The 142,516-nt window shown below is 40.3% G+C and overlaps 12 protein-coding genes across 21 annotated transcripts; 9 read left to right on the forward strand and 3 right to left on the reverse strand.

The window, feature by feature from the left end:
* The first annotated feature begins 18,407 nt into the window (after nt 1-18,407).
* LOC120311194 (1-phosphatidylinositol phosphodiesterase-like) lies at nt 18,408-23,417 on the forward strand. The gene is made up of 2 exons (XM_039350404.1): nt 18,408-18,423; nt 22,369-23,417. The coding sequence occupies exon 2, from the start codon at nt 22,369-22,371 to the stop codon at nt 23,233-23,235; it is 867 nt and encodes a 288-aa protein (XP_039206338.1). The 5' UTR covers nt 18,408-18,423; the 3' UTR covers nt 23,236-23,417.
* Nucleotides 23,418-32,413: 8,996 nt separating this feature from the next.
* Nucleotides 32,414-34,192, forward strand: LOC120311187 (olfactory receptor 10K2-like). The gene has a single exon (XM_039350393.1). The coding sequence runs from the start codon at nt 32,941-32,943 to the stop codon at nt 33,904-33,906; it is 966 nt and encodes a 321-aa protein (XP_039206327.1). The 5' UTR covers nt 32,414-32,940; the 3' UTR covers nt 33,907-34,192.
* Nucleotides 34,193-38,246: 4,054 nt separating this feature from the next.
* LOC120311159 (1-phosphatidylinositol phosphodiesterase-like) lies at nt 38,247-39,306 on the forward strand. The gene has a single exon (XM_039350344.1). It carries the CDS (start codon nt 38,247-38,249, stop codon nt 39,102-39,104), a length of 858 nt encoding a protein of 285 aa, XP_039206278.1. The 3' UTR covers nt 39,105-39,306.
* Nucleotides 39,307-41,440: 2,134 nt separating this feature from the next.
* LOC120311188 (olfactory receptor 10K2-like) lies at nt 41,441-50,078 on the forward strand. Of its 2 annotated transcripts, none has more exons than XM_039350394.1 (2): nt 41,441-41,567; nt 48,590-50,078. In XM_039350394.1, exon 2 carries the CDS (start codon nt 48,827-48,829, stop codon nt 49,790-49,792), a length of 966 nt encoding a protein of 321 aa, XP_039206328.1. In that variant the 5' UTR covers nt 41,441-41,567; nt 48,590-48,826; the 3' UTR covers nt 49,793-50,078. The 2 variants fall into 2 exon arrangements, 1 of the variants encoding a protein (XP_039206328.1); XR_005557550.1 differs by lacking the exon at nt 48,590-50,078 and adding an exon at nt 47,638-48,267 and having other exon boundaries at nt 41,456-41,567.
* Nucleotides 50,079-54,131: 4,053 nt separating this feature from the next.
* On the forward strand, nt 54,132-55,159 carry LOC120311160 (1-phosphatidylinositol phosphodiesterase-like). The gene has a single exon (XM_039350345.1). It carries the CDS (start codon nt 54,132-54,134, stop codon nt 54,987-54,989), a length of 858 nt encoding a protein of 285 aa, XP_039206279.1. The 3' UTR covers nt 54,990-55,159.
* A 2,166-nt stretch (nt 55,160-57,325) lies between these two features.
* Nucleotides 57,326-68,259, forward strand: LOC120311189 (olfactory receptor 10K2-like). Of its 2 annotated transcripts, none has more exons than XM_039350395.1 (2): nt 57,326-57,452; nt 66,464-68,259. In XM_039350395.1, the coding sequence occupies exon 2, from the start codon at nt 66,701-66,703 to the stop codon at nt 67,664-67,666; it is 966 nt and encodes a 321-aa protein (XP_039206329.1). In that variant the 5' UTR covers nt 57,326-57,452; nt 66,464-66,700; the 3' UTR covers nt 67,667-68,259. The 2 variants fall into 2 exon arrangements, 1 of the variants encoding a protein (XP_039206329.1); XR_005557551.1 differs by lacking the exon at nt 66,464-68,259 and adding an exon at nt 66,035-66,093 and having other exon boundaries at nt 57,330-57,452.
* Nucleotides 68,260-68,418: 159 nt separating this feature from the next.
* On the reverse strand, nt 68,419-75,784 carry LOC120311190 (olfactory receptor 13H1-like). Of its 5 annotated transcripts, XM_039350399.1 has the most exons (5): nt 75,722-75,752; nt 75,548-75,607; nt 74,701-74,856; nt 71,859-71,917; nt 68,419-70,913 (listed from the first exon to the last, which is right to left on the reverse strand). In XM_039350399.1, the coding sequence occupies exon 5, from the start codon at nt 70,906-70,908 to the stop codon at nt 69,973-69,975; it is 936 nt and encodes a 311-aa protein (XP_039206333.1). In that variant the 5' UTR covers nt 70,909-70,913; nt 71,859-71,917; nt 74,701-74,856; nt 75,548-75,607; nt 75,722-75,752; the 3' UTR covers nt 68,419-69,972. The 5 variants fall into 5 exon arrangements, with proteins under 5 accessions (XP_039206333.1, XP_039206330.1, XP_039206331.1 ...); XM_039350396.1 differs by lacking the exon at nt 74,701-74,856 and having other exon boundaries at nt 75,722-75,784; XM_039350397.1 differs by lacking the exon at nt 74,701-74,856 and having other exon boundaries at nt 75,552-75,607; nt 75,722-75,782.
* A 2,768-nt stretch (nt 75,785-78,552) lies between these two features.
* LOC120311195 (olfactory receptor 13H1-like) lies at nt 78,553-82,233 on the reverse strand. Of its 2 annotated transcripts, none has more exons than XM_039350406.1 (2): nt 82,114-82,233; nt 78,553-80,905 (listed from the first exon to the last, which is right to left on the reverse strand). In XM_039350406.1, the coding sequence occupies exon 2, from the start codon at nt 80,898-80,900 to the stop codon at nt 79,965-79,967; it is 936 nt and encodes a 311-aa protein (XP_039206340.1). In that variant the 5' UTR covers nt 80,901-80,905; nt 82,114-82,233; the 3' UTR covers nt 78,553-79,964. The 2 variants fall into 2 exon arrangements, with proteins under 2 accessions (XP_039206340.1, XP_039206339.1); XM_039350405.1 differs by having other exon boundaries at nt 82,002-82,131.
* Nucleotides 82,234-86,409: 4,176 nt separating this feature from the next.
* On the forward strand, nt 86,410-92,219 carry LOC120311196 (olfactory receptor 13H1-like). 2 transcript variants are annotated; one of them, XM_039350407.1, is made up of 2 exons: nt 86,410-87,420; nt 89,942-92,219. In XM_039350407.1, the coding sequence occupies exons 1-2, from the start codon at nt 87,314-87,316 to the stop codon at nt 90,897-90,899; spliced, it is 1,065 nt and encodes a 354-aa protein (XP_039206341.1). In that variant the 5' UTR covers nt 86,410-87,313; the 3' UTR covers nt 90,900-92,219. The 2 variants fall into 2 exon arrangements, with proteins under 2 accessions (XP_039206341.1, XP_039206342.1); XM_039350408.1 differs by having other exon boundaries at nt 87,299-87,415.
* Nucleotides 92,220-98,291: 6,072 nt separating this feature from the next.
* Nucleotides 98,292-103,684, forward strand: LOC120311197 (olfactory receptor 13H1-like). Its single transcript, XM_039350409.1, has 2 exons — nt 98,292-98,411; nt 100,491-103,684. Exon 2 carries the CDS (start codon nt 100,515-100,517, stop codon nt 101,445-101,447), a length of 933 nt encoding a protein of 310 aa, XP_039206343.1. The 5' UTR covers nt 98,292-98,411; nt 100,491-100,514; the 3' UTR covers nt 101,448-103,684.
* Nucleotides 103,685-103,722: 38 nt separating this feature from the next.
* On the forward strand, nt 103,723-109,063 carry LOC120311199 (olfactory receptor 13H1-like). 2 transcript variants are annotated; one of them, XM_039350411.1, is made up of 2 exons: nt 103,723-103,766; nt 107,504-109,063. In XM_039350411.1, the coding sequence occupies exon 2, from the start codon at nt 107,510-107,512 to the stop codon at nt 108,452-108,454; it is 945 nt and encodes a 314-aa protein (XP_039206345.1). In that variant the 5' UTR covers nt 103,723-103,766; nt 107,504-107,509; the 3' UTR covers nt 108,455-109,063. The 2 variants fall into 2 exon arrangements, with proteins under 2 accessions (XP_039206345.1, XP_039206344.1); XM_039350410.1 differs by lacking the exon at nt 103,723-103,766 and adding an exon at nt 105,595-105,886.
* Nucleotides 109,064-109,727: 664 nt separating this feature from the next.
* Nucleotides 109,728-113,023, reverse strand: LOC120311192 (lysozyme C, milk isozyme-like). The gene is made up of 4 exons (XM_039350402.1): nt 112,856-113,023; nt 111,946-112,104; nt 111,065-111,143; nt 109,728-110,027 (listed from the first exon to the last, which is right to left on the reverse strand). Exons 1-4 carry the CDS (start codon nt 112,989-112,991, stop codon nt 109,961-109,963), a joined length of 441 nt encoding a protein of 146 aa, XP_039206336.1. The 5' UTR covers nt 112,992-113,023; the 3' UTR covers nt 109,728-109,960.
* Between the last annotated feature and the right edge of the window lie 29,493 nt (nt 113,024-142,516).

Here is a 142,516-nt window from a genome sequence, read left to right on the forward strand (position 1 = left end):
GACCAATCTGTCAGCTTTCACTTCACTGGATTTCACCCAGGTGGCTTCAGACAACGGGTTACCCTTCCATTGGATTAGGTACTGCAATTTCCCTTTAAAAATTCTAGAATCAAGAATACGTTTTACTTCATAGTGGGTCTGTCCCACAACTATGAGGGGCCCAGGCGCCTTCTTCGGAGGAGGTCTTAAAGTGGACCCCCGATAAGGCTTCAATAAGCTACAATGGAAAACTGGGTGAATTTTCCCTAAAAGTCTAGGGAGTTTTAATTCTACTGTGACAGGGTTGATGATCCTTACTATGGGGAAAGGCCCCAAGAATTTTGGTCCCAATTTCTTGCTGGGCAATTTGAGGCGTAAATATTTAGTTGACAGATAGACCTTTTCCCCAACTTGGAATGTTCTTTGGGGAGCCCTCTTTTTATCAACCTGCTTTTTATAGGTCTCAAAAGTCTTTTTTAAAGCAGTTTTTGTGTTTTTCCAAATTTCTTCCCACCCTCTCACCCACTGATCAAGTGTCTGGGAAGCGGAGGGCAACTGAGGATATTCAGGTATTGGGTTGAACTCTTTTCCTGTGGCCACTCTGAAAGGCGCGTAGCCAGTGCTGCTGTGCACAGAATTATTGTAAGCCACCTCCGCAAAAGTGAGGAGATCAGTCTAGTTCATCTGTTGGTAAGAAACATAGCATCTAAGATATTACTCCACCATTTTGTTAGCGGCTTCTGCAGCCCCATTGTTGGCCGGATGAAAAGCAGATGATAAACCTTGAGATGATCCAATTAATTTAAGAAAACTCCAAAACTTTGCTGTGAACTGCAACCCCCTGTCCGAAATTATTTGCTTAGGGGTGCCATGCAGCCGGTAAATATGTTTCAGGAACATTTTGGTCAGTCGTTGGGCAGATGGGAGTCCTTTGCAGGCGATGAAATGAGCCTGCTTCGAGAACAAGTCTATTATAGTCCAGATGACAGTATTTCCCCTACTTTCAGGTAGGTCTACTATAAAGTCCATAGCTATTTCTTCCCAGGGTTGAGAAGGGTCTGCCACGGGTTGCAGTAACCCAGGAGTTTTCCCCGGGATTCTTTTCATTGTGGCACATACAGTACAACTTTTTACATAGTTTTCCACATTCTTTTTCAGCCCCGGCCACCAAAATTGCCAGTGGGTGAGGTGTAGGGTTTTCAAATATCCAATGTGTCCAGCCTGTTTTACATCGTGGCTGTGTTTGAGAGCATTAAGATGGAGCGCTTCTGGCAAATATAGCTTCCCCCCTTTGTAAGCCAAGCCATCCCTGCATGTTAGGGAGGCTTGATTATCTTTGAACCATTGGTTGGTGAGGAGGTCTCGTTTTATTTTCTTCGCTCCAGGGTCATCAGGATTGGGGAGCCTGCGAGGTGTAAGTTGAGTGGCAGTTTGTGGGTTGGGGATAATTGCCTCGTTAAACTCCTCTCGTTCATTTTTGTACTGGGGTAACCAGGATAGCGCATCAGCTAGGAAGTTTTTTCCTCCTGGTATGTACTTTAGAGTGAAGTTGAAGTGGTTAAAGTACTGTGCCCACTGTACTTGCTTTGGTGACAATTTGTGGGGAGTTTTCAGTGCTTCTAGGTTTTTGTGATCTGTCCATACCTCAAATGGCACTTTGCTCCCTTCCAGATAGTGTCGCCAGTTTAATAATGCCCATCTAATCATGAAGGCCTCTTTCTCCCAGATTGCCATCTCCGCTCGCTCTCAGTAAATTTCTTAGAGGTGTAGGCACAGGGTTGCAGGATCCCATTTTTGTTCTTTTGCAGTAACATAGCTCCAACTGCCACATCGCTGGCATCAGCTTGAATCACAAAGGATTCCCTTGGGCAGGGGTGATTTAGAACCGATTCAGCGGCAAATAGTCTCTTTAAGTTCTCAAAAGCTGTTTGACAGCTCATTGTCCATGCTAGTGGTTGGCCCGGTCGTGGCTTCCCTCCTCCTTTGCCTGTTTTGAGTAGTTCTGTAAGAGGTAGGGCAATCTCGGCAAAAGAAGGGATGAATTGATGATAAAAGTTGGCAAAACCCAGAAAGCTCTGGAGCTGTTTGCGAGTCCTTGGGGGCTGCCATTCGATTATAGTTTTCACCTTGGCTGGATCCATTTCAATACCCTCATTGGAAATTCGGTAGCCAAGATAGTCTAATCGGGTTTGGTGAAATTCACATTTTGACAATTTGACATAAAGCTTGGCATTCAATAGTTTCTTTAACACTTCTCTCACTAGCTTTATGTGATCAGTCATATTCATGCTGTATATCAGGATATCATCAAGATACACCAAAACCCCTTTGTACAAGTGATCATGTAGAACCTCATTAATCAACTGCATAAATACAGGTGGGGCCCCCTGTAGTCCAAATGGCATGACTTTGAACTGATAGCTCCCCATAGGACAGTTGAAGGCAGTTTTCCACTCATCTCCCTCTTTTATTCTCACCCGGTAGTATGCCTCTCTTAAGTCTAACTTAGTGAAGACACTCCCCTTAGTCAGATGGGTCAATAAATCCTTTAGGAGGGGGAGGGGGTATTTATTTTCCATACTCACAGCGTTGAGTTCCTTATAGTCTACGCAGAGATGAAGAGACCCATCTTTTTTCTCTTTGAACAACACAGGGGCTCCCATGGAAGATTTGGCCCGTTCGATAAACCCCCTCGCTAGGTTTTTGTTCACGTATTGCTGCATCTCCTCCATTTTGAGGGGGGACATAGCATACATCCTCGGTCGTGGGAGTTTGGCTCTGGGCAACAGTTCGATGGAGCAGTCATTAGGCTGTGAGGGGGTAGGGCATCACATTATTTTTCACTGAACACTCCACCAGGTCCAAGTATTCCTTGGGGATGACTGGTTCGCCTGGAGGCAGTGAGGCGGCCATGTGCGCTCGCTCATTGGGTGGCCTAAGATGCCCAGTAACATCTGTTGAACCAATGGGGGGATCAGGCCCTATAGGTAGTCTCACAGTTCTCATTCCTTTCTCCCACCAGATAAACGGCTTCCATTTGTCTAACCAGGCTAGTCCTAGGATCACCGCCTCAGTCATTTTTGGAGCCACCAGGAAGCAAATAAACTCCCAGTGTGCACCTATTTCTAGATGTAAAGGCTCGGTTAATTGTGTGATAAGAGTCCCTTCCATCAGGGAGCCATCGGCTTGCTGAAATCTCACCGGTTTGGAAAGCTGTTTTGCCCTTATGCCCATTTTCATGGCAAACGCCAGACTAATAATACAGCGGGTGCATCCCAAATCAATTAGTACGTTCAAGTCTATTTGTGCCCGAGACTTAGGGATTATAAGTTTGGCAGCCAGTGAAAAAGGCAGGATTTGTCGACTCACCATTGGGTTGTTTTCTCCTTCATTGTCACTGTCAAAGAAGGGTAGAGCAGGGGCGGGTCCATCTGGAGTCTCGGCGTCCTCCTGTGTGTGGGATGTAACCTGGGCGACAGGTTCCTGCGTGAGTTGGTTGGATTTTTCTCTCGTTGGCCGCTGAGCAGATTTCTTTCACATTGCTGGTTCTGGCCTGCTCTGCAGTCGGGGGTAGGGGACTGGACAGGTGGCCACTCGATGTCCTCCTTGTCCACACCAGAAACACTTGAAGGAAGGGCGTGTAGGTGGCCTGGGTCTCTCAGCTCTTGCAGTAGTCAAAGGCTTTCGTGGGGGTGATTGCTGTCCGGGTAGCTCTGGTTGCCGTTCGGGTTCATGTGGAGGAGGCTTCTTATAGCGAGAGAGCTTAACATCTAGCTTCACGGCCGTCTGGTACCACTCCTGCAGCCGAGCAGGTACTTCTTGATAGATGCAGGCCTGAGAGAGGTGATCATCTAATCCCTCGATGAAGTAATGTATGAGGGATTGCTCAGGCCACCCCTCTATTCGACCTGCTATCTTGCAGAATTCTCGCACGTATTCCAAGGGAGGCCTCCCGGCTTGTTTTATTTTATGAATTGGCCTCAAAGCAGCCAATTGTCCTGCTGCTTTGAGGCCAATCGTTCTCTCAGACTTAAGAGAAAGCGGTGGGGATCTTCCAATTTGGGGGCTTCCTCGCTATATAAATTGTTCAGCCATTCAGATGCTTCTCCCTCTAGGTTGGACGCAATGACATCGACCATGGCCCCTGGTTCTGGGTACAGATAGGCCCAGCGTTTCAAGTGAGAATGCACTTGGTTGAGGAAAAAAAATCAGCTTCTCTGGGTCCCCATCAAAGGTTGCATTGAAAGATGGCACGAACACAGGCTGCTGTGGCCCCCACTGGGGCTTGTTCCACAGCTTCTGGGCTCTCTGCTGCTGGCCAGTAGGGTCTGATGGTGCCCCCTGCTGCTGTAGGCCTCCCAATGGTGGCTGCACAAGTTGGGGTTGTAGTGGTCTTCTCTGCTGTTGGACTGCAGGGGGTGGTGACGCCCTCTGCTACTGCTGATCATTCATCTGCTGGGGAAACCTATCTACCCATTGCTGCAGATGCCTCAGGCTGGAACTCCCCCTCTCTTCAGGGTTGGGGTCTCTGGCCGGTGAAGGTAGGGTCTGACAAGCTTGCTGCTGGGCTCCCCACTGCTCTTGTGCCCCTCCAGTAGGCCCCAACCTGGCTGCAGATTTATGCCCAGGGGTTGCACACTTGGGGGTTGTGGCTAACCTCCTTGCTGTGGCTGTTCTCCCAACAGCTGCTGATCTCCTGGCTTCTGTACCACCCCAAGGCTTTGCAAGGCCTCTATTAGCTATGGTAAGTTCAGGGGACATGGATCAGCCACCTGCTGGGAAACCTAATCTCCCCATTGCTGCAGAGGATTCAGACTGGGATTCTCTCTCTCTTCAGGGCTAGAATCCCTGGCAGGAACATCTGCAATGGAAGGGCTGTAGGTTTCACTTTGTAGGAACTGATTTTTGGTTTTCATATCTGAGTTTTGAAATCTTTCCAATGACTCACCCATAACTGTGTTATCTGTCCATTCTGCTTTTGAAGTCTTCGCTCTCAGCTGGGAAATCTGTCAAATTCCTCTCTCCCCCAGCTTGCTGGCTGTCGCTTCCCCCCCCCCCCCGGGAAACTGTTGCAGCCATGGGGCTGGCCTCAGACAATCTTTCTTTCTCCATAATGAGATCTTCCCTGAATCTTTACCAGCTCCTCTCAAGCATAGAGATAGCGGATGGGGCTCAGGACCCCAGGTTGTTTGAAAAGAATGTGAAATCCTAGCATGATGTTGTGGTTCCGGCTAATGAAACATTCCAAAGAACTTTCAGGCATTTATTTTCCTAAAAGTCTTTTATTGTTACAAAATGTCGGCACAGGCACAACGGAGGGATGCTAGGATCTAAGTTCTCTTCCTCTGAGCAGTTAAATTATCAGCATGTTCCCTCCCTAAATTAGCCGTCATATCTCACATTATCCAATTAGTGTGAAGGTCAAATGTTTTCTTCCTCTTTCTTTCCCGGGCTTTATCCCCAACCCCTCTTTCTGCTCTGTATTAACCCCATAATTACCAGACAATTCTACATATTGTCAAAAGCAAGAATATACAATATTTGCAGTGTTGACATCTAACTAGTGAGCATGTATCAGTATGTTAGAATATCTGGCAGTTATTGGGTTAAATCCTAGGTATGTTGATGGGTCAGTGGGAGGAGTCTCAAAAGGTCATTGGTCATTTGGAGACTTCCTGGACACAAGCCAGATGGGAATCCTTTGTTCATCCAGCCTCATGTCTCCTAGCCACACGGTTTGGAGATCCTTTGCCAACATGTGATGATTATCAGAAGAAGAGGGGAAAAATCAATATCAATTTACCTATAGGAATGAACAGATATGAAAAACCAGAAGCATCTACAGCATAGTAAGTCTCTGCTTAGAATTCCTGGACAATAAAATATTTGTTATAAAATCATTTCTATCGAGTTAACTGTCTGTTTTAGATTGAACTCAAAGCAATGTGTTCTGTCTGGAACAGAACACTTGGCTTCTCAGATCAGATGACAGCTGGAGAGGAAAGTTTGGGGGGAGCTGAGAAGGTTCTGCTTTCTGGAATGAGTTTTCCTGTGCTTTAAGGCTTCTCTGAGCCTTATGGATCTGTTCTATCCCAGCCTATTGCCGTCCTTGTTAAAGGCACAAGGACCAAACCCCTGCTGATAAAATAGGCTGGAGACTTTTAAACAAAACAAACCCCTCTTAATATGGGTGACAAACCTGTCAAATAGTCCAAAACAAAAACAGCAAAACTCAAGTCCAAGTGAAGGAAATAGTCCACAGGAAACACGATGCAAACAGAAGAGTAGTCACAAGCAAGACGAACAGATCAGGATTCCAAGAAGCACTTTGCAAACGGTTGCCTTCAGCAACCAGCACCGCCCATACCTCCTCTTTTTTTTTTTTTTTTTTTTTATTAAAATTTTTCAAAAGTTTTACAAATAAGAATCCACCCCCCCCCCAACCACCCCACCCCCCCCGACTTCCCAGAACTGAATATAGGATTATTTAACAAATATTTTAAAAATAACATTTGCAATTTATAAAATAATTAATAATAATAATAAAAATCACAGTAATAATATATATAATAATAATATACATAACATAAACTTTAAAATGAATAATATATACTAAAAAGGAAAAAAAAAATAAAAAAAGAAGAGAGAGAGAGAAAGAAGAAAGAAGAAAGTAGACGAAGAATAAAGCATATATATATAAAAAAAAAATATATGAATAATAATACGTAAAAAATGTATATATATAAAAAAGAAAAAGAAGAAAGAAAGAGAGAAAAAACAATCATTACAAATTATAAAAAGGCTAAATAATATTTTTCCATATCCAAATTATGTTGTATAAAATTTATCCATTTTTCCCATACCGCAAAAATTTTTTCTTGAGATTGCTCCTTTAAGAAAGCCGAAATCTTTGCCATTTCTGCCAAATACGAAACTTTATGAAACCATTCTTGTAAAGTAGGCAAAGATTCCTTCTTCCAATATTGTCCTATTAACAACCTAGCGGCTGTAATCAAATTTAACATCAATATAACCTCCTTAGCATCACAGTCAATAACAATACCTAGTAAAAATAATTGCGGAGTAAATTTTACCCTCCTTTTAAAAATTCTTTGAATATTCCACCATATCTTAATCCAAAAAGCTTTTATATGCTTACACGTCCACCAAATATGGTAATAGGTAGCATCCAAATATCCACATCTCCAGCATTTCGGCTGTAGATTAGGGTACATAATGGACATTTTCTTTGGGTCAAGGTGCCATCTATAAAACATCTTATAAAAATTCTCTCTTAAATTTTGCGCTTGTGTGAATTTAACATTTCTTATCCAAATAAGTTCCCAAGTATCCATTGAAATCGTTTCACCAATATTCTGTGCCCATTTAATCATACAATCTTTAACTAGTTCAGGTTCTGAATCTAATTCCACTAAAACCCCATAAACTCTCTTAATATGGGTTGGCCTTTGATCTCTTACTTGTTTTAAAAAAATTTCATCTTCTCTAAGCCAGCCCATTTTACAATCCATCTTCCATCTATCCACTATTTGTCTATATTGGAACCATGAATAAGTTAAATTTTCATGTGTTAATTCTTCCAAAGATTTTAACTGCCAGTCTTGGCCATCCCATCTTAGTAACTGTACGTAAGAGACCTTGTCCATATTTACCCCTTTCCTTATACCTTCTATGGCATGCCGAGGTATAGCCCATAATGGTATTTTGAAGTCACTTTTATAATACTTTCTCCACACTCTTAGCAAAGAGTTTCTTATAATATGAGACTTAAAAACCCAATCCACTTTTTTATTAAATATTAAATAGGCATGCCATCCAAAAAGTAGGTCCCAGCCTTCCAAATGAAGTATTTCTGTATTTGTTAAATTCACCCAGTCGCTAATCAATGTCAATACTACAGCATCATAATACAATTTCATATTTGGTACCTTGAGTCCACCTCTCTCACGAAAATCTTGCATTATTTTAAGTTTCACCCTTGGTTTTTTCCCTGCCCAAACAAATTTATTAATACCTTTTTGCCATTCATCTAAATTACGTTCGTTCTTTAAGATAGGTAACATTTGAAACAAAAAAATAAACTTTGGCAGGACATTCATTTTAATAACTGCAATTCTGCCCATAAGGGATAACTGTAAATTATTCCAGTTTTTTAAATCCTTCTGTACCTCCATCCACAGCTTTTCATAATTATTTTTATACAATTTTACATTAGAAGCAGATAATGTAACCCCCAAATATTTTACCTTATCAACAATTTCAAAGTCTGTTAAGTTAACTAGAGCCTGTTTATCACCATTAGTCATATTTTTAGCTAATATTTTGGTCTTATTATTATTAATTTTAAAGCCAGAAACACGTCCATATTGTTGAATCAATTGTAATAATTTCACCACCGAAGAAACAGGTTGAGACAAAGTAACAACCAAGTCATCTGCAAAGGCTCTTAATTTATATTCTTTTTTATTAATTTCTATTCCTTTTATTTCTTGAGACTCCCGAATTTTAATCAACAAAATTTCCAGTGTTAAAACAAACAATAACGGAGACAACGGGCATCCCTGTCTTGTTCCTTTTTCTATTACAAAAGCCTCTGACAAACCCCCATTTACAATAATTTGAGCAGTCTGTTTTTGATATATGTTGGATAATACTTGTAATATATTTTGTCCAAAATTCATCTCCTTGATTAAACACAGCATAAACTGCCAATTCACTTGGTCAAAGGCTTTTTCAGCATCCAAAAATATCAGGCCTGCAGAGACTTGGTTATTCTTTTCTAAATACTCTAATAAATTAATAATTTGTCTAACGTTATTCTTCATATACCTTCCAGTTATAAAACCCGATTGATCCCTATGTATAAACTGCTGCAAGATCCCCATAAGCCTGTTAGCTAAAATTTTTGCAAAAATTTTATAATCCACATTTAAAAGAGATATAGGCCTATAATTTTTAGGCAAAGTAAGATCTTGACTATCTTTTGGAATCAATGATATAAATGCATTACGCCAGGATGGAGGGATCTCTAACCCCTGTAATAAATTATTAAACAGTTCACACAACGGTTGAATCATCTCTTCTACTAAAGCTTTATAATAAATAGATGTCAACCCATCCGTACCCGGCGCTTTGCCCAATTTCAATTGTTTAATAGCTGTAACAATTTCTTCCTTAGTAATTAAACCGTTAATCTTTTTTTCCTGATCTTCTGTTAATTTAGGAAAGTTAACTTTGCCTAACCATACCTCCTCTTTTTATACAGCAGTCCCAAGGCGTTGCCTCTTATTGCCTTCTCCTTTTACTCTGGAGTTGCCGTATTGACTGCTGCTGATTTACTCTCACTAATTGACAACGTGTGCGAGCATCAATTAGCAATTCCATCAGGTGTGAGTCCTCTGAGTCTGACTCATTCTCCTCACACAGCTGAGCTTGATCAGGAATACGACTGGAGGGCCTAGGCTCTGCATCAAACCGTGAGTCCTGTAATTCATCAGAGCCTCCCTCTGCCCCTGATGGCCCTTCAAATGCCTCCTCCACCTCCTCCTCAGATTCCTCAGACTCAGCTGTTGGGAGCACAGGCTGGCACGGGAGAAGCCTTCACGTGGATTTGCCATTCAAAAACATACGTTTCTGCCCATCCCCTTTCTTGTCCTAACTTGGCTTGCAAAATGGAGTCCATTTGTGCTTTGCAGAAGCTCGTGGGGCTGGGGACTGGGGAGGACGGGCACATTTGAACTTTGGAGGAGGCAGGGAGAATGTATTGCCCATTTGTGCTTTGCAGAAACTCGCTGTAGGCAGCGGGAGGAGGATGCGTGCGTGTTTGCATTTTGGAGAAAGGGAGAGAGAGAGAGAGAGAGGAAGGAAGGAGGGGAGGGAGAAGGAAGGAGATGGAAATGAGAAAGGGTGGCAGGCAAGGAAGGAGGGGAGGGGGAAGGAAGGAAGGAAGGAGATGGGAATGAGAAGGAGGAAGGCATCTGACCCTGGAAATGCTGCAAAGGTCAGAAGTGAAAAATGGTCATAAGCCACTTTATTCAATGCCTTTGTAACCTCGAACAGTCACTAAGTTAGCTGTTGTAAGTCGAGGACTACTGTACTTTATCACTTTTTTCCTTTTTTGGGCATGAGGGGTCATCAGGTTTTTGACACCTTGCTAGGCAACTGGAAAAGCCCTGAGTTAGAGTACTCGGCTTGCTGCTGCTTTCTTGCAGGTATGTGGAATAGCGTGGAACCCACAGGTTTTGCAAAGTTAAGTGAAGAAGTTGGTTACAGCTTATTAGGAAAGATAAAATAGACAACCAAGAATGCTTTATTGACCATTCTTTGTCCAGATTTTATATCAGTTGCATCTGCTAGTACAGGCATTCTGTTTCAGATTTCTGTTAATTTCAGCATCTGGCAAAATGAATGAGTACTTTTCCAACAACCTGTAAAATCCAAGACACCGTGCTTTCATTGTTTAATTCCCCTCTCATACAGTAGTGGCCAACATTGTGGAAACCTTTTGGGAAAAGTGTACAATAGAAATGCCACCTTTGGTTAAGTTTCCACCAATTTTTCTTCTAATTTCTTTATAACTGTAGCCTTGTTCACTTAATAATACTATTTTACATCGCTTTCTGGGCAACCAGTCAACTCTTTGCACCATTACTTTAATTTTATTACGTTTTACAAGCTCACTAAATGAAAGAACACCAAAAAACCCAACCAACTTGATAGCGATCACATAACACACTGACAAATGTCCTCTCAGTTTCAATATATGACATCAATAACTGACTCCTATTGTGATCTAATTGGCTCATTGCCAAAACAAGATGATGAGCCTCCTGCCAACTGCCCCACCTGCCAGAAACCCCCTGGATCTCACCCAACCCTGCCTGGCCCGCAAAGGCATCCCTCCTCAGGAGCAACATCGATGTGGCCACGTCCACCCTGGCCATGACCACCCATTCTGCAATGACTATCATGGCTGTGCCCACTCAATGGCCACGGCCGCCTGGCACCCAGCAATGCATAAGTGGGTTTCGGATTGCAATTTGGGCACTCAGTCTCTAAAAGGTTCGCCACCATTGCCATAGCTGTGTATTATATAGGCCACCCAACCAAACAGGAAATAGATGAACTTTTTCCTAGTCAGCTAACTAAGGTATGTAGGAAGCACATCACAATAGTAATGGGGGACTTTAGTTACCCTGACATCAACTGGGAGACAAACTCTGCACCAAGTGGAAGATCAAACAGATTCCTGACAAACATAGCAGAGAACTTTGTCTCCCAAAAAGTAGAGAAGGGAACTAGAAGATTAGCCATATTGGAACTAATTCTCATTAACAGAGAGGAAATGATAGAAGGTGTTGAAGCCACAGGAACCTTGGGGAGAAAGTGATCAAGCAATATTGGAATTCAACATTATGGAAGCACAAGCAATAGAACACAGTCAAACTAGTGTCTTGGACTCTAAGAGAGCTAATTTCAATAAACTTAGAGAGGGCATGGGAGGGATTCCATGGCTGAGAATCCTCAAGGGGAAAATAACTCAAGAAGCTTGGGAAATTTTGAAAAGTGAGATAATAAAAGCCCAATCTAGCATAATACCAACAAAGAAGAATAATAATAGCTCTCAAAAGAAACCAGCATGGCTGCATAAAGAGCTCTCTGATAAATTGAAAGATAAAAAGGACCAAGTATAAAAAGTGGAAAGAGGGGCACATAGCTAAGGCAGAATATCAGCAAATAGCCCAAGCCTGCAAAGATGAAGTGAGGAAAGCTAAGGCTCAAAATGAACTAAGGATTGTGACCAAAGTCAAAAATAACAAAAAAAGCTTCTTTCAACATGTAAAAAACAAGAAAAAAAGTTAAGGAAATGATTGGTCCATTAGTGGGGGAAAGTGGCAAGAAGGTGACAAGCAACAGGGAAAAAGCAGAACTATTTAACTCGTTTTTTGCATCTGTCTTTACACAAAGGGAAAAAACAATCCAACCTATCAAAAATAATGCCATAAAAACAGAATAGAAACACAAGTTAAGATAGGCAAGAAAATGGTAAGTGAGCACCTGTCCAGCCTGGACAAGTTCAAATCACCAGGACCAGATGGATTACACCCCAAGGTTCTCAAGGAACTGACAGATGTGATCTCAGAACCATTGAACTATATTTTTCAAAGATCCTGGAGCACTGGGAAACTACCAGAGGACTGGAAAAGAGCTGATGTAGTTCCCATCTTCAAAAAAGGGGGAAAAATGGATCCAGGAAATTACAGACCAATCAGCCTGACCAAAATACCTGGGAAGATTCTGGAAAAGATAATCAAACAACGAATCAGCAACACCTAGAAGCAAACAAAGTCATTACTAAAAGCCAAAAACAGACCATGCAAGACAAATCTTGTTGCATTCTTTGACCAAGTGACAAAATTAGTGGACAGAGGAATGCTGTGGATATAATTTATAGGTAGATGTGGATGTTTGATGGTATTACAGATATCATCGTAGGATGGAAGCAGTTCCTAGTAAGGCCGCCTTTTGCAATTGACTAATAGCAAATTTGTCGATGCCAATGGTGTTCAAGTGATGCTCCAGTTGTTTTGGGATTGCACCCAAGGAGCCTATTACTATTGGTACTACCCTTGCTTGCTTTTGCCACAGTCTTTCTATTTCTATTTGTAGGTCTCTGTATTTTGTTATCTTCTCCAGTTCTTTTTCGTCTATTCTGCTGTCTCCGGGCACTGCCACATCCATTATCCAGACTTTTTTGTCTTTCTTATCAACAATTGTTAAGTCTGGGGTGTTATTTTGCAGGTGCTTGTCTGTTTGAATTCTGAGGTCCCAGAACAGTTTAATTTTATCATTTTCTATGACTTTCTCTATTTTATGATCCCACCAGTTTTTGCTTACAGGCAAATGATATTTTTTGCAGATCTTCCAATGCACCATTGTTGCTACATTGTCATGCCGCTGCTTGTAGTCAGTCTGTGCAATCTTCTTGCAACAGCTTACCAGGTGGTCCACTGTTTCTTCTTTGCATAGGCAGCACTTACTGTCTGTTGCTGTCTTCTCAATTTTGACTTTATATGCATTTGTCCTTAAGGCTTGGTCTTGTGCAGCCAGAATTAGTCCCTCTGTCTCTTTCTTAAATTTTCCTGCTCTTAGCCATTGCCAGATCTTGTTATTATCTGCTTTCCCAGCTATTTTTTTACTGTATTGGCCATGTAGTGCTTTGTCTTCCCATGCCTCTATTCTGTTCTTCATTTGGTCTTTCTTGTAGGCCAGTTTGGTCTCTCCAGTAGTCAGTAAGCCTTCCTGATATACTAATTTCAATGCATCTTCATCATTGTTCTTCAGATATTCTTCGAAAGCCATTTTTTCTTCTTCAACCATCTGATGTACTTGTAGCATTCCACGCCCACATATTTGCCTTGGTAGATAAAGTCTGTCAATGTCACTGCGTGGATGAAGGGCATGATTTATTGTCATTATTTTTCTGGTCTTCTTATCCATTGCTTTTAGTTCTGCTTGAGTCCAGTCCACTATTCCTATTATTATTATTATTATTATTATTATTATTATTATTATTATTATTATTATTATTATTATATCCCCTCTGGAATGGATTGCTCTGTGTGCATGTTCATAGGTTCCAAACAGTAGCCTTTCCCAGCATTAATTTGTAGGTACTAAGTCAAGATTAAGTTTTGAAAGCAAGCCTGACTCTTGGTGATGCACAGGATATAGTTTTCTTGTCAACATTAAGACTGGTTTTCTATTGCCATTTTCCAGGAGATGTTCCAACTTCCTGATTAGCCTATAGCTCTGACCTACAGTAGGATTCTCAAAGCTCCTCTTGGTGGCAAAGAAATCAGGAGCCAGGTAGCAACTTTTCTGATTAAAAACGTTTATTAAAAGACATAGGCTTTTCTGAATTGCAGCTCCCCATCAGATATGGTGCTTTTTCTAAAGGCAGGTGGAATTTCTTGGTTTTTCCTTGAAGACGTTTGGCTTCTCATCCAAGACGCTTCATCTCATCTTCATCTTATCCAAGTGGCCTCAGGCTCTCAGAAAGAGTGCTAAAGAGGAGATGGCTGCAAAGAAATATGATCCTTCCATTCCCCTCATCCTGTTAGGACTAATCTTTCCATCCACCCCATCATCCTGCCAGAACCGATGAAGCTTCTTGGATAAGAAGTGAAATGTCTTCCAGGAAAAACAAAGAAAGTCCAGCTGCCTTTCTTTGTACTATTGTGTTTGATTGGGTTTTAATAATCTTGTTTTTCAGAGTTTTCCAATCATTTTTAATTGTTTTCCTCTTCACCCTTGTGAAGTACGCCTCTTGTCAGAAGCCCTTCCTGTAAGTAAACCATAGTCTAGAAATCCAAAGTTCTCTTGATGGTGCCATCTCTTGAGCCAGTGGTTTATTTCTAAAATCTTCTGTTCCTTCATTGGATGTTGACCTACAGTTGGTAGTATGGGAAAAGACTATATGTGCCCTGTATTGTTTTGCTTTCCTGCTTATTGCGCATAGTCCCTAGAGCAGGGGTAGGCAACCTTGGCTCTTTTATGATTCGTGGACTTCAGCTCCCAGAATTCCTGAACCAGCATGGGTATGTCAAAAACAGATCATGCCAGACAAATCTTACTGCAATCTTTGACCAAGTAACAAAGCATGTGATCCTCAATGGAACTGCATCTCCATGGAGGGAAATGTGTAGTGGGGTGCTCCAGGGCTCTGTTCTAGGCCCAGTGCTCTTCAACATCTTCATCAACAATTTGGACAAGAGGCTAGATGGGGAACTCATCAAATTTGCAGATGACACCAAGCTGGCAGGAATAGCCAACACTCCAGAAGATAGGCTTAAGATACAGGAGGATCTGGACAAACTTGAACACTGGGCGCTATCTAACAAAATGAAACTCAGTGGTGAAAAAAATAAGGTTCTACATTTAGGCAAAAAACCGTAAATGCACAGGTATAGTATAGGTGATACCTTGCTCAATAATAGCAACTGTGAGAGGGATCTCGGAGTCCTAGTGGACAATCACTTAAATATGAACCAGCAGTGTGCTGTAGCTGCCAAAAAAGCCAACACAGTGTTAGGCTGCATTAACAGAGGGATAGAATCAAGATCACGTGAAGTATTAATACCACTTTACAATGCCTTGGTAAGGCACACTTGGAATACTGCATGCAGTTTTGGTCACCACAATGTAAAAAAGATGTTGAGATTTTAGAAAGAGTACAGAGAAGAGACACAAAGATGATTAGAGGACTGGAGGCTAAAACATACAAGGAACGGTTGCTGGAATTGGGTATGTCTAGTTTAATGAAAAGAAGGACGAGGGGTGACATAATAGCAGTGTTCCAATATCTCAGGGGCTGCCACAAAGAAGAGGGAGTCAAGCTATTCTCCAAAGTACCTGAAGGCAGGATATGAAGCAATGGATGGAAACTAATCAAGGAGAGAAGCAGCCTAGAACTAAGGAGAAACTTCATGACAGTTAGAAGAATTAACCAGTGGAACAACCTGCCTCCAGAAGTGGTGAATGCTCCAACACTGGAAGTTTTTAAGAAGAGACTGGACAGCCATTTGTCTGAAATGGTATAGGGTTTCCTGCCTGAGGAGGGGGTTGGACTAGATGACCTACAAGGTCCCTTCCAACTTTATTATTATTATTATTATTATTATTATTATTATTATTATTATTATTATTATTATTATTATTATGGATCATCACACAGTCAGCCAGATGTTCAGACTGTATTTGGCATTTTGTCTACCTATCGAGTCCTTACCCAGGACCTGGGATAGGCAGATGTGGATGTTTGATGGTATTACAGGTATCGTCTCAGGATGGAAGCAGTTCCTAATAATGCCGCCTTTTGCAATTGACTAATAGCAAATTTGTCAATGCCAATGGTGTTCAAGTGGTGCTCCAGTTGTTTTGGGATTGCACCCAAGGAGCCTATTACTATTGGTACTACCCTTGCTTACTTTTGCCACAGTCTTATTATTATTATTATTTGTTATAGGAAAACTTCATACAGTCTCTCTAAATTAATTAAGCAAATATATCAACATTTAGAAACAGCATGTTATTATCTCAAGGCTCCTATTAAATACAGTAAAATAACAATAGCAATACCACTTAGACTTATATACTGTTTTACAGTGCTTTACAGCCCTCTCTAAGCGGTTTACAGAATCAGCATATTTCCCCCAACAATCTGGGTCCTCATTTTACCAGCCTTGGAGGATGGAAGGTTGAGGCCACCTTGAACCAGTCAGGATCAAAGTCCTTGCAGTGAGCAGTGAATAGAGTCAGCTTGCAATACTGCATTCCAACCACTGTGATACCATGGCCCAAATGATGACTTAGTACATCAAAGTAAAGAATTGCAGATAGGATCTTTGGAACTGTCTACAACTGAGTCACTTCAGCAGCCAGAAATTAATTGGAAGCCAAATTAGAATGAGTTGAAATACATAATTTAATTTAGACTGTAGAGATAAACCTGAGGATATTGGAAGAGATCTAGAAAAAGAATTGAGAAATTGACATATCCTAACCTCAACATAGATAAAACTCTGAAAATTGAAGAAATCCATAGAATAAAATATTGGGTAGCATAAAGGAGAAAATTGCCAAGGAATATATTTGTTAAATTCACATATTTCAAGGCTATAAAGGCTGTAACTGAGAATAAGAGAAACCGACTTATAACTTGGTGATGCAACATTTGAGAGTTTATCATATGTGTCTTGTAGATATAGAGTAGACTTGTGAGATTTTTGATAGTTATTCTTCAGGACAAAAAATTTAGAAACGGACAACTCCATTTTGTCTGAAGGTCTTTGAGGATGGAGGCAAAGCTTTTCTATACGTTGTTGATGATGCTAATAGAATGTTTGAATCTTTATTGGTAACAGACAGGGGAATAAAGACAAGAACAGGCAGACCAAAAATTGGGCCACATAAATGGCCCAATGGAAATAAAGAACAAGAACAGACACAATGTCAAAATCAGGTTCAAGCAGCTGGTGCTTCTTCATAAATTAAGTGTAAAACTGTCATTAGTGATCAAATATTTTTAAATACGAGTGAGATGAATAATCATTCAAAATTAAAAAAAATAGATGAACAAAGGAAAAAGTGTATTTGATATGCTTTCAAGTATTATATATTAAATATAATTGTTGGAATGTAATCATCTTGGTCAAAAATGTGTGGCCTCTGATAAATGGAAAAAAATGGGAGTAGCTATACATGTGAAAAATTTACAATGAATTCTAGAGAAACAAGTCCTACATAAGGAATATTACACATTCTGATTGAATTGGGGGGGGAAGGGCTGGAAAGCAGAGGCACTAATGTCTGGGAAGTTACCTAATCTTGTATCTAAATCAGTGTTTCTCAACCTTGACAATTTTAAGGCATGTGGACTTCAACTCCCAGAATTCCACAGCCAACATTGCCGGCTGTGGAATTCTGGGAGTTGAAGTCCACATGCCTTAAAATTGTCAAGGTTGAGAAACACTAATCTAAATGATTATTCCATGATTGCTGTTGTTGAAACTGTCAGCCCAATGTTTGGATTATTAATTTTAATAATAATTTTAAAGACAACCCTTTACAGTTTTTTCCCTCTGTCTTTCACAATCTATTGGTGCTCAGGATCTCCATGACAGAACCTCAAAAGCAACTAAAATGATATTCTGATAGTCCTCGACGTCTAACAGTTCATTTAGTGACCGTTCAAATTTACAACATCACTGAAAAAAGTGACTTTTGACCATTTTTCATACTTACGACCATTACACCCCCATGGTCACATGATCAAAATTTAGATGCTCAGCAGCTGGTTCATATTTATGACGGCTGCAGTGCCCTGGGATCATCACCTTTTGTGTCCTTCTGACAAGCAAAGACAATGGGGAAGCCAGATTCACTTAACAACGGAGTTACTAACATAACAACTGCAGTGATTCACTTAACAATTGTGGCAAGAAAGGTTGTAAAATGGGGCAAAATTCACTTAACTGTCTCACTTAGATACATAAATGTTGGGCTCAATTGTGGTCATAAGTCGAGGACTACTGGTACATGCCATCTCTTTGAAACAATGAATTGCATTCTAACTGAAGTATCTCCCAGCTGTTTACAATCCAGTCCACTTGGAAATGATTAAGTTAATCATTAAAATTAAAATAAAAGGGCGTTGACCCGATATTACAAGATGATTACAAAGCTCTGACAGCTTTTGGCATAAGCTGTCAAAAACAAACCAGTTATACCAGCCCAAGTATGCTAGTTGACACCCACTTAATGATGGTTTGTTGATTAATTTATAACATCCTAGCAAGTAAATCCACCTCTGAATTTCGGAAGCTGGAAGAGAGACAGATAAGAGAGGAACGCAATTTCCAGGTAGGCTAGTAGCTTCAGATAGAAGTTAGGATTTAAATCAAAACACTAAAAACCTCTTGGCTGAACATAGATTGCAGCAATATTAGATAAGATAGAGAACTGAAAAAGGGTGATAAGCTCAGATCAAAAAGAGACTGCACTAGGGAAAGCCATGGCACTGAATTTGAACTTTGCATAGGTAGATGGTGCTTGTGTAGATGGTGCTTGTGTAGATGACACATTGCATAAGTTGTTCGGATATATCTGGATGTGTATATGTATATGTAAGCTAGCCTCAAGTCATTTTCCATTCCTGATGGATAAATGCATACAAGTATGCAATGTGTTTGGCAATATTACAGGAAAGGTTTTTTGTTTTCCTCTGGGATTTTTTTTTAACTTCCTCATTTGGCATATTGCTCTGTAATTTCCTGATGGTCTTCCATCCAAGCCTGATGCAGCTTGGATTTTGAGCCCAGGCAAGATCAGTGAAACTCTTGCCAACTGCTGAGACTACATCACATTTTGGTGGTTCTGTGCAACTTAAAAATGATTTTTCTAGAATTCAAAATTAGCAAATCCTCCTAAAGCAGTGATGGCAAACCTTTTAGAGACCGAGTGCCCAAACTGCAACCCAAAACCCACTTATTTATCGCTGGGTGCTAGGTGAGTGTGGCCCACTGGGTGGGCGTGGCTGTGGTGGTCATGGCAGATTGGGTGGGTGTGGCCAAGGAGGGCATGGTCACCTCAATGTTGCTTGTGGGGAGGGACACCTGTGAGGGGTGGGCAGGGTTGGGGGAGATCCAGGGGGTCTCTGGTAGGTGGGGCAGTAGGCAGGAGGCTCGTCCTGCGGGGTGAGGCACGGCAGGGTGGGGTGCCATTGCCATGGGGCAAGGCAAGGGGCGGCTGCTGCCTGACACCATTGGGCCCCACACACAGAGGCCAGCGAGCGCATGGGAGCTGACGGTGTCCATCAGCAGCCACAGCCTGCCGGCCCCTTGACCAGCGCACTCTGGAGCTCCACAGCCCGTCGGCAGCAGTTCAAAGAAGCCGCCTCTGAGATGGATGGTCGGCCGACAGCTGAGGAGGCAAAGCAGTGGGTCGTGCCTGGGAAAAAGAGAGCATGCAAGGCCAGGAGGGATGGGATGGGGGGGAAGGAAACCAGCCGTGCCGCAATGCATCCAGCCACGTGGGACCTCGGCTAGTTAGCAGGCAGCTGGTTGAAGAGGGACAGTTGCTATCTCCGGGCATGGCGCACGTGCCCACAGAGAGGGCTCTGAATGCTGCCTCTGGCACACGTGCCATAGGTTCGCCACCACTGTCCTAAAGCATTATGCTTTGGTGTTCTCAATATTGATATTTAAGTGTTCAAAATATTTTATTTACATCATTTGTAACCAAGACTGTAGACTTCATTTTCCCTCCCCATATTGTGTTATGTACAGGCGATAATTATAGCAATGGGAATTAATGGATAGGAGGAACATTATAGCAGTCCTGTTAATATCAATTATCTATGCACCTCATGCATGCCTACACATCTTAAAATACCGTCAGTATTGAACAACGGATATTCTACAGAAGTTTGATTCTTGCATAGCAGATTAATTCACAATCTTTAATAATAATAATAATAATAATAATAATAATAATAATAATAATAATAATAATAAAGTTGAAAGGGACCTTGGAGGTCATCTAGCCCAACCGCCTGCTCAGGCAGGAAACCCTATACCATTTCAGGCAAATGGCTGTCCAGTCTCTTCTTAAAAACTTCCATTGTTGGAGCATTCACTGCTTCTGGAGGCAGGTTATTCCACTGTTTAATTGTTCTAACTGTCAGGAAGTTTCTCCTTAGTTCTAGGTTGCTTCTCTCCTTGATTAGTTTCCATCCGTTGCTTCTTGTCCTGCCTTCAGGTGCTTTGGAGAATAGCTTGACTCCCTCTTCTTTGTGGCAGCCCCTGAGATATTGGAACACTGCTATCATGTCCCCCCTCATCCTTCTCTTCGTTAAACTAGACATACCCAATTCCAGCAACCGTTCCTTATATGTTTTAGCCTCCAGTCCCCTAATCATCTTTGTTGCTCTTCTCTGTACTCTTTCTAGAGTCTCAACATCTTTTTTACATTGTGGTGACCAAAACCGGATGCAGTATTTCAAGTGTGGCCTTACCAAGGCATTGTAAAGTGGCATTAATACTTCACGTGTTCTTGATTCTATCCCTCTGTTAATGCAGCCTAACACCATGTTGGCTTTTTTGGCAGCTGCAGCATATTGCTGGCTCATATCTAAATGATTGTCCAGTTGGACTCCGAGATCCCTCTCACAGTTGCTACTATTGAGCAAGGTACCACCTATACTATACCTGTACATTTGATTTTTCTTGCCTAAATGTAGAACCTTACTTTTTTCACCATTGAATTTCATTTTGTTAGATAGTGCCCAGTGTTCAACTCTGTCCAGATCCTCCGTATCTTAAGCCTATCTTCTGGAGTGATGGCTATTCCTGCCAGCTTGGTGTCGTCTGAAAATTTGACGAGTTCCCCATTTATCCCCTCGTCCAAATTGTTGATGAAGATGTTAAAGAGCACTGGGCCTAGAACTGAGCCTTGGAGCACCCCCCTATGCACTTACCTCCATGTAGATGCAGTTCCATTGAGGACCACATGCTGAGCACGGCCGGTCAGCCAGCTACAAATCCAACTGGTGGTGATGCTGCCTAACCCACATTTTTCTATCTTATCAAGTAGTAGGTTGTGATCTATTTTATCAAATGCCTTATTGAAGTCCAAATAAATTATATCCACAGCATTCCTCTGGTCCACTAATTTTGTCACTTGGTCAAAGAATGCAATAAGATTTGTCTGGCATGATCTGTTTTTGACAAACCCATGTTGGCTTTTAGTAATGACTTTGTTTGCCTCTATGTTTTCGCTGATTCGTTGTTTGATTATCTTTTCCAGAATCTTCCCAGGTATTGATGTCAGGCTGATAGGTCTGTAACTTCCTGGATCCATTTTTTTTTTCCTTTTTTGAAGATGGGAACTACATCAGCTCTTTTCCAGTCCTCTGGTAGTAGTTCCCCAATGCTTCAGGATCTTTGAAAAATATAGTTCAGTGGTTCTGAGATCACATCTGTCAGTTCCTTGAGAACCTTGGGGTATAATCCATCTGGTCCTGGTGATTTGAACTCATCTAGGCTGGATAGGTTTTCACTTACCATTTTTTTGCCTATCTTAATGTGTGTTTCTAATCTATTTTTTATGGTATTGAATCTATTTTTATGGTACTTTTTAATGGTATTTTTTATGGTAAAAAGAGGCATGATTGATTCTCAATTCCAAATGGAGAATAAAAAAGAATAGGAATAATTACCTTAGCCATCCAATTGGTTTTTTTTAAAGTTTGTTTTCAAGTCATACAGACTGTTGCTAGATATAATTATTAAATAGCATATATCAATCTTCTCCAGCCTAGTGTTTGGGAGAGCAAGTTCCATAATGTATATTATATCCTATATATTATACCCCATACATCCCATCCCTTTTTATATCCCCTATATTTTTTGTATTCTTTTATTTGCTCTTATGTTTTATGTTTGTACACTTCCCAGAGTCACTTGTGGAGATGGGCATCTATAGAAATCAATAAAATAAAATAAATAAATAAGGTTGATTCCAAAGTTGGAATCTGGAATCTGGAGGACACCAGATTGGGAACACTGTAGCCTCTTGAGCCCATGGGCTGGTATACTAATCAAGTATGTATATCTGAAGATGTCTAGTGAGAGAAATGGGAATTCTCTGATTAAACAGTCAGCTGCCCTCAGGTATGCTGGGAGATGCTGATCACTTGCCAATAGAAGTGCATTCAGTTGGAAATCTTTCTTAATCTAACTTAGCTGACATTACAGCAGGATGTTCTCTGCTCTGCAGAAGATCATGATATATTTTTTTCCTTTCTAGATGGACACTATGGAATGTGGAAAGAGGCAGCAAACAGAGGCATTTGACAATACGTTCTGGCCTGCTTCTTATCTCTCTGACTGGATGTCTGGCTTACCTGACCACCTTTCTCTTTCCAAAATCTCCATCCCTGGCACCCATGACTCCATGAGCGTGCTTGGAGGCCCAAAGATCTGTTGTCAGACTTGGCCACTTGAGGCTCAGCTAGCTGCTGGGGTGCGTTTCTTGGATATCCGTTGTAAGCTGGAAAATGGCCATTTCCTTATATACCATGTCAACACTTTCCAGGAGGCAGACTTTTCTGATGTCCTGGAAGGCACCTTGAGCTTCCTCAACCAACACCCAGGGGAAACGGTACTTATGAGAGTTAAAGAAGAACTCCCATTTATTCCCAATGTAGATTACGCTTCTCGCTTCCAACGTTATTTAGCTGAAGAAGGCCGGAATAAAGTTTGGATGAAGGAGGCCATTCCCACTTTAAGGCAGGCTCGGGGGAAGATTATTATTTTGGAGGAACTTGAGAAAGAGGTGCTAGGTGTTCCATATGAAGAATTGAGTGTTAGTGATGTGTGGCATGTTTTCTGCCCTGAGTGCAAATGGGAGCAAGTGAAGGAGCATCTTGACTTGGCAACCACTGGTGACCCAAATGTCCTGCACCTTACCTTTTGTTCTGGTAATGGCCTCTTCACAAATCCCGAGAAACTAGCCAGAGACATCAACCCACGTTGTCATCAATATCTCAAGTCTCAGGCTGGACCAGCTCTGTGTTGGGGTGTGGTAATCCTGGATTTTCCTGGCACAGGATTGATTCAAACCATTGTGGAAAGTAACTTTGGAACACAGCATTATGATGATGTAACCATTTGACATTTGTGATGAAACGGTGAAGAGGAGGATTCTAGAATAATGCGCATATACTAGCTTCAGAAGCTTGGTAACAGTATATTTTTTTCAAACAAACAGCAAGAATCAAACTTGTTGGAAGCCACATCTTGCAGTGGAAGATGTGGCTTCTTTGTCCTGATCTGAAAGCTCACGAATTATCTCACGAATTATCTCATGAATTATTCAGAATTATCATCCTGAATTATGAATTTGGAAGCAGCCTCAAGAGTGACTTTGGCCACTGCTGGCATTGCAACGTAACCACAGCAGCTTCCCTAATAAATGGGCCATCCATCAAAACCTGAAATAAAGGAGAGTCCATCGCTTTCAACACATTCTATTCCATTTCCAAATATCGCAGATCATTAGGAAGGATTTGTTTTCTTGTAATGTAATTCTCCGAAACAAAACAAAGAATGCATTTGCTCCATTATCAATAATAAGAGCCTCAGCTATTACATTATTTGCTTTTCAATAATGCCTTTTTCAAGTTATACACACTCAACTCTCAATATTTCCTAAAAGAATTTGATTTTCTAATCTTTTTCCAGTTTCCGTCTTTTTCCTTTCAGCAATTTTAACTGTTTTTCCAATGTAAGGAAAATACCAGACCAAAACATTTATTGAATTATTCACTTGCTCTTCATTCTAGTTCCTTTTTTTTTTTTTTTTTTGCATATATTGCTTGCCTCAAAAGAGAATATACTGGGAGCCAATGCAACTTATAAAGTAGAGGTGTTACATAGGTACAGAGGACAGTTCCACATTGAGCACATTATAATAGTCCAAACCAGAAGCGAGTAAGATGTGAGTGACTATAACTAGTCCCTCGTTGGGTCAATAAACCTGCATAATTGATACATTTGGTTATGTAAAGGATTTCTTGGCCACAGCTGCCATCTGCTCTTCAAGAATGTTTGGCAGGAATGAGTAATGATGCATATAATAGAGCCATTTTGATCTGGTGTTTAAGGCACCAGGCTAGAAAGTGGGAGATTGTGAGTTCAAGTCCCACCTTAGCCATGAAAGCCAAGTGGGTGACTTTGAGCCTGTCACTCTCTTTCTGCCCAGCCCACCTCATAGGGTTTTTGCAGGCAAATAGGAAGAATGTGTGTTGGATATGTTTGCTTCTTGAATTATTTATAAACATAATAAAAAGGCAGGATATAAATAAACAAATAGATAAATATTGTTCAACATTCTATTTCCTGGCGAAGATGGGCACAATACTTTCATTTATATCTTTCAAAAGCTAATATAGTCAGAGTCAGGATCTTCAGTTTTGAACTACTTTGTTTCAAGAACCACTGCAACCCAGTCCTAGATTTACTGATCAAATGCCTTAGCCGAACCAAAATGATTTTGGGAAGATTGGCAGGAGAAAAAAAAATTGATTTGATTGTGGGGAAAAGTCAGAGATTGTTCTTGAGCATGGTTGAATTTCCCATCACTAAAAGGTATGAAGAAAGGGCCTTGAATATCCTTGGAGAATAATTTTAAGATAACTTTAGATTCTTGCTTTTTATATATACCTTTAATTTTTAATTTATATAAATTTTATATCTTCTAGTTTTTTATATTTTTAGGCTCTTGATGTGTCTTTGTGCTTTTTATTGACTGTATCTCACTCTCTCTATGCTGGTCTATAACAGTGATAAAAACTTGAATGGAAGAAGTGCAGTGGAATGGCCAAAAGGTGTTGAAAGAAAGAGTGTGTTGGTGTAAGGAAAGAAAGAAAACCCAAAATCCATCATATTTTTTCAGCCAAAATGCACTGAGCTATCAGGTCTCAACCATGGACTTCCTCTATTCAGGTTTATTAAAATTCCCTTTCAATTTCTGATGAAAGTTGGAGATAATAACCATTTTCACTTTTAGCACTTTGTTTTCTGCCTTTCTTGTTTAAAGTATCTTGTATAAGAGGCTTTAAGAAAAGTGTCCTTCTCAGAAGAACCAAAACCAGAAATTAGAGGGGCTACATTTGACTCCCATTCTTTGAAGAGAAAAACATTTTTTTTTTAAAAAATACAAATCTTCACAATTCTATCATTTATGTTAATGGAGAGAAACGACTCCAGGATCAGTTAATGAACATTGTGGCTTTGTGAGATTTGAAGGTATTATGCACACTTCTTCCCACTCTTTACTTTTTTTTGGGTGGGGGAGATAAATCAGCCTCACTCATTCTTATCCATGATGAAGCCCTCTGGGACTTCTGGAAAATTAGCACTTGGAGATCATCTCTACCTGGACCACAGTCCCTTAAATAGATGTCACATATTTACAACTTTGCAGGAAATATCAGCATGTTCTTCTGTTTAGAGATGTGGTGGCGCACTTAAAATGCTGTATTGCAGGTTGACTCTGCCCACAGTCAGAACTTCGATCCTGACTGGCTCAAGGTTGACTCAGTCTTCCATCCTTCCAAGGTGGGTAAAATGAGGACCCAGATTGTTGGGGGCAATATGCTGACTCTGTAAACTGCTCAGAGAGGGCTGTAAAGCATTATAGGTGGTATATAAATCTAACTGCTATTCCTATTCCTATTTATGAAAGATCTGAGTTTAGAATGAGGAATACCTTCCTCCTATATTATCTCCAGGTTTACAACTTCTACCATAGTTAGTTTGGGCATGAGAAATGAACTCTATAGCTGCTAAAGTTTGATCAGTGGAATGTTGAATGTTATTGAAGACAAAAACTCAGGTCCCTGTGACCGATTCAGATTGGTTCCTTCAAAACTAATACAAAACTACTATAACTACTATGTTCTGCAGGTTTTCCAACAGACTATATTTTAGATCCCTATTCACCCTTTAGGGAATATTTCCCCTACTCTCTGTGTAAGAAATTGGTGGGCTGGAAGCACCAGATACTATTTTAGATCCAGCAATTTTATTTCTCTCTGTGTGTGTGCATGTGTGTCTATGGACAAAGCCATGTTTGTGTGTGAATGTATTTCCAACCATTTCTGATTCTTATTTCTTTTAATCATGGCAACAGTGCTTTTCTACATTTCCCTTCCAAAATGTATCATGTAAACATTTAACTGAATTTTAATAAGGATATTTTTATGGATTTGGGGAATGTTGATATGCAGAGTAACGTATGAATAGAGGGAACAAAGCAAGCAGCATGAATTTTGAGGTAGTTGGAGATGACACTGAAAACACACATAGGAACTGGCAGCTCTGCTTAGAATCTGAAGGCAGAATACATGTATATGTTCATTTACACAAATAACAGAATAACAGAATAACAGAGTTGGAAGGGACTTTGAAGGTCTTCTAGTCCAACCCCATGCTCAAGCAGGACACCCTATATCATTCCAGACAAGTGGCTGTCCAGTCTCTTCTTAAAAGCCTCCAATGATGGAGCACCCAAAACTTCTGAAGGCAAATCATTCCACTGGTTAATTGTCCTCACTGTTAGGACATTTCTCCTTTGTCTTAGGTTGCTTTTCTCCCTGATTGTTTCTTGTCTTGCCTCTCGTGCTTTGGGAAATAGGTTGACTCCTCTTCTTTGTGGCAGCCCCTCAAATATTGGAACACTGCTATCATGTCACACCTAATCCTTTTTTTTCGCTGGACCAGGCAAATCCAATTCCTGCAATCATTCTTTATATGTTTTAGCCTCCAGCCCTCTCATAATCTTTGTTGCTCTTTTCTGCATTCTTTCCAGAATCTGTACATCTTTTTTATAATATGGTGACCAAAATTGAATGCAGTTTTCTTCTCCCTCTCTCTCCCTCTTCCTCTCCCTCTCCCCTCTCTTATCTGTCTGTCTATTCCACCCACCATTAGGAGATTGGCTGCATCATAATGATATATCTATCTTATACTTTTCAACATAGTCCATAATTCCCGGACCTTCAGTTTACAAACAAGCTCTTATATGGGGTTATGTTCATAAAAGCCTAATTGTTCTTTCTATGTGGAGGACGCAATTTGAAGAGGAGGCTCTTAAGACACTCGGGCTTAGTTCACTCCATCTCCTCCCCCACTGTTTTTCCTAGCAGAAGCATTTCCGTTCTGACTGCTGCAATTAACACCCACCTAGAACTGGTCTGGGAGAATAGAGCTTCAAAAGTGTCTTCGCAAGAATCTTTGTCACAGTAGAAGTGGTCATTGGACTTTTGGCCCAGAAAGTTACAAGGAATGTGCTAAGCATCTCTTTGAAAGCTGAACCTCCTTGAGAGATGTTTGGAATTCTGGAGAAAAGGATGTTTGAAAAATGAAAAGTAATTATAGGTAGTCCTTAACGTACAAACAGTTCGTTTAGTGACCGCTCAAACTTACAACAGCACTGAAAAAAGTGGCTTATGACCATTTTTCACGGTTACAATCTTTGTAGCATCCCCATGATCAGGTGATCAAAACTCAGACGCTTGGCAACTGGTTCATACTTATGACCATTGCTATGTCCCAAGGTCATGTGATCCCCTTTTGCAACCTTATGACAAGCAAAGTCAATGGGGAAGCCAGATTCACTTAACCGGGTTACTAACTTATCAATGCAGTGATACACTTAACAACTGTGGCAAGAAAGGTAATAAAATGGGGCAAAACTCACTTAACAAATCTCTCACTTGACAATAGAAATTTTGGACTCAATTGTGGTCGTAAGTTGAGGATTACCTGTACCCTAAACCTTTCTTCCTGAGATACTGGAAACATACACCAATCATTTCAGTAGATTGCCATGTCCTTTAGAAGTGTTTCTTACATTATTCTCCATTAGGATCCTATGAACTCTTATAAAAGAGATGGATTGGATTATATCTGTCAGCATTAAAAGGTATGGCACCAATAGACTGAGTAAGCAAAACTTCAAAAATCTTAAAGTGAGAGAAGAAAGAAGGAAAGGGGAAACTAAAAAATACATGGCAGAGAATCACATTATCTATGTTAGGCTATGAGTTTAAACTAGGATTGAGAATATCTGTTGAGAAAACACCTCTTAAATCTGCATCAATTTGAAAACATCAAGAAAAATAACTGTTTAACACTGCCCCCCAAAATCTTTTCAAATAATTATAATCAGTATAATTCCTTCATCCTTGCTTTCTGCCTTTACTAATAACCAGCTTGTTGCTCTTCTATGTCCATTGTCCTTCTTATATAGACTGATGAATGCATTGAAAATATTTATTAATTGCAGAATGTAGAATGGAGTGAGAACAAAAGCATGGAGACTGGATTTATTTTTATTTTTCTAGGATTCAACATTAATGAAACTTTGCAGATTATGATTTTTTAATTTTTTTATTCTCATGTTCCTCATCACACTGTCAGAACACACGACTATTTTGATCATATATATAATTGATCCCGCTTTTTACACACCCATATATTTCTTCCTGTGCAACCTCTCTTTTATTGAGATCTGCCATACTCTGGTCATTGTGCCCCTAAGGCTGGTCAACCTCTTGGTCAAGAATAGTGCAAGAATAGTCATGACAGCATGCGCTACACAAATGAATTTCTTCATTGCTTTGGGGGATGTGGAATTGTGTGTCCATATGCAATCCACTGTGCTGTATACCCCCGTCATGAACAGAAATGTGTTTGTACAGTTTTGGGTCTTTTCAGTCTTCCATTTTCTGGCTCACATAACATTAATCACTTCTTCTGGGATATCCCACCAGTGCTTCTTTTTTGGTGTGTGTAGCCATACAAATACCAACAAAGTGGCTGATTTTGTTGTCTGGCTGACAAAGTTGCTCATTCAATTCCTGTTTATCCTGGTTTCCTACATTTTTATTGGCAATTCTACCTTTAAGATCAAGTGTTTTGAAGGCTGGAAAATGCCTTCTCTATCTGTGTTGCTCACCTGGTTGTGGTCATCCTCCATTGTGGTTGTACCATTTTCATCTATATCTGTCTGAAGGCCAACTACTCCCTAGAACACAGCAAAGTGATCTCTTTGATCTATAACAATTTCATACCTGCGTTGTACTTTATAATTTACAGTTTCTGAAACAAGTAAGTCGAGGGAGCACTTAGGGAAACAGGGGAAAGGAAATTAATTTTAATGGAAAGACAGTAATTATACAGCTAGTGTTTCAAGGAGGAACTGAGGAAGATGTAGACAAGAAACAAATGGCTTTATATTTCTAATACTGGCCTTTTACAGTAGGTTACCTGAACAAAAGAATTCTGAAAATTCCAGTGGGATGATTAGACTCAAAAGAACTAATATGCCATATGTATTTATTCTCTGCAAATTCAGTGCAGGTAATCCTTAGGTTATGACCATAATTGAGCCAAAATATGGTCATAAGTCATTGCGATCATTAAGTGGGTCACCACATGACTCGATCAAATTTTACAACATTTTTTGCTGTACTAGTTAAACGAGTCCCATGTTTGTTGAGTGAATCCATTTTACCCAATGGCTATTTATAACCAGGAATTAAGGAGAAACAGTGAGGACAATTAACCAGTGGAACGGCTTGCCTTCAGAAGTTGTGGGTGCTTCATCATTGGAAGTCTTTAAGAAGAGACTGGACAGTCACTTGTCTGGACTGGTATAGGGTCTCTTGCTTGAACAGGGGGTTGGACTAGAAGACTTCAAAAGTCCCTCTCAGCTCTATTCTGATTGATTGATATTTTTGCTGCAAACTAGAAGTAAACACCAGAAACGGATAAAAAATTGTCAAAAATTGCAGTCGTGTGACTGCAGGGCACTGCAGGTCACTGCAAACAGCTGTAAAGGTGATCATGGGATCACATGACCAGGAGTAATTGCGACTCTTGTAACTTTGAAATCAGGTTGTAGGTAGTTTTTGTGAGGCAGGGACATAACTTTGGTTGCTAAGCAACCACTCGTAAGTCAAGGACTACCAGTATTAAAAAAGAGTCTACTGCCAATCCTACTGTTTTCTGCACTAGAGTGAGTAACATGGTACCCTCCAGATTCTTTGATCTATAACTACCACATTATACTGCTGGCTGGGAGAGAGTTTTTAGAGGACACTATGACTCCTCAGCTTTTGCACTGGGCTTTTCTTATAAACCCCAAATTTGCTCTCAAATCTTGGATCTAAATTTGGAGGCTCGACCTCAATTACATTTGTACATCCCAATGGTTCAACTTTTAGGCAACAGTCTGAAATCAATATAATCTTTCCCACTTGTGTATCTTTCAGTAACTGCATATGACTTCACCTGAAAGACTTTGACAAACTCCAAACATTTTGTTCATTGCGAGGTAACCATATCAATTGGGAATATAATTTTTCTTGAAATGTCTATTAAAGCATTTCATACACCATACAGTGCTATGGTGATCCTGGAAAAAGGTTGAATATTATACCTACCATAGGATAGGATTTCATGCCACACGTAACTTGTATGGAAGTCCTACAATGTTCACCCAGTTTAAGATGTGAGTCACAATTAGATGTCTTGTTTTACATAGATAGGGCATCAAGTTTAAACCTGCTTAAAAGCAGCATATTGAAATATCTGGATATGTTTTTCTGGTATGAAGAACATTTGTATATTCATGGATGATGATTGCAGCAGTCAACAACTTTAGGAAGACTATGAATGCTCTGTTCAATGGTGTGTACTTATCAGATCAAAACAATTAGCAAACAAACAAATCAAATTATTTATTTTAAAGAAAGGTAGAATCCCTAAGTATGTTTACGCAAAATACTTCCCACTGGATTCAGTGGTTTTTATTTCAGAGTGATCATGGATTGGAATCTGTGCCCAAATTTCCAATCAGCTAAACTTTTAATCTCTTGTAAGATTTTTAAAGACTGCTTAGACTTGCCTTCATCCTTTGCAAGTGATCATGGAATACAGATATTTGCCGATGTGGCAATGAGCCCAATGCTTTCGAAAAGAAGGATGTGCAAATATTCAAGCTATAGACTGATTGGTGTGGTATCTCTCTGTCTGTCCAGTCATCCTTCCATCAATCCATCGATCCATCATCTATTGTTTCCTTGCTATAGTCACAGAAAGTTCTATATATTCTATAGTATTAATAATGGAAGTTTGTTAGGTGCTATTGTTACAGGGAGAGATATGCACAGAAATAGAAAAACTGAAAGCATGATGGGGAAGGGGGAGATTTTATGTAAGTACTGTAAATTAAAAGGAATCTAAGTGCTAAAAGCAGCTAAACATCTACTACCTTCAGGATGAAGGTTTGTTCTCCAAGTTTGTGGGTTGGAGCTTGGAGAACAAATCTTCACCCTCATCCTACACCCGAGCTACAGATTTTCGCCACTATTGCAAATCTATTACCTTCTTCCACGGTGGCCAACCCTCTGACCCCCTTTAACTAAGAGGTTTCCAGACCGGCCGTGGTACCATTGGATTCATGAAAGAAGAATCTGTCTGGCTAAAAGTAGTTTTTGTTGCGGAATGTTTAGACTTAATTTTTGAGACTAGGAATATCCTTCTCTTTCTTTAGATGGGATAGCAACTGTCAATTTAGGCAGCTGATTAATATGCTTATTTGCATTTGTTTTCATGCAGTTCATACAATGATGATCTTCCTTTGGTCGCTTCAACTCTATCTTGACTCCTGGTGTCTGCCCCGGACAAGTTCCTGCATTTTCTTGGCAAGATTTTAAAAGTGGTTTGCCATTGCCTACTCCCTACACCTGAGGGAGAGTGATCACCCAGGATCACCCAGCTGGCTTCATGCCCAAGATAGGAGTAGAACTCACAGTCCCCTAATTCTAAATGGATTCCTTACCTCCTACACCAAACTAGTTCTCTAATGATAACTTAGACATCCTTATTTTGTCCAGATATCTATTTCTAAGCCCACATAATTGCCCATCTTGGGGACTGAAAGGAATGGATCCTACAACTGATTGTTAGCCACTCTGTACACCTCAGTTCCTTCTGCCATAAAAGGAATGCAGATCGAGATTTCTGAGGACCTTTCAATGAATGGAGACATATCTGTGAGATTTTTTTGTTTTTTATTTGTTTTGTTTTTTTGGTGCTGCCTGTAATTCTACCCTGGAAGATATGTTGGTTATTTTTCTAGAAGAAAAGCAACTAAAGAAAACTTTCCTGTCAGTTAGAACAACTAATCAGAGGAAAAACCTGCCTCCAGAAGTTGTGGATGCTCCAACATTGGAAGTTTTTAAGACAAGATTGGGCAACCATTTTTTTGAAATGTTATAGGGTTTCCTGCCTGAGCAGGGGGTTGGACTAGATGACCTCCAAGGTCCCTTCCAACTGTTATTCTGTTATACATATAGACCTATTTATTTAAAAAAAAACAAGCAAAACAACTTTACATGCTTAAAAAGCCCTATAGATAGTATGTAAAGACAATTGAAAAGGTAAGTGACTAACAGGTTTTAAATCCCTCTGATGCTGAGGAACAAATATAAACGTTCCTGGTAGCAGACATATTTACATCATTTTTTTTTGCTTATAACAATCATATATTCTTCTTATAACCCGCTAGGTGGCAATATTAAGTCAAACATGGCTGATCACCCAAAACTAAGCCTTTGGGCTAAGAGAAGACTAGGAGAAAAACACTGCAGAGCACAGTAGATAGGGAACTGGGAAAGAATTCCCAGTGGGAAAGAATTCACATTTATATTGCAGCTAAGAAAACATACACATTAGTAGAAACTGAGTGCAATGTGAAGGAGAATTTGCATCCTAAGAATATCAGCTTTCAGCTACAAGATGTAGGATGGAGATGCACAGACAGAATAACAGCACGGAGGATAATTTTATAATCCTTGGATTCAATACCAGTAGAACTTTACAATTTGCACTTTTCGCTTTGTTCCTTCTAATGCACCTCCTCACCCTCTCAGGAAACCTGGCCATTGTGGTCCTAACTTTAGTTGATCCTGCCCTCCACATCCCCATGTATTTCTTCCTGCGCAACCTGTCTTTCATTGAGGTCTGTTACACTCTGGTCATTGTGCCTCAAATGCTTGCCAACTTCTTGGACAAGAGCAGAAGTGTGTCCTTGACTGCCTGTGCAGCACAGATGTACTTCTTCATTGCTTTTGGGGGCTCTGAATGTTTTCTATTGGCTTTGATGGCCTATGATAGATACACAGCCATATGCAACCCATTGTGCTACACTCTCATCATGAACAAGAATTTCTGCAAAAAACTTTTGGCGATAGCCTGCATCAGTGGATTCACAATCTCACTGGGATTCACCACTTTGATTTTCAGTCTTCCCTTTTGCAGTTCACATAACATTAACCACTTCTTCTGTGACATCCCACCATTGCTGTTCCTGGCATGCAACGACACACATGACAAAGAAGTGGCTGTGTTCCTTGGCTGCACAATGATTTTACTCGTTCCATTCTTGCTCATTCTGATTTCCTATGTCTTTATTGCCCATTCCATCCTCATGGTCAAGTGTGCTGAAGGCCGGAAAAAGGCCTTCTCCACCTGTGCCGCTCACTTGATTGTGGTCATCCTCCACTACGGCTGTGCTATCTTTATCTACATCCGTCCTAAGGCCAGCTACTCCCTGAATGAAGACAAACTGGTATCTTTGATCTACACCAATGTGACACCTATGATGTATCCCATGATTTATAGCCTCCGTAATAAGGAAATCAAAGGTGCATTGAAGAGACTATGGGAAAAGACATTTATTTCCATGGAAAACAAACAGATGAAACATTGACATGCCAGTTGCCAGGAGAAAATGATCTGACTATTTTTTCTTTAACCAAGAAGAAGTGTTAAATCAATAACTGTTGCTTGGGGTTTTTTTTAATATTCCAATGTAGTAGATTTTATTCTTGAGTCAATCTGAAACTTCCTGATTTTATCCATGCTTTGATCCCAGAGAATCTACTTGCATCCTGATTGTCAGGATTTGTAGCTTCTTTCTTGGTATCTGTCTTTCTGAGTATATTTGAGAGAAATTACTTTACTTGTAATTGAATAATAAACATTCTAAGGATCCATTTGTGCTAAATACTCAAATAGTAGTCTATTGTGCAAAAGCAACTAAGGTTGGAAGAGTAACTTAAAAAGTTTTTGAAAAATGGAGCTTAATTAGTAACTTGCAGTAAGTTGATTTCAGATATTGCAGTCTTGCATGTCATTTAGGTGTGAGAATTTCTAAATCAGATACTTCACAACCAATTTCTGAATAGTTAAGGTGACCAACCGTCCTCCTTTAGGGAGGACAGTCCTTTTGTAAGTTCTGTCCTCCCTCGAAAAGTGTCCTCCTACATGTCCCCCTTTTTGATATTTGAAGACTAATCTGCCGGGCTTTTTTTTCCCTCATAGAACGCTCAGAATGGCGTTCTGGCACCTTTTTTGATTTTTTTTTTTCAACTTTTGCATGAGCTGTGCTACTCCCCCTATTGGTTTTCGAAAGCCAATAGGAGTTGCTGCTGAGCGCGCCAAAAAACCCAGCTGGCAAACTTTGCACATGCAAGTTGTCTGCAGTGAAGGCGAATTGGCAGGAACTTTGCACCCCCTCCCTGCTACCCAACTACACCATCTCCTAGTTAGTTCTGAAGATACCTGGAGGAGACTGGAGCGGTAAGTTTCTCTTGATTTTCGGCTCTGCTAGGGCAATAATGGCTGCGGGCACAAGAGGCAGGGGCGGCGGGGGTGCTGCGGGTGGGGGTGTGAGGGGTGGCAGCGGCCAGCTGCCCCCCGTGCTGTGGGAGCTGCAGGGCCCTCTCAACACGGGGCTGCGCAGAGTGGGCAGTGGTGCTGGCAGGGCGGCTGCAGGTGGGGTGTGTCGACAGCAGGCTGCCCTCCCGGGGCTGGAGCCGGCATGGCTGGTGCTTTGAGAGCCGCGGGGCCCGCTCTACACAGCGGGGCAACGGTGCTGGCAGGACGGCTGCGGGCGGGGGCACAGTGGGCTGTTGACCTTCCATGGGCCGGGCCAGCTTTTACGATATTTTTTTCTTCAATTTATTTGTGTCCTCCTTTTCATTGTAAAAAAGTTGGTCACCTTAGAATAGTAGCATTTTTAAAATCTAGATTGTTTAGAATAAAACTTTAGGATATGACTATGAGACCATCAAAATTGTATTGGTCTAAGACTGTAATAAAATGACTGACTGAATCTTCAGGAATTTTTGTTTGTCTGAATATTTATCTCAGACTTTCCCCATCATCAACAACCTTCCATTTTGTGTTAGGACTACATTTCCCCAAATCCTCAACCAATATAACCATTAGCCAGGCTGGTTGCTGAGAGTTCTAATTCCAGCATGTATGGAAGACAGCATACAGAGAAGCAGATTTAAAGCATATTTATCTTTAAAAGAACCCTTTTTAATCCACCTAGAATACATTATTTATTACTAGTTTCTATGATTTAGTAGCCATCCCATTTAATGAGATAGATATGTTTCCTTCCCTTGTTATTTTCTCTAGCAAAATACAGACTTCCCCCTCTATATATCACGCAATCTTTTTAAAAATAATGTGGGGATTGGGGCAGTGAAAAAAAAGAAAGTGGAAAGGCTGAGACAGGAAAAAAACAAGCAAGTGAAAAGGGATAGAGATGAGGCAGGAAGTGCATTTTGGAGGGAAGTGGATTGAAGGTCCAGAAGCATAATTACTCACAAATGCACAGGTGCAGGTGTTTTCAAACTTTTTCAGGCTATGGAACCAGTTCATTAAAAAAAAGCTCTAGGGACAGACTTTTCTTGTTTTTGCCTTTATCATAGAACTTCATCAAGTTCTCAGTGAATCCTAGGTTTCTACAGGACCTAGTTTTAAATATTATATGCCAATCATATTGCCCTAATTCTCAATAAACAACTCTCAATAAATTCTTTCTCTTATTTTTTAAAAAGTGATGTTGTTTGTTCATTTAAACTCTCAATCATTACCTTATTTTTAAAAGAGAGGGAGACAGAGAGAGGGAGGGAGAGAGAGATAGACAGACAGACAGATAGACAGACAGAGACAGAGACAGTCAGACAGAGAGAGACAGAGACAGAGACATGGAGACAGAGAGACGGAGACAGAGACAGAGAGGGAGGGAGGGAGGGAGGGAGAGAGAGGGCGCAATTTGTTCTGAGACAATGTACAATTGGTGATGCTAACCATAGCTGCCTTTGCTGCCAAGATGTCAAATCAATTTTTCAAAATTTAAACCTGAAGAGAGTATATACAGTATATTACATTGAATGTTTAGAAGTGGCTCTAAAAACCTATCATCCACAAGAGCAGATAAAAAAAATGAAGATGTTGGATTTTACCATACTATCAAAATTTTCCTCCTTTTGTACATATTGTCAATATTTCATACATGTACTAAAGTCAGGGCATTAATCATGCAGTCATGACCACCATCTCAACCTTTTCAATTGCAAAGTTGCTGTTAGTACCCTTTATAATGCCTTGGTAAGACCATCAATTTTGGTCACTACAATATAAAAAAGATGTTGAGACTCTGGAAAGAGTGCAGAGATGATGAGGGGGTTGGAGGCTAAAACATATGAAGAACAGTTGTAGGAATTGGGTATGTGTAATTATGCCGCAACCAATGCTCCTAATGGTGGGTGGAATAGATACATGAGAGAGGGAGAGGGCATGGGAAAGGGAGAGGGAGAGGTAAGACTGCAGAAAATTGCATCCAGTTTTGGTCACCATATTATAAAAAAGATATTAAAACTCTTGAAAGATTGCAAAGAAGAGCAACAAAGATGATTAGAGGGCTGAAGGCTAAAACATATGAAGAACGGTTGCAGGAATTGGGTTTGCCTAGTCTAGTGAAAAGAAGGACTGGAGTGACATGATAGCAGCATTCCAATATTTGAGGGGCTGCCACAAAGAAGAGGGGGGGGGGGTCAAACTATTTTCCAAAGCACCAGAAGGCAAGACAAAGAGCAATGGATGGAAACTAATGGAAGAGATAAGCAACCTGGAATTAAGGAGAAATTGCCTTACAGTGTAAACAATTATCCAGTGGAACAGCTTGCCTTCAGAATAGCAATAGCAATGCCACTTAGACTTATGTACTGCTTCACAGTGCTTTACAGCCCTCTCTAAGTGGTTTACAGAGTCAGCATATTGCCCCCAACAATCTAGGCCCTCATTTTACTGACCTTGGAAGGATGGAAGGCTGAGTCAGCCTTCAGCCGGTGAGACTTGAACTGCCGAACTGCCGGCAGCTGGCAGTCAGCAGAAGTAGACTGCAATACTGCATTCTAACCACTGCGCCACTAGAGGTTTTGGTTGCTCCATCACTGAAGGTTTTAAAGAAGAGATCGGACAGCCATTTGTCTGAAATGCTATAGGATTTCCTGCCTGAGCAGGGGATTGGACTAGAAGGTCTCCAAAGACCCTCCCAACTCTGTTATTCTGTCCTGCCACTAGGAACTACAGGGATCCTATCCAGTAAATGACCATGATATTTATACAATCATAAATCATACCACATTTAGTTTACAACAACAACAACAATAAAGTTAGACCTTGGAGGTCATCTGGTCCAACCCCCTGCTCAGGCAGGAAATCCTATACCATTTCAGACAAATGGCTGTCCAGCCTCTTCTTAAAAACTTCTAGTGTTGGACCATTCACCGCTTCTGGAGGCAGGTTGTTCCACTGGTTAATTGTTCTAACTATCAGGAATGCTATATTTTTTGTACTCTTTTAATTGTTTTTATGTTTTATGTCAGAGTCACTTGTGGAGATGGGCATCTATAGAAATCAATAAAATAAAATAAATAAATAATGTTGATTCCAAAATTGGAATCTGGAATCTGGAGGACATCAGATTGGGAACACTGTAACCTCTTGAGCCCATGGGCTGGTATACTAATCAGGTATGTATATCTGAAGATGTGTAGTGAGAGAAATGGGAATTCTCTGATTAAACAGTCAGCTGCCCTCAGGTATGCTGGGAGATGCTGATCACTTGCCAATAGAAGTGCATTCAGTTGGAAATCTTTCTTAATCTAACTTAGCTGACATTACAGCAGGATGTTCTCTGCTCTGCAGAAGATCATGATATATTTGTTTCCTTTCCAGATGGACACTATGGAATATGGAAAGAGGCAGCAAACAGAGGCATTTGACAATACGTTCTGGCCTGCTTCTTATCTCTCTGACTGGATGTCTGGCTTACCTGACCACCTTTCTCTTTCCAAAATCTCCATCCCTGGCACCCATGACTCCATGAGCGTGCTTGGAGGCCCAAAGATCTGTTGTCAGACTTGGCCACTTGAGGCTCAGCTAGCTGCTGGGGTGCGTTTCTTGGATATCCGTTGTAAGCTGGAAAATGGCCGTTTCCTTATATACCATGTCAACACTTTCCAGGAGGCAGACTTTTCTGATGTCCTGGAAGGCACCTTGAGCTTCCTCAACCAACACCCAGGGGAAACGGTACATATGAGAGTTAAAGAAGAACTCCCATTTATTCCCAATGTAGATTACGCTTCTCGCTTCCAACGTTATTTAGCTGAAGAAGGCCGGAATAAAGTTTGGATGAAGGAGGCCATTCCCACTTTAAGGCAGGCTCGGGGGAAGATTATTATTTTGGAGGAACTTGAGAAAGAGGTGCTAGGTGTTCCATATGAAGAATTGAGTGTTAGTGATGTGTGGCATGTTTTCTGCCCTGAGTGCAAATGGGAGCAAGTGAAGGAGCATCTTGACTTGGCAACCACTGGTGACCCAAATGTCCTGCACCTTACCTTTTGTTCTGGTAATGGCCTCTTCACAAATCCCGAGAAACTAGCCAGAGACATCAACCCACGTTGTCATCAATATCTCAAGTCTCAGGCTGGACCAGCTCTGTGTTGGGGTGTGGTAATCCTGGATTTTCCTGGCACAGGATTGATTCAAACCATTGTGGAAAGTAACTTTGGAACACAGCATTATGATGATGTAACCATTTGACATTTGTGATGAAACGGTGAAGAGGAGGATTCTAGAATAATGCGCATATACTAGCTTCAGAAGCTTGGTAACAGTATATTTTTTTCAAACAAACAGCAAGAATCAAACTTGTTGGAAGCCACATCCTGCAATGGAAGATGTGGCTTCTTTGTCCTGATCTGAAAGCTCACGAATTATCCTGTTTCATCCTGAGTTATGAATTTGGAAGCAGCCTCAAGAGTGACTTTGGCCACTGCTGGCATTGCAACGTAACCACAGTAGCTTCCCTAATAGATGGGCCATCCATCAAAACCTGAAATAAAGGAGAGTCCATCGCTTTCAACACATTCTATTCCATTTCCAAATACCGCAGATCATTAGGAAGGATTTGTTTTCTTGTAATGTAATTCTCCGAAACAAAACAAAGAATGCATTTGCTCCATTATCAATAATAAGAGCTTCAGCTATTACATTATTTGCTTTTCAATAATGCCTTTTTCAAGTTATACACACCCAACTCTCAATATTTCCTAAAAGAATTTGATTTTCTAATCTTTTTCCAGTTTCCGTCTTTTTCCTTTCAGCAATTTTAACTGTTTTTCCAATGTAAGGAAAACACCAGACCAAAACATTTATTGAATTATTCACTTGCTCTTCATTCTAGTCCCCCTCCCCCCTTTTGGGCATACATTGCTTGCCTTAAAAGAGAATATACTGGGAGCCAATGCAACTCATAAAGTAGAGGTGTTACATAGGTACAGAGGACAGTTCCACATTGAGCACATTATAGTAGTCCAAACCAGAAGTGAGTAAGATGTGAGTGACTATAACTAGTCACTCGTTGGGTCAATAAACCTGCACAATTAATGCATTTGGTTATGTAAAGGATTTCTTGGCCACAGCTGCCATCTGCTCTTCAAGAATGTTTGGCAGGAATGAGTAATGATGCATATAATAGAGCCATTTTGATCTGGTGTTTAAGGCACCAGGCTAGAAAGTGGGAGATTGTGAGTTCAAGTCCCACCTTAGCCATGCAAGCCAAGTGGGTGACTTTGAGCCTGTCACTCTCTTTCTGCCCAGCCCACCTCATAGGGTTTTTGCAGGCAAATAGGAAGAATGTGTGTTGGATATGTTTGCTTCTTGAATTATTTGTAAACATAATAAAAAGGCAGGATATAAATAAACAAATAGATAAATATTGCTCAACATTCTACTTGCTGGCCCTGGTTTTTGGCCTGAAGATGGGCACACTACTTTTGTTTATATCTTTCAAAAGCTAATATAGTCAGAGTCAGGATCTTCAGTTTTGAACTACTTTGTTTCAGAAACCACTGCAACCCAGTCCTAGATTTACTGATCAAATGCCTTAGCCGAACCAAAATGATTTTGGGAAGATTGGCAGGAGAAAAAAAAAATTGATTTGATTGTGGGGAAAAGTCAGAGATTGTTCTTGAGCATGGTTGAATTTCCCATCACTAAAAGGTATGAAGAAAGGGCCTTGAATATCCTTGGAGAATAATTTTAAGATAACTTTAGATTCTTGCTTTTTATATATACCTTTAATTTTTATTTGTTTTCTTTAATTTTTTATTTATATCTAATTTATATCTTCTAGCTTTTTATATTTTTAGGCTCTTGATGTATCTTTGTGCTTTTTATTGACTGTATCTCACTCTCTCTATGCTGGTCTATAACAGTGATAAAAATTTGAATTGAAGAAGTGCAGTGGAATGGCCGAAAGAAAGAATGGTGTTGAAAGAAAGAGTGTGTAAGGAAAGAAAGAAAACCCAAAATCCATCATATTTTTTCAGCCAAAATGCACTGAGCTATCAGGTCTCAACCATGGACTTCCTCTATTCAGGTTTATTAAAATTCCCTTTCAATTTCTGATGAAAGTTGGAGATAATAACCATTTTCACTTTTAGCACCTTCTTTTCTGCCTTTGTTGTTTAAAGTATCTTGTATAAGAGGCTTTAAGAAAAGTGTCCTTCTCAGAAGAACCAAAACCAGGAACTAGAGAGGCTACATTTGACTCCCATTCTTTGAAGAGAAAAACATTTAAAAAAAAAAATACAAATCTTCACAATTCTATCATTTATGTTAATAGGGAGAAACTAGTCCAGGATCAGTTAATGAACATTGTGGCTTTGTGAGATTTGAAGGTATTATGCACACTTCTTCCCACTCTTTACTTCCTTTTTTTGGGGGGGGGGAGATAAATCAGCCTCACTCATTCTTATCCAGCTACATGATGAAGCCCTCTGGGACTTCTGGAAAATTAGCACTTGGAGATCATCTCTACCTGGACCACAGTCCCTTAAATAGATGTCACATATTTATAACTTTGCAGGAAATATCAGCATGTTCTTCTGTTTAGAGATGTGGTGGCGCACTTAAAATGCTGTATTGCAGGTTGACTCTGCCCACAGCCAGGACTTCGATCCTGACTGGCTCAAGGTTGACTCAGTCTTCCATCCTTCCAAGGTGGGTAAAATGAGGACCCAGATTGTTGGGGGCAATATGCTGACTCTGTAAACTGCTCAGAGAGGGCTGTAAAGCATTATAGAGTGGTATATAAATCTAACTGCTATTCCTATTCCTATTTATGAAAGATCTGAGTTTAGAATGAGGAATACCTTCCTCCTATATCATCTCCAGGTTTACAACTTCTACCATAGTTAGTTTGGGCATGAGAAATGAACTCTATAGCTGCTAAAGTTTGATCAGTGGAATGTTGAATGTTATTGAAGACAAAAACTCAGGTCCCTGTGACCGATTCAGATTGGTTCCTGCAAAACTAATACAAAACTACTATAACTACTATGTTCTGCAGGTTTTCCAACAGACTATATTTTAGATCCCTATTCACCCTTTAGGGAATATTTCCCCTACTCTCTGTGTAAGAAATTGGTGGGCTGGAAGCACCAGATACTATTTTAGATCCAGCAATTTTATTTCTCTCTGTGTGTGTGCATGTGTGTCTATGGACAAAGCCATGTTTGTGTGTGAATGTATTTCCAACCATTTCTGATTCTTATTTCTTTTAATCATGGCAACAGTGCTTTTCTACATTTCCCTTCCAAAATGTATCATGTAAACATTTAACTGAATTTTAATAAGGATATTTTTATGGATTTGGGGAATGTTGATATGCAGAGTAACGTATGAATAGAGGGAACAAAGCAAGCAGCATGAATTTTGAGATAGTTGGAGATGACACTGAAAACACACATAGGAACTGGCAGCTCTGCTTAGAATCTGAAGGCAGAATACATGTATATGTTCATTTACACAAATAACAGAATAACAGAATAACAGAGTTGGAAGGGACTTTGAAGGTCTTCTAGTCCAACCCCATGCTCAAGCAGGACACCCTATATCATTCCAGACAAGTGGCTGTCCAGTCTCTTCTTAAAAGCCTCCAATGATGGAGCACCCAAAACTTCTGAAGGCAAATCATTCCACTGGTTAATTGTCCTCACTGTTAGGACATTTCTCCTTTGTCTTAGGTTGCTTTTCTCCCTGATTGTTTCTTGTCTTGCCTCTCGTGCTTTGGGAAATAGGTTGACTCCTCTTCTTTGTGGCAGCCCCTCAAATATTGGAACACTGCTATCATGTCACACCTAATCCTTTTTTTTCGCTGGACCAGGCAAATCCAATTCCTGCAATCATTCTTTATATGTTTTAGCCTCCAGCCCTCTCATAATCTTTGTTGCTCTTTTCTGCATTCTTTCCAGAATCTGTACATCTTTTTTATAATATGGTGACCAAAATTGAATGCAGTTTTCTTCTCCCTCTCTCTCCCTCTTCCTCTCCCTCTCCCCTCTCTTATCTGTCTGTCTATTCCACCCACCATTAGGAGATTGGCTGCATCATAATGATATATCTATCTTATACTTTTCAACATAGTCCATAATTCCCGGACCTTCAGTTTACAAACAAGCTCTTATATGGGGTTATGTTCATAAAAGCCTAATTGTTCTTTCTATGTGGAGGACGCAATTTGAAGAGGAGGCTCTTAAGACACTCGGGCTTAGTTCACTCCATCTCCTCCCCCACTGTTTTTCCTAGCAGAAGCATTTCCGTTCTGACTGCTGCAATTAACACCCACCTAGAACTGGTCTGGGAGAATAGAGCTTCAAAAGTGTCTTCGCAAGAATCTTTGTCACAGTAGAAGTGGTCATTGGACTTTTGGCCCAGAAAGTTACAAGGAATGTGCTAAGCATCTCTTTGAAAGCTGAACCTCCTTGAGAGATGTTTGGAATTCTGGAGAAAAGGATGTTTGAAAAATGAAAAGTAATTATAGGTAGTCCTTAACGTACAAACAGTTCGTTTAGTGTCCGCTCAAACTTACAACAGCACTGAAAAAAGTGGCTTATGACCATTTTTCACGGTTACAATCTTTGTAGCATCCCCATGATCAGGTGATCAAAACTCAGACGCTTGGCAACTGGTTCATACTTATGACCATTGCTATGTCCCAAGGTCATGTGATCCCCTTTTGCAACCTTATGACAAGCAAAGTCAATGGGGAAGCCAGATTCACTTAACCGGGTTACTAACTTATCAATGCAGTGATACACTTAACAACTGTGGCAAGAAAGGTAATAAAATGGGGCAAAACTCACTTAACAAATCTCTCACTTGACAATAGAAATTTTGGACTCAATTGTGGTCGTAAGCCGAGGACTACCTGTACCCTAAACCTTTCTTCCTGAGATACTGGAAACATACACCAATCATTTCAGTAGATTGCCATGTCCTTTAGAAGTGTTTCTTACATTATTCTCCATTAGGATCCTATGAACGCTTATAAAAGAGATGGATTGGATTATATCTGTCAGCATTAAAAGGTATGGCACCAATAGACTGAGTAAGCAAAACTTCAAAAATCTTAAAGTGAGAGAAGAAAGAAGGAAAGGGGAAACTAAAAAATACATGGCAGAGAATCACATTATCTATGTTAGGCTATGAGTTTAAACTAGGATTGAGAATATCTGTTGAGAAAACACCTCTTAAATCTGCATCAATTTGAAAACATCAAGAAAAATAACTGTTTAACACTGCCCCCCAAAATCTTTTCAAATAATTATAATCAGTATAATTCCTTCATCCTTGCTTTCTGCCTTTACTAATAACCAGCTTGTTGCTCTTCTATGTCCATTGTCCTTCTTATATAGACTGATGAATGCATTGAAAATATTTATTAATTGCAGAATGTAGAATGGAGTGAGAACAAAAGCATGGAGACTGGATTTATTTTTATTTTTCTAGGATTCAACATTAATGAAACTTTGCAGATTATGATTTTTTAATTTTTTTATTCTCATGTTCCTCATCACACTGTCAGAACACACGACTATTTTGATCATATATATAATTGATCCCGCTTTTTACACACCCATATATTTCTTCCTGTGCAACCTCTCTTTTATTGAGATCTGCCATACTCTGGTCATTGTGCCCCTAAGGCTGGTCAACCTCTTGGTCAAGAATAGTGCAAGAATAGTCATGACAGCATGCGCTACACAAATGAATTTCTTCATTGCTTTGGGGGATGTGGAATTGTGTGTCCATATGCAATCCACTGTGCTGTATACCCCCGTCATGAACAGAAATGTGTTTGTACAGTTTTGGGTCTTTTCAGTCTTCCATTTTCTGGCTCACATAACATTAATCACTTCTTCTGGGATATCCCACCAGTGCTTCTTTTTTGGTGTGTGTAGCCATACAAATACCAACAAAGTGGCTGATTTTGTTGTCTGGCTGACAAAGTTGCTCATTCAATTCCTGTTTATCCTGGTTTCCTACATTTTTATTGGCAATTCTACCTTTAAGATCAAGTGTTTTGAAGGCTGGAAAATGCCTTCTCTATCTGTGTTGCTCACCTGGTTGTGGTCATCCTCCATTGTGGTTGTACCATTTTCATCTATATCTGTCTGAAGGCCAACTACTCCCTAGAACACAGCAAAGTGATCTCTTTGATCTATAACAATTTCATACCTGCATTGTACTTTATAATTTACAGTTTCTGAAACAAGTAAGTCGAGGGAGCACTTAGGGAAACAGGGGAAAGGAAATTAATTTTAATGGAAAGACAGTAATTATACAGCTAGTGTTTCAAGGAGGAACTGAGGAAGATGTAGACAAGAAACAAATGGCTTTATATTTCTAATACTGGCCTTTTACAGTAGGTTACCTGAACAAAAGAATTCTGAAAATTCCAGTGGGATGATTAGACTCAAAAGAACTAATATGCCATATGTATTTATTCTCTGCAAATTCAGTGCAGGTAATCCTTAGGTTATGACCATAATTGAGCCAAAATATGGTCATAAGTCATTGCGATCATTAAGTGGGTCACCACATGACTCGATCAAATTTTACAACATTTTTTGCTGTACTAGTTAAACGAGTCCCATGTTTGTTGAGTGAATCCATTTTACCCAATGGCTATTTATAACCAGGAATTAAGGAGAAACAGTGAGGACAATTAACCAGTGGAACGGCTTGCCTTCAGAAGTTGTGGGTGCTTCATCATTGGAAGTCTTTAAGAAGAGACTGGACAGTCACTTGTCTGGACTGGTATAGGGTCTCTTGCTTGAACAGGGGGTTGGACTAGAAGACTTCAAAAGTCCCTCTCAGCTCTATTCTGATTGATTGATATTTTTGCTGCAAACTAGAAGTAAACACCAGAAACGGATAAAAAATTGTCAAAAATTGCAGTCGTGTGACTGCAGGGCACTGCAGGTCACTGCAAACAGCTGTAAAGGTGATCATGGGATCACATGACCAGGAGTAATTGCGACTCTTGTAACTTTGAAATCAGGTTGTAGGTAGTTTTTGTGAGGCAGGGACATAACTTTGGTTGCTAAGCAACCACTCGTAAGTCAAGGACTACCAGTATTAAAAAAGAGTCTACTGCCAATCCTACTGTTTTCTGCACTAGAGTGAGTAACATGGTACCCTCCAGATTCTTTGATCTATAACTACCACATTATACTGCTGGCTGGGAGAGAGTTTTTAGAGGACACTATGACTCCTCAGCTTTTGCACTGGGCTTTTCTTATAAACCCCAAATTTGCTCTCAAATCTTGGATCTAAATTTGGAGGCTCGACCTCAATTACATTTGTACATCCCAATGGTTCAACTTTTAGGCAACAGTCTGAAATCAATATAATCTTTCCCACTTGTGTATCTTTCAGTAACTGCATATGACTTCACCTGAAAGACTTTGACAAACTCCAAACATTTTGTTCATTGCGAGGTAACCATATCAATTGGGAATATAATTTTTCTTGAAATGTCTATTAAAGCATTTCATACACCATACAGTGCTATGGTGATCCTGGAAAAAGGTTGAATATTATACCTACCATAGGATAGGATTTCATGCCACACGTAACTTGTATGGAAGTCCTACAATGTTCACCCAGTTTAAGATGTGAGTCACAATTAGATGTCTTGTTTTACATAGATAGGGCATCAAGTTTAAACCTGCTTAAAAGCAGCATATTGAAATATCTGGATATGTTTTTCTGGTATGAAGAACATTTGTATATTCATGGATGATGATTGCAGCAGTCAACAACTTTAGGAAGACTATGAATGCTCTGTTCAATGGTGTGTACTTATCAGATCAAAACAATTAGCAAACAAACAAATCAAATTATTTATTTTAAAGAAAGGTAGAATCCCTAAGTATGTTTACGCAAAATACTTCCCACTGGATTCAGTGGTTTTTATTTCAGAGTGATCATGGATTGGAATCTGTGCCCAAATTTCCAATCAGCTAAACTTTTAATCTCTTGTAAGATTTTTAAAGACTGCTTAGACTTGCCTTCATCCTTTGCAAGTGATCATGGAATACAGATATTTGCCGATGTGGCAATGAGCCCAATGCTTTCGAAAAGAAGGATGTGCAAATATTCAAGCTATAGACTGATTGGTGTGGTATCTCTCTGTCTGTCCAGTCATCCTTCCATCAATCCATCGATCCATCATCTATTGTTTCCTTGCTATAGTCACAGAAAGTTCTATATATTCTATAGTATTAATAATGGAAGTTTGTTAGGTGCTATTGTTACAGGGAGAGATATGCACAGAAATAGAAAAACTGAAAGCATGATGGGGAAGGGGGAGATTTTATGTAAGTACTGTAAATTAAAAGGAATCTAAGTGCTAAAAGCAGCTAAACATCTACTACCTTCAGGATGAAGGTTTGTTCTCCAAGTTTGTGGGTTGGAGCTTGGAGAACAAATCTTCACCCTCATCCTACACCCGAGCTACAGATTTTCGCCACTATTGCAAATCTATTACCTTCTTCCACGGTGGCCAACCCTCTGACCCCCTTTAACTAAGAGGTTTCCAGACCGGCCGTGGTACCATTGGATTCATGAAAGAAGAATCTGTCTGGCTAAAAGTAGTTTTTGTTGCGGAATGTTTAGACTTAATTTTTGAGACTAGGAATATCCTTCTCTTTCTTTAGATGGGATAGCAACTGTCAATTTAGGCAGCTGATTAATATGCTTATTTGCATTTGTTTCCATGCAGTTCATACAATGATGATCTTCCTTTGGTCGCTTCAACTCTATCTTGACTCCTGGTGTCTGCCCCGGACAAGTTCCTGCATTTTCTTGGCAAGATTTTAAAAGTGGTTTGCCATTGCCTACTCCCTACACCTGAGGGAGAGTGATCACCCAGGATCACCCAGCTGGCTTCATGCCCAAGATAGGAGTAGAACTCACAGTCCCCTAATTCTAAATGGATTCCTTACCTCCTACACCAAACTAGTTCTCTAATGATAACTTAGACATCCTTATTTTGTCCAGATATCTATTTCTAAGCCCACATAATTGCCCATCTTGGGGAATGAAAGGAATGGATCCTACAACTGATTGTTAGCCACTCTGTACACCTCAGTTCCTTCTGCCATAAAAGGAATGCAGATCGAGATTTCTGAGGACCTTTCAATGAATGGAGACATATCTGTGAGATTTTTTTGTTTTTTATTTGTTTTGTTTTTTTGGTGCTGCCTGTAATTCTACCCTGGAAGATATGTTGGTTATTTTTCTAGAAGAAAAGCAACTAAAGAAAACTTTCCTGTCAGTTAGAACAACTAATCAGAGGAAAAACCTGCCTCCAGAAGTTGTGGATGCTCCAACATTGGAAGTTTTTAAGACAAGATTGGGCAACCATTTTTTTGAAATGTTATAGGGTTTCCTGCCTGAGCAGGGGGTTGGACTAGATGACCTCCAAGGTCCCTTCCAACTGTTATTCTGTTATACATATAGACCTATTTATTTAAAAAAAAACAAGCAAAACAACTTTACATGCTTAAAAAGCCCTATAGATAGTATGTAAAGACAATTGAAAAGGTAAGTGACTAACAGGTTTTAAATCCCTCTGATGCTGAGGAACAAATATAAACGTTCCTGGTAGCAGACATATTTACATCATTTTTTTTTGCTTATAACAATCATATATTCTTCTTATAACCCGCTAGGTGGCAATATTAAGTCAAACATGGCTGATCACCCAAAACTAAGCCTTTGGGCTAAGAGAAGACTAGGAGAAAAACACTGCAGAGCACAGTAGATAGGGAACTGGGAAAGAATTCCCAGTGGGAAAGAATTCACATTTATATTGCAGCTAAGAAAACATACACATTAGTAGAAACTGAGTGCAATGTGAAGGAGAATTTGCATCCTAAGAATATCAGCTTTCAGCTACAAGATGTAGGATGGAGATGCACAGACAGAATAACAGCACGGAGGATAATTTTATAATCCTTGGATTCAATACCAGTAGAACTTTACAATTTGCACTTTTCGCTTTGTTCCTTCTAATGCACCTCCTCACCCTCTCAGGAAACCTGGCCATTGTGGTCCTAACTTTAGTTGATCCTGCCCTCCACATCCCCATGTATTTCTTCCTGCGCAACCTGTCTTTCATTGAGGTCTGTTACACTCTGGTCATTGTGCCTCAAATGCTTGCCAACTTCTTGGACAAGAGCAGAAGTGTGTCCTTGACTGCCTGTGCAGCACAGATGTACTTCTTCATTGCTTTTGGGGGCTCTGAATGTTTTCTATTGGCTTTGATGGCCTATGATAGATACACAGCCATATGCAACCCATTGCGCTACACTCTCATCATGAACAAGAATTTCTGCAAAAAACTTTTGGCGATAGCCTGCATCAGTGGATTCACAATCTCACTGGGATTCACCACTTTGATTTTCAGTCTTCCCTTTTGCAGTTCACATAACATTAACCACTTCTTCTGTGACATCCCACCATTGCTGTTCCTGGCATGCAACGACACACATGACAAAGAAGTGGCTGTGTTCCTTGGCTGCACAATGATTTTACTCGTTCCATTCTTGCTCATTCTGATTTCCTATGTCTTTATTGCCCATTCCATCCTCATGGTCAAGTGTGCTGAAGGCTGGAAAAAGGCCTTCTCCACCTGTGCCGCTCACTTGATTGTGGTCATCCTCCACTACGGCTGTGCTATCTTTATCTACATCCGTCCTAAGGCCAGCTACTCCCTGAATGAAGACAAACTGGTATCTTTGATCTACACCAATGTGACACCTATGATGTATCCCATGATTTATAGCCTCCGTAATAAGGAAATCAAAGGTGCATTGAAGAGACTATGGGAAAAGACATTTATTTCCATGGAAAACAAACAGATGAAACATTGACATGCCAGTTGCCAGGAGAAAATGATCTGACTATTTTTTCTTTAACCAAGAAGAAGTGTTAAATCAATAACTGTTGCTTAGGGGTTTTTTTAATATTCCAATGTAGTAGATTTTATTCTTGAGTCAATCTGAAACTTCCTGATTTTATCCATGCTTTGATCCCAGAGAATCTACTTGCATCCTGATTGTCAGGATTTGTAGCTTCTTTCTTGGTATCTGTCTTTCTGAGTATATTTGAGAGAAATTACTTTACTTGTAATTGAATAATAAACATTCTAAGGATCCATTTGTGCTAAATACTCAAATAGTAGTCTATTGTGCAAAAGCAACTAAGGTTGGAAGAGTAACTTAAAAAGTTTTTGAAAAATGGAGCTTAATTAGTAACTTGCAGTAAGTTGATTTCAGATATTGCAGTCTTGCATGTCATTTAGGTGTGAGAATTTCTAAATCAGATACTTCACAACCAATTTCTGAATAGTTAAGGTGACCAACCGTCCTCCTTTAGGGAGGACAGTCCTTTTGTAAGTTCTGTCCTCCCTCGAAAAGTGTCCTCCTACATGTCCCCCTTTTTGATATTTGAAGACTAATCTGCCGGGCTTTTTTTTTCCTCATAGAACGCTCAGAATGGCGTTCTGGCACCTTTTTTGATTTTTTTTTTTCAACTTTTGCATGAGCTGTGCTACTCCCCCTATTGGTTTTCGAAAGCCAATAGGAGTTGCTGCTGAGCGCGCCAAAACACCCAGCTGGCAAACTTTGCACATGCAAGTTGTCTGCAGTGAAGGCGAATTGGCAGGAACTTTGCACCCCCTCCCTGCTACCCAACTACACCATCTCCTAGTTAGTTCTGAAGATACCTGGAGGAGACTGGAGCGGTAAGTTTCTCTTGATTTTCGGCTCTGCTAGGGCAATAATGGCTGCGGGCACAAGAGGCAGGGGCGGCGGGGGTGCTGCGGGTGGGGGTGTGAGGGGTGGCAGCGGCCAGCTGCCCCCCGTGCTGTGGGAGCTGCAGGGCCCTCTCAACACGGGGCTGCGCAGAGTGGGCAGTGGTGCTGGCAGGGCGGCTGCAGGTGGGGTGTGTCGACAGCAGGCTGCCCTCCCGGGGCTGGAGCCGGCATGGCTGGTGCTTTGAGAGCCGCGGGGCCCGCTCTACACAGCGGGGCAACGGTGCTGGCAGGACGGCTGCGGGCGGGGGCACAGTGGGCTGTTGACCTTCCATGGGCCGGGCCAGCTTTTACGATATTTTTTTCTTCAATTTATTTGTGTCCTCCTTTTCATTGTAAAAAAGTTGGTCACCTTAGAATAGTAGCATTTTTAAAATCTAGATTGTTTAGAATAAAACTTTAGGATATGACTATGAGACCATCAAAATTGTATTGGTCTAAGACTGTAATAAAATGACTGACTGAATCTTCAGGAATTTTTGTTTGTCTGAATATTTATCTCAGACTTTCCCCATCATCAACAACCTTCCATTTTGTGTTAGGACTACATTTCCCCAAATCCTCAACCAATATAACCATTAGCCAGGCTGGTTGCTGAGAGTTCTAATTCCAGCATGTATGGAAGACAGCATACAGAGAAGCAGATTTAAAGCATATTTATCTTTAAAAGAACCCTTTTTAATCCACCTAGAATACATTATTTATTACTAGTTTCTATGATTTAGTAGCCATCCCATTTAATGAGATAGATATGTTTCCTTCCCTTGTTATTTTCTCTAGCAAAATACAGACTTCCCCCTCTATATATCACGCAATCTTTTTAAAAATAATGTGGGGATTGGGGCAGTGAAAAAAAAGAAAGTGGAAAGGCTGAGACAGGAAAAAAACAAGCAAGTGAAAAGGGATAGAGATGAGGCAGGAAGTGCATTTTGGAGGGAAGTGGATTGAAGGTCCAGAAGCATAATTACTCACAAATGCACAGGTGCAGGTGTTTTCAAACTTTTTCAGGCTATGGAACCAGTTCATTAAAAAAAAGCTCTAGGGACAGACTTTTCTTGTTTTTGCCTTTATCATAGAACTTCATCAAGTTCTCAGTGAATCCTAGGTTTCTACAGGACCTAGTTTTAAATATTATATGCCAATCATATTGCCCTAATTCTCAATAAACAACTCTCAATAAATTCTTTCTCTTATTTTTTAAAAAGTGATGTTGTTTGTTCATTTAAACTCTCAATCATTACCTTATTTTTAAAAGAGAGGGAGACAGAGAGAGGGAGGGAGAGAGAGATAGACAGACAGACAGATAGACAGACAGAGACAGAGACAGTCAGACAGAGAGAGACAGAGACAGAGACATGGAGACAGAGAGACGGAGACAGAGACAGAGAGGGAGGGAGGGAGGGAGGGAGAGAGAGGGCGCAATTTGTTCTGAGACAATGTACAATTGGTGATGCTAACCATAGCTGCCTTTGCTGCCAAGATGTCAAATCAATTTTTCAAAATTTAAACCTGAAGAGAGTATATACAGTATATTACATTGAATGTTTAGAAGTGGCTCTAAAAACCTATCATCCACAAGAGCAGATAAAAAAAATGAAGATGTTGGATTTTACCATACTATCAAAATTTTCCTCCTTTTGTACATATTGTCAATATTTCATACATGTACTAAAGTCAGGGCATTAATCATGCAGTCATGACCACCATCTCAACCTTTTCAATTGCAAAGTTGCTGTTAGTACCCTTTATAATGCCTTGGTAAGACCATCAATTTTGGTCACTACAATATAAAAAAGATGTTGAGACTCTGGAAAGAGTGCAGAGATGATGAGGGGGTTGGAGGCTAAAACATATGAAGAACAGTTGTAGGAATTGGGTATGTGTAATTATGCCGCAACCAATGCTCCTAATGGTGGGTGGAATAGATACATGAGAGAGGGAGAGGGCATGGGAAAGGGAGAGGGAGAGGTAAGACTGCAGAAAATTGCATCCAGTTTTGGTCATCATATTATAAAAAAGATATTAAAACTCTTGAAAGATTGCAAAGAAGAGCAACAAAGATGATTAGAGGGCTGAAGGCTAAAACATATGAAGAACGGTTGCAGGAATTGGGTTTGCCTAGTCTAGTGAAAAGAAGGACTGGAGTGACATGATAGCAGCATTCCAATATTTGAGGGGCTGCCACAAAGAAGAGGGGGGGGGGTCAAACTATTTTCCAAAGCACCAGAAGGCAAGACAAAGAGCAATGGATGGAAACTAATGGAAGAGATAAGCAACCTGGAATTAAGGAGAAATTGCCTTACAGTGTAAACAATTATCCAGTGGAACAGCTTGCCTTCAGAATAGCAATAGCAATGCCACTTAGACTTATGTACTGCTTCACAGTGCTTTACAGCCCTCTCTAAGTGGTTTACAGAGTCAGCATATTGCCCCCAACAATCTAGGCCCTCATTTTACTGACCTTGGAAGGATGGAAGGCTGAGTCAGCCTTCAGCCAGTGAGACTTGAACTGCCGAACTGCCGGCAGCTGGCAGTCAGCAGAAGTAGACTGCAATACTGCATTCTAACCACTGCGCCACTAGAGGTTTTGGTTGCTCCATCACTGAAGGTTTTAAAGAAGAGATCGGACAGCCATTTGTCTGAAATGCTATAGGATTTCCTGCCTGAGCAGGGGATTGGACTAGAAGGTCTCCAAAGACCCTCCCAACTCTGTTATTCTGTCCTGCCACTAGGAACTACAGGGATCCTATCCAGTAAATGACCATGATATTTATACAATCATAAATCATACCACATTTAGTTTACAACAACAACAACAATAAAGTTAGACCTTGGAGGTCATCTGGTCCAACCCCCTGCTCAGGCAGGAAATCCTATACCATTTCAGACAAATGGCTGTCCAGCCTCTTCTTAAAAACTTCTAGTGTTGGACCATTCACCGCTTCTGGAGGCAGGTTGTTCCACTGGTTAATTGTTCTAACTATCAGGAATGCTATATTTTTTGTACTCTTTTAATTGTTTTTATGTTTTATGTCAGAGTCACTTGTGGAGATGGGCATCTATAGAAATCAATAAAATAAAATAAATAAATAATGTTGATTCCAAAATTGGAATCTGGAATCTGGAGGACATCAGATTGGGAACACTGTAACCTCTTGAGCCCATGGGCTGGTATACTAATCAGGTATGTATATCTGAAGATGTGTAGTGAGAGAAATGGGAATTCTCTGATTAAACAGTCAGCTGCCCTCAGGTATGCTGGGAGATGCTGATCACTTGCCAATAGAAGTGCATTCAGTTGGAAATCTTTCTTAATCTAACTTAGCTGACATTACAGCAGGATGTTCTCTGCTCTGCAGAAGATCATGATATATTTGTTTCCTTTCCAGATGGACACTATGGAATATGGAAAGAGGCAGCAAACAGAGGCATTTGACAATACGTTCTGGCCTGCTTCTTATCTCTCTGACTGGATGTCTGGCTTACCTGACCACCTTTCTCTTTCCAAAATCTCCATCCCTGGCACCCATGACTCCATGAGCGTGCTTGGAGGCCCAAAGATCTGTTGTCAGACTTGGCCACTTGAGGCTCAGCTAGCTGCTGGGGTGCGTTTCTTGGATATCCGTTGTAAGCTGGAAAATGGCCGTTTCCTTATATACCATGTCAACACTTTCCAGGAGGCAGACTTTTCTGATGTCCTGGAAGGCACCTTGAGCTTCCTCAACCAACACCCAGGGGAAACGGTACATATGAGAGTTAAAGAAGAACTCCCATTTATTCCCAATGTAGATTACGCTTCTCGCTTCCAACGTTATTTAGCTGAAGAAGGCCGGAATAAAGTTTGGATGAAGGAGGCCATTCCCACTTTAAGGCAGGCTCGGGGGAAGATTATTATTTTGGAGGAACTTGAGAAAGAGGTGCTAGGTGTTCCATATGAAGAATTGAGTGTTAGTGATGTGTGGCATGTTTTCTGCCCTGAGTGCAAATGGGAGCAAGTGAAGGAGCATCTTGACTTGGCAACCACTGGTGACCCAAATGTCCTGCACCTTACCTTTTGTTCTGGTAATGGCCTCTTCACAAATCCCGAGAAACTAGCCAGAGACATCAACCCACGTTGTCATCAATATCTCAAGTCTCAGGCTGGACCAGCTCTGTGTTGGGGTGTGGTAATCCTGGATTTTCCTGGCACAGGATTGATTCAAACCATTGTGGAAAGTAACTTTGGAACACAGCATTATGATGATGTAACCATTTGACATTTGTGATGAAACGGTGAAGAGGAGGATTCTAGAATAATGCGCATATACTAGCTTCAGAAGCTTGGTAACAGTATATTTTTTTCAAACAAACAGCAAGAATCAAACTTGTTGGAAGCCACATCCTGCAATGGAAGATGTGGCTTCTTTGTCCTGATCTGAAAGCTCACGAATTATCCTGTTTCATCCTGAGTTATGAATTTGGAAGCAGCCTCAAGAGTGACTTTGGCCACTGCTGGCATTGCAACGTAACCACAGTAGCTTCCCTAATAGATGGGCCATCCATCAAAACCTGAAATAAAGGAGAGTCCATCGCTTTCAACACATTCTATTCCATTTCCAAATACCGCAGATCATTAGGAAGGATTTGTTTTCTTGTAATGTAATTCTCCGAAACAAAACAAAGAATGCATTTGCTCCATTATCAATAATAAGAGCTTCAGCTATTACATTATTTGCTTTTCAATAATGCCTTTTTCAAGTTATACACACCCAACTCTCAATATTTCCTAAAAGAATTTGATTTTCTAATCTTTTTCCAGTTTCCGTCTTTTTCCTTTCAGCAATTTTAACTGTTTTTCCAATGTAAGGAAAACACCAGACCAAAACATTTATTGAATTATTCACTTGCTCTTCATTCTAGTCCCCCTCCCCCCTTTTGGGCATACATTGCTTGCCTTAAAAGAGAATATACTGGGAGCCAATGCAACTCATAAAGTAGAGGTGTTACATAGGTACAGAGGACAGTTCCACATTGAGCACATTATAGTAGTCCAAACCAGAAGTGAGTAAGATGTGAGTGACTATAACTAGTCACTCGTTGGGTCAATAAACCTGCACAATTAATGCATTTGGTTATGTAAAGGATTTCTTGGCCACAGCTGCCATCTGCTCTTCAAGAATGTTTGGCAGGAATGAGTAATGATGCATATAATAGAGCCATTTTGATCTGGTGTTTAAGGCACCAGGCTAGAAAGTGGGAGATTGTGAGTTCAAGTCCCACCTTAGCCATGCAAGCCAAGTGGGTGACTTTGAGCCTGTCACTCTCTTTCTGCCCAGCCCACCTCATAGGGTTTTTGCAGGCAAATAGGAAGAATGTGTGTTGGATATGTTTGCTTCTTGAATTATTTGTAAACATAATAAAAAGGCAGGATATAAATAAACAAATAGATAAATATTGCTCAACATTCTACTTGCTGGCCCTGGTTTTTGGCCTGAAGATGGGCACACTACTTTTGTTTATATCTTTCAAAAGCTAATATAGTCAGAGTCAGGATCTTCAGTTTTGAACTACTTTGTTTCAGAAACCACTGCAACCCAGTCCTAGATTTACTGATCAAATGCCTTAGCCGAACCAAAATGATTTTGGGAAGATTGGCAGGAGAAAAAAAAAATTGATTTGATTGTGGGGAAAAGTCAGAGATTGTTCTTGAGCATGGTTGAATTTCCCATCACTAAAAGGTATGAAGAAAGGGCCTTGAATATCCTTGGAGAATAATTTTAAGATAACTTTAGATTCTTGCTTTTTATATATACCTTTAATTTTTATTTGTTTTCTTTAATTTTTTATTTATATCTAATTTATATCTTCTAGCTTTTTATATTTTTAGGCTCTTGATGTATCTTTGTGCTTTTTATTGACTGTATCTCACTCTCTCTATGCTGGTCTATAACAGTGATAAAAATTTGAATTGAAGAAGTGCAGTGGAATGGCCGAAAGAAAGAATGGTGTTGAAAGAAAGAGTGTGTAAGGAAAGAAAGAAAACCCAAAATCCATCATATTTTTTCAGCCAAAATGCACTGAGCTATCAGGTCTCAACCATGGACTTCCTCTATTCAGGTTTATTAAAATTCCCTTTCAATTTCTGATGAAAGTTGGAGATAATAACCATTTTCACTTTTAGCACCTTCTTTTCTGCCTTTGTTGTTTAAAGTATCTTGTATAAGAGGCTTTAAGAAAAGTGTCCTTCTCAGAAGAACCAAAACCAGAAACTAGAGAGGCTACATTTGACTCCCATTCTTTGAAGAGAAAAACATTTAAAAAAAAAAATACAAATCTTCACAATTCTATCATTTATGTTAATAGGGAGAAACTAGTCCAGGATCAGTTAATGAACATTGTGGCTTTGTGAGATTTGAAGGTATTATGCACACTTCTTCCCACTCTTTACTTCCTTTTTTTGGGGGGGGGGAGATAAATCAGCCTCACTCATTCTTATCCAGCTACATGATGAAGCCCTCTGGGACTTCTGGAAAATTAGCACTTGGAGATCATCTCTACCTGGACCACAGTCCCTTAAATAGATGTCACATATTTATAACTTTGCAGGAAATATCAGCATGTTCTTCTGTTTAGAGATGTGGTGGCGCACTTAAAATGCTGTATTGCAGGTTGACTCTGCCCACAGCCAGGACTTCGATCCTGACTGGCTCAAGGTTGACTCAGTCTTCCATCCTTCCAAGGTGGGTAAAATGAGGACCCAGATTGTTGGGGGCAATATGCTGACTCTGTAAACTGCTCAGAGAGGGCTGTAAAGCATTATAGAGTGGTATATAAATCTAACTGCTATTCCTATTCCTATTTATGAAAGATCTGAGTTTAGAATGAGGAATACCTTCCTCCTATATCATCTCCAGGTTTACAACTTCTACCATAGTTAGTTTGGGCATGAGAAATGAACTCTATAGCTGCTAAAGTTTGATCAGTGGAATGTTGAATGTTATTGAAGACAAAAACTCAGGTCCCTGTGACCGATTCAGATTGGTTCCTGCAAAACTAATACAAAACTACTATAACTACTATGTTCTGCAGGTTTTCCAACAGACTATATTTTAGATCCCTATTCACCCTTTAGGGAATATTTCCCCTACTCTCTGTGTAAGAAATTGGTGGGCTGGAAGCACCAGATACTATTTTAGATCCAGCAATTTTATTTCTCTCTGTGTGTGTGCATGTGTGTCTATGGACAAAGCCATGTTTGTGTGTGAATGTATTTCCAACCATTTCTGATTCTTATTTCTTTTAATCATGGCAACAGTGCTTTTCTACATTTCCCTTCCAAAATGTATCATGTAAACATTTAACTGAATTTTAATAAGGATATTTTTATGGATTTGGGGAATGTTGATATGCAGAGTAACGTATGAATAGAGGGAACAAAGCAAGCAGCATGAATTTTGAGATAGTTGGAGATGACACTGAAAACACACATAGGAACTGGCAGCTCTGCTTAGAATCTGAAGGCAGAATACATGTATATGTTCATTTACACAAATAACAGAATAACAGAATAACAGAGTTGGAAGGGACTTTGAAGGTCTTCTAGTCCAACCCCATGCTCAAGCAGGACACCCTATATCATTCCAGACAAGTGGCTGTCCAGTCTCTTCTTAAAAGCCTCCAATGATGGAGCACCCAAAACTTCTGAAGGCAAATCATTCCACTGGTTAATTGTCCTCACTGTTAGGACATTTCTCCTTTGTCTTAGGTTGCTTTTCTCCCTGATTGTTTCTTGTCTTGCCTCTCGTGCTTTGGGAAATAGGTTGACTCCTCTTCTTTGTGGCAGCCCCTCAAATATTGGAACACTGCTATCATGTCACACCTAATCCTTTTTTTTCGCTGGACCAGGCAAATCCAATTCCTGCAATCATTCTTTATATGTTTTAGCCTCCAGCCCTCTCATAATCTTTGTTGCTCTTTTCTGCATTCTTTCCAGAATCTGTACATCTTTTTTATAATATGGTGACCAAAATTGAATGCAGTTTTCTTCTCCCTCTCTCTCCCTCTTCCTCTCCCTCTCCCCTCTCTTATCTGTCTGTCTATTCCACCCACCATTAGGAGATTGGCTGCATCATAATGATATATCTATCTTATACTTTTCAACATAGTCCATAATTCCCGGACCTTCAGTTTACAAACAAGCTCTTATATGGGGTTATGTTCATAAAAGCCTAATTGTTCTTTCTATGTGGAGGACGCAATTTGAAGAGGAGGCTCTTAAGACACTCGGGCTTAGTTCACTCCATCTCCTCCCCCACTGTTTTTCCTAGCAGAAGCATTTCCGTTCTGACTGCTGCAATTAACACCCACCTAGAACTGGTCTGGGAGAATAGAGCTTCAAAAGTGTCTTCGCAAGAATCTTTGTCACAGTAGAAGTGGTCATTGGACTTTTGGCCCAGAAAGTTACAAGGAATGTGCTAAGCATCTCTTTGAAAGCTGAACCTCCTTGAGAGATGTTTGGAATTCTGGAGAAAAGGATGTTTGAAAAATGAAAAGTAATTATAGGTAGTCCTTAACGTACAAACAGTTCGTTTAGTGACCGCTCAAACTTACAACAGCACTGAAAAAAGTGGCTTATGACCATTTTTCACGGTTACAATCTTTGTAGCATCCCCATGATCAGGTGATCAAAACTCAGACGCTTGGCAACTGGTTCATACTTATGACCATTGCTATGTCCCAAGGTCATGTGATCCCCTTTTGCAACCTTATGACAAGCAAAGTCAATGGGGAAGCCAGATTCACTTAACCGGGTTACTAACTTATCAATGCAGTGATACACTTAACAACTGTGGCAAGAAAGGTAATAAAATGGGGCAAAACTCACTTAACAAATCTCTCACTTGACAATAGAAATTTTGGACTCAATTGTGGTCGTAAGCCGAGGACTACCTGTACCCTAAACCTTTCTTCCTGAGATACTGGAAACATACACCAATCATTTCAGTAGATTGCCATGTCCTTTAGAAGTGTTTCTTACATTATTCTCCATTAGGATCCTATGAACGCTTATAAAAGAGATGGATTGGATTATATCTGTCAGCATTAAAAGGTATGGCACCAATAGACTGAGTAAGCAAAACTTCAAAAATCTTAAAGTGAGAGAAGAAAGAAGGAAAGGGGAAACTAAAAAATACATGGCAGAGAATCACATTATCTATGTTAGGCTATGAGTTTAAACTAGGATTGAGAATATCTGTTGAGAAAACACCTCTTAAATCAGCATCAATTTGAAAACATCAAGAAAAATAACTGTTTAACACTGCCCCCCAAAATCTTTTCAAATAATTATAATCAGTATAATTCCTTCATCCTTGCTTTCTGCCTTTACTAATAACCAGCTTGTTGCTCTTTTATGTCCATTGTCCTTCTTATATAGACTGATGAATGTATTGAAAATATTTATTAATTGCAGAATGTAGAATGGAGTGAGAACAAAAGCATGGAGACTGGATTTATTTTTCTAGAATTCAACATTAATGAAACTTTGCAGATTATGATTTTTTAATTTTTTTATTCTCATGTTCCTCATCACACTGTCAGAACACACGACTATTTTGATCATATATATAATTGATCCCGCTTTTTACACACCCATATATTTCTTCCTGTGCAACCTCTCTTTTATTGAAATCTGCCATACTCTGGTCATTGTGCCCCTAAGGCTGGTCAACCTCTTGGTCAAGAATAGTGCAAGAATAGTCATGACAGCATGCGCTACACAAATGAATTTCTTCATTGCTTTGGGGGATGTGGAATTGTGTGTCCATATGCAATCCACTGTGCTGTATACCCCCGTCATGAACAGAAATGTGTTTGTACAGTTTTGGGTCTTTTCAGTCTTCCATTTTCTGGCTCACATAACATTAATCACTTCTTCTGGGATATCCCACCAGTGCTTCTTTTTTGGTGTGTGTAGCCATACAAATACCAACAAAGTGGCTGATTTTGTTGTCTGGCTGACAAAGTTGCTCATTCAATTCCTGTTTATCCTGGTTTCCTACATTTTTATTGGCAATTCTACCTTTAAGATCAAGTGTTTTGAAGGCTGGAAAATGCCTTCTCTATCTGTGTTGCTCACCTGGTTGTGGTCATCCTCCATTGTGGTTGTACCATTTTCATCTATATCTGTCTGAAGGCCAACTACTCCCTAGAACACAGCAAAGTGATCTCTTTGATCTATAACAATTTCATACCTGCATTGTACTTTATAATTTACAGTTTCTGAAACAAGTAAGTCGAGGGAGCACTTAGGGAAACAGGGGAAAGGAAATTAATTTTAATGGAAAGACAGTAATTATACAGCTAGTGTTTCAAGGAGGAACTGAGGAAGATGTAGACAAGAAACAAATGGCTTTATATTTCTAATACTGGCCTTTTACAGTAGGTTACCTGAACAAAAGAATTCTGAAAATTCCAGTGGGATGATTAGACTCAAAAGAACTAATATGCCATATGTATTTATTCTCTGCAAATTCAGTGCAGGTAATCCTTAGGTTATGACCATAATTGAGCCAAAATATGGTCATAAGTCATTGCGATCATTAAGTGGGTCACCACATGACTCGATCAAATTTTACAACATTTTTTGCTGTACTAGTTAAACGAGTCCCATGTTTGTTGAGTGAATCCATTTTACCCAATGGCTATTTATAACCAGGAATTAAGGAGAAACAGTGAGGACAATTAACCAGTGGAACGGCTTGCCTTCAGAAGTTGTGGGTGCTTCATCATTGGAAGTCTTTAAGAAGAGACTGGACAGTCACTTGTCTGGACTGGTATAGGGTCTCTTGCTTGAACAGGGGGTTGGACTAGAAGACTTCAAAAGTCCCTCTCAGCTCTATTCTGATTGATTGATATTTTTGCTGCAAACTAGAAGTAAACACCAGAAACGGATAAAAAATTGTCAAAAATTGCAGTCGTGTGACTGCAGGGCACTGCAGGTCACTGCAAACAGCTGTAAAGGTGATCATGGGATCACATGACCAGGAGTAATTGCGACTCTTGTAACTTTGAAATCAGGTTGTAGGTAGTTTTTGTGAGGCAGGGACATAACTTTGGTTGCTAAGCAACCACTCGTAAGTCAAGGACTACCAGTATTAAAAAAGAGTCTACTGCCAATCCTACTGTTTTCTGCACTAGAGTGAGTAACATGGTACCCTCCAGATTCTTTGATCTATAACTACCACATTATACTGCTGGCTGGGAGAGAGTTTTTAGAGGACACTATGACTCCTCAGCTTTTGCACTGGGCTTTTCTTATAAACCCCAAATTTGCTCTCAAATCTTGGATCTAAATTTGGAGGCTCGACCTCAATTACATTTGTACATCCCAATGGTTCAACTTTTAGGCAACAGTCTGAAATCAATATAATCTTTCCCACTTGTGTATCTTTCAGTAACTGCATATGACTTCACCTGAAAGACTTTGACAAACTCCAAACATTTTGTTCATTGCGAGGTAACCATATCAATTGGGAATATAATTTTTCTTGAAATGTCTATTAAAGCATTTCATACACCATACAGTGCTATGGTGATCCTGGAAAAAGGTTGAATATTATACCTACCATAGGATAGGATTTCATGCCACACGTAACTTGTATGGAAGTCCTACAATGTTCACCCAGTTTAAGATGTGAGTCACAATTAGATGTCTTGTTTTACATAGATAGGGCATCAAGTTTAAACCTGCTTAAAAGCAGCATATTGAAATATCTGGATATGTTTTTCTGGTATGAAGAACATTTGTATATTCATGGATGATGATTGCAGCAGTCAACAACTTTAGGAAGACTATGAATGCTCTGTTCAATGGTGTGTACTTATCAGATCAAAACAATTAGCAAACAAACAAATCAAATTATTTATTTTAAAGAAAGGTAGAATCCCTAAGTATGTTTACGCAAAATACTTCCCACTGGATTCAGTGGTTTTTATTTCAGAGTGATCATGGATTGGAATCTGTGCCCAAATTTCCAATCAGCTAAACTTTTAATCTCTTGTAAGATTTTTAAAGACTGCTTAGACTTGCCTTCATCCTTTGCAAGTGATCATGGAATACAGATATTTGCCGATGTGGTAATGAGCCCAATGCTTTCGAAAAGAAGGATGCGCAAATATTCAAGCTATAGACTGAGTGGTGTGGTATCTCTCTGTCTGTCCAGTCATCCTTCCATCAATCCATCGATCCATCATCTATTGTTTCCTTGCTATAATCACAGAAAGATCTATATATACTATAGTATTAATAGTGGAAGTTTGTTAGGTGCTACTGTTACAGGGAGAGATATGCACAAAAGTAGAAAAACTGAAAGCATGATGGGGAAGGGGGAGATTTTATGTAAGTACTGTAAATTAAAAGGAACCTAAGTGCTAAAAGCAGCTAAACATCTACTACCTTCAGGGCTAGTAACTCCGAATCCGATCGGACACTTCTAAGAGCCTATATTAGGACTTATTTAGTGGTGATACGAGCGGCAAAATGTTTGCATTTTTCCGCACTTATTGCGTCTGCAGAATCTTGCCCCGCCGCCCTGTTTAGGGTGACCCGTTCCCTACTTAATGTTCGGGAAGCTGGGGAGCCCTTACAGGGTAGAGCGGAGTAATTTGTGCAATTCTTATCAGAGAAAATCGCTCGGATTCGGACAGACCTAGACTCCGATTGGGCAGGGCCTTTCGAGATGACTGGGGCAGGTCTTAGCTCAGTTTTATGGGATGAATTTGAGTCTGTGACCGCTGAGGATGTTGACAGAGCGGTGGGAGCAATGAGCGCCTCCACTTGTTTATTGGACCCGTGTCCTTCCTGGTTGGTCTCGGCTGCCAAGGAGGTGACACGAAGCTGGCTCCAGGTGTTGATCAACGCTTCGTTGAGGGAGGGGTCTTTTCCACAATCCCTGAAGGAGGCGGTTGTGAGGCCCCTGCTCAAGAAGCCTACCCTGGACCCGACTGATTTAAATAACTTCCGTCCAGTCTCCAATCTCCCCTTTGTGGGGAAGGTTGTAGAGAGAGTGGTGGCGCTCCAGCTCCGACGGTCTCTGGATGAAACAGATTATCTAGACCCTTTTCAGTCTGGCTTCAGGCCCGGCTTCAGCACAGAAACCGCTTTGGTCGCGCTGATGGATGATCTCTGGTGGGCCCGAGACAGAGGTTATTCCTCTGTCTTGGTGCTACTTGACCTCTCAGCGGCCTTCGATACCATCAATCATGGTATCCTTTTGCGACGACTCAAAGGGGTGGGAGTGGGAGGCACCGTTTTATGGTGGTTCTCCTCCTACCTCTCTGGCCGGTCGCAATCGGTATTGGTGGGAGGGCAGAGGTCAACCCCGAGGCCCCTTGAATGCGGCGTGCCACAGGGGTCGGTCCTCTCTCCCCTCCTATTTAACATTTATATGAAGCCGCTGGGTGAGATCATCAGACAGCACGGGGTGAGGTTTCATCAGTATGCTGATGATACCCAGTTATATATCTCCTCCCCGAGCTCTCTCAGTGAAGCGGCCGATGTGATGGGCCGTTGCCTCGAAGCCGTGAGGGTCTGGATGGGGGTTAACAGACTCAGGCTCAATCCTGACAAGACCGAGTGGCTTTGGATGTTGCCTCCCAAGGATCATGTCGACTGTCCAGTGTTGACTCTTGCGGGGGAAAATATACCCCCTTCAGAGCGGGTTCGCAACTTGGGTGTCCTCCTTGATCCACAGCTGAATTTGGAACATCAATTGACGGCTGTGGCTGGGAGGACCTTTGCACAAGTTCGCCTGTTGCACCAGTTGCGACCCTACCTGGACCGGGAGGCTCTCCTTACAGTCACTCACGCCCTTGTCACCTCACGTTTGGACTACTGCAACGCGCTCTACATGGGGCTACCCTTGAAAAGTATTCGGAGACTACAGTTGGTCCAGAATGCAGCTGCACGAGTGATAGTGGGTGCTCCTCGATACACCCACGTTACACCTATACTCCGTGAGCTGCACTGGTTGCCTATTGGTCTCCGGGTCCAATTCAAGGTGTTGGTCATTACCTTTAAAGCCCTATATGGCTCAGGGCCAGGCTATTTGCGAGATCGCCTACTACCTCATAGTTCCCTACGTCTGGTTAGATCCCACAGGCTGGGCCTCCTTCGGACCCCGTCGACCAAGCAGTGCCATTTGGCGGGGCTGCGGAGGAGGGCCTTCTCGGTGATGGCGCCCACGCTTTGGAATCAGCTCCCCCCGGAGATTAGGACCGCGCCCACCCTGTTGGTCTTCCGTAAGCTACTTAAGACCTAGCTTTTCCGGCAGCCCTGGGGTTTATAAAACCTTACCCCTGGATGATTGTTTTTGTATTGTCGTTTGTTATGTTTTATGTGTTTTTTATTGTTAGCCGCCCTGAGTCCTTCGGGAGTGGGGCGGCTTATAAATTTTAAAAATAAAATAAATGAAGGTTTGTTCTCCAAGTTTGTGGGTTGGAGCTTGGAGAATGAACCTTCACCCTCATCCTATACCCGAGCTACAGATTTTCGCCACTATTGCAAATCTATTACCTTCTTCCACGGTGGCCAACCCTCTGACCCCCTTTAACTAAGAAGTTTCCAGACCGGCTGTGATACCATTGGCTCCATGAAAGAAGAATCTGTCTGGGTAAAAGTAGTTTTTGTTGCGGAATGTTTAGATTTAATTTTTGAGACTAGGAATATCCTTCTCTTTCTTTAGATGGGATAGTAACTGACAATTTAGGCAGCTGATTATTATGCTTATTTGCATTCGTTTCCATGCAGTTCATACAATGATGATCTTCCTTCGGTCCCTTCAAGTCTATCTGCCCCGGACAAGTTCCTGCATTTTCTTGGCAAGATTTTAAAAGTGGTTTGCCATTGCCTACTCCCTACAGCTGAGGGAGAGTGATCACCCAGGATCACCCAGCTGGCTTCATGCCCAAGATAGGAGTAGAACTCACAGTCCCCTAATTCTAAATGGATTCCTTACCTCCTACACCAAACTGCTTCTCTAATGATAACTTAGACATCCTTACTTTGTCCAGATATCTATTTCTAAGCCCACATAATTGCCCATCTTGGGGAATGAAAGGAATGGATCCTACAACTGATTGTTAGCCACTCTGTACACCTCAGTTCCTTCTGCCATAAAAGGAATGCAGATCGAGATTTCTGAGGACCTTTCAATGAATGGGGACATATCTGTGAAGTTTTTTTGTTTTTTTATTTGTTTTTTTTTTTTTTTTGGTGCTGCCTGTAATTCTATACTGGAAGATATGTTGGTTATTTTTCTAGGAGAGAAGCAACTAAAGAAAACTTTCCTGACAGTTAAAACAACTAATCAGAGGAACAACTTGCCTCCAGAAGTTGTGGATGCTCCAACACTGGAAGTTTTAAAGAAGAGATTGGGCAACATTTTTTGAAATGTTATAGGGTTTCCTGCCTGAGCAGGGGGTTGGACTAGAAGACCTCCAAAGTCCCTTCCAACTGTTATTCTGTTATACATATAGATCTGTTTATTTAAAAAAAAACAATCAAAACAATTTTACATGCTTAAAAAGCCCTATAGATAGTATGTAAAGACAATTGAAAAGGTAAGTGACTAACAGGTTTTAAATCCCTCTGATGCTGAGGAACAAATATAAACGTTCCTGGTAGCAGACATATTTATATAATTTTTGTTTTTGTTAATAACAATCATATATTCTTCTTATAACCCGCTAGGTGGCAATATTAAGTCAAACATGGCTGATCACCCAAAACTAAGCCTTTGGGCTAAGAGAAGACTAGGAGAAAAACACTGCAGAGCACAGTAGATAGGGAACTGGGAAAGAATTCCCAGTGGGAAAGAATTCACATTTATATTGCTGCTAAGAAAACATGCCCATTAGTAGAAACTGAGTGCAATGTGAAGGAGAATTTGCATCCTAAGAATATCAGCTTTCAGCTACAAGATGTAGGATGGAGATGCACAGACAGAATAACAGCACGGAGGATAATTTTATAATCCTTGGATTCAATACCAGTAGAACTTTACAATTTGCACTTTTCGCTTTGTTCCTTCTAATGCACCTCCTCACCCTCTCAGGAAACCTGGCCATTGTGGTCCTAACTTTAGTTGATCCTGCCCTCCACATCCCCATGTATTTCTTCCTGTGCAACCTGTCTTTCATTGAGGTCTGTTACACTCTGGTCATTGTGCCTCAAATGCTTGCCAACTTCTTGGACAAGAGCAGAAGTGTGTCCTTGACTGCCTGTGCAGCACAGATGTACTTCTTCATTGCTTTTGGGGGCTCTGAATGTTTTCTATTGGCTTTGATGGCCTATGATAGATACACAGCCATATGCAACCCATTGTGCTACACTCTCATCATGAACAAGAATTTCTGCAAAAAAATTTTGGCGATAGCCTGCATCAGTGGATTCACAATCTCACTGGGACTCACTACTTTGATTTTCAGTCTTCCCTTTTGCAGTTCACATAACATTAACCACTTCTTCTGTGACATCCCACCATTGCTGTTCCTGGCATGCAACGACACACATGACAAAGAAGTGGCTGTGTTCCTTGTCTGCACAATGATTTTACTCGTTCCATTCTTGCTCATTCTGATTTCCTATGTCTTTATTGCCCATTCCATCCTCATGATCAAGTGTGCTGAAGGCCGGAAAAAGGCCTTCTCCACCTGTGCCGCTCACTTGATTGTGGTCATCCTCCACTACGGCTGTGCTATCTTTATCTACATCCGTCCTAAGGCCAGCTACTCCCTGAATGAAGACAAACTGGTATCTTTGATCTACACCAATGTGACACCTATGATGTACCCCATGATTTATAGCCTCCGTAATAAGGAAGTCAAAGGTGCATTGAAGAGACTATGGGAAAAGACATTTATTTCCATGGAAAACAAACAGATGAAACATTGATATGCCAGTTGCCAGGAGAAAATGATCTGACTATTTTTTCTTTAACCAAGAAGAAATGTTAAATCAATAACTGTTGCTTGGGGTTTTTTTTTAATATTCCAATGTAGTAGATTTTATTCTTGAGTCAATCTGAAACTTCCTGATTTTATCCATGCTTTGATCCCAGAGAATCTACTTGCATCCTGATTGTCAAGATTTGTAGCTTCTTTCTTGGTATCTGTCTTTCTGAGTATATTTGAGAGAAATTACTTTACTTGTAATTGAATAATAAACATTCTAAGGATCCATTTGTGCTAAATACTCAAATAGTAGTCTATTGTGTGGAAGCAACTAAGGTTGGAAGAGTAACTTAAAATTTTTTTGAAAAATGGAGCTTAATTAGTAACTTGCAGTAAATTGATTTCAGATATTGCAGCCTTGCACATCATTTAGGTGTGAGAATTTCTAAATCAGATGCTTCACAACCAATTTCTGAATAGTAGCATTTTAAAAATCTAGATTGTATAGAACAGTGGTTCTCAACCTTTTTAATGCCGCGACCCCCAACTGGTTGTAAGTCGAGGACTACTCAACCGGTCGTAAGTCAAGGACTACTCAACTGGTGCAGCACCGTTTGCAGAATGGGACTTTTGGCGGGCTCAGCAGGGCAGAGACAGCCTGGACAAGTCCTATTGGCTTTTGAAAGCCAATAGAATTAGACTCTATTTAAGAGAGTCTATTCTATTGGCTTTCAAAAGCCAATAGAATAAAAGGGAGTAGCACAGCTAATAAAAAGGGGGAAAAAAGTGGCGGATTGCGTTGTTTGGCGACCCCCGTGAAATGGTTGTTCGACCCCAAATGGGGTTCCGACCCACAGGTTGAGAACCACTGGTATAGAATAAAACTTTAGGAAATGACTATGAGACCATCAAAATTGTATTGGTCTAAGACTGTAATAAAATGACTGACTGAATCTTCAGGATTTTTTGTTTGTCTGAATATTTATCTCAGACTTTCCCCAACATTAACAACCTTCCATTTTGTGTTAGGACTACATTTCCCCAAATCCTCAGCCAATATAACCATTAGCCAGGCTGGTTGCTGAGAATTCTAATTCCAGCATGTATGGAAGACATCATACTGAGAATGTTGAATATTTAGAAGTGGCTCTAAAAATCTACCTTCCACAAGAGCAGATTAAAAAAAAATGAAGATGTTGCATTTCACCATAGTATCAAAACTTTCCTCCTTTTGTATGTATTGTCAATATTTCATACATGTACTAAAGTCAGGGCGTTAATTATGCAGTCATGACCACCATCTCAACCTTTTAAACTGCAAAATGTTCACCTTTGCTGTTAGTACTCTTTATAACACCTTAGTAAGACCACCCTTGTCATACTACATCCAGTTTTGGTCACCACAATATGAAAAAGATGTTGAGACTCTGGAAAAAGTGCAGAGATGATTAGGGGGTTGGAGGCTAAAACATATAAAGAATAGTTGCAGGAATTGGGAATGTCTAATTATGCCGCAGTCAATGCTCCTAATGGTGGGTGGAATAAATACACGAGAGAGGGAGAGGGCATGAGAAAGGGAGAGCGAAAGGTAAGACTGCAGAAAACTGCATCCAATTTTGGTCACCATATTATAAAAAAAGATATTGAAGCTCTTGAAAGATTGCAAAGAAGCGCAACAAAGATGATTAGAGGGCTGGAGGCTAAGAACAGTTGCAGGAATTGAGTTTGACTAGTCTAGTGAAAAGAAGGACTGTGTACTATCATTTTAGTTTGAATTAAATATTTTTTAATTTTACATTTAATGTAGTAATACCTAAAATGAGCATTTTTGTAAGGACATAAAATGTTAAATTAATCGTTGTAAAAATGCAAATCTTTGCATCAAAAAAGGTGGAGCTTCACATCAGTGGTGGGTGACACCATTAGTCAATGTGGGCTTGTACCACCATATATCTCTGAAGTAACACAGATATAGAGTATGCTGTTTACCAAGTAATTATTCCACTATACTGAAAAAATAGGTGAACCTGGTAGAAAGAACATTTTGGGGAGGCCATATTCTTGCAATGTCAAGAGTTCTGAGAAGTTTTGATGACCATACAGCTCAAAAGTGACTCTCAAGGGTTGATCTTCAGAATGCTGCTACCACAACTTTCTTCAGCCTTAGCCAGGAAAGAGAAGTCTAGGTGACACATGACAATACTTGGAGAATGACACTTCACAAGGTCCTCTCTTATAGAATGACAAAACCATATATATAAAAAAGACTTGCTTGTGGAAGATCTATCAACCTGGTTCCTGGGTGGTTTAGTCCTCTACTTTCTTCCCAGCCAGTCTGCAGAAGGCTCCCTTCACATCCCTGTTCCTCAGGCTGTAAATGATGGGGTTTAACATGGGGATCACAACTCCATAAAAGACTGCCACCACTTTTTCCCTATCAGAGAACGTCTTGGCTTGAGGCCTCAAATACATGGCCAAGATGGTGCCATAATATATGCTCACTACTGTGAGATGAGATCCACAGGTGGACAAGGCTTTCCTCCGACCTTGGGCCGAATGGATACACAAAATAGTGAATCCAATACGGCCATAGGTCACCAGGATAAAGAAGAAGGGGAATGCAAGGGTAATGGCACTGGTTATTATCATGTTAATTCCACTGGCACGGGTATCAGAGCAAGCCATTTTCAACACTGCCTGCAGTTCACACTTGAAATGATTCACCACATTTGGCCCACACAAAGTTGCCTGCATGCTGAAAAAGGGGACAATAGTAATAATGAAGGTGCTGGCCCACAGGCTCACAGCCAGCTGGATGCATACATTGCGACTCATGATCTGGTTGTAGCGCAGAGGGTAGCATATTGCCACAAAACGGTCATAAGCCATCACAGCTAACAAAACAGATTCAGTGATAGCTAATAAGCCACTTATGCTCATCTGAGCAAAACATCTACCCCATGGGATAGTAGGTCTGTCCATGAAGCAGTGGACCAGCATCTGTGGGACAGAAGTGGTGATATAGCTGATGTCAATAAAGGAGAGGTTGCTGAGGAAAAAATACATGGGTGTGTGGAGGTGAGAATCTATGATAATCAGCACCAATATGAGGCCATTGCTGGCTACAGCAATGAGATAGATAACCAAGAAGAGGACAAACAATCCAGCACGAACTTTGAAGTTTTTAGAGAGTCCAACAAGCACAAATTCGGTCACTGTGGTTGCATTTCCCCATTTTTCCATGTTTCCTGTAAGAGTGAAACAAATTTAAAGGTAAAGGTACTGTATGTTTTCCTGGAATTCTTTATAAATATTCCACACAAACATGAGGGTTAAGAATGGGAGAATTGCTTTTAAGAGAGGAAACTAGCTTTTGGAGGAAATGATTCAGGGATATATAGATACGTCAAGTACAGAATTCTTTTATATAATTCCTCTGTTCCACTGTAAGTCTTCATGTGAGCCATAGAGACCACAGCCCTCTAGATTTCCTATTCCCATACAGATATCTGCTTTTAGTTGATCCATTCTATCTAAGATTATAGAGCATCCTGGTAAGTTTTATTTGCATTATTTACTAGATGACAAAAATGATTAGCTGAAATATCACAAAGGATTTTTATTTAAGGAAATCATTTTTGTCCTCTAGCAAATTTGCACACAATGCAACAATCACAAAAGATTGTCACATTGTGTGCAAATTCCTTTCCAGATGCTGAAAAAATTTCAGTGAATGGGGTTTTTTGGGGGGGTACTTATTTTTTTAGGACATTGTCTGTGACCATAGTAGCCTTATTCCTTCTTTCATAGGTGTTTGAAAGATCAGGCAAAGATGATTCCCATACATTTGTATTACTATTGATACAATAGTGGTCAACTGTATAGATAACCCCACAAATATATGGGTGTTGCATCAATTGTTCTAATGGCTCCAGTGCCTAAGAGTGTGAATCACAGGGAATCACAGTATAACTGTAACATAACTGTAACAAACTGTTAAATAAAATAATTAGCACCAAGTCACACTAATGGTTCTACTGGCCATTCACAAGTGAATTTGCACACAATATACCAAAATTTGCTGCTTTTAAAAAGATAAAATTCATTTATCATATAACAATGAAATTAAAAGTTATCAGAATGTCCTGAATAAAGAAATAAAAAAGGCTAACAAATAACCCTATAAAACTGACCTTAGAAAAGAATGTGAAGAGCCATGCCCATTCTTCAAAAGGTATTTCCCGGTATTCAGCTGTGGAGATCACATTAAAATAAGCTAGAGTTAAAATTCTCCTGCATTTAATGACTGAAATTTGATATAAATATGAAGCTGATTTGTGAACTAAAATTGATTTCTAAACTATAATGTTTGATCTTCTATGTTTAAAATCTGTTGCTTTTATGCTGATTTAGCTTGATATAGTTCTAATAGTAAAATAGCATCTCTGAAAAAACCAGAGATGGATTGCCTTTTACTAGGAGATTTGATATTACCTGCCAGCATTAGCTGGCTGCTGGACCATCCAATAGGGTTGTGGAGAAGTTTTAACCAGCAAGTAAAAATATTTACCCAAAGATTAGATTCAAGTTTACTGAGTTTTGCTTTCCACCAAAGTACCACATTTACATGCAACAGGTAACCTAGAAAATGTTTCTCAACAACTGACTTTGGACATTCTCTGGGGTGGTTCTGTGGTTCTGGTTGAGCCCCCAAAACCCACTTTAGCTGCAAATAACTTAATTGTAGCAGATATAAAAACTTGGCTGAGTAATGTTGATCTCTGTTCATTTTGAGACATGGTACATAATTCAGGTGAGCATTTCAGCTTTCAGAAACTTGAAAAACTAGTCTACTTAAAGATTCTGATCATCGCAATGGTGTGTCCACCTAACTTCCAGATCTGCTGTTTCAGGCGTTTGGAGAAAGTAAGGATTTTGGTCTTGACAAAATATTCCTCCATATTTCAGTAGTTGATGAGAGACAGCAAGTTTCTTTTAAGACCAATAAACATAAAGATTAAAATTACTATAGTGCATCATCAGCATAGACTAATATATTGATATGCTTATGAGGTAGTTCAGGAAGATGGGAGACAGAATTACCTAAGAGCACTAGTGAATTTATACAATAAATTAAATATAATGGTGCCTTCCCTTTTAATCTGTTGTTCAGTGTTGATACTACAGTTTAGATCTAGATATTGCATAAAAAGCTATTCTAAAATCAAGAAAGGCTACACAAAGGGATGAACCACATACCTGTATATATGTTTCTACTCAATATTGTAACAGCACAGCATGTTTAGCATTGATCGACCTACCCTCCAGCATGTTCATCCCTCAAAGTGACCTCAAATTCAAGCCAGTCAAGAAATTTGGCTCATAAAATTATTTTGCTAATTTAACTTAATCAGCTAACTGGATGGAAGTCAGCAGGATTGTCTTGACTGCTTTTCTTGTATAGTCATAGCCAGGTCTCAGTTCTTAGAAAACTTAGCAGGGTGATTTATCACTGTTAAAAGTGAAGCCAACATTGGAGCCAATCAAGCCAAATTATGTTTTATTTGTACACTCATTTCACTTTTATATTTACGTAAACTCTCAGTTTGGTGGAACATTGCAAATTGGTAATTAGTAATAGTAGTAAAGTTGGAAGGGACCTTGGAGGTCATCTAGTCCAACCCCCTGCTCGGGCAGGAAACCCTACACCATTTCGGACAAATGGCTGTCCAGTCTCTTCTTAAAAACTTCCAGTGTTGGAGCATTTACTGCTTCTGGAGGCAAGCTGTTCCACTGCTCACTGTCAGGAAGTGTTCTAGGTTGCTTCTCTCCTTGATTAGTTTCCACAGGTGCTTTGGAAAATAGCTTAATTCCCTCTTCTTTATGGCAGCCCCTGAGATATTGGAATACTGCTATCATGTCCCCCCTTGTCCTTCTCTTCGTCATTTGGACTCTATTTCTTTCTGCATGGCAATAGCAGAGATGAACCCAAAGTGGATAAGCTGATGTTCTAGAATGGTACTTGACCCCTACATTTCAGTATGATCCCCAGATCCCTTTAAATTTGGTCTCCAATGCTAAATTCTCCAACAGGAAAATAAATATAATTATTTAATACATAGACAGTAATCATATTAACTATTAAATTAAGACCATTTAAATGCACTGAAATATAATTTTGTCTTAGCATCAGTAAGAATAGTCCCATCGTTTCTGCTTGCCCTGCTAGATCGATCAGCAACAGGATGCTCTGTGTCTCTTCCATCAAACAATGGGTCCATCTTGTTGGACCCAGCACTTGTGCCTTCTCTGTGTCAATGCATATCCTGTGGAAGAAGCCTCTCTCTAGAAACTCAAATGGCCCCAACCCTGTCAGATGTTGCAAAGCATTGAGGATCTGACTATTCTCGCAGGTGTTTGGCCAGAATGTTAGTCAAGCTCTTACTAGCTAATGCTGTTTTTTATAAGTTGAGATTATGTTTTGACTTGCGTGTTGTGGCTTGGATTGTTAAATTGTGTTAAATTGTTGTGCTAACTTTGTATGCCATGAAGAGTGGGCAGCCATATAAATAATATAAACTAACTAATTTTTGTGTTCTAGTCATCTTTAAGGTGTGGACTGTAGTCTCCAGCATTCCTTCCAACCTTCACATACCTCCATCCTGAAATGTTGTACGTACCTGACTTCCAGCTCTCAAAGTTTCTATATTTCTAAGGGAACAAATGTGATTTGTCCAAAAAATCCAAAGCCAAAGAACTAGCCCAGTGTTTCCATTGGTAGCTGAGGTATCACTGAAAACATGTGCTGCTCCTTCAACAGGACCATAATTTGTGATCTGAGATCAGCAGAAGGAAAATGGCAAGTTACAGTTTGAGTCTATCAAATAATTTCCCTTGAATCCTGATACCTAAATCCAACTAACCTATATGTCATCCTCTTTACATACTATCCAGTTGCATAAGGACGGTTTCTGAAAATTAATGATAAAATTCCTAAAACACTTCCCTAAAACAACAAATATTAATTGGTGTCACCTGGGAAAGGATAATTTCACTGTAGTAAGTCAGTGCTTGCTTAGATGAAAGTTGCAGTGTTGTTCCTCAAATGTTTATATTGTCTCTGGAGATATTCAGATTCATGATGTCATATCTGAAGATGTGAGCTGCCTTTGGGGGTTGGATAGTCACCCCCTGAGATTATTTACCAAAGAGAGCACGGAACAAATATTACAAGCAAATGCATCATTTGTGTACCAACCAAGTTACAAAAGATACTTTAAGAGTTTGTAAGTTTGTTTGAAGTACAAGGTGTGCTGGGGATGATGAGACTTCAAGTCAAGTCTAGTTCCTTTGTTGCAAAATTGGCTTGAATATAGTTGTATTAAAAGAAAGCACTGTTTTGCCTCTGTGTTAGAACTATGACTGAGAAATTATAGCCCTAAGGAAATGTGAAATCAGTATTGAAAGGAAAGTCAGATTTCAAGCAACTGTTGAGGAAACTTTAATCAGATCGCCATTGTTTAGAAAACACATTCCTATTAATTTTAAATTGCTGCTTGGTTTTGCATAAAACAGAATCCGATGTTAATCAGTAAAAGGCAAATTCATTCAAATGAATTAATTCATTCATTTGTCTCTTTGTTGGCATTTAAGCCCTATCGTAAGCCCTTCAGTCCTCCAAGAACTCAAGCCAAACTACATAATGCTACTCCAAGTTTTAGCCTCACAAGAGTTTTGTGTGTTATATCATAAATGCTACTAATAGCATGATATTTTTTAAAAAAGGATTAATGTGAATATGAATACTGAAGCACCATTCATATTAACAATATAAACAGCATAACATTAAAAATAGAAGAAAAAAAAATCAGGAATTTTTTACCTACTAAAGTAATTCAAGGGCATGTGACCAGATTACTCAAATGTCTTCTTCCTTGGCCCTCTGTTCAAAAAAAGACCATGTTAGATTTTTCAACATGCAAGATATATGAGTAATCAGCTGCTCCAAATAAGTTCTCTTTTACAATTGGTAATAATCAATATTTTGGATACTTACTGTTAAATCCTTCGTTCGCATGCGAATGATGAAGACACATGGTAACTGTTAACTACTCTTTATTCTCCTTCTCCAACAACCAAGCAAAAGACAAAGGGCACGCAGGCTTTTTTATATGGCCAGAAACCGGACAGTGTCAACCAATAGGAACAGAGCGTTTTTGCGCCTTGCGCATGCGCACAAGGCTGGCGCTGCTCTGTCTGGTCCTGGGCAGCTTTTGGAATGCCTGGGACCAATGCAACATCCCGAGCCTGCTTTTGCAGGCTCAGGACACAACATTTACCATGTATTCACCTCTCCAAAGGAAATTTACCTTAACCAGATTTTCTTGGATATTCTCTGACATGCCAACTTTATACAGAACTATATATTCTGTTGTGTTTACACATTGTGAGGCGAAAAAAGAGAAGTGCACACTTTGGAAAAGAAGGTATTAAAGGGCACTGTTTCAGGAACTACAAAAAGTAATGTTCAAGTTTGTACTCATTTCATCTACCCTCTTCAACTTATTTAAATTTTATTGATTTAGAATTTTCAATGACCTTTAACAAATATAAATTTCAAAATAACAAAATCTTCAGATCCAAAAAGTCTGGGCTAAAGGCAATAACAATTTCCAAAAGTCTTTGAGTGTGATTCATGATGAAAGAAGGACATGAGCTAAGTGTTTCTGGAATAGGTTGAAACCAAAAGCACTGTTGGCTCTGAAGAATTTTAGAAATCAATAGATTTAGAACATAGAACATCAGAAAGGACCCTGGAGGCTTTCTAGACCAGAGGTCCCCAACCTTTTGGGTATCAGGGACTGGTTACATGGAGAAAGGTTTTTCCGCAGACTGGAGGGGGCATGGTTTTGTGTGCTGCCTGCATCCTGAGGAGTGGGGCTTTCTTTGTATGTGCAGTCCAGTTGCTAGCATGCTGCAGCCCAATCCCATTGCACGGACTGGGAGTTGGGGACCCCTGTTCTAGCAGGAGACTGTATACCATTCCAGACAAATGACTGCCCAGTCTCTTCTTAAAAGTCTCCAGTGATCGAGCACACATAACTTTTGAAGGCAAGCTGTTCCATTGTTGATTGTTCTCACTGTCAAGAAATTTCTCCTTAAGTCTACATTGTTTCTCTTCTTGGTTAATTTCCATCTAATGCTTCTTGTCTTGCCTTCTGGTACTTTGGAAAATAATTTGTCCCCCTCTTCTTTGTGGCAGCCTCTCAAATATTGGAATAATGTTATCATGTCACCACTAGTCCTTCTTTTCACTAGACTAGACATACCCAATTCCTGCAACGGTTCATATAAAGAATGGTTTTGATAATACAAGTAAAATGTTTCTTCTGAAAAATAACAGTGCAGAGGCTTTTCTCTTCCTATGCTGAGGAACATATTTTATTCTATAGAAGATGGACCATTATCATATCCCATATAAGACTGTGCCATTAATTCATTTTTACTGCTATCCGCTGTTATGCTTCATTGCTGATGTTCTGTGTTTTCCCTAGACCAAAAGTTAACTGTTTGCTTCTAGTATATTTTCAACTTTAAAAATAGCAGCCTGTAAGGAAGTCCTCTCTGCTTCATTGATAAGCCTCTGATACCTCTGTCTGGATACTTCATTTCCATCCTACCAGTTCTTGTGATTTCTACTCTGCAATTTCTTCATTAAGATGAAATAATGTCATAGAGAACATATCAAAACTTAGCTTTGTTATGGTATATTTTTTATTTCTTGATTGTTTGGGGTTGACCAGTTACAAGCTAGGTGTTATGTTCATTAGCTAAGAAATAAAATGTGTGTATAGTATTAGGAATCACTTCTTACCAATGATATCTACCCATCCCATCAGGTTGGATGGGAGAAGCATGCTATGTGTACTGTCTGTAACAGACATAGGAAGTGAGGCTTTTCTGCTGTGGCCCCTGCAATTCTGGAATAGCACCCCTTCAATGGTGAGGTTATCCCCAACTTTTATAGCAAGCTGGAAAGCCCTTCAAATGACCTTTTTCCTCCAGGAAGTCTGGAGAACCCTTGGTAAAAGGGAGCCTGTGCATTGGCTGCATCGTATGCAATATTTTTAGATTATGTAGCCTTTATTGTCATTTTTTACTGGGGGCACATTGGCACACATTAAAAATGAAATTCTGTTGCTTGCTCTCAAGACTATACACATACATAACACATTCAAGCTTGCTAGTATATACAACGTATGTATAAATCTACACCCATACATATAAATATTAATCACTTCCCTCTCGTCTTGTTTTACATGGGTTGATTGTTTTTAATTGTTTGCAATTGGATCTGTAGAATATTTTATTTGTAGGTTTTATTGTACACCACTCTGTGTGAAATGGATGGCCAAATAAATTTGTCCAAGCAAACAAACAAACAAATATTGATCTAATGACAAATGCATAATGCTATATGAAGTGACCACCTTTGCCACGTATCCTGGATAAGCCAGAACAATCCTGGGTTTCAACAGGTCTTCTTGCCCAGAAATCATCTTTACATTTAACTAAAGTTAGGGAAGTGATAGCTGCCTGTCAGGGACGAAAGACGGGAAGTGAGACTCAAAAAATGCAAGCTATATCTTAAATTGCATCTCTTGTTTTTTGAGGGGACCAATTTCTTTTACAAAACGTAACTCTATGCTCAAATGCTATGTAGGGCAACATAGCTCTTCTTTTCCATTTTAGGTTATAATGTCTATAGTAGAGGAATAGAAACAGCAGGGAAAATTTTGGGGGGAGATTGGTTAGTCCCAAAGATTGCATGAAGAAAGCTCTAATAAATCAGAACAACATATCCACCTTAAGTAGCAGACCCATATATAACTTGCACAAGTAATTCAAAATTTATTTAACAGGATGGTGGTATGAACACAAAGTATGAGATACAATCAGTAGTTTCCCTTTAAAGCAGTGCATCAACCAAGCTGTTCCTCTGTATTTAATTACATAGTGGCTGTTTATTAAATAAACAAAGAAATATTTCTGCATTTATATTCCATTTTAGTTCACTCTTACTTAGGTATACTGTTTAGAATTTTTTTTTTATTATCTTCTTAAGACCTCTGTGACTTTTTAGGAAATAAGGTTCCATGTAATAAAAATTCTTTAAAACGGCATACTTCTTCCTAGTCCCCCCCCACAGATCTCTTATTTTTACGGACACCTTCTAAGAAAGAAAATGCCCAGTTACCTCTTTATTTGCAACGGGATCAGAATCATAGGACACTTTTCCTTGGTCAGACAATAACTGAAGTTGTTGGGGTGGGGGGCAGATATTAAACTACTAACAATATACTAACATTGTTGCTGCATTATATGTATACACGTATATGCGTATAAATATACACATACACACATATAAACATTAATACAATGAATAAACTGTAATAGAAGCAAAGGACAAAGAAGGAAAGGAAGAAAGAAGAAAGAGAAAGGAAAAAGTGCAAAAAGAGAGAAACAAAATAAATAGAGGCTTCCACTTTCTTCTGCTGCAAATATAAGTACAACTACAATATTAACTATGAATACAGAAAAACTCACTTATTTCCATTATCCATTTTTTTCCAGTCATCAAAAGCATTTTTTTTCTGTTTCATGCAAAAGATCCAGCAGAGGTTTCTAGGCAGTTAAAGATATATTGTTTTTTCTCTAATCAAAGATTAATTTAGCCACCTCTACAAGTTCCATCACCTTCACCAGCCATTCTTCCTTTGTGGGTAGGGTCAATTCTTCCCCCTTTGAGTTTATAATGGTATTGCTGCAGTTATCATACATAAAAACAAAATTCCATGATTTTTTTTTAGTTGCCTGTATTAATCCCAAAAGAAACATGTCTGGTTTTATTTGTACTGTAACCTTTAAGATCTTCTGTGATTAATCCAGCTGCACCCAGTTTCTTGAAGGTTGATCTTGTACTGATCTTATCTATTCTTTTTCTGGAAATATTGTATCATAATTATAGGATGATATTTTATATTTTTTCTCCCTGCTTCAAATTATATTGATCATGAGCATATCTGTAATATTAAATTATGCACAGTAGCATTCAGCTCAATTCTTCAATGATTTCTTACTCATCAGCTTTAGCTAGCATGGACAAAGGGGGATAGAGGTGGTATATGACAATACTTGGAGAATGACACTTCACAAGGTCCTCAATTATAGAATGACAAAACCATATATATAAAAAAGACTTGCTTGTGGAAGATCTATCAACCTGGTTCCTGGGTGGTTTAGTCCTCTACTTTCTTCCCAGCCAGTCTGCAGAAGGCTCCCTTCACATCTCTGTTCCTCAGGCTGTAAATGATGGGGTTTAACATGGGGATCACAACTCCATAAAAGACTGCCACCACTTTTTCCCTATCAGAGAACATCTTGGCTTGAGGCCTCAAATACATGGCCAAGATGGTGCCATAATATATACTCACTACCGTGAGATGAGATCCACAGGTGGACAAGGCTTTCCTCCGACCTTGGGCCGAATGAATATGCAAAACAGTAAATCCAATACGGCCATAGGTCACCAGGATAAAGAAGAAGGGGAATGCTAGGGTAAAGACACTGGTTATCATCATGGTAATTCCATTAGCATGGGTGTCAGAGCAAGCCAGTTTCAAAACTGCCTGCAGTTCACACTTGAAATGATTCACCACATTTGGCCCACACAAAGTTGCCTGCATGGTGAAAAAGGGTATAATAGTCAAAAGGACAGCGCTGACCCACACACTCACAGCCAGCTGGATGCATAAATTGCGACTCATGATCTGGTTGTAGCGCAGAGGGTAACATATTGCCACAAAACGGTCATAAGCCATCACAGCTAACAAAAGACACTCCACCACAGCTAAAATGAGAGCACTACACATCTGAGCAAAACATCTACCCCATGGGATAGTAGGTCTGTCCATGAAGCAGTGGACCAGCATCTGTGGGACAGAGGTGGTGATATAGCTGATGTCAATAAAGGAGAGGTTGCTGAGGAAAAAATACATGGGTGTGTGGAGGTGAGAATCTATGATAATCAGCACCAATATGAGGCCATTGCTGGCTACAGCAATGAGATAGATAACCAAGAAGAGGACAAACAATCCAGCACGAACTTTGAAGTTTTTAGAGAGTCCAACAAGCACAAATTCGGTCACTGTGGTTGCATTTCCCCATTTTTCCATGTTTCCTGTAAGAGTGAAATCAGTTTTCAGAACATAATAAAACGAGTGGGCTTCTGATTAAATGATGAACACAAACAGGGGTTTATAAGAATGGAAGAGCTGCTTTTAAGAGAAGAAGCTAACTTTGGGAAGCTATGATTCAGAGAAAAATATGATAGGGAGGGAAGAATTGGACATGCAAGCCTTCTAGAGATTTTCTCCCTCCATTCAAATCTGTCTGAAATATTTTTCTTGCTCCTTTTTAAATAGAAGCCCATGCTTTTTTTATTTCACAACACTTTGACTTTTATATTTAAGGAGACCCCCCCCCCAGATAATTGAAAGAAGGCAAAATGGTATCAAGCAACTGTCATCCATGTGTGGACCAGCTGAGATTTCCCTAAAGTTTTAGCAGTGCCACCAGAGCTCTTTAAATTTTGCTTCCAAAACCATATTTTTCAATAATGTATGGTAAAATTATTTAGAACATAGTAAAGAACCATGGTACTTAGTGCAATTTAAATAAAATAGACAAATCCATTTTATTTCTTTTCTTTAGTTTATTCATTTGCTTTATTTACAGTGATTCATTCATATACTATTTCATTGTAGTATATATAAACCTTTAAGAAAACCTCTATAAGTAGCATTGTTTTCACTTTGTTGAATTTTAGAATCACAAATAAAATCTCTTTTTCACATTCCTTTTCTCCCTAAGATTTAATGAATTCCAAAAAGGTCTCACATACCCCTTATAATTAATCTTGTTGATCAATAGGTAGCTTCTTATTCTCATATTTTCCTTTTTTTATCCTGATAACCTAAATGCCCTAAAGGCAGACTTACAAAACAAATATTAATAAAGCAAGTACAATGGAAGTATTAATATAATACTAATATACTATTAAGATAATAACACTTTGGGGATCAATTTTGAATTATAAAATCCTGGGGAGGTGGAACACAAACATCTTTTTACAATTTTTCCCTTTAATATTAGCAGTTTTGTTGCTATATATTTTAAACTTTTATTTCTTAATATATATTCCAAGATTCAAGAGATTCAATTCCTAAATCAATAACAACTCTGAAAATTGTCTTAATGAACACCTGTTAACTTACCACAAATATAGAAAAAAGTAAACATCAAAAAAGAAATGCTCTTAATATCTACTTCATTACTCTTCTCTGATTCATATAATTATTTTTTAAAAAATTCAGCATACATTACTACCTTTCAGAAAGTCCTTCCAGCGTGATAGGATATATCCTGAAAATGATTGGTTTTTGTACAGATTCTATCTGCCAAGTGCTATCCACTGACATCATCTGGGAAAAGATCAGCTCACTGTAGTAATTTAACACTTCAAATAAAAGTTGTCACTTTGTTCCTCAAACATTTATACTGTCTCTGGAGATTTTTAAATTCAAGACATTATATCTGAAGATGTGACTTGGGGACTTGGATGGCTGACCTTCAGAGATTCTTCAGAGGTTCTTCAAATATTCTTCAGAGATTCTTCACCAAAGAGAGCACAGAGGAAACTTTACAAGCATATACATCAACATTTTGTATCTGCAGGGTTTACTCAGTGCAAGAGTTATCCTACTTGGAATAATGGATTAAAGATAATGGAGTCACAGTCAAAGCTATCTTGAGGGTACCAAATTAGTGAAAGCTAAAAAGTACAAGATACTGATATCAAACATAGAAGATTGTGGCATCAAAACACTGCTTTTGCCTGTTGTGTTTACCTAGAAAATAGAATTAACACCCAAAATTGCAGCTGCAGCTGCAAGCAAAATTATAAAACCAATTAGAAGATTTTCAAAGAACCTTCAAAAAAAGAGCAATGAGGCTAATGAATTGTACAAGATACAGTAGGTGCACTTTTTCCAATAATTTTATTTTATGAAAAAGAATAATCCCATCTCACTCAGGAAAACATACATTCATTTCTCTGTTAAAATACCAATCTTGCCAATCTCCCAGTGGGTCAAGGCAAAATGCATAGATATGCATCAACTATACCTTCACAACAACCTCAGCAGGTGTGTTTAACTAAGATTATTTTTGCTTTAAGAAAGAAACTGCATAGTACATTGTCATTTATCCTAAGTCAAAAAAAAAAAAAATCAAGGAGATTTGATTGAGGAATTCTGGAAGTTGAAGTCCACACATCTTAAACTTGCCAAGATTGAAAAGCTTGGATCTACAGCAGCCAAAACCCAGAAGGCATCTGGCAGCACTTTTTCAGATTAACACGTTTTACTAAAAAGGATAAGCTGTCACAAACTATAGCTTTGTTTAACAAATATTATTGAAAGGGTTATTCAATATAATAACCACTTAGCCACTTACATACATACATACATACATACATACATACATGTATGTATGTATGTACATTTTTCTCACACAAATGGGGATACATGGAGAAAAATGAAATAATGGTCATGATGAAATCATAGCCCAGAAGCTGATCATTAGATTTATGTATATTGTCCACTTTAAAACTATATTAGAGGTGGCTACAGAGGGTCATATGCCATGACAGCCAGCAAAAGAAACTCAGGTCCTAACATACACACACAAAATAGTAATATTAGTTTGCCCATAACACTAGCACAGTAGAATGATTGGCCTATTTGTGAAGCAGTGTCCAGTTCATGGGTGACCATTGGTGGTAATACAGCAGATGTTGATGGAAAGATTGCTGAGGAAATATAGTGAGTATAAAACCATAGGTCTTCTAGTCCAAACTCTTGCTCAAGTCAGGAGTCCTTATACCACCCCAAACAAATGTGCGTCCAATCTATTCTTGAAAACCTCCAGTAATGGAGCAGCCACAACTCTGGAAGGCAAGCTGTTCCATTGGTTAATTGGTCTCACTGTCAGGGAATTCCTCCTTAGTTCCATGTTGGATCTCCCTCCGATGAGCTTCCACTCATTGCTTCTTGTCCTGCCCTCAGGTGCTATAGAGAATAATTTATTCCCCTCTTTCCTGTGACAGTCCTTCAAATATTAGAAAATGGCTATCATATCACCCTTAATCTTTTTTCTTAGGCTAAACCTTCCTAGTTCCATTAGCCATTCATCATATGATTTATCCTCCAAACTCTTTATCCCCTTTGTTTCTTTTCTCTGCATTCTTTCTAGAGCCTCAGCATCTTTTTTGTGTCATGCTGATCAGAATTGGATGCAGTATTCCAAGTGTGGCCTCTTTAGTGCAGTATAGAGTGGTACTATCACTTTCCATGATCTTGGTGCCTAGGACTGCATTGGCTTTTTTTGGTAGCTGCAGCACACTGCTGACTCCTACTTAAGCAGTGGTCCACCAGTACTCCTATATTCCTCTCATAGGTACTACTATTGAGCCAGAACTCCATATTCTATACCTGTGCACTTGGTTTTTCTTATCTAAGTGCAGGAGCTTACTTTTCTCACCACTGAATTGCATCTTGTTGGAAAGGGCTCATTCCTCATGTCTGTCAAGATTCTTCTGAGTCTTGAGTCTGTCTTCTAAAGTGTTAGCAACTCTCCCTCACCTGGTGTCATCTGCAAATTTAGTGATTGTCCCTTCCATCCCCTCCTCTAGCTCATTTATGAAGATGTTGAAGAACTCTGAGCCCAAGACAGAACCTTGAGGTACCGCAATAAACCAGTACAATCACCATGTAAGAAGACAAACATTGTAGCCTGAACTTCAAATCAACTGAACAAATCCACAAGCACAATTTAGTTATATTATTATTCTATCTTATTGTATTTTGAATAATAGAAAATCACATTAAGATTGCACTCTGTCTTAGTTATAGTTCTCATCTGTTCAAAGTTTCCCTAAGAATTTTGTTAGGAATTTAAGGTTGGGGGTAACACACGAAAGGTAAAACAAGTAATTCATATTAACACTACCTCTATTAAGAATCAAAATAAGTATTTTTTTGAAATGTTGGTACAGTAGCAAATAAAAAGAAAAAAATGTACCAAAATGCCAATATCAGTAGGGTATATGTTTAGTTCTTTAATTGCATTATAGTTCACAAGTAGGAGGAGTACCTCAAAATAGAAAATAAGACTTATTAGATCTTTAGAAAGATTTTTTTCACAGAATAAAGAATAGATTTTATGGAAACATTTAAATTAATAAGCATATAGAAACTTCATGCAAGAATACCATGTTGTTGCTTTGATTCCATTGAGACCATATCCCATGATTACAATTAGTTGAAGTAAAACAACATTAGTCATGTTAACTTCTTTAGAACTTGAAATAAAGTAAAATCAATATGACTACAAACTCATTAAAGGCCATTCAGTAGCCTAGCTCACACTTAAGCCAAGATAATATTTATTATCTTTTTTATTTGAATTATACTTGGTCAAACCAGGGTTTAGTGTAAAGTGGGAATCATAAATAATCCTGTTGTTTCCCATGTACTACCAGTAATGTATAAATGAGTTATAGACAATCCTTGTTAAGTGACCACAACAAGGCCCAGCAACTTGATCATTGAGTGAAGAAGTCACTAAGTGAACCTGTGACTGCACTTAGGATCTTACTTCATCTTTTCCTTGCTCAATAAACCTGTCACTGTTGTAACGACACTGATGTAACTGTAAGTGTAGTTGCTAAATGAGGCAGTCACTAAAGGAAGACTACCAGTACTAAAAACTACATCAGCTACTATTATAGCAATATATGCATATTCAGGAAATAGAATGGTCATAATCAAATCTTATTGTGTGGTGAGATTATTGCAAAGAGACTTGTCCCGTTCTTGGTAGTTTTTCCTCAAGACTAGGAAAGCTGTTGTTTATTACATCTGGCTGCTTCACAGCTATTTTATGTTTTTTATAGTTTTGCTTTCTGTTTTTTATTTATTTTGTTATGTTTATAATAAAGCATGTAATATGCAGCAAACATAGCTAATATTCTTTCTCTTCCTATTTTCCCCAAAACAACTCTGTGAGGGGAGTTGGGCTGAGAGAGAGTGACTGTCCCGGAGTCTCCCAGCCAGCTTTCATGTCTAAGGTGGAACTACCACAAAACTCCCAATCTCCTATTTTAATTGTTAGCTGCCTGGAGCGATGTATTTGAGATGACTGGTCACATACATTTAATAAATAAATAAATGGTCATCCTCAAATGCAATTTTTCTACAAACTTTCTCAAGAAGGAAAATGGGGGCAGGTCAAAAACCATCTAAAACTGGTTGGTGTAATAATAGTCTATTGAGGAGGAGACACACCACCCCCTCCTTTATGGAAAGAGGGACAACACCCACACTGAATAATGAATTAACCACTGCTTTGACCAAGTAGGAAGGGCAAGGACCTAATGAGTTAGTCACAGCACTAACACTGCCAAAGAACATCTTTATTTTTTTGAGACTCAGAGTCTCAAACTCTTCCTGATAGGACAACATTCTTCCTCAGTCAATTCTATAAGACTTCCCCAGCCAGAGTCCAGCTGGGTGACTTAATCCAGTGCTATACCGCTTGTTAGCCAGTAGACTCCACTTCTGCTGCCTATCGTGCCTTGTAAACCTCCCTTGCTGCGATTTTCAGCACATCAGTCCAGCTGCTGCCACTGCCAAGCAACTGCTATGCCAGCCATCTCTCCTAAGAGACTATCAAGGCTTGCTACTCTGTGCCTTTGGTACCCTGGGCTTCATACCCCTTGATGTTCCTACTCACTACCAGCAAGGGACTGCCAGCTCTTCATTATCTGTTGCTTTTTCTCCGTCACTTCTGCATTTATTTGCTCCTGACATAGCTCCAGATCTCTCATCACCTCTGCTCAAATTTTTCAGCCACAACAGGCCACCTACAACAGTTGCTCATTACAAACCCCATTTTTGATTGCTTCTGATTTTTCCAACTATCAGTGTCTCCAAAGGTCATCAGCATGGTCTCTGTACTGTCTCTTCCTTGCCCAGTATTGATTCTGCTTAAAATTCTGTTAAGCAGAATTCTGTTATAATGATATATACGTAGAGAGATTTGTAAGATATTTTTAATTCTGTGAATTATACCCATCTCAGTGCTGCTAATGCATATGAAAATAGAGGTGTTTGTAAAGACAACAAATAGGCCTTCTGCCTTAAAAGCAAAGTGTATGTGATTTTCCACAGAGTTCATTTAGAATCCAATCCTTGAATCAGTTCTGGGCCAGCCAGTCTTACTATAGGTGGACCATCAGCAGTAACGGAACTTTGTCAGCAATCAGGGAGTAGCTGGGAGCAAAATAGTTATCTTTTCTAACTACAAATGTGGAGAGCTTTTTTTGGTCAGGGATGAGGAACACATCACATAACTTTTTTTCTCCATGAACCTATTTTTGAAAACATCTCCTATAATAAACACTAACACCTCACCTTACTTTTCCCATTCATAAAGTATTTCATTTGTGACTGACACTTCTGCCCAAATGCCAATGCTTTTATCCTCTGCCAGCATTCTGAAGCAAAGGGAGATTTCTGATCCAGATCTGTTTGTATTGACTTTCGAATTCAACATCCTTGGTGTCGTGGTAAGGTAAAGTAAGAGCTGATGATGCTACCTGGATTTATTTTCTGAAATGTTCCAAGTAGCTTAGATTGCTCTCTCTCTCTCTCTCTCTCTCTCTCTCTCTCTCTCTCTCTCTCTCTCTCTCTCTCCTCTTCCTCCATCATTCTCTCTGTATCTGCCTGCCTGCCCCCCCCCCTCTCTCTCTCTCTCTGTGTGTCTGTTAAGCTCTTAAGTTCACCACATTAGGTATTGGGGCTGTGTGTAGAGTAGATAGCTTTGAGTCTCCCATAGATCACCTTGTGCATTGTAGAAAGTAAAATAATCCCCTTCTGTTTTTATTGTAAATGTTTTCCATCTAAAAGAGATGGATTGGGGTTCCTGATATTGGATATATTTGACTGTTGTAAAATGCAATAGATTGTGCCTAGCATGTCCTTTTCTGATTCAGGAGAGCTCTATTATATTCTGGATTCATTTTTCCCCCTCTGACCCCAGAATAGAGGGACAATACTTTCCTGTCACCTGCGATATTTTTTTTCCAGTAATATAGATTTGTAATTTAACTATTTCTATAGTTGTTTTTTTTTAAAAAAATAGAAGTTGAGTGTCAGAGTATATGCAGTCATTTGCAATCAAAAATTTCAATAAAGCATTACAAACACTGTACAAATACATATAAATTGTGGGAATTGTGCTTATTCTGTAATTTTCTGAAAATGTGGATTTAAAAAGGAAAATTTACAATCCCTAAATTTTAATAAAACTGGGAAAGTTTCAAACTAAGTTGAAAGGCTGAACAAAAGTTTCAATTGGTCATTTCCATTTTGTAAGAATTTTGAGAGTAATTTCTCTATTTTACATCACATAAAGTTGTTACAAGAAAGAAAAAAAATAAATTAGACTTAAACATTGCTAATTCCATGCTGTTTTGAGATAATTGAAATGACTGGGCTGAAATTCCAGGCACAGGTAGATATATATGATATATCTAATTGAACATACTTGTTGACAGTCTGCATTGATTCCTTCACTATTATTCTTTTCATAAAAATCTTATTTGCTTTTTCATTAAAAATTTCTAACTTTCAAAATGCATGAATGTTTTTTTTATTGAAATTTTTATAAACGTTTTACAATAAACTACCTCCCCCCCTCCCACCCCCCATAACCCTCCCCCCTCCTTCCCAGAGCTGAATACAGGGTTAAAAAAAAAACAAAAAACATACAAATTAAATGAACATCAATCAACTATACATACATCCAAAAAGATTAAAAATACTTTAACTCCAATACATTAAAAACAACAAATCTAACCATAGCTACTTTAAACTATAAATTATTCAAAGGCTAAATAATACTTTCTAATCCCATATTTATTCTGTACAAAATTTACCCATCTTTTCCACACAGAATTATATCTCTCTTGTGAATGGTCTTTCAGATAAGCCGAAATTTTAGCCATTTCTGATAAGTAAGAAACTTTAAGAAACCATTCCTCTAAACTAGGCAAGGAATCTTTCTTCCAATATTGCCCAATCAATAACCTTGCCACCGTAATAAAATTCAACATTAAGATAATCTCTTTACCATCACAGTCTTCAATAATACCTAACAAAAATAATTGTGGTGTAAATTTTATCCTTCTATTAAAAATTTTCTGAATGTTCCACCAAATCTTAATCCAAAAAGCCTTTATATTTCTACATGACCACCAAATATGATAGTACGTTGCATCCAAACAACCACATCTCCAACATAAAATGCATGAATGTTTTTGAAGCACCTAGAACTAAGGAGAACTTTCCTGACAGTTAGAACAATTAATCAGTGGAATCACTTGCCTCCAGAAGTTGTGGATGCTCTGACACTGGAGGTATTTAAGAAGAGATTGGACAACCATTTGTCTGAAATGTTATAGGGTTTTCTGCATGAGCAGGGGGTAGGACTAGAAGACCTCCAAGATCCCTTCCAATTCTGTTAAAATGTAAACAGACTTAAGGACTCTTAAGGACAAGAAAATAATACTATTGAACAATATTTAAAGTAGCATTCAGTAGGTTATCATCTATTTAAGGCTTACCTTTTTTCTGGAATTGCTAAATATTGAATTAATATTTTGAAACTTGATATGTAGAATGATCCTGATGAATTATAATTCATAGCCCAAATATGCTATTAAAAAAGGAGGAGGGGGATAAGTAAGGAAAAATTGTTACCTAATTTGGGAGTTTGGCTTTTCTACTAAATATAGCACCATATAATTGTTCAGATTTGTCTTAATAAGCAGAATTGTCTATCTTCATTTACTGCTTGAATGTAAGACCAATTGAGACTGAAATGCTGAAATTCACCAATTTTATTAATCAATACACCATCAGTTTCTATTGAATAAAGTAGGATTTCTTTCAGGGGTTGAAATTAAGTCTTATATTGAGGATCTTATTAGACATATCCACCATAGGAGTTAACTTGTTTTACTCCCTCTCACGTATTAACAGAAATATCTTTAACCTGCCACTTCTAACAATTTATTCCTTCTTCCATACAGGAAAGAAGAGGTATATAATATTGTTATGGCATCTACCAATGAAACAGTAGTAACAGAATTCATCTTAATTGGATTATCTGACCAACCCAGAGCCCAGATTATCTTCTTTTGGCTCCTGTTGATGGTGTACCTCATTAGTTTTGTTGGCAATGGTCTCATCATCACATTAATTATTATGGACTCCCAGCTTCATACTCCTATGTATTTTTTTATTTGTGTACTCTCCTTGATAGACTTCATTCTCATCAACAATGTAGTTCCCGAGGTTCTCATCAACTGCTTCATTTACAGGCCCACTATTTCGTTCTCCAGATGTTTGTCTCAAATGTATCTGGGTCTATTACTTGTCTCAACAGAGTGTGTTGTCCTTGCTGTCATGGCTTATGATCGTTTTGCAGCTATATGCAAACCCTTACACTACATGCAGATCATGAGTTGGAGATTATGTATTTGTCTGATGGCTATGTCTGTAGGCTTTCCTTCCCTGACAACCCTTACCAATGCACTATTGCGACCCACTAACTTTTGTGGTCAATATGTCATCAATCATTTTGTATGTGAATTGCAGTCTTTCCTTAAACTGGCTTGCTCTGACACACAGATTAGTGAGATCTTCATGCAAATTGCCACCTTCACTCTTGTAATCCCACCATTTGGCTTCATAGCCATGACTTATGGGAAAATAGGTCATGCTGTATTGCGTATCCATTCATCCCATGGTCGCAGGAAGGCCTTCTCTACATGTAGCTCCCATCTTGCTGTAGTCAGTATGTTTTATGGGACAATTATGATCATGTACTTGATGCCTCAAGGAAAAACTATTTCTGACAAGGAAAAGATCCTATCTGTAGTCTATGGAGTTCTGACTCCTATGCTGAATCCTATAATTTATAGCCTGAAAAACAAGGATGTGAAGGGAGCTTTTTGGAAACTGATCAGACAAAATATGACAGGATAGATTGAAGGCCGCTGTATCATACAATGCAGAGGCAATAGCATTTACCAACTGTTTGTAAAGATTATTTCCTTCCACCTTCTTTGTATGGTCATTTCAAGCAAGATACACTTCCTAATAGCAATCGGGTCTAATTAAAAAATGTGTGTGTTCCTTATGTGTGTTAGAAAGATTTGTGACAATCAGACATCAACAATTTTCTTAGGCTAAAAGCCATTTTCTCCATCATAGGCAAAATAGATATCAGATGGCTGTGGTAATTGTTTCCTGTTCATGAGTACTGCAAAACTGATGTCGAAGAATTGTGTCCTTGAATTAGGCTTTTCTCAATGATTTTGGATCTGTTTCAGTTTTTTGTTGGAGGTTGAGGACATTTTCTCTTAGTTATCAGCAACACCACAAATGGTCTAATAGTGGAGATGACTAAACAGATTGATATGAACCATATGAACCGTTAAACAGACTGGTGAACCATGAAGTTAGGAAACTAATTGTGGTCAGTCAGAGATGTCATCAAAGATCTTCATTCTAGAATATTTATTATCCCAATTATTTCTGAACACATTTTTTCATGAAATAGAAATGGAAAATAGCAGCAAACAAATTGACCTTGTATATACCATGAGATGCATCTGATTGGAAAGGACAGGAAATAGTTAATTCTACCTCTTCCACCAAGGACCAAGGCCTTAGACATTGAATTCTGGAGGAGGAATGCCTCCCTCTTTACTCATCCTGGGTTGAATCCATATTAGAATTATCCATACATGTTCACATCTTTACTAATTCTAAAACTTAATAAATAAATATACAGTACATTCCCACAGTAAATGACTTGAGCAATAAAAAAAGCATCTGACAAAACAGGAAAGGACTATAATATTAACCACCATCCCTAATACCTGCTAGGGATTTTCAAGCCATTTTCTACATTCTGTGACTAGAATGATACCTTACAGTAAGGTTAAAAACTGCAGGATTGAGTTCCTACAGATAGCCTCTGTTGAAGTAAATTTATCAACCTGGTAATGTCCATAAATCTAGTTGCCTCATTCTGAACTGCTACTATGTAATTGTCTTCTAGCAATATACTCAACTGCTACTCAAACTAATGACCATTTTAATAAACAATGTGATATATGTCCCTGTGGATTGTACATAGTATGTAGTATCAGAGCATTTCCACCTACAAGATGCACAAAGTGATAATTTCTGAATTTACATGAAAATGTGTCAGGCTATCTTAAATGAACTCAAAGAAACATACTGGGGTTTTAATATACTACAATTGTTGATAAATCCCTGTAATTGATCTTATATGAATCTACATATATCTACATATTCAATCTGTCAACCTCTCCCTTCCCTCCTGCCTCATGCTAAGTGCTAAGCTTTGATGTCACCTCTCTCCAAAAAACACTGCAGAAAGTTAACATTCAGAAAGCAGCAGGCCCAGATAACATCCCTGGATGTGTCCTCAGGGAATGCACAGAGGAGCTGGCTTGTATTCTCACAGATATTTTCAATCTCTCATTGCAGCAGGCAGTGGTCCCATCGTGTTTTAAGATGGCCATCATCTTGCCAGTGCCAAAAAAGTCTACAATTACAGGCCTCAATGATTACCAACTGGTTGCACTGACATCCACCATTATGAAATGCTTTGAGAAGCTAATAAAGGACATTATTGTATCTAGCCTCCTGCCATTTGACCCACTTCAGATTGCCTACCGACCAAATCGCTCTTTGGAGGATGCTATTTCTTCCATTCTCCATCTGAGCTTGAAGCACTTAGAGGAAAGAAATACTCATGTGCGTTTGTTGTTTGTTGACTTCAGTTCGGCATTTAACACAATCATTCCCCAGCATCTAGTAGACAAACTGGGCCTTTTAGGCATAAACACTCCTTTGTGCAACTGGATTCTTGATTTTCTTACCAACAGACCCCAATATGTGCGAGTTGGAACAAATACTTCTAATACCATTTTCTTGAACCCAGGTTCTCCTCAGGGCTGTATCTTAAGTCTGCTGCTGTTCACCCTGTTGACCCATGACTGTTGTGCTAGGTTTGCCACCAACCATATTGTGAAGTTCACAGATGATACAACAGTAGTGGGCCTTATTCATGATGATAAGGTGGAAGCTTACCGCAAGGAGGTTGAGGGGTTGGTGAACTGGTGTAAGGAAAACAGCCTAGTTTTAAATATTGGAAAAACCAAAGAGATCATTGTCGATTTCAGAAAAGGCAGGCACAGCCACACTTCTCTGTGCATTAATGATTCACCTGTGGAGATGGTTACCAGCATCAAATTCCTGGGTGTGCAGCTAACAAGTAGGCTGGTTGGTCGCTCAACAGTGAGAAACTGGTGAAGTGGGGTCAGCAGCACCTGCATTTTCTATATCGCATGAGAAAATCACATCTTCCTTCCCCTGTCCTGACCACTTTCTACAGGGGGATGATTGAGAGCATCCTGTCATACAGCATCACAGTCTGGTTTGGAAGCATCACTGCTTCAGACAGGAAGGCAGTGCAGAGAGTGGTGAGAATGGCTGAAAAGATCATTGGCAGTTCCCTCCCTCCCATCTAGGACATAGCACAGAAGTGCTGCTTGAGCAGGGTCCGTAAGATTATCTGGGACACTACACATCCTCTTCATGAGCTGCTTTCCTTGTTACCTCTCAAGCTTCCTTCTTCCATTATATATTCAAGATGGACAGTATTTAATATTTATTTGCTATGTATATGTAGCAGTGTGGATCTATACATATGTTGTACATAGTATGTTTAGGTGTGTGTCATGTATGTGTTTCACTTTGAGAGCGGGCAACTAAATTTCATTTTTATTTGTGCCGTTGTGCCCACAATAAAAAAATGACAATAAACGTTATCTTGCCTTGCCTTGCCTTGCCTTGCCTTGCCTTATCTTATCTTATCTTATCTTATCTTATCTTATCTTATCTTATCTTATCTTATCTTATTAAACATATAGTAATTGTTTAATCTGCAACACAATTAATTACAGGTAGTCCTTGACTTATGACTGCTTGTTCAGTGAGCATTTAAAATTATGGCAATGAACATTATGGCCCCTGCCCAAAGTTACAGCCTCTGCAGCACTCTCACATTCACATAAACAAAATTCTGGCTCTTGGCAAACTGCCCACTCTTACAACCGCAGGAATGTTGCAGTGGTCTCTCCCTACCCATCTACCACCGTCCCTTCAGGCCTTGGACCAGCTTCCCATCCTCTTCCTCATTCCTGTCATAGATCAGTCACTTACATTTTTGATAGATCTTTGGGAAGTAGCCACTCCACTGCACAGCCTTCCTATACCATAGAGGTAGTGTGGCATTATCTTGGAAGTGGGCACCATTTTAGGAGTGGCCATTATGAAATCTAGACACTCTGAAATAGCATTGGCTTCTGGGACAGCATCCTACAGCCTTCAGGGAGGCTGAGGAGTGGAGTGGACTGCTCTCCTTGTCAAACATGATATCTACCCTATCTATCTCATCTGTTCATTTGTCATCCACCTTGCTGTTGTGTGACTCTAAACAGCTTACAGTCTGATAAAACTATACTATAAAAGAAAAAAACTGTAAAGACTAAATACATTAAAATTAACAAGCGATAGTTAAAATAGCATGGGTTATACCATAGAACAGAGGTGAGACCTTTCATTTAATCCAGTAACTACCTCCAGGATGGCATGCCCTTATCCGGGCAGAGCCAGGTTTTAAGGCCTTTATGGAGGGCTAAGAGGACAGGGGCATGTACATCCAGAGGGTGGGAGCCATGGTAGAAAAGGCTCTTCTTTCTGCTAAAACTCTATCAACTCTGGGCCCAATGACCTTGGATTCTCATGGCTGTGTTATTATCATTATGACTAGCTGGACTCTCATCCACGTTCCTCCTCCCAGCATCAACTAACCCTAAAAGCAATAGAGAAAAATGGCTGCATTTCCATCAGTTGTCAAAGCAAGAACAATCAATGTTAGCAGCGTTGACTGATATGCATGGCTTACTTACTTATATACAAGGCATTTTCCCAAGGATAAATTAACTTGCAAAACATTTAAATGTTTAAATGAATGTTAAAACATTGAGTATGTTTTAAATAAGAGCCCAGGTAGATTTAAGAACAGTTAATCCTGACTTCCGGTTCCAGATCGCAGCGCCTACAGCTGTGCGAAGAGACTGCTCTCTTCGCCAGCTGATTCTCCGCTGCCGGTAGACCCTTAATCAGGTCGAAAAACTGCCCTGGAGGGGCGGCTACCGCTGAGGAGGCCCTCATCATTCGTGGGAGAGTGGCAGTTTCTTCCACAGCTTGAGATTGCTCCTTTGGGCCGACGGTGGAAAGATCAGCCAGTAAAATGGCCGTTCACCTTACCACTGTAACCAGAAGTCAGAAGAACATCTAAGCACAGGAACCACCGTGACTGAGCTGGGTGAGACTTTTTTCTTTCCCTCTCTTGGTTCTCCTTTTTTTTTGGTGCCTGTAAAAAGCACTTTTGAAATTATTTCCCTGCTCTAAGAAAGCGGCGTTTGTGAGTGTGGGAAAAAGAAGCTTAAATGGATTGAATTAAGTGACTTTTTTTTTCTATTTTTATTCTTTTTTATTCACTTTGGGGTCTTGGAAATATTTTTTTAAAATTGAATCTACCATTGGACTTAGTCTACATCTGAAGAATTCTTCTTGTTTTTGTGTTTTCTGATCTTATAATGATATTTCTGGTCTCTGGGAGGAGATTTTATATTTTACTGAGGACACCTGGTGGAAAAAGTCAAAATTGCAACTGTCTCCTTTTCTGATGGTGAGACTGACTTTGACCATCAGATTACCATAAAAGGAAAAAGACAAAGAAATTTAACAGCTGTATTGGAGAGGGTGGATACTGATTAAATGTTCCTTGAACACAGCCTCTACTAAATGATACAGACTGTTTCTAATTATTTTTGAAATGGAGAAACCCTATGTTCAACTTGACTATAAACTCATACTGGAAAAACTTTATGAAGCTACTGACCAAATATGTTTGCAAATAAAAGAGTGTACTATGGCAATAAAAAAACAAAAATCCTGCTTTGAATTTACAAATTGACTCCCAGACTCTATCTGAGCATTCTATAGACCAAAAAACAACAGAAGTGCAATCAACTAAGGTTAAAGAAGATTCTACTTTACTTCATATGCATGCTGATGAGATCTCTGAGGAACTAAAAAGGACTGTAACTAAACCACTTACAACTTTAAAACCAACAGAAATGGACAGACAAGCTCAACTAACTGAGAACTATGGTAGCTTGGATAAGCAACTATTAACTACAAACTTGGACATAATTGGGCCTGCTATTCAACAGTTTTAAATGTGGAGACTTGACTCTTTAAAACAACAAGGGATTACTTACAAAGGAGCTAGGTCTTTAAAACAGAAAAGGGGATGGTTTTGTTTGACCCAAAGGAAACTACAAGACATAAAAAGTGACTTGTTCATTGATATAGAGGCGTTGTTATGGAAACCTGTCTGGCATAAAAAGAAAGCCAGAATAAGATTTAAGAGTGTGACTTAAGGCTTTATATGGCGGGTTTAAAAGGCTTACTGGATATGGACAGATTTATGGCTTAAGACAATTAAATAAGATGTTAGATTGAATAGAAATTAATTAAAGGTTTGAATTTAATAAGAGGATGTTTGTCTACATATTAACATGGTTGTTGTGGATATAGTAATTTTGGGAGGAGGTTAAAAGAGTTTGACACAGATATTGAGGGATTGATATATTATAAAGTATAATAGAAATAGAAAGGTATTTTTTCTCTCTTTCTTGTTTTATCTTTGTTTTTCTTTTTCTTTTTGTTCTTTTTTCTCTTTTGAACTAATATTTCTTTTATTAGAAATTATAGCTATTTTGTAATGGAAGAAGAATAAGAAAAAAGAAGGAATGATATTAATAAATGATTATTGATTATGTTAAGGAAAAAGGGAATGGAGAGACACCTGAAGTGTTAATTATGTATTTATATTAGCAATATGGAATATAGCAATTGAAATAGTAAAGCTTAATATAGGATTTGGATTTATTTAGATGAAATATTATTGATGATTGTTTTGATTGACTTAGCTGCATTGAAATACATTAACTTGAATATAATATGTTATTAGAGGGAATAGAGGTTTTTTAATGACTTAATCTGAACTTTATGAGTATGACTTTGTTTTTGGACAATTGATTGCCCTGCCACCACGTTGATTCTTAAGCACTTGTTTGTAAAATGAAAAAACTAATAAAACTTGTTTTTTTTTTTTTTAAAAAAAGACCAGTTCATCCTTCTGAGCAGGGAAATACTGTAAAGTAAACCCTCAGTTCAATGGAGCTTGCTCTGTCAGAAATGTATAAGGAATATAAAACACATATCAAAGTCTTGGAAGTGTGAAAAGGAAGACAGGACCTTCTATTATATATGGTAGGCCTGTCAAGAAGCAAAGACATTTTCAGCACAAATTCATACAAAAATACAAAATTATTCTATACGCAAAGACAAAAGAGTAATGAAATACCCATAGTTTTTTAAAAAAAGGATTATAAAATTGATGAAGTTTGCGGAAATGGCAAAGCTAATAGTTTGATCAGGGAAAAAAGATAAATACTTTTTTTTTAAGAATTAGAAAATCTATATATACTTTTTTTCAACAAAGCCTGAATTATGATTTATGGTTTTGGGAACTAAAAGGGCTAAAAGGGAAGGGAATTAGTAAGTAAAAAAAAAGTGGAGGATAAACAGTAAGATGGTAAGTTCATATAGAACAGCGGTTCTCAACCTATGGGTCGCGACCCCATTTGGGGTCGATCGACCACTTTTCGGGGGTCGCCAAAGGCGGCGATCCGCCATTTTGTCCCCTCCGGGGCGCCGCATGGGGGGGCACCACCGTGCATGCGCGCCGCACACCGGGGGCCCTGCCCCCATGCGCGCCACGCATGCGCATAACGTTTGTGTGACGGGGGTCGCCGTCACACAAACGTTGAGAACCGCTGATATAGAAAGAAAGGCAGAAATCATAATTCTATATCTCCTCCTCCTTCTCCTCCTCCTCCTTCCTTTGGTTCTTTAAACCTTCATTGTATTTAAAATTCTAATAATACATTTCAGTGGACCTTGCCAAAGAAAGAAGAGAAAACTGGAATGTTTATTCATGCCAAACTTTGGTTCTGTGTCCTATGCCTATCACATGGCTACCTGCAGATGCAAGGTAAACGGGGCCAGTTTTGCACAGTTCCTAAAGTTCAGGAAAGTGCACAATAGCAAGTAAACTTGGAGAGTGAAGAGATTCCTCATGGAGTTCAATTAGAGTCCAGTCCTTAAATCACTTCTGGGCCAACCCTTCTTACTCCAGGTGGATCATCAGCAGTAACAGTGCTTGTGACTCACTAAGGAATAGCTGGGATCAAAATCATCATCTCCTTTTTCTAGAAATGCAGAGAGCTTTTGTTGGGGCAGAAATGAAGAACGGATCATGTAAGTACTTTTTTTCCCATGAACCTATTTTCAAAATATCTGCTATAGTGAACATCAATATCTGTATTTTTCCCCATAGGTAGTGTTTTTCCTTTACAACTGATATTGTTGCTCAGCAAACATATTTGTATATCAGTCCTTCTCCTTCAAAAGTAATTTGGACTAAATTGCACACATTACAAAAGAACTGAATCTTATCTCAGGTCACCTTTGCTGAAACTCATATTAGGTAAATGATTCCACATTTGCAACAGAAGTATGAAAGCTTGCCACTACAAACCTATACCCGAGTGTAAGCCCCTATTGTTGAATATGAGGAGTTTTTTTTCTAACTAAATGAGTTTTTATGATTTCAGCATAATTGCAAGTTTGGCTTGCATTTTATTAAGTTTTGAATATCACTTATTTAGAAACATTCTGTTTATACCTTTTGGCAAATGTTCCCTAAGAAGAAACCACTTGGAATTGGGGACAGGCAATAACTTAATAGAAGCCAGGGACAAGGCCACCTAACTTCTTTATAAACAAATAACCAGACTGCAACAGGTTCTTTTCCAACCCTGGAAAGGTGACATCCTTTACAATAGCCTAAAGACAGCAGGTGAGCTTAGGAAGAAGAGGCAGCCCACATATTGCAAAGAAATACAGTCCTGTCCACAATACATTAACTCAGTTCATGAATTTCTCGTCGGACTTTTTGCACCACCTGTCAAACTGAGTGGACCAAACCACAAGTCTTCTTTGCCAAACTCTTCAGATTTGGGAAGAGGTTTTTAGATCTATGACATTTGTGTATCGATTTTTAATTGATTGGAAAAAAAGGTAAGATCAGAATTGTGGTCTGAAAGAATAGCAACAGGGGCCCCTTTGCAGAGTAAATGGTTCTCTACAGCTTGTAGAAATAGTCATATCAATATTTAATATGTCACAGTGGCCAGGCTAATGCTGGATGCTTCAAATCACTCCTCACTTCACTTCATATATTTTACAAAGTGAGATCATCCCTCTGTCTGACTCCAGTGTAGATTTTTTTCATGGAAGAATGAATATTAAGTTGATTACGTAATATTTATCCTTCCAATATTCTACAGGCCAGGAACCACCCACGTTTGCATCCACTAAATTCCATGACAGAATGATTTTTAGCCTCAATTCAACTCACAGAAATTGTGATTTATTTACCACTATCACATTTTCACACATTCATCACTTCAAAACCTTTAAAATGATTAAACCAGTGTTCTCTTGTAATGTATGGTAAATGTGCATCATAGATGACCTCTGTTAAGGCATCAACCTAGTGTCCAGTTTTATGGGTCTATGAAGCCTAAGACAATAACTACCAGTGGGTGAAGCCCGGCTCATGGATTTGTCCATGAACATTTGTCACCAGTTTTCTCTGGTTTATTTAATCACACCCCAGTCCATTCTCCAGCTCAGTGATTTTTCAGATGTCTCCTATCCAAGTACTATCAAGATCTGCCTATCTTATGTTCTCAGTCCAACCCAGACTGAGCCTGAGCTATGTTTTCAGAATATATTACTCTCTTACTACTCTTCAGAATTGTTCTAATTGTTCTAATTAGCTAAAATCCAAGAGTTGGTCAGACTGGAATATTGACTTGGACTGGAGTTTTACTTACTTGTATTGATCAATAGATCTACATCTTTACCGAACAACTTAGAATATTTTACCCAGATCCTAAGTAAACCCTATATCCAACATGTATTGTATTATATGCATCCATTGTACTCATTAGTTTCTTTAACACAGAGATATCCCCACCCACAAATATGCACAGCATTATCTAATGTGTACTATAAATACATATATTGGATATCTTCATCCTGGTTTTAGAATTTTCTTTTTGTTTGTTTGGAGTATTGTATCAATGAAAAACAGTTTATATATAACATGCATACTTTATCTTCATTGTGAATAATGGGGAGTTTGATGGCATATTGATTTGCAATCACTGAATAAAAAGGAAAAGATAAAGAAAATGTCCTCTGCTTTTAGAGATTATCAATTAATTTCTTCTCTGGTCACCTGTAAAAAGTGTTCATTTTTCCCCACAGGAGACAGAAATATCTAATGCTACTATGGCATCGACAAATGAAACAGTAGCAGCAGTATTCATCTTAATTGGATTATCTGACCAGCCTAGAGCCCAGGTTATCTTCTTTTGCTTCCTGATGATGGCATACCTCATTAGTTTTGTTGGCAATGGTCTCATCATCACATTAATTATTATGGACTCCCAGCTTCATACTCCTATGTATTTTTTTATTTGTGTCCTCTCCTTGATAGACTTCATTCTCATCAACAATGTAGTTCCCGAGGTTCTCATCAACTGCTTCATTTACAGGGCCACTATTACATTCTCCAGATGTTTGTCTCAAATGTATCTGGGTCTGCTGCTTGTTTCAACAGAGTGTGTTCTCCTTGCAGTCATGGCATATGATCGCTTTGCAGCTATATGCCAGCCCTTGCATTATGTGCAGGTCATGAGTTGGCGATTATGCAGTTCCCTGGTAGCAATATCTGTGACCCTTGCTTTCATGTTTACCTTGATCAATGGGCTTTTGCAGCCCACTGACTTCTGTGGCCATCGCATAATCAACCATTTTGTCTGTGAACTACAATCTTTTGTCAAACTGGGTTGTTCCAATTCACATATCAGTGAGATCTTGATGAATGTTTCCAGCCTCTTTCTCTTAATCCCTCCCTTTGGCTTCATAGTTGTGACATATGGTCGCATAGGCCGGGCTGTAATGCACCTTCGCTCAAGTCAGGGTTACAAAAAGGCCTTTTCCACTTGTAGCTCACACCTTGCTGTTGTCAGTGTCTTTTACGGGACAATCATCATAATGTACATGGTTCCAGAAAGAGAATCAGTTTCTGACAAGGGAAAGATCCTATCTATAGTCTATGGAGCTCTGACTCCTATGCTGAATCCTGTAATTTACAGCCTGAGAAACAGGGATGTGAAGGGAGCTTTTTGGAAACTGGTTGGAAAAAAGATATCAGATTAAATCAGTGTTCATCTCTGAGTATTATCCAGAGGCACCTGTAGCTGGCAGTTATTCATAACTATTTATTGTAGATAGTAAAAATTAGCTTTTCCCCATTATCACTGAATGATATTTCAACCGTGGTACAATACCCTACACAGAACTCATATCTGGCTGAAAACAGTGAAATCTCCCCTCTCAAAAATCTCCCCATTTTTGTAGTTGAGAGTGGGATCTTCTGCCTATTTACTGTATATATAGTAGCTTGCTCTACCAGTTTTGGTTGGGATTTGGTTTCTTTCTTGGTGATTCCTTGATTAAAGCATTGTAAATCTAATGAAGTTCCAGACAGTACCTGTTTTGACATCTGATGCACCATTTAAACAATTATGGAATTATATATCTAAATTTGTGTGGCAGGGGAAACCCCCCCCCCCGCAAATTAAATATAAGGTGCTACAAGATGCAAAGAAAAGAGGAGGATTAGGTTTAGCTGATTTGTTGCTGTATTTTGCTGTTTGGTTTGGATGAGAGATATTGCTGAGAAATAGAATGTTTGTAAAGTAAGAGTGACGTGACCTGAAATGTGAGCGACATGGATATTTGTTATACAACAAAGTCAAAGTTAATGTGGATTTTAAAAAATATTCTATTAGACGCGCCATATTGAGAATATGGACTACATAGAATTCCAGGTTGTGCCCGAAAACCTCTATGTGGTTCTCAGCACAAGAAGCATTTTATAAATGAGAGATAATAAGCAAACACAAATGGCTGCTTTATGGAAGTTAGAGGGTAGAGGCCTACCAAACTTCAGAGGGAAGAGTGCTCCATATGGCAGGGCCTGCCATGGAAAAAGAATACTTTCTAGATTCAATAATGTGTTAATCCTTAAGGACTAGGAATGTGCCTAGCTATCTAACCTGGTAGGAGAGATGGGAAATCTCCTTAGTGGAAAATGGTCCTTCAGAAAACCTGGCCCTGTGCCATATTAGGCTTTAAAAGTGATAATCTGGAAGGAAATAGGAAGCCTGTACAGCTTGTGCAACCTAGGGGCCCCCATCACTATGCACATTACATCATTCTTATATACTTTACATTGTCATACTTGGTGGCCTAAGTGATACTATTGCTGCCCTCTCATGGTCCTGGAAGCTGTGAAGGTTTGGATGGCTTTGACTGAACCCTGGTAAGATCAAATGGCTTTGAATGTGTGGAGGTTTGGGACCAGGAACTTTAGCATCTTTAGGTCTAGATTGGGTTATACTGTCCCAGCCAGACCCAGTGTGCAATTTGAGAGTTCTCCTGGACTTGTGATTCCTGCTCAAAGAACAGGTGGCAGTCATGGCTAGGGGACCCTTTGCACAACCATGTGCTGCATGCCAGTTGTGTCCTTTCCTGGATCGGGAGTCCCTGCACTCAATCAGTCAAGCCCTGATCATCTCATGCTTGGCCTATTGTAACAAATATTGAAGAACATTTGGAAACTATAGCTGGTAGTTCCTGGGTCCCCTAGGTGGCCCATGTTACACCACTGTTCTGCGTGCTGCGCTGGTTTCCAGTTTGCTTATAGATCCAATTCAAGATGTTGGTTATCACCTTAAAGCCCTTCATGGCATGGAACCAAGTTACCTGAGGAACCACTCGTCACAAGGGGATCGGCCCGCTACAACTTCACTGGCAGAAGGGACATGCTGAAGACCCCATCAGTCAATAAATTCCAGGAAGTGGGCTTCAGGAGAAGAGTCTTTCTGCAGTGGCGAATATTGTGGCCTTGAGGTGAGATCCGCACTCACTCTTTTGGCTTTCTGAAAGGGCCTGAAGACCTCACTCTGACAATCCAGTGGAGCATATCTTCCTGGAGGTGGTTAATAGACTAAAATAACATCCCACCTGCTCCCTGTGTGCAACTTGATCCTTACCATCTTGTCAATTTTAAACCAATTTTAGTGTTAATATTGTTTTAAAGTTTCAAGGATTTATTTCTTTTTTATGTCTGTAGGCCACTTAGAGTTGCCACTAGGCAAGATAGGTGGTGTTATGTCCTGGGCCTTTGATTGATAGAGCAGGTGCAGGAAGCTGCAGAGAGACCCGGGCAGACCACGTGGCTGCCCGGCCAGACAGGCTGTCTCCAGCCTATTGCTCACGGGCAAAGCAGAAAAAATACTTTGCATTTATTGGCTGACGCTGTTCCCTGCAAAAGGGTATAAAAGGGATCTGCACCATTTTGTGTTGTTCTACTGAAGCTTGAATAAAGAAGCAACTGTTGTTACACCTGCCTCATCTCAATGCCTTACCAATGCACAGAACAGAACAGGTGGCATATCAATTTATTGATAAGTAAGTAAGTAAGTAAGTAAGTAAGTAAGTAAGTAAGTAAGTAAGTAAGTAAGTAAGTAAATAAATAAATTCTGAACCAATTGAAGCTTCTGGGTGGTTTTCAAGGACAGCCCCATGTGGAGCTCATTGCAGTAATCTGAAGGGGAGGTGACCAAGGCATGAATTACCGTAAGAAAGACCTTGCAATCCAGGAACGGATGTAATTGGCACACTAGATAAATTTGTGCAAAGTCCCACCCCCATTCCTAGCCATGGCTGCCCCCTGTTCTTGAGCAGGAGCTGTGGGTTCAGAAGGACCCAAATTGCACACCAGCTCAGTCTAGGGAGCTGTCACACTCTCCAGAGTCAAGGATGGAATATCATCTGAGTCTGGGTGACCAAGAACCCAAAATCACTGTGTCTTTCCAAGGTTGAGTTGAAGCCTGGTCCTCCCCATTCAGACCCTTGCTCTTTACTCCTGCCCTGCAACTGAAAGATATTATAGAACTTGAATGGCAGGAGAGCATACTTCATTTCTTCTTTCAATCGTTCAAAAAGTAACAAAATATGTCTGCCTCTGAACTGCTTAGTGCTGCACTATTCCTCTGCCTTTGTAGTGGCTGCCTTTTAAAATTGATCAGAACATTGCTCACAAATAACCAAATTCCAAATTTGGGATTTCAAATTGGAAGCAACTGTTCAGAAGGCTCTGAGGAGGCTTGGATAATGGATTGTGTTGGGTGAGTCTAGGATTTTAGCCTGAGGACCCCCAATCTCAACCTCAGAATATTGCACATTAAAACTATACGGTCAGCAGCACATCATACACTTGTTCCAAGCAAGTGGTCAGGACACTGAAGGGCAGCAAGATTTAGGGCAACATGACTTCCTTCTGGAATGGGAGGGGAACATGGCAAAGCAGCTATATTGGGATGGTTTACTCTGAGCCATTCAGAATAAAAAGAAATGACAAAGAGACCATCTAGAATGGTCTCCAAGCTGCTTTGGTTCTCTGCCTTGTTGGGAATCCAGATTAGAATGAAGCTCTATAATCATTCTCATTTAGGAAAGCCTGAGAGTAGAAGGAAAGGGAGGAAAAGGTAATTTAAAATTTAATTAAATTTTAAATAAATTAAATAAAGTAATATTGTTTTGAAGGATTTAACATTATTTGTATATCTCCTATGACAAATCCAGAGAACTCTTTGCCCTTGAGTGACAATGGCCCATTAGCCACCTCCAATGAACATATCCACATGCCATTACTACTTGTACCTCATCATCCATCTGCAGCTGAGGCATCCTGAGGATAGCTTTAAGCAGTCTGTTCTGGACTGTTTTATCTCATTTCATCCCACCTTCAGACTCTACAAAGAGAAAACTGATGTGAATAAGGGAGTGGGTCTGAAATGAAGGGTAATGTCAGCAAAGGTGGGTCTCCCATTGGTTCGGCCAGGTTCCTGTGGGACCGCCCCCTTCTATGTGGTCATTAAACTATTCTCCCACCTCTGGGTTCTCTTTTGGTCGTGAAGGACATCAGAACACTGGCTTCCACAGCCATTTTATGCTATACATTTCTGAGAAGCTAAAAACTGGTTTTGCTGTAAAGCAGTCTATCTGGAAAAGAATGGCACAGTTGAACTTAAATAATGAAATAATTTATCTTTTCAACTTTAAACTTAATGGGCAAGAAATTCCCTTGAAATTCAATTAAAAATCTGTCCTTGGAATTTTATCTGGGCCTTCTTCCAGCAGAAATGCCATTTATTACCCACTGGGGAAAAGATGAGAATGAAAAAAAAAACGCTTTTACCTCAAGGAACTGGCAGTGTTGTTCTCAACGCCAAAGCAAAGAACAGATCACACACATTCTCCTTCTGCTATTTCCCCCCGCCTTCAAGTGGTTGTTGTTCTTCTCAAGCGGTAACTCAGGAGTGAAACCAACCACAATGAGGAACACTACCTTTAGCAAAAATATACAGTGCAAAGATTGTATGAATGGATGATACTAGAACTAAACTTCATCAAATCCCCAGTTTCTTGGAAAGCAAATAGCGCCATTTTTTCCCACTTTGCTCTTCACAATTACTTTGCAAGACATGAAAAAAATCTTTGGCCATTTATCACTGGAAGAACATTAGGTAAGCAAAACTTTAGAATTAAAAAGACAAATACAGAAGGCAATTTAAGTAGGTAGTTGTTCTCTGTTTGTATCTGTAAAAGAAATCTTGAATTCATGGAGACCTTGATCCAGACAGGATACTTTGAAGCCATGTCTTTAGAAGCAGCTTTCCCTGTTGGCAATCATAGGTAGTTGCTATAAAATGAGCACAACATGCAGATGCCAAACTTTATCATATGTGTTGGGGGGGGAGTGTTTGTGTATCTATATTTGTGTGTGCATGTATCTACAGACAAAGCAGGACTATCTTCTATTTGCTACTAAATGTGAATAAAGAATCTGAGACAGAAATAGGGCAAATGACCTTTAAATTATCCATCTGAATAAAAGCTAATTCAAAAAGGAGGGACAGAAAAAGGAAGTTTAGATGTAAATTTCAATTAAACAGAAAGCTGATGCAAAAAAAGAAAGAAAAAAGAATGAGAATGGAACTGTGGCTGAAATGAATTGTATTGTCTTCTGGTTATTCTAATGCTTATCGTTTTGATAAGGCTGGACTTGTTGCTAGTATCTCTTCTCTCTCTTCTCTCTTTATCTTTTATTCCAAGAATGTTTTTCTTTTTGTGAGATTTAGTCTCTAACCAACCTCCATTCTCAATCTCCACTTTTATGGTAAATTACACCTGGGGAAGAGGCCAAGAATTTGTTTTATAATCTCTCCTTTGGATTCTAGTACAGCACAAACAAGTGTCCTAGACAGTTTGAGAATGGATTACCTAGTATGTGGTTAGTTTTTCCTAATAAAAGTATCAGCCTATTTTCTATTCTGAGTAGAAACATAAATTTTCTCCAATATTTCCACCGTCCCAAAGAATTAACTGGTGTCATTAAGTGAAATTCTGATCATCATTTAACTAACAATAATTCTAAAGTATTATCATTAGAAAAAATATCAGTGCACTGCTTATAACATAATAAAGCAAAGAAAAATGAAGCTAAGGCTGATATCTTAATAGAGATGCCTCAGGTTTAGTAACAACACTGTGCCCTGCAACAAATTGTACTTGCTTACAATGTACATTGCTTACAATGTACAAAGTCTTTTTGGGCTCCGTCAGATCCAAAGAGGAAAGGATGGTGTCCTTGCAATCAGAGCTGATTCTACTTTGTAAATTATCTGAGTACTACAGCATTGCTTGTAATGAGTTGACTCAGGACATTTTTGTTTGGTTTCAATAACCGGGATGGGGATGAAGCTACTGCTTTCAGCTTGCTGCTTTCATTACTTTTGGAAAGAGATTTCTCCATCTTCAATCTGGGAGTGGATTTGAATATCTTGCTATGAGAGAGAATGTAGCTTATTTAGTTTTGGCTTAGCATTTTATGCAGTCACTGCAGTTTGCAAACAATATACTCTTTAATGCAGTGTGTGAACCCACACATGTCAGAATCCAACGATTGTATTCAATAAATCATGGTTAAAATAAATTCTGTCTAAGCATGATGTGCAAAGAGTTTTCAAACAAATACATTTTTATTTTTTCTATATAGCTTTGGCAGCCTAAACATTTAAAGTGAAGGTATTGCATCTCTCCTGAATGTAGTCAGTAATCACACCATTCTTTCTTTCCTGCAGGGGAGAATGAGAGAAAATATAGTAGGAGCTTCAAATGAATCACTGGTAACTGAATTCATTCTGATTGGATTATCAGAACATCCCAGAGCTCAGATTGTTCTCTTTTGGTTCCTCTTGATGGTATATCTCATTAGCTTTCTTGGCAATGGACTCATCATCATGTTGAGCATTGCTGACCCCCGGCTTCACACTCCCATGTATTTCTTCATTTGTGTCCTTTCTACTGTAGACTTTATTCTTACCAACAATGCACTTCCTGAGATCCTGGTGAACTGCTTCATCTACAGGCCCACAATTTCTTTCTCCAGATGTTTGGTCCAAATGTACATTGGCTTATTTCTGATTGTAGCAGAGTGTATTGTTTTGGCAGACATGGCATACGATCGCTTGGCAGCTATATGTCAGCCATTATACTACACGCAGATCATGAGTTGGAAATTATGCTTTTATCTAGTAGCCATGTCAGTGGCCATTGCCTTCATGACAACACTGATCAACGTGCTCTTGAAGCCCACTGATTTCTGTGGCCATCGCATCATCAACCATTTTGCATGTGAGCTTCAATCCTTACTCAAACTGGCTTGTTCCAACACAGTCAGTGAGCTCTTTATGCATATCTCCAGCCTCTTTCTGCTATTTCCTCCCTTTGGCTTCATAGTAGTGACATACATCCGCATAGGCCTGGCTATACGATGTATAAGCTCCACCCAGGGACGCAGAAAAGCCTTCTCTACCTGTAGTTCTCACCTTGCTGTGGTCAGTGTCTTTTACGGAACAATCATGATCATGTACTTGAGACCCGAAGGGAAATCCGTTTCTGAAAAGGACAAGGTCATATCCTTAGCATACGGGGCTCTGACTCCCATGCTTAACCCTCTGATCTACAGCCTGAGAAACAAGGATGTCAAGGGGGCATTTTGGATGCTGGTTCAAAGAAGAATCTTAATGTAATGTACACATACTGTATGCTCACCATCTACCATGTAGGTTCTTGTTGCTGACAATCTCTAGAAACCTTTTAAAAAGGAATTTAATAACCAGCGTTACTGCTCCTAGTAAACCCCAGAGGGCATAAGCAATACCGAATGTTAATGAGGACTGTGTTAGGGCTTCAAGAACTAGATTCACAATACTTTTGAAGAATATCAGGTTGGGGACTATATTAACAAATAAGCTGAGAATTTTAGATGCCAAAATACGCCCCCAAATACATTATTGGTTTCAACTTATTGATGGACGGGCTTTTCCACAAGTATATATGATAATATTTTTTTAAAGTACTTGTTATCCCATATGTGCTCACAGATAAGCCATCCATCTTCAATTTTCTAACCAAAATACCTGGGCTGGAGTGTAGTGAGGAGGTAGATTCTGAAGAGAAAGAGGCCATATTCCAGCGGTATAAGAGGCAATTCAGTCCAGATGTTATATATGAGAGAAAAAATGGGTGAAGACAGTCTGCCTCTTATAGTTTATAGATTACAATATAGAAGTGGATAGTAGAGTTTTTAGTTTGGAAAGATTTTGTCTGTAGGTGTGAAACAATAAAGAACTCACTGGCAAAAGTGACTGTGTCATTCTTGATTTGGAGCTAACATTTTCATGAAAAGCCAGTTTGGTCTCACGATTAAGGCACCAGACTAGAAGGCAGCAGACTGGCCATGAAAGCCAGCTAGGTGACTTTGGCTCAGTCACTCTCTTTCAGCTCTACCCACCTCCAGGATTGTTGTGGGGAAAACAGCAATAGCATTTAAACTTATATACCTCTTTCCAGTGCCTTACAGTCCTCTCTAAGTGGTTTACAGAGTCAGCATATTGCCCCCAACAATCTGGGTCCTCATTTTACTGTCCTCGGAAGGATGAAGCTCTGAGTCAACTTTGAGCTGGTCAGGATTGAAGTAGCCTGCAATACTGCATTTTAACCATTGTGCCAAAACCAAAATAGGTGGAGGAAGGTGTGTTGGATATGTGTGCTGTCTTAAGTTATTTGTAAAAATAATAAGGGTGAGATGCAAATAAATAAATAACAATTTCAAGAGAGTTTACAGTACTAATATTGTATGAAGAGATACACCAGGATCTGTGTCAAGTGAAGTTAAGGTTTGAGTCAATAAATATGTGATTGCACAAATCTGCTCTGCCAGAGGAATGATTGTAGCCTGTTCAATTATGCAGGAATTCATGAAGGATGCAAGAAAATAAATAAAGCATGAAACAGAGAAGGTCATAATGCATAATACTCATTTTATTGAAGCAGTTTTTGAAGATTTTAAAAAACAAACTCATTCCTTCTTCCTACCCAGAAATCTTTTAAAAATCATCCTTTGTGTGCAAAGAAATCAATTCATCTCAACATGTGAGGTACAAGCATAGAATCAAGTTGTTAAATGTTTGTTTTATAAGAAGTAGCATCATTTTCATCACAGGAGAAGGAAGAGAAATGCAGGATCATCAATCTCAGAGGTTGCAGCCCTGAGTCCATTTTGATAGATCTCTTCCTTGGCAGTGTTTTTGCCAGCCCCTCCTAGAAGTAAGAATAAGAATATTGCTTTTCTTTTTACATCACAAGCATGATAGTTTCTTTGATGATATAATTCTGCTTCAACAGATTCAGGAAGTTTCAAGGTGAGCTAGTTTTTCAATAAATCTCCTTTTCAAGTTAAAATGAAAAGAAAATAATAGTTTTAGCTAAAATAATCCCGATTTTCTAGTTCTCATAATAAAGCCTACATGCCAGTGAGGCCCAATAGATACATTGGACTCACACATAAACTTGCCAGAGTCCATGTTAGCCAGGGCTGAAGAGACTTAAAGTCCCAAGTATTGGGTGAACACCAGAGGATCACAAAATCTTGCCCAAAATCTTAGAGTGACTCAGAAGGACACACAACAGAGTAACTTTTAGATAACTTGAATTGCTTTATGATTTGCTTTTAAATGCCGATTGCTGGCTTAAAAATTTTCCTTTTAATGATCTGCTGCTGCAGCCCCTTTTCCTATTCATCCTATAACTGGAGGCTTCAGAAACAATATTTCCCTGCTTGTCCCACTATTAGCTTCTTTACAGATCCAGTTCTCTGATCCCTTGGAGCTCATTCATGGGATCAGAATCCTGGTGTTTAAAAGGCCATTTGCCAAATTCTTTTCCTGCCTCCCCCAACTGGGTGCTAAATCCCAATGTTGAACCTGTTTAAAAAGATCTGTAAGTAGTCAACAAGCACAAAACTGGATAATGGATTTCAAATTACTGGGAAGAAATTATCCAACTATACTAGGCATCAGCATTCACCCTGCTAAGCTATGTGCAATATGCTTTTAATCTACTTTTAAACTGGGATTTAAAAGACTGTCAAACCCAAATTTAAAAGATTGTTAAACTCATAATCTAAGACAACCGCCTGTATAGCAATAAAAATACAGCTTGCTATATCCAGAAACTGTACTTTACCACCAACGTTAATGTTGTACAACAGTCTAAAAAGGCAATTAATTTTCATGACTAAAAGTTCAGTTGTTATTCAATGCTACAAATAGAAAGATGTTGCTGAGAGATTGACTCACCAAGCATTCATCTTTTGTTTATCATGTACAATTTTCTTAGCACAAGCAATATCATCCGTGATGTCATCATTTAAGAAATCTGATGGGAGAAGCAAATTAGTATATGTCCCACCCCAGATGTTTCAAAGTTATTTGTATATATTTCCATAAAATTATTATATAGAGCAGAAAAACAACAAGTAGGAGAGATGGTGAGATTGTTGAGGCATGTGGGACAAGGAGACCTTTGCAAATATAGGTTTGGTGCTCATTAAAACTTAGATCACACTGGGGTGGGTAGTTGGCAGCACAAAGTTAGATATATTTTTGTGGGGGAAGGTAGACAAGTTGTGAGAAGCTGAGAAATGGAGTACTAAGTGGGGGAGCAGATTGAGGAAATATAACAAGCCAAGGAAAACATGGTGGCTATGTACTAGGTATCACAATAACCCAAGTAGGAACTTGAAACAATTTTGAATACAGGGTTGTTAAACATGAATCTTCATGAAGTGGTGGGTGCAATAGGACAATTACAGAGACCAGTAAAGGAGAAGAAGGACTAGAATTTCCCTACAAAGTTTTCATATAAGTTATTTGGGACATTTCCTTGGTAGTAGATCAGGTCAGGAAACAAACACTACAAGGATTATGGGAATCCATACTACTTCATTGTCATAGAACACAATAATAAGAACAGAATTTTGAAAATTTGTCAAAACTTGTATCTCCCGCTTCTTACATCAAACAGAATCAAGGTAAACAAAAAAAAAATTCTTTCTCTTTTAGAAGCTTCATCCTCTCCCATGGTTGAGTTGATATTACTTCTCATCAGCTTAATATACTCCTAACAAGTCTTGCATTCCTTTATCAAAGTTATCTCTCTTCTACATTACATGGCTTACCACTGCAAGGCTTCCTACAGCCATTCTTTGTACGGCCCTGGTTATTGTTGCACCAATAGCGGCTGTTTATCTGGAATATCCCATAGTCACGACTGCCGTTGTCATTTATATTCACAGCATGGGTTTTAAAGCCACTCTCATGATAAGCCATACAGATCCCTGGAAGAAAGCAAATGGGAAAAGTCCTACAAAAGGCCTGTGCTGTAAATGAAAAGGCTGTCATGGTTTCTCACACAGAACATTTAAACCAGAATATTTAACTATTTTCCCATTCTTTCCCCAGCCAAGGAAGGACCCCAAAAAATCCAATACATTTTAGAAACCTTTGGGAGAATTTGGATTAAGTCTGATTGTTGTCTCCCAAGATATTCCTGGGGTTCTTAATGGCACATAATGCCCCCTCTCCTTTCTTCTCTCTTCCTAATGCAGACCTTGCACTGCTGCACTTTTGGGCAATATTCTGGGATTGCTCCTTTAATTGTATCTTGAATTGAAATGATTTGCGGAGATCTGAAGGATCTTACCTTTGAGAGGATGCTTATAGTGGCAGGGATAGCCCCCTATTCTTAAGCAAATAAATAAAATATTAGCTATGCCAGTTATTGTTAGAAGACAATACAGAGATCACAAAGTAATCTAAACAAACCCCAGTTCTGCTCTTATCCAAAACAGGCAACAACTAGAGAACATTTACCCTCATTAAAATTAGGATGTTAATGCTGGATGAAGCATGAAATCTCCTCAGTCATTTGGGATGGGAAGAAAGGGTATCTTCTCATTCTAAGAACACTGAACAGAGCTTTTTAGTCATTGGGGTTTTTTTTTTTTCCAGCAAAGGAATTGCCCCATTTGCATCCCTCTTGCAAACCAGGATTTTGCTACGGTGGAGAAAAAGAGAGAGTAAACTCACAGTTGCCCAAGCTGTAGCCATGATATCCATCCACGAGACTTCGTTTCAGAAGTCTAGCGAATTCACATCTGGAGTATTGTTTGGCTTCAATGACTGCAATGAAGAGGAAGAGGAGGGCGAGCACTAGTGCCTTCATTGCTGCTGCTCCTTGGAGGACAATGTCTGACTTCTTCAGGACAGTTACGGGATTTTATAGTCACAGAAATTGGCACATCTGGAGACATTGTAAACAAAGTATGTAGCAATAATAATTCCCAAACATGAAGTAATTATGCACTGACCAGCAGAGAGTGCTGAGGGCAATAGCCAAAAAGAAAGAAAAAAGAGTTCACTGTCATTTTAAATTTTATAAGAAGTCAAACATAACTAAAATGGAGAAGAGCATTTTTATCCCCCTGAGAGATCCTAGGTCAAGGGAATCTGCATGAGGAGCAGTGGTGGGATTCATATATGTGAAAAACTGATTCTCTGTGTGAATGCCACTTCCAGAAGTCCATTCTGAGCCTGGGCAATAACAAATTAGCTACCGGTTCTGCCGAAGTGGTGACAACTGTGGTGACAATCCCACCACTGATGAGGAGTAACAAAACTAAAAGTGGCAGCTGCAGTTGTGTGATTGAAGGCTCAACCATTTTATGCCCTTACACAAGCAAGATGGAAGAATAAGCTTGGAACTGAACTCTGGGAGTTCTTCCAGTTTGCATGTTGACCTGGCTGAATTTATACAGTCTGAATCAATATAAACACCGAAGACATTTCTCCTAAATAACTGCACTTACTGGCCAGTGAGTCTTTTTAATAAATTCAAATGGATGGATTAGGTAAGAATTAGAATGGTGGGTATGTATTAGAGAAGAAATTGGAATGGAGAAATTATTAGGAATTAGAAGTATTCCTTCCTTCTCCCTTTCTAACTGCTAACAAACCTTGGCCAACTTTTTTGATTTTTCTGCCATGAATTCTCTAGTGGGTTTCAGGCACAATTTTTGGAGGAAGAGTAAGTTGATAGAAGCAGGCCTTTCAAATAAATAAAGAACGTGCAATATTACTGTGATGGTTTATAAGTCTTTTGTTATCTTTCAGAGTATGAAATGGCATGAAGCGAATAGTTAACTTTCTAAGACAGAAGGTTATCTTATATTTATTGCTCTTTAACTAGTGTACAAACTGAATCCCTTTGAAGACCCAGAGAAATTCAGCAGAAATTCTTGCTTCTTCCCCCATTCCCCATGCACACAGGATTGCTTTGTGAATATGTCAGGTCAAACTGTTGGCCCAGCTTCATATGGGGGCTCAGTTAAATCCCAATATTGGTTATACTAACCAGGAAGAGCACAAACTTAAACAAACTATTCAAGTAGGAAAATGCATTCCAGAGCAGCTCTGGGGCAGGAGGCAGGGGGCAGGGCTGCAAAGAGCTGAAACACAAGCAAGGCTTAGTGGTTTTTAAACATTAATTAATGATTAATTTTCAGTCCCAAATCTTGAAAGTTGCTGTTCCCCTTCAAAGATCATATTGAAGATAAACTTCCAAAATTGGTACTTGTGCCAGAGCTGCTCAGAGCTAAACAGTGATCAAATATACTCTGCACTTGGAAAGAAGTCAAACTAGTTTCTACTCACGAAGGGAAAGGTGCCCATTCTCCAAAGTTACACTCACTGAAAGGGTTTCATGTGGTGAGAGACAAGTATACAAGAGGGAAAGTGATATTAACTACATTCAATTAAATATAAATGAGATTAATGGAAACCAACAGATACCAATGCATTGTTTGTAACCCAACAAAGCCAAGCAAGCGAAGGCTAAGGCTGATACTTTAATAGAGGTATTTCAGGTTAATATGTAGCTTATCAGCTTTGACTTAGCATTTTATGCAATCACAGCTTGCAAAGAATCTATTCCTTAAAGCAGTGTTTTAGATGGCACAGAGGATGGACTTTGTAATACCTGAAATATGGGTTTTATAGTACTGTTGCTCTGCTAACATAGATTTTGTTGTATTTTAGTTTGCCTTATGCATTGCTAATATCTTGCCATAAGCCTTAATTATCAAGAAGAATGTAAGAAGCCCTTTTTTAGAAACTATGACTGGCCGAAATGTTTGATATATAATAGATAAAACTGATGCACAAAGCAAACATTTGAGCCCAGTGCTCTGTCAATGTATCTTACCCAAATCCCCTCTGACATTTTCCCTTGCAAGTGTTTTTTTTACTTCCATTCAGAATACAATACAATGCTCTTTTCTATGATTATGCTTAAATATTTTTGGATGCTTATTCTTATGATGTAACTGGACAGATGATTTTCCTAAACCAATCAACTTTTACTTTGAGGTTTCTTTGTTGTAAAAATAATGTAAACTTTTATTCTGCGTTCCTTCTTCTAAAGGGAATCGTTTTTAATTGAAACATTTCAAATAAATCGTAAATTAAATGACCTTCCTTGTCTTGTGGTCTAATTGGGATTAGAATACCAAGGCATGTAGAAGCGATACGTGGAAGCCATACTTGTGGCAGGAATTCTACTAGTATGTAGAAGCCATAGTAGAAGCCATACTTGGATATCAGTGTGAACCCATACATGTGGGAATCCAGCAACTTTATTAAACAAGTCATGATTAAACAAATTCTGTCTTAGCCTGATGTGTAAAGCAATCTTCAGCTGTGTTTTTACTTTTTTATGTAGTTTTGGCAGCCTAAACTTTTAAAGCGAAGGTATTGCATCTTTCCTGAATGTAATCAGTAATCACATCATTCATTCTTTCCTGCAGGAGAGAATGAGAGAAAATATGATAGGTGACTGAATTCATTCTGATTGGATTATCAGAACATCCCAGTGCTCAGATTGTTCTCTTTTGGTACTTCTTGATGGTGTATCTCATTAGCTTTCTTGGCAATGGACTCATCATCATGTTGAGCATTGCTGACCCCTGGCTTTACACCTCCATGTATTTCTTCATTTGTGTCCTTTCCACTGTAGACTTTATTCTTACCAACAATGCATTTCCTGAGATCTTGGTGAACTGCTTCATCTACAGGTTCACAATTTCTTTCTCTAGATGTTTGATCCAAATATACATTGGCTTATTTTTGGTTGTAGCAGAGTGCGTCGTCTTTGCAGTCATGGCATATGGTCACTTGGCAGCTGTATGCTAGCCATTATACTAGATGCAGATCATGAGTTGGAGATTATGCTTTTATCTAGTAGCCATGTCAGTGGCCGCTGCCTTCATGACGACACTGATCAACGTGCTCTTGCAGCCCACTGATTTCTGTGCAATCGCATCATCAACCATTTTGAGTAAGCTTCAATCCTTACTCAAACTGGCTTATTCCAACACAGTCAGTGAGCTCTTTATGCATATCACCAGCCTCTTTCTTCTGTTCCCTCCCTTTGGCTTCATAGTTGTGACATACATCCGCATAGGCTTGGCTATATGATGTATAAGCTCTACCCAAAGCCTTCTCCACCTGTAGTTCTCACCTTGCTGTGGTCAGTGTCTTTTATGGAACAATCATGATCATGTACTTGAGACCCGAATGGAAATCCCTTTCTGAAAAGGACAAGGTCATATCCTTAGCATACGGGGCTCTGACTCCCATGCTGAACCCTCTGATCTACAGCCTGAGAAACAAGGATGTCAAGGGGGCATTTTGGATGCTGGTTCAAAAAAAAATCTTAATGTAATGTACACATACTGTATGCTCACAATCTACCATGTAGGTTCTTACTGCTGACAATTTCTAGTAACCTTTTAAAAAGGAATTTAATACTTAAATTAAACTAAACTTACTGCTCCTAGTAAACCCCCGAGGGCATAAGCAATACCGAACATTAATGAGGAATATCTTAGGGCTTCAAGAACTAGATTCACAATACTTTTGGAGAATATCCGGTTGGGGACTGTATTAACAAATTATCTGAGAATTTTAGGTGCCAAAATACACTCCCAAATGTATTATTGGTTTCAGCTTATTGATGGATGGGCTTATCCACAAGAATATATGGTAATACTTTTTAAAAGTACTTGTTAGCCCATTTGTGGTCACAGATAAGCCATCAATCAACAAGCTGATCCTCAGTTTTCTACCCAAAATACCTGTGCTGGAAAGTAATGAGGAGGTGGATTCTGAAGAGGGAGGGGCCGTATTCCAGAGGTATAAAAGACAATTCAGTCCAGATATTATATATGAGAGAAAAATGCCTCTAATAGTTTATAGACTACATAGTAGAAGTGGATAGTAGAGTTTTTAGTTTGGAAATATTTTGTCTGTAGGTGTGAAACAATAAAGAACTCACTGGCAAAAATGACCATGATTTGGGGGCCTGACATTTTCATGAAAAGCCAGTTTGGTCTCGTGGATAAGGCACCAGGCTAGAAGTCAGGAGATTGTGAGTTCAAGTCCTCCTGCCTTAGCCATGAAAGCCAGCTAGGTGAATTTGGGCCAGTTGTACTCTCTCAGCCCTACCCACCTCAGAGGGTTGTTTGTGGAGAAAATAGGAGGAGGAAGGTCTATTGGATATGTTCACCATCTTGAGTTATTTGTAAAAATAATAAAGGCTGGAAATAAATAAATAAATTTCAAGATAGTTTACTAATATTGTATGAAGAGGTGCATCAGGATCTCTGTCAAGTGAAGTTAAGCTTTAACTTTAATAATCTGGTTGCCCAGATCTGCTCTGCCAGAGGAATGATTGTAGCCTATTGAATTATGCAGAAATCATGAAAGAAAATAATTACAGCATGAAACAGAGAAGGTCGTAATACATAACATTCATTTTACTGAAGCAATTTTTGAAGAGTTTAAAAAGCACACTCATTCCTTTTCCACCCAGAAACATTTGAAAAATAATCATTTGTATGCAAAGAAATCCATTCATCCCAACATGTGAGGTACAAGCATAGAATCAAGTTGTTAAATGTTGGTTTTATAAGAAATAGCATCATTTTCAGAGAAAACGTAGGATCGTCAATCTCACAGGTTGCTGCCACAAGTCCATTTTGATAGATCTCTTCCTTGGCAGTTGCCAGCCCCTACTAGAAGCAAGAACAGGAATATTGCTTTTCTTTCTATATCACAAACATGGTTGTTTCTTTGATGATATAACTCTACTTCAAGAGATTCAGAAAGTTTCAAGGTGAGCTAGTTTTTCAATAAACCTGCTTTCTCCCAAGTTAAAATGAAAATAAAATAATAGCTTTAGCTAAAATAGTCCTGATTTTCTATTTCTCATAATAAAGCCTACATGCTACTGATGCCCAATAGATACAGTCTGAATCAATATAAACACTGAAGACACTTCTCCTAAATAACTGCACTTACTAGCCAGTGAGTCTTTTGAATAAAATCAAAGCCAGACATACTTACTAGAAACTTTGCCTAAAAGATGTAACTCTTCTAGCCAATGAATAGACAGTTTTAAACTCTGGTATGTGTCAGATCAAGGCCTGATACTCTCCTGCCTGACTGAAAAATATGCTCAGTTTTCTATGTTTTCTTTTTCATGGTATGAGATGGCATGAAGCCAACAAATAAGTTTCTAAAACAGAAAAATTTGCTATATATTGTTGCTCTTTAAGTAGTATACAAACCTAATCCTTTGAACAAACAATAGAATAGAATAGAATAGAATAGAATAGAATAGAATAGAATAGAACTGGAAGGGACCCTGGAGGTCTTCTAGTCCAGACCCTTGCTCAAGCAGGAGAACCTACACCATCTTGGACAGGTGACTGTCTAGTCTTTTCTTAAAAATCTCCAGTGATGGAGCACCCACAATTTCTGGGGGTAAGCTATGCCATTGGTTGATTGTTCTCACTGACAGGAAGCTTCTCCTTAATTTCAGGTTACTTCTCTCCTTGATCAGTTTCCAACCATTGTTTCTCATCCTTCCCTCTGGTGCTTAAATTATTGGAAGACCCAGAGAAATTCAGCAGCAATTCTTGCTTCTTTTTTTTTTTTTTCAAAAAGCACAAAATGTTGCAAAATGTGTGAATATCTCAGGTCAAACTGTTGTCCTAGCTCTTTGTGGGGCTCAGTTAAATCCCAGGATTGATTGCACTTAGCGGGACGAGTGCAATTTCTTAAACAAATTATTTAAGTAGGAAAATGCATTCCAGGGCAGCCCTGGGGCAGGGGACAGGGCTGCAAAGAGCTGAAACACAAGCAAGACTTAGTGGTTTTTAAATATTAATTAATGATTAATTTTTAGTCCCAAATCTTGAAAATTGCTGTTCCCCTTCAAAGATCATATTGAAGATAAACTTCCAAAATTGGTACTTGTGCCAGAGCTGCTCAGAGATAAACAGTGACCAAATATACTCTGCACTTGGAAAGAAGTCAAACTAGTTTCTACTCACGAAGGGAAAGGTGCTCATTCTCCAAAGTTACACTCACTGAAAGGGTTTCATGAGGTGAGAGACAAGTATACAAGAGGAAAAGCGATATTAACCACGTTCAATTAAATATAAATGAGATTAATGGAAATTAATAATCCTAGAGACATGTATGAAACAGAAAATGTGGTTTCTTCCATGAATAGAAACAAACACTTTGTGGTAAAGGGTTCAGCTGAACCAGGCAGTTGTGGTCTGGCCAATCTGAAAAACAACAGAAACTCAGAACCCAGCAGTATTTTGCATTGGATTGAGTCACCCCAAAAGCGGAACCTTTATTATTATTTTATTAAAGTCTAGAAATGTAAGGATAAAAAATTAATATAAACTACCATAAACCAAAACATATAACCCTTTCAGGAACAGAATAGAATACAGAATAACAGTTGGAAGGGACCTTGGAGATCTTCTAGTCCAGCTTCCTGCTCAAGCAGGAAACCCTGTACCATTTCAGAAAAGTTGGTTCCCTCTCCCAAGGGACAGTTTCTGACAGTTAATTTCAAAAATTTTTATATTGTTTTGTAAAATTTTAAATGCTCCACAAGAAATATCCTATCCCCTTAACTTTCCAAAATCAATATTCTAGCTCCTTTGTTGCTGTTTTCCAAAGATTAACCCTTGTTAATCCTTAAACTTACTTAGAGCATCTTTATGTCCAGGTAAGAAGGAGATTCTCCCAGTGTAAAACACCCTCTCTTTTGGGAAGTTCTTAACATCCAAAAATTCATTAACAAGCAACTTCCTAAAACGCATAAGAGATATTATAAGTGAACCAAGTGACATTTTGAAGGTGCTGAATGTGGCTTAGGCAAGATGTTTTTTCCGCTGTCTCCCAGAGTTACTGGAGATCCCTATTTTACTCTCTATTTGCAGAGAAGCTCTGAATGGGGCAAACTGGTAGGTGACCCTAATCATTTCCTTAATCCAAAAGGAAGTTCTGAGGAGCCAATCTACCCACTGGCTCCTTATTTCATCATAGTCATCAGTTCCCCTCTTGTGAAGCCATCTTCAGTCCACCAATGTAAATCTAGATCAAAGCCCATGCAGAAGGCAACCCAGCATAATAATATTAATGTAAAGATTACTGAGTCCTAAATTTAGAAATGGAGAGGTATTAATAAAAGATAATAATAATAATAATAATAATAATAATAATAATAATAATAACACCATCAAACATCCACATCTGCCTATCCCAGGTCCTGGGTAAGGACTCGATAGGTAGACAAAATGCCAAATCCAGTCTGAACATCTGGCTGACTGTGCGATGATCGATAATAATAAGTACCAATAGTAATAGGCACCTTGGGTGCAATCCCAAAACAACTGGAGCACCACTTGAACACCATTGGCATTGACAAATTCGCCATCAGTCAGTTGCAAAAGGCAGCCTTACTAGAAACAGCTTCCATCCTGCGACGATATCTGTAATACATTAAACATCCACGTCTCCCTATCCCAGATCCTTGGTAAGGACTCGATAGGTAGACAAAAATGCCAAATCAGTCTGAACATTTGGCTCACTGTGTGATGATCAATAATAATAATAACAACAAGTTGGAAGGGACCTTGGAGGTCATCTAGTCCAACCCCCTGCTTAGGCAGAAAACTCTATATCATTTCAAACAAATGGCTGTCCAGTCTCTTCTTAAAAACTTCCAGTGTTGGAGCATTCACAGCTTCTGGAGGCAGGTTGTTCCACTGGTTAATTGTTCTAACTGTCAGGAAGTTCCTCCTTAGTTCTAGGTTGCTTCTCTCCTTGATTAGTTTCCATCCATTGCTTCTTGTCCTGCCCTCAGGCACTTTGGAGAATAGCTTGACTCCCTCTTCTTTGTGGCAGCTCCTCAAATATTAGAACACTGCTATCATGTCCCCCCTTGTCCTTCTCTTCATTAAACTAGACATACCCAATTCCAACAGCCATTCCTTATATGCTTTAGCCTCCAATCCCCTAATCATCTTTGTTGCTCTTCTCTGTACTCTTTCTAGAGAATCAACATCTATTTTATATCACGGTGACCAAAACTGGATGCAGTATTCCAAGTGTGGCCTTACCAAGGCATTGTAAAGTGCTATTGACACTTCACATGATCTTGATTCTATCCCTCTGTTAATGCAGCCTAGCACTGTGTTGGCCTTTTTGGCAGCTGCAGCACACTGCTGACTCATATTTAAGTGATTGTCCACTAGGACTCCGAGATCCCTCTCACAGTTGATACTATTGAGCAAGGTACCCCCTATACTATACCTGTACATTTGATTTTTCTTGCCTAAATGTAGAACCTTGCTTTTTTCACCATTGAATTTCATTTTGTTAGATAGTTCCCAGTGTTCAAGTCTGTCCAGATCCTTCTGTATCTTAAGCCTGTCTTCTGGAGTGTTGGCTATTCCTGCCAGCTTGGTGTCATCTGCAAATTTGATGAGTTCCCCATCTATCCCCTTGTCCAAATCGTTGATGAAGATGTTGAAGAGCACTGGGCCCAGAACACAGCCGTGGAGCACCCCACTACACAGAGATGAATGTATGAGGCATCCATTCCAGAATTAGTCACCAGTTTCGCTGCATACTCAATTTTATCTTCAATGTTACCATATAAGAAGTTACCAAAAGTTTTAATGGTTGAGTATTTTCAAATTCTAGACATGCTTCCTTTGATCCTGACAATCCTAGAAATGTCTCTGAAACAGAATATGAGTTTTCTTCCTGCATAGAACAAACACATTGTTCAGTTCTGTTGAAGCAGTTCCGAGCCATTGTGGTCTGGCCCATCTGAAACTCAGGACAGAAACTCAGAACCTGGCAGTGTTTTCCATGCTGAGTGAGTCAGGGGCTATAAGTTCCACCATATAAAGGTGACCCCCCCTTTTTTTGAGTCGTTTCCATGGGACACTATCCTCCGGTGATGTGAGGTGGGCAGTCTCTGATCCTGTCACTGTAAAGAATGTTTTAATAAATCTTTATTAATTATTAGCATTTGGTGTCTTTCCTAATGTTCACTTATTTTGATATTTGACATGCAACGACACTGACCAGCAGAGGTTGCTGCAGGGATGATTGTGGAAGAGAAAATGTGACTTAAACTAAGCTTAGTATTTTGAAAGGAAATAACTTTAGGACATTTTTGCTGTTCATTTGAGCTGATAGGGAAAGCTTTTTACTGAAATTCAGCATATTTTGGAATTACCATTTATTATTTAATAGCTCGGTAAAAATTATTCTACAGTAGTCTTAAAGACAATGTTAGGATTTCCTGTAAGGTTTTCCTTCCTTGCCACTTGCTTCATGTTTTCAGCATTGTACATAGTCATTTTTTCTCAATGTGAAACATCTCCATTATCACCATCTGTGTGGGAAATTTCTCCATACTTGGAATGATAGCAACATCGTCCTTTCTTAAACTAAATGAAAACAAGACAAAAGGCACTGCTGTACAAAATAACAAAGTCAATCCTGTAGACCAAGACTGCACTACTGATGGGTGTCCTCTCCATGGCCTTCCATGGAGTTGAGAAAATTCTCTCTGGCATGACCAGTTTGTTCCAGCTGAGCAAGGAAAGAATTCTTTCTTGAAAACAAATGTTCCATTTCAGCATAATCTTAGAGGAACAAGTTCATATTGCCCAGGCTGTAGTCACAAAAACCATCCATGCTGTTCCAGAGTTCTGAAGGAGCTGGCAGATGTTATCTCAGAACCATTGCACCATATCTTTCAAAAATCGTGGAGCACCGGGGAGTACCTGAAGATTGGAAAAGGGCTGATATGGTTCCCATTTTCAAGAAAGGGAAGAAAAAAAACAGACCCAGGAAATTACAGACCAATCAGTCTAACATCAATACCTGGAAAGATCCTAGAAAAGATAATAAAAAAGAGATCTGCAAACAACTAGAACAGCGGTTCTCAACCTATGGGTCGGGACCCCATTTGAGGTCAAATGACCATTTCAGAGGGGTCGCCAAACAATGCAATCTGCCATTTTTTCCCCCTTTTCCTTAGCTGTGCTACTCCCTTTTATTCTATTGGCTTTTGAAAGCCAATAGAATAGACTCTCTTGAATAGAGTCTAATTCTATTGGCTTTCAAAAGCCAATAGGAATTGTCCAGGCTGTCTCTGCCCTGCTGAGCCCGCCAAAAGCCCCATTCTGCAAACGGTGCTGCAAGTTGCCTGCAGCAAAGGCGAGCTGTCTGGAAGTTTCCACCCCTCCCTGCTGAGCAACTACTAAAAATGTAAGTAAAGAGGGCCAGGGGTGGGAGGTGGGAGGCCGGCGGGTGCAGGGAGGGTTGCTGGTGCACGTGGGGCCTGGCAGGTGCCTTACCTCCCTTGGGCTGGGCCAGCTGGTGGCCCAGCCGGTGGTCGGCCTGCGTCATCTCTGCCGCTTGCCAGCTACACCTCAGCCAGCGCAGGGGGCGGCACCACACATGTGCGGCTCTCCAGGTCAGGGAAAGTCCTCGACTTACGACCGGTTGGGTAGTCCTCGACTTATGACCGGTTGGGGGTCGCGGCATTAAAAAGGTTGAGAACCACTGAACTAGAAGCAAACAAAGTTATAACTGGTAGCCAGCAAGGGTTTGTTAAAAACAGATCATGCCAAACCAATCTTATTTCATTCTTTGATAAAGTGACCAAATTAGTAAACCAGCAAAATGCTGTGGACATAGTATACTTAGATTTCAGTAAGACATTTGACAAAGTAGACAATAATCTATTGCTCGGTAAACTAGAAAAAAGTGCAATGGATAACATCACCACCAGATGGATTTGAAGTTGGCTGACAAACTCAATGAGTAGTCCTCAATGGTACTATATCCACATAGAGAGAAGTAAGCAGTGGTGTACCACAAGGCTCCGTCCTAGGCCCAGTACTATTCAATATCTTCATCAGTGACTTAGATGAGGGAGTTGAAGGGGAACTCATCAAATTTACAGATGACACTAAATTGGCAGGAATAGCCAACGTCCCAGAAGACAAGCTCAGGATTCAAAAAGATCTTGACAAACTGGAACAATAGGCCCTATCCAACAACATGAGTTTTAATGTGGAGAAAAACAAAGTTTTACATTTAGGCAGGAAATATCAAAGATATAAGTACAGATTAGGTGGGACCTGGCTCAAAAACAGTAACAGTGAGAGGGACTTTGGAGTCCTAATGAATGATCACTTGACCATGAGCCAGCAATGTGCAGCAGCAGCCAAAAAAGCTAATACAACCCTGGGTTGCATAAACAGAGGCATAGAATCAAGATCACATGAAGTATTAGTGCCACTTTATAAAACCCTAGTGAGACCACCCCTGGAATACTGCAACCAATTTTGGTCACCATACTACAAAAAAGATGTTGAGACCTTGGAAAAAGTTCAGAGAAGAGCAACTAAGATGATCCAAGGCCTGGAGACTAAAACATATGAAGAACAGCTGCAGGACTTGAGCTTGGCTAATTTAAAGAAAAGAAGAAATAGGGGAGACATGATAGCAGTATTCCAGTATTTGAGAGGCTGCCATAAAGAATAGGGGGTCAAATCATTCTCCAAAGCACGAAAGGGCAGGACAGGAAACAATGGGTGGAAACTGATCAAAGAGAAGCAACCTGGAATTAAGGAGAAACTTCCTAACAGTGAGGACAATTAACCAGTGAAACAGTTTGCCTTCAGAAATTGTGGGCGCTCCATTACTGGAGGTTTTTAAGAAGAGACTGGACAGTCACTTGTCTGAAATGGTATAGGTTCTCCTACTTAAGCGGAAGGCTGGACTAGAAGACCTCCAACATCCCTTCCAGCTCTATTCTATTCCATTTCACTCAGCAAGCATACAGTTTGAAAACATTTTAACATTCACTCATGCAACATACCACACACATTCATTATGGAAAAGCTTATAAAACAACATGTCACAGAATGTGAGGAATGCTGGATCTTATTCGGAATTTAACAGAATGCTTTGAAGATTTTTTTAAAAAGTGGAAGAGTAAAAATGGAACAACCAAGTTTGCATCATATTGATCTCCACCATCTTTCTGTATATTTGGGCTGTTGGTCATTGTTGACGAGAATAAGGTGCACTTCAGTATTAATCTATAGATAATAATGGCACCAGAAAACAACTATAGTTTACTTAGAAATTCCTGAAAACTGGCATGTCTGTTCAGGAAATGGATTTCATACAATTTCCCTAAGACCTTACTTGTGTGATGATCACCCCAAGTCAAAAGAATGAAGATTTCAAAATTGGGAATACAGATCATCTCAACAGAATATTCAGTCAGTCAGTCAGTCAGTCAGTCAGTCAGTCACATTGAGGCGCAGTGGCTTAGTGGCTTAGTGATGCTGGAGATGGTCTCAGCTCCGGCGGTTCAAGCCCAGGCACTGTGTGGCAGAGTAAGCTCCTGTCACTTGCCTCCACTTCTATCCACCTAACAGTTCAAAAGTGTTGAGTCCGTGGCGGGAAAACAGACACGAGAAGCAGCTGGAGTTCTCAGTTTCATTTATTCAGCGTTCAGCTTACATGAAGATGGCTTCAGCCTCGCCCAAACGCCTCGCAGCCTCTTATATAGGCAACTCCCGGGTAAATGGGTTACTTTTCCCGCGCCAGCACCCGCGCATGCGCACGGCGCTGGCGACAGCCTGTCTGGTCCCGGGCAGCTTTGCACCTGCCCGGGACTGCCTGCAAACGCCCGAGCCGTTTGCAAGGCTCGGGACATAACACCCCTTTCCCCCGGGCTAAAACTACTACCAACATGCAACATTTATTTTATATGACATTTTGCTCCCCAGGGCTCCCACTGATTACTGGCTTTTGCCTTGCCAGCAATGTTATGTAATCTTCTAGATACTTAGGAGATTTCTTTGCTCTCTGTGACCTTCTTAGCTCTGGGTTACTGGCATAAGTCCCCTGACTGGAGGGAGGCGTGAGCCTTTTCTCTCTATTGTGCCCTGGTGTCTTCCAAGGACTGTGCCCCGATGCCTGGCCTGCTTGCTTGCCCACCGGGCTCGTCAGGCCAGGGCTTCTGTTACTTTGTGACCTGGTTGACCTACCTAGCTGTAGACCCTCAGGCCCTTTGAAGTGATAGCCGCTGCTGGACGTCTCTGTAGAACCTCCTAGGTCAGTCCAAGACCTGTCAGGAGGCTGTCCATTCCCTGAACCCCATTCTGTGTTCGGGCTCGTGTGGGTTTCTGTACTTTCCCAAAACTCAGGTGTTCCCTGATTTGTGCTAGGGTTGTTGTAGTCGGGACTTGTTTCCTCGACTAACTCTGTGTATGTTTGACCCCCTGTAGGATTTGGGGTAAGGTCAGGCCAACCTTGGGAATTGTGTGCCAGTTCTCTTGCGGGGAATGATTTGTTGGGATGCCCCCGGGTATCCTCCGTTGCTGGAGTGCTGTGTGATGTGTTTGGAAAGTGAGTATGCCCCCGGGGTGACTCCCTGGCTGGAGTAGGCGTGAGTGCCTGTTGTGTGGGTAAGCTCCATGACTTTCTTTTCGGAGCAATTGCAGAACCTTGGGACGAGCCGTTTGTGGCTCCCTCAGTGGAGATGGGCAGTAGCTCTTGCCCTTCCCTTTGCTCCAAAGGGTCCCCCTCCCCCCCTGGAAAAGACCCAGGAGTCTCAGCAGAAAAGTCTCGCCTAGAGCGAAGTTGGTCGATGTGCCGACGCAGGACACGATCGTTGTCCAGGGCAACCTCGTAGGAGAGAGGACCTGTGATCCTGGACACAGAAGCGGGGACCCATGTATGACCAGGCCCGTAATTGCGAGCCCAAACCGGGGCACCCACAAGTATTTGTCTAGGTGCCCTAGGATGTGAGGTAGATGAAGGCAGTCTGTCCGGATGCAACCGGTCAAGTCTAGTAGTAAGTTGGCGCCCCCAACGAAGTTCAGCTGGACTTCTCCCTGTAGAAGTGGACGGTGTGGTGCGATAAGAAAGGAGAAAGTCAGCCAACCTGTGATGCCAGTCCCCGTAGGTGAGTCTCTTCAAGGCGTCCTTTGCGATGCGCACCATGCGTTCAGCCATACCGTTGGTGGACGGGTGAAAAGGCGCAGACGTGGCATGACGAATCAGGTTTGCCTGTAAGAAAGCTTGGAATTCGGAGGAGGTGAATTGAGGGCCGTTGTCGGACCCAATGACATCTGGCAGCCCGTGTGCAGCAAAAATCCCCCTCAGTACCTGAATAGTCTTTGCAGTGGTGGTGGATGAGACAGGCACAACCTCAAGCCATTTTGAATGGCTGTCAACAAGGACCAAGAAGAACTGGCCCTGAAAGGGCCCAGCGTAGTCAATGTGCACCCTAGACCATGGGGACTGTGTCTCCTCCCATCTATGCACAGGAGCTTGGGGCATCTCTGGGCGAGATCGTTGGCACAGGTGGCATGCGTGTACCTTAGCCTCAATATCTTTATCTAAAGCAGGCCACCACAAGTGGCTGCGTGCAAGAGCCTTCATACGAACAATGCCAGGATGACCCTCGTGGAGGGATTCTAAGACCCTAGTCCTCATTGAGGTGGGAATGACAACTCTGTTTCCCCAAAGCAGACAACCCTGAGAAAGGGACAGTTCGTTTCTTTTGGACCAGAAACTCTGAAACTCAGGACTAGGGCAGTGCTCAGGCCACCCGGACAGGACCCAGGAGCGGACACGTGAAAGTGTGTGATCTGTACCTGTTTCAGCGGTAACATCCCTGGCACTAAGAGGGAGCTCGGGCAAGGCTTGGATTGATAGAATGTTGACAGCTGGCGTGGGGTCAGCTTCTACTACTGGCAGAGGCAACCTACTGAGGCCATCAGCATGGCCCATTTCTTTCCCAGCTTGTGGAGTAATGAAAAATCATATGCAGACAAGAAAATAGACCACCTAAGCATTCTAGGGGAAATGATGTGGGGAGTCTGCTTACATGTGGTAAACAGTCCCAGCAGAGGCTTATGGTCAGTGAAGACCGTGAAATGCCTGCCATATAGAAAATCGTGGAATTTTTTAATTCCAGCAACAACAGCCAGAGCCTCCCTGTCTATCTGAGCGTAGTTGCGCTCGGCAGAAGACAGTGTTCTGGAGTAGTATGCAATAGGAACCTGAGTTCCATCAGACCTGAGGTGACTCAGGACAGCTCCAACCCCGTAGGGGGACGCATCACAAGCGATGCACACAGGGAGAGACTCGTTGAAATGTGCAAGAACACTGTTAGAAGTGAGCAAGGCCTTGACTTCTTTAAAGCAAGCCTCATGCGCTTGTGACCACAGCCACACAGCCTGTTTGTCTAGTAGCCTGTGAAGAGGCTCAGCTACACTAGCTTTATGTGGAAGAAAAGAATTGTAGAAATTCAGGAGGCCTAAGAAGGCCTGAAGTTCGGCCTTAGACTTTGGCCTGGGTGCATCTAAAATAGCAGTTAGTTTGGATTCAGCAGGATGAATCCCAGCAGCATCAATTTTGAATCCCAGAAATTCAGTAGAAGGCACCCCAATCTGGCATTTGTCTTTTCTGAGCTTGAGGCCTGATTTCCTGAATCTTAACAGGACAGCCCTAAGCCTTTCAGCTAGAATGTGTGTGGAGTCTCCTGCAATCAAGACATCGTCAAAGTAGGGGCAGACCCCTGGTATACCTCGTAGTGTGTTTTCCATAACGCTTTGGAAAATCCCAGGAGCGACATTCACTCCAAACTGTAGCCTTTTTACTTTAAAGGCTCCCCTGTGGGTCACAATGGTCTGAGCTAGCTGGCAGCATCATCATCAACAGGCAGCTGTGATATGCTTGAGCTAGGTCAAGCTTTGCAAAAACACGCCCCCCCCTTGAGAGAGGCCAGGATGTGACTGACCACAGGAACAGGATAGGCATGTTGCTGCAATGCCTTATTGAGTGTGCATTTGTAATCAGCACAAATGCGAATGTCCCCATTTGCCTTTAGAGGCGTGACAATGGGGGTCTCCCACGGGCTGGAATCAACAGGTTCTAGGATTCCCTGTTGGATTAGTTTGTCTAGTTCAGTGTCAATCTTACTTTTTAAAGCAAAAGGGACCCTTCTTGCTTTAATCCTAATGGGAGTGACAGTGGGGTCTAGCTTTAAGGACACAGGTGGTCCTTTGAATGTGCCCAGCTGGGGGCTGAAAACATCTGCAAATTCTTTGCAGACTTCCTGTAGGTCGAGTGTTTGTAAGCTGTTGAGTCCTGTGACGTGTATCCCCAGGCCTCAAACCAATCGAGTCCTATGAGACTCGTTCGTTCACCCCCTACTACTAATAAGTCTAGTGGACCTTCAAAACTCTTGTATTGCACGTTAAGGGTGGCCTCCCCCTTAACACACACTCTTGAGTTCTGAAAATCTGTTAATACAATATCAGAAGGCCTTAACTTGGCCTTAGACCCACTTCTGGAACAAATCTTCCTAAATGTATGCAATGAAATGATGGACAGGGCAGACCCTGTGTCTAGTTCCATAGATAATGGAACCCCTTGTAGCTTCACGTTGAGTGACAGCTTTTTCTTCATGGGCTTGTGTGTGCCTGTTCTACAGATGCTTCTTCGCGAAGCGCAAAAACCTACCCTATTCTGGCTGGGGAATCTGGTACCCTTCAGGCGTTCTTCTTGGGGTTGTGCCTTTCGTCGGCCCAGGCACACAGCTGCAATATGCCCTTGTTTACCGCATGCCCGGCAGGTAGCGGAGCGGAACTTGCAGTCGGTTCTCCTGTGGCGACCTCCACAGCCGATGCACTTGAGCGGAGCCGAAGAGCTTCCCTTCTGGTTTTCTTCCCTCGCGGGGTGTAGACGGTCGACTTCCTCGTCCGGATCCTCCTCGGAGTTTCGTCGGACGTCTTCCTGGTGCACGGACGCACCCTCTGCACTGTTTCTGATCGGCCGCATGTTTTTGACGGCGCCGCCTGCTGCTTCTTCTGCGGTGACTTCCCTTAAGGCGTCTTGGAAGGATAATTCTTCCTTTGCGAAAAGTCTCTGTTGTAGCTCGCGATGCCTTAACCCGCACACGAATCGGTCCCTCAGTCGTTCCTCGAGGTCCTTGAACTCGCAGGGCTTGGCGGCCTTCCGTAACGCGGCGATGTATTCCTTGGCTGACTCACCGGACCGTTGATCTCTTTGTTCGAAGGTGTGGCGCCATGAGATAACGGACACCCTGGGGTTGAAGTGCTCCTTCAGCAGCTTCTTCAGGTCTGCGTAGCTTACAGACTCTACTGGGACAGGTGCTGCAAGGTTTTCTGCGATTTCGAAGGCGTCTTGGCCGCAAACGCAAAGCAGGGTGGCCGCCTTCAAGCTATCTTCCCTCACTTGGTTTGCCTTGAAGTAGTTCTCCATTCTGGATACGTAGGACTCCCACCGCTCTGGATGTGAGACGTCGAATTCCGAAAGCCTTCCGATTTTCACCATCTTCGGATCGTCAGGAGACGGGTCTATCAGCCAGCCTACCCCCGAATGCGCACCGGATTGGCGGGCAGCTGCCGAGTCGACGCCGTTCCTCTTTCGCCGCTCAGGACTCCTTGGGTAAGCTTACACTTCTTCCTTTCCAGGTAGTGCAAGGCATCCCACCCTCGTCGCCAGTGTTGCGTCCTTGGCGGGAAAACAGACCCGAGAAGCAGCTGGAGTTCTCAGTTTCTTTTATTCAGCGTTCAGCTTACAGGAAGATGGCTTCAGCCTCGCCCAAACGCCTCGCAGCCTCTTATATAGGCAAATCCCGGGTAAATGGGTTACTTTTCCCGCGCCAGCACCCGCGCATGCGCACGGCGCTGGCGACAGCCTGTCTGGTCCCGGGCAGCTTTGCACCTGCCCGGGACTGCCTGCAAACGCCCGAGCCGTTTGCAAAGGCTCGGGACATAACAAAAAGCATGTTCTATGCAAGTAGTGGATACAGTAGGTACCACTTTTGGAGAGATGAGCTGGTGCTCTTTTCAGACCGTCAGATTCCTGATGGCTCTGAAGCTTCCCAATTGCAATTCCCATTTGTGAGGCCGTTCTGGGAAGTGAGGGGGCTTTGGGTAACACTGCAGGAAAAGCCACTTTTTTTCCCTCTAGTGTGAAGCCAGCTTGCCCTATTGTGGCACACCTTGGGAAGCATGCAAGCATATCTTACAACCGGGCTGGTACCTTGGCAAACCAAACTACTACACTGCAATAGCATTGTGGTCTTCTGGCTAGTGTAACAACACCATATGCTAATCATAATCATTCATTCATTCATGCATTCATGCACTCATTTAACCATGAAGACTACTGTAGTGGGAGAAGCTCTTGGGCCAAGATTATCTCTGCCATTTATTTATTTATTTATTTATTTATTTATTTATGAGACTTATATACCGCTTTAAGTGCGAGCACTCTCTAAGCGGTGTACACCAGTAAGCAATGTATATATATATATATATATATATATATATATATATATATATATATATATTTACATTGCCCCCAATAATCTGGGTCCTCATTTTACCTACCTCGGAAGGATGGAAGGCTGAGTCAACCTTGAGCCGGTGAGATTTGAACCGCTGACCTGCTGAACACAGTCAGCTAAAGTGGCCTGCAGTACTGCACCCTAACTGCTGTGCCACCTCGGCTCATTTAAAGCAACAGTCTTTATATATGATAAATAGGGATTAATAAATTGAGTAAAACCCCGAGAAAATCTGCTTGGAGGTAGTAAATCCAGCATAAAACTGTTCTAACCAAGCTCTCCAACACTGGCTGCCAAAACTGCCATCTGTTACATTCTCTGTGTATTCCAGCATCCAATGAAGATGAACACTTTGCAAAGAATAATTCTTCTCTTGATAGATCTAAAGGATTAACTTGTCACTGGCTCTATATCAAAGAATAGCATCTCAACTTCTGGTTAGCATCGCGGCTGCTGTGGCCGCTGAAAGATGACCCTGGAAAGGGTCAAAAGTTGCCCTATATGGGGTGACAAGCAAGGATGGGACTCCCGCTTGATCACGGGAGGGCGGCAGCCCTTCCTCTTGATCCGGGGCAGCCCTCCAAACTGGCGGAGGAAAGACCAGCCATAGCAATATGGCTCGTCACTAAGCTGCAGACAGCCGAAGTCAAACACTTTTAAAGCAATACAGAGGAAATTGGGTGAGATCTGATCTTCTCTTTAAGACTCTAAGTAATTTCTTTCCTGTAAAAGCTCCTCGAAGTATTTTTTCCCCTGTGTGGAGAGAGGGAAGGGAATTTCTACCCCACCCTCTAAGAACAGTGGCGACTGACTACCCAGGGGACTTAAAGCACTATAAGAACAATTTTAATCTAATTGGATTTATATGTTTCTGAAATCTGGGGACCAAGATTTTTATTTTTTTTAAAAAAAGGAAATAAAACTGGAAAAAGGATTATAAAAATTTTGGACTTAAAAAAACTTTAAATGGCATCGGTGACATCTTTTAGCGAAGTATGGTATTACAACTTGTTATTGCCTAAAAGAGACTTGGCTTGAAGCCCAGACTTCAGATAAAACTCTTTCGACCTTGATAGATATCACCTGTGAGAAACCCAGCTGTAAAGAGAATTTCTGGGCGGCATAATTGGCCTGTTTGAACTGTGAATGTAAACCTTTACTGACTTTCAGAGCTATATGTGGGGAATTGCTATTAAGAGAATATGGATGAAGATCAGGAAAAGATCCTTTTCATGTTGAAAGCAATACATGAAACCATTCTTTCAGCTTGTGACAAAATAAGATGCAACGTAAAAGAACAAGATGCCAGTTTAGATATATATATACCCAGATCTTGACTACAACCAAAGAACTACCGGTAACAACACAGAAAACAACAGGAGAAGTGAAACAAGCAAATACTAAGACAGAGGACTCAATTGATCAACAAACCCAGTCAATGGAAAATCCAGAAAACGGAGTGACAACATTGAAAATGGAAAAGACTTTCTATATAAATCAGAAGAAATTTGAGGAGAAGGAAAAAGAACAGATTAAATGGAAGATAAACATATCAAGACAATCATGGGAAATTGGACTAATAGCAAGACAATCTAATGAACATAAATGGGCTAGTCCTTCCAAAAAAATGGCAACTAAATGGTCTCTCTTATTTCAAATAATATATATAATAATTGAGGGACATCTATTTGATGATTTAAAAGCACTGACATGGAAGGCAAGTTGGCAAAGGAAGCAAGGCTAAAGAAAATTAGGGTTTTGATTTATTAGAGGGGATTTCATATTATTAATTAGAAGATTGAATATGCTGGAAAACAATTTTTTTAAGAAAATAAAGTATCATTATAATTGAGTTAGGTGTGTAACAAGACTAATAGATTTTGGTATGAGAAGGGAAAAAGGGAGAAGTTGAGATAAGGGGAACTTTGGTCATTTAATTTAAAATATTTGGAAATCAGCTGAAAATAAGGATTCTATTTGTTTAATATTTAAAAATTAGACTCAAATGAAAAAAGTATGAATATGTTTGATTTATTGGTTAACCAAGACAATATATATATAATGGTTTTATTGAAGGGGATACTGTATTATTAATTAGATGATTGAATACGGTGGAAAATAGATAACTTTTAGAAAATAGAACGAGACTGTACTCAAATAGATAAGATGTGTATTTTGACTATTAGATTTTGTTATGAATTGAGATAAGGGAAACTTTGGTTATCTAAAGCTTGGAAATTACAAATATCAAATGTTAATTTGAATATTGATGGGAAATTAAAATTGGGAAAAAACCAATAACAGGACATTGATTGTCTATAAAGATTGAAGGTAAACACAATTAAGATATGTATAAGCTAAAATTTATGGATAAAAGTAATAATGATGTTTTTACTTAGTTGATATACTAAGAATTGTATCAGCCTAAACATGAGATAGTAGATATTAGTGGGGAAAAGACAGGAAATATCTCATGTTGTAACTTGAGATTTGTACTAAAGATTTATGTATGTTATTGAACTATTGATCAACCCAGCCATCACGTTGCTTTCTAAATACTTAAATGTAAAATCAGAAAACTAATAAAATATTATTTTAAAAAAAAGAATAGCATCTCACCAGTTTACATTATAGAACATACTATAAGCAGGTTTCTTGGTGAGAAGCTGTTTAGCCATTTCCTACCACCCAGCGAGCTACTAGTGTCAGTTGAAGCTCCTGCTGTCCAAGCCTCATGAAAAACAGACTACAGTATCATGCTACACGATACCTTTCTTATTGCTGGCTAATGGCCCTTATGTATTTACATAATGTTAAGTTTGATCCAAAGGGCAGAGCTTTTATTTTATTTTTTAAAAATCAGATTGCAATCTTGTAGACATTTTAAATAAGTCTAATTGAACTCATTGGCTCTCGGTTCTAACAACCCCATATAATTTTGGGCTGTTTGTGAAAAGGTTTTGAGGAGATGCTTAGTGGTTAATGTGATTAATGTTTAAAAACCAAAGAAGGTCAGGAAATAGTTAACTATAACTGCAGTATCAGTTGATCTGGGGGGGGCATTTATGAGAAAATACAAGTGTTTAAACAAAATGGAAAGATAAATATGAAGTCCAAGTATTTAAATTACACACTTAATTAAGGATCAATCAAAATCTGAAAGATAAATGCACATGATCACAATCCAAACAATTTAAGTTCATAATCTTTATTTCGTGGCTGCCAGCAATAGAGAACTGAAAGCGCTCTTAACCAGACAAATGGTTCTTAAAACACACTTAGATACACAAAATCCACCTCTTTTCAGGAATGAGGAAATTTTTGATATTTGTTTCTTGATTTGCCTTCCAGGGACAGAGGAACTTATTCAGTGCATTAAATCAATATGTTTGCTCAGGTTAGTTACAAATCTAGTAACTGGATTAATACAACATGCTAACTTTGGTTAGATTTAACATTTGTTAGAATTTTGGTCCAATGTATTGTACAACCTCAGAAAATGGGTTAATTGAGTAACCAGGTTAGCTTTGTAGTGTGAAAACAGTCTTTGGTTTCTTCTAGGCTAACAAGTTTCCAATTCAAGAAATAACTGAAAGAGAAAACTTACAGTTTTTATTGGAGCTTCCTTTCCTGGACCTTCTTTGTTCCAACTCAGTTGTTTCTCATCAAATTTGAGAGATGCAATTGGCTTGAGACGGCAATATTGGAAAAGAGGAATCTAGCAAACATTGCATTCAGAGCAGTTATTAAGGAAGAGATAAGATAACCTTTATTGTCATTTTTTTTACTGTGAGCACAATGGCACACATCAAAAATGAAATTTAGTTGGCCGCTCTCAAAGTGAAACACATACATGACACACATCTAAACATACTATATACAACATATGTATAGACCCACACTGCTACATATACATAACAAATAAATATTAAATACTGTCCATCTTGAATATATAACAAAAGGAGGAAGCTTGAGAGTTCACATGGTTAATGCTGTATGGAATGAAACTATGGCTGAATCTGGATGTTCTGCTGCGGATACCATGAAGCCTCCTCCCAGAAGGTAACAAGGAAAGCAGCTCATGAAGAGGATGTGTAGTGTCCCAGATAATCTTACAGACCCTGCTCAAGCAGCACTCCTGTGCTATGTCCTAGATGGGAGGGAGGGAACTGCCAATGATCTTTTCGGCCATTCTCACCACTCTGCACCACCTTCTTGTCTGAAGCAGTGATGCTTCCAAACCAAACTGTGATGCTGTATGACAGGATGCTCTCGATTATCCCCCTGTAGAAAGTGGTCAGGACAGGGGAAGGAAGATGTGATTTTCTCATGCAATGCAGAAAATGCAGGCGCTGCTGTGCCCGCTTCACCAGTTTCTCACTGTTGAGTGACCAAGCCAGCCTACTCGTTAGTTGCACACCCAGGAATTTGATGTTGGTAACCATCTCCACAGATGAGTCATTAATGCACAGAGAAGTGTGGCTGTGCCTGCCTTTTCTGAAATTGACAATGATCTCTTTGGTTTTTCAGGTATTTAAAACTAGGCTGTTTTCCTTACACCAGTTCACCAACCCCTCAACCTCCTTGCGGTAAGCTTCCACCTTGTCATCATAAATAAGGCTCATTACTGTTGTATCATCTGCAAACTTCACAATATGGTTGGTGGCAAACCTAGCACAACAGTCATGGATCAACAGGGGAACAGCAGCGGACTTAAGACACAGCCCTGAGGAGAACCTGTGCTCAAGGAAATGGTATTAGAAATATTTGTTCCCAACTCGCACATATTGGGGCCTGTTGGTAAGAAAATCAAGAATCCAGTTGCACAAAGGAGTGTTTAAGCCTAAAAGGTCCAGTTTGTCTACTAGATGCTGGGGAATGATTGTGTTAAACACCAAACTGAAGTCAATAAACAACAAACACATGTGAGTATTTCTTTCCTCTAAGTGCTTCAAGCTCAGATGGAGAATGGAAGAAATAGCATCCTCCGTAAAGCGATTTGGTCAGTAGGCAATCTGAAGTGGGTCAAATGCTGGCAGGAGGCTAGATACTATAATGTCCTTTGTCAGCTTCTCAAAGCATTTCATAACAGTGGATGTCAGTGCAACTGGATCGTAATCATTGAGGCCTATAATTGTAGACTTTTTTGGCACTGGCAAGATGATGGCTGTTGAGTCCTTGGCGGGAAGCAGACACGAGAAGCAGTTGAAGTTCTCAGTTTCCTTTATTCAGCGTTCAGCTTACAAGTAGATGGCTTCAGCAGCTCCCAAACCCTCCCAGCTTCTTATATAGACGCTTCCCGGGTAAATGTGTTACTTTTCCCGCGCCAGCACCCGCGCATGCGCACGGCGCTGGCGACAGCCTGTCTGGTCCCGGGCAGCTTTGCACCTGCCCGGGACTGCCTGCAAACGCCCGAGCCGTTTGCAAGGCTCGGGACATAACACCCCTTTCCCCCGGGCTAAAACTACTACCAACATATAATCATTTATTTTATGCAGTGTTCTGCTTCTCAGTGCTCCTATCGTTACCTGGCTTTTGTTTAGCCAGCAATGTTATGTACTCCTCTAAGTATTTAGGAGACTTCTTTGCTCTCTGTGACCTTCTCAGCTCTGGGTTACTAGCATGAGTTCCCTGACTGGAGGGAGATGTGAGCCTGTTCTCCTTATTTTGCCTTGGTGCCTTCCAAGGACTGTGCCCCGATGCCTGGCCTGCTTGCTTGCCCACCGGGCTCGTCAGGCCAGGGCTTCTGTCACTTTGTGACCTGGTTGACCTGCCTAGCTGTAGACCCTCGGGCCCCTTGAAGTGATAGCCACTGCTGGGCGTCTCTGTTGAACCTCCTAGGTCCGTCCAAGACCTGTCAGGAGGCTGACCATTCCCTGAACCCCGTTCTGTGTCCGGGCTTGTGTGGGTTCCTGTACTTTCCCAAAACTCAGTTACTCCCTGATTTGGGCTAGAGGTGTTGTAGTCGGGACTTGGTTCCTCGACCACCTCCCTGTATGTTTGACCCCCTGTAGAATTTGGGGTAAGGTCAGGCCAACCTTGGGGATTGTGTGCCAGCTCTCTTGTGGGGAATGATTTGTTGGGATGCCCCCGGGTATCCTCCGTGACTGGAGTGCTGTGTGATGTGTGTGGAAGGTGAGTATGCCCCCGGGGTGACTCCCTGGCTGGAGTAGGCGTGAGTGCCTGTTGTGTGGGTAAGCTCCATGAATTCCTTTTCGGAGCCAATTGCGGAACCCTGGGATGGGCCGTTTGTGGCTCCATCAGTGGAGATGGGCAGCAGCTCGTGCCCTTCCCTTTGCTCCAAAGGGTCCCCCTCCCCCCCTGGAAAAGACCCAGGAGTCTCATCTGAAAAGTCCCGCCTAGGGCGGAGTTGGTCGATGTGCCGACGCAGGACACGATCGTTGTCCAGGGCAACCTCGTAGGAGAGAGGACCTGTGACCCTGGAAATAGAAGCGGGGACCCAGGTATGACCAGGCCCGTAATTGCGAGCCCAAACCGGGGCACCCACAAGTAGTTGTCTAGGTGCCCTAGGATGTGAGGTGATGAAGGCAGTCTGTCCGGATGCAACCGGTCAAGTTTAGTAGTAAGTTGACGCCCCCAGCGAAGTTCAGCTGGGCTTCTCCCTGTAGAAGTGGACGGTGTGGTGCGATAAGAAAGGAGAAAGTCAGCCAACCTGTGATGCCAGTCCCCGTAGGTGAGTCTTTTCAAGGCGTCCTTTGTGATGCGCACCATGCGTTCAGCCATACCGTTGGTGGACGGGTGGAAGGGTGCAGACGTGGCATGACGAATCATGTTAGCCTGTAAGAAAGCTTGGAATTCGGAGGAAGTGAATTGAGGGCCGTTGTCAGACACAATGACATCTGGAAGCCCGTGTGCAGCAAAAATCCCCCTCAGTACCTGAATAGTCTTTGCAGTGGTGGTGGAAGAGACAGGTACAACCTCAAGCCATTTTGAATGGCTGTCAACAAGAACCAAGAAGAACTGGCCCTGAAAGGGCCCAGCGTAGTCAATGTGCACCCTAGACCATGGGGAATGCATTTCCTCCCATTTATGCACGGAAGCTTGGGGCATCTCTGGGCGAGATCGTTGGCACAGGTGGCATGCATGCACCTTAGCCTCAATATCCTTATCTAAAGCAGGCCACCACAAGTGGCTGCGTGCAAGAGCCTTCATACGAACAATGCCAGGATGACCCTCGTGGAGGGATTCTAAGACCCTAGTCCTCATTGAGGAGGGAATGACAACTCTGTTTCCCCAAAGCAGACAACCCTGAGAAAGGGACAACTCGTTTCTTTTGGACCAGAAACTCTGAAACTCAGGACTAGGGCAGTGCTCAGGCCAACCGGACAAAACCCAGGAACGGACACGTGAAAGTGTGTGATCTGTACCTGTTTCAGCGGCAACATCCCTGGCACAAAGAGGGAGCTCGGGCAAGGCTTGGATTGATAGAATGTTGACAGCTGGCGCAGGGTCAGCTTCTACTACTGGCAGAGGCAATCTACTGAGGCCATCAGCATGGCCCATTTCTTTCCCAGGCTTGTGGAGTAAAGAAAAATCATATGCAGACAGAAAAATAGACCACCTAAGCATTCTAGGGGAAATGATTTGGGGAGTCTGCTTACATGTGGTAAACAGTCCCAGCAGAGGCTTATGGTCAGTAAAGACCGTGAAATGCCTGCCATAGAGAAAATCGTGGAATTTTTTAATTCCAGCGACAACAGCCAGAGCCTCCCTGTCTATCTGAGCGTAGTTGCGCTCAGCAGAAGACAATGTTCTGGAGTAATATGCAACAGGAACCTGAGTTCCATCAGACCTGAGGTGGCTCAGGACAGCTCCTACCCCGTAAGGGGACGCATCACATGCGATGCACACAGGAAGAGATTCGTTGAAATGTGCAAGTACACTGTTAGAAGTGAGCAAGGCCTTGACTTTGTTAAAGCAAGCCTCATGTGTATGTGACCACTGCCACACTGCTTGTTTGTCTAGTAGCCTGTGAAGAGGCTCAGCTACACTAGCTTTATGTGGAAGAAAAGAATTGTAGAAATTCAGGAGGCCCAGGAAGGCCTGAAGTTCGGCCTTGGACTTTGGCCTAGGTGCTTCTAAAATAGCTGTCAGTTTGGATTCAGCAGGGTGAATCCCAGCAGCATCAATTTTGAACCCCAGAAATTCAGTAGAAGGCACCCCAATCTTGCATTTGTCTTTTTTGAGCTTGAGGCCTGACTTCCTGAATCTTAACAGAACAGCCCTTAGCCTTTCAGCTAGAATGTGTGTGGAGTCTCCTGCAATTAAGACATCATCAAAGTAGGGGCAAACCCCTGGTATACCCCGTAGTGTGTTTTCCATTACGCTTTGGAAAATCCCAGGAGCGACATTCACTCCAAACTGTAGCCTTTTTACCTTAAAGGCTCCCCTGTGGGTCACAATAGTCTGAGCTATAGCAGCATCATCATCAACAGGCAGCTGTTGATACGCTTGAGCTAGGTCAAGCTTTGCAAAAACGCGCCCCCCCTTGAGGGAGGCCAGAATATGACTGACCACAGGAACAGGATAGGCATGTTGCTGCAATGCCTTATTCAGAGTGCATTTGTAGTCAGCACAAATGCGAATGTCCCCATTTGCCTTTAGAGGCGTGACAATGGGGGTCTCCCAAGGACTGGAATCAACAGGTTCTAGGATTCCCTGTTGAATCAGTTTGTCTAACTCAGTGTCAATTTTACTCTTTAAAGCAAAAGGGACCCTTCTTGCTTTAATTCTAATGGGAGTGACAGTGGGGTCTAGCTTTAAGGACACAGGGGGTCCTTTGAATGTGCCCAGCTGGGGGCTGAAAACATCTGCAAATTCTTTGCAGACTTCCTGTAGGTCGAGTGTTTGTAAGCTGTTGAGTCCTGTGACGTGTATCCCCAGGGCCTCAAACCAATCGAGTCCTATGAGACTCGTTCGTTCACCCCCTACTACTAATAAGTCTAGTGGACCTTCAAAACTCTTGTATTGCACGTTAAGGGTGGCCTCCCCCTTAACACACACTCTTGAATTTTGAAAATCTGTTAACACAATGTCAGAAGGCCTTAACTTGGCCTGAGTTCCACTACCGGAACAAATCTTCCTAAATGTATGCAAGGAGATAATTGAAAAGGCAGACCCTGTGTCTAGTTCCATAGATAATGGAACCCCTTGTAGCTTCACCTTGAGTGACAGCTTTTTCTTAATTGGCTTGTGTGTGCCTGTCCTAAGGATGCTTCTTCGCGAAGCGCAAAACCCTACCCTATTCTGGCTGGGGAATCTGGTACCTTTCAGGCGCGGTTCTTCCTGAGGTTGTACCTTTCGTCGGCCCAGACACACAGCTGCAATGTGTCCTTGTTTGCCGCATGCCCGGCAGGTAGCGGAGCGGAACTTGCAGTCGGTTCTCCTGTGGCGACCTCCACAGCCGATGCACTTGAGCGGAGCTGAAGAGCTTCCCTTCTGTTTTTCTTCCGTCGTGGGGTGGAGACGGTCGACTTCCTCATCCGGATCCTCCTCGGAGTTCCTTTGGGCGTCTTCCTGGTGCACGGATGCAACCTCTGGACTGTTTCTGATCGGCCGCATGTTCTTGATAGCGCCGCCTGCTGCTTCTTCTGGGTGACTTCCCTTAAGGCATCTTGGTAGGACAGTTCTTCTTTAGCGAAAAGTCTCTGTTGTAGATCTCGATGCCTTAACCCGCACACGAATCGGTCCCTCAGTCGTTCTTCGAGGTCTTTGAACTCGCAGTGCTTGGCGGCCTTCCGTAATGCGGCGATGAATTCTTTGGCCGACTCGCCGGGCCGTTGATCCCTCTGCTCGAAGGTGTGGCGCCATGCGATGACGGACATCTTGGGGTGGAAGTGCTCTTTCAGTAGCTTCTTCAGATCTGCGTAGCTGACAGACTCTACTGGAACAGGTGCTGCAAGGTTTTCTGCGATGTCGAAGGCGTCTTGACCGCAAACACAAAGCAGGGTGGCAGCCTTCAAGCTCTCTTCCCTCACTTGGTTTGCCTTGAAGTAGTTCTCCACCCTGGCTACGTATGACTCCCACCGCTCTGGATGTGAGACGTCGAATTCCGAAAGCCTTCCGATTTTCGCCATCTTCAGATCTTCAGGAGACGGGTCTATCAGCCAGCCTACCCCCGAATGCGCACCGGATTGGCGGGCAGCTGCCGAGTCGACGCCGTTCCTTTCCGCCGCTCAGGACTCCTTGGGTAAGCTTATACTTCTTCCTTTCCAGGTAGTGCAAGGCATCCCACCTTCGTCGCCAGTGTTGAGTCCTTGGCAGGAAGCAGACACGAGAAGCAGTTGAAGTTCTCAGTTTCCTTTATTCAGCGTTCAGCTTACAAGTAGATGGCTTCAGCAGCTCCCCAAACCTCCCAGCTTCTTATATAGACGCTTCCCGGGTAAATGTGTTACTTTTCCCGCGCCAGCACCCGCGCATGCGCACGGCGCTGGCGACAGCCTGTCTGGTCCCGGGCAGCTTTGCACCTGCCTGGGACTGCCTGCAAACGCCCGAGCCGTTTGCAAGGCTCGGGACATAACATTATTGATCTTTGTTTTGAATAATTTCCATCTTAACCAGTAATGTGTTTTGTAGATATCAGAGAATTTATAATTTCCAGGATAGTGGAAAATTGTAGGCTTATACATCAGGTAAGAACTGTTGCTATTCTGCAAGTTTTATATAAACCAAAGATTTGAATAGAACAATCTGTCTGCCAAGCTAATTGCAGGATTAATAACCACGGCTTTTTTGCTCTGTTTCAGAGGGTTTGGCTGTTGGTGTTGGATTTGGTGCTGTTGGAAAGTCACCTTCTGCAACTTTTGAAAGTGCAAGGTAATTGGTGTGATTTTAATTTATATACTGGTGGGATTTCATTTTTGATGTGT

This window comes from Crotalus tigris, unplaced genomic scaffold (assembly GCF_016545835.1).
Source record: "Crotalus tigris isolate CLP2741 ecotype Arizona unplaced genomic scaffold, ASM1654583v1 scf7180000018323.1251302, whole genome shotgun sequence".
Classification (NCBI taxonomy): Eukaryota; Metazoa; Chordata; class Lepidosauria; order Squamata; family Viperidae; genus Crotalus; species Crotalus tigris.

What these genes read in the sequence shown, in the direction of transcription:
- LOC120311159 (XM_039350344.1), top strand. Translation starts at nt 38,247, where the DNA reads ATGGAATATGGAAAGAGGCAGCAAACAGAGGCATTTGACAATACGTTC.
- LOC120311189 (XM_039350395.1), top strand. Translation starts at nt 66,701, where the DNA reads ATGGAGATGCACAGACAGAATAACAGCACGGAGGATAATTTTATAATC.
- LOC120311194 (XM_039350404.1), top strand. Translation starts at nt 22,369, where the DNA reads ATGGACACTATGGAATGTGGAAAGAGGCAGCAAACAGAGGCATTTGAC.
- LOC120311197 (XM_039350409.1), top strand. Translation starts at nt 100,515, where the DNA reads ATGGCATCGACAAATGAAACAGTAGCAGCAGTATTCATCTTAATTGGA.
- LOC120311195 (XM_039350405.1), bottom strand. Translation starts at nt 82,026, where the DNA reads ATGTTTACTTTTTTCTATATTTGTG. An exon ending in TACTTTTTTCTATATTTGTG is followed by an intron (nt 80,906 to 82,001) that starts GTAAGTTAACAG and finishes TCACTCTTACAG; the next exon opens with GAAACATGGAAAAATGGGGA.
- LOC120311196 (XM_039350407.1), top strand. Translation starts at nt 87,314, where the DNA reads ATGCCAATGCTTTTATCCTCTGCCAGCATTCTGAAGCAAAGGGAGATT. An exon ending in ATCCTTGGTGTCGTGGTAAG is followed by an intron (nt 87,421 to 89,941) that starts GTAAAGTAAGAG and finishes TCTTCCATACAG; the next exon opens with GAAAGAAGAGGTATATAATA.
- LOC120311190 (XM_039350396.1), bottom strand. Translation starts at nt 70,908, where the DNA reads ATGGAAAAATGGGGAAATGCAACCACAGTGACCGAATTTGTGCTTGTT.
- LOC120311192 (XM_039350402.1), bottom strand. Translation starts at nt 112,991, where the DNA reads ATGAAGGCACTAGTGCTCGCCCTCCTCTTCCTCTTCATTGCAGTCATT. An exon ending in CTGTAGGAAGCCTTGCAGTG is followed by an intron (nt 111,144 to 111,945) that starts GTAAGCCATGTA and finishes TTCTCCCATCAG; the next exon opens with ATTTCTTAAATGATGACATC. An exon ending in AAACAAAAGATGAATGCTTG is followed by an intron (nt 110,028 to 111,064) that starts GTGAGTCAATCT and finishes TCTTACTTCTAG; the next exon opens with GAGGGGCTGGCAAAAACACT.
- LOC120311199 (XM_039350411.1), top strand. Translation starts at nt 107,510, where the DNA reads ATGAGAGAAAATATAGTAGGAGCTTCAAATGAATCACTGGTAACTGAA.
- LOC120311188 (XM_039350394.1), top strand. Translation starts at nt 48,827, where the DNA reads ATGGAGATGCACAGACAGAATAACAGCACGGAGGATAATTTTATAATC.
- LOC120311160 (XM_039350345.1), top strand. Translation starts at nt 54,132, where the DNA reads ATGGAATATGGAAAGAGGCAGCAAACAGAGGCATTTGACAATACGTTC.
- LOC120311187 (XM_039350393.1), top strand. Translation starts at nt 32,941, where the DNA reads ATGGAGATGCACAGACAGAATAACAGCACGGAGGATAATTTTATAATC.